Consider the following 144,179-nt stretch of genomic DNA (forward strand, 5'->3'; position numbering starts at 1 on the left):
CTCATTTATTACTCGATATTTTGCCGACGTATTATTGGTGCACTTACTGTGTAAATATTAGAAGAAAATTTCTGCCATTCCCACTTCACAAATACTGCATTGCAAATAGAGTAGACTACTCATTTCACATATTTCTTTAGAAGTTTCAAATTTATTCTGTTAATTAACCATATACTGTATGTGTGCAGCCTAAAATATACAGATATTAAATTTTTAGAAAAAACACTGTTTGTGCGGCTATGGCCTATAACGATCGTTAATTGGCGGTCTCCTCGGAGTCGATATAACCGGTTTCAGCTGTATATGTATATTTGATTAATTATTCTTTCTTTCTTATTTCTTTCCTTCCTTCTTTATTTCTTTTTTCTTTCTTAATCCATTTATCCACCACGGTTGGTTTTACCCTCGGGGGATGGGAAGATTGGAAGGGAGAGACAAGGAAGAGGAAAGCAAGCTGCCTTGGCCTTAAGTTAACCATACCGGCATTTGCCTGGTGGAGAAGCAGGAAACCACGGGAACTACTTCGAGAATGGCAGAGGTGGGAATGGAACTCCCCTCCTTCTCCCAAGGCTGAGTCAACCCCGTTCCAGCCCTCGTATCTCTTTTCGAATTTTGTGGTAGTTCCGGGAATCGAGCCCAGGCCTCTGGGGGTTGTAGGTGGGCTAACCACTACACCACGGAGGCGTACTGATTAATTATTTTAAAAAAATCTAAGCAAAGCCAATTCATATCCGTACAGACTATGAAGATCCTTTGTCGTGTACCGACCTCCCAGGGGCTCAAACCGGCGGACTGCCAGGGGGAAGGCAGCCGGGTTCACAGCCGAGTCTCGAGCTCAAGGTGTCAGAGGAGATTAATTAGTGTTAGAATGATGATCAATGACAGGAGACACCTTGTAGTATTAAGGTAATTGAATAATAATTATAGTCAGATTTAGTTACTGTAAGAAAAGGGAAATATTTCAAAAAGTTACATGTAGTGGAGAGAGCTTGCAAAGTGCGCTTACAAAAGTTGTTGACCAAGAGCGAAGACTTGTTGATCACAACAGGATATTTACTATGTATCAACAAACAAAGTTAGTATGCGGGCCAGGCGGCCCGCCTGGTGCCTGACAAAGGAACAAAGCAGAGTACAAGGCCAGTCAGGGCCAGTACAGATGCACTTTAGGAAAACAAGGAAAGATGAGGACAAAGTAAGACAGAAGACAGTAGTGCCTAGGTGGCAGCACTTACTGTGACAACTATTGAGAATAGTTACTTGAGGGCGCCACGAACTGGATGAACAGTTTGGTAATGCCCGTAAGACCCAACCACTTGGTAGTGGGTGGGGAGCGAACTTCGAGTTTAGGAGAGGAGATATAACCCCTGGCCAAGATGGCGCGGCGCCTTCTCCCAAGCAGTAGTTCGTACTTGTCAGAACGAGATTCTTTTCGAGCATAGCCCAAGTACCGCAGGGCAAGATTCAGAGATACGCGTAGTAGAAAAGTAGGCGCGTGGAACAAGCTCGCTCTCTCTATAGATCATCACATTCAGACTTGTAAATATAGTGTACATGGTAGTTTTAGTTGTCCTCAGTAATAAAGGACAGGGAAATAACATCATCTTTTATTTCGGGAGTTGCGGGACGAGTCATACCTACAAATTACCTCCCTACATTCCGCTCGGCAGGACAGGTGATACTTCAACATCCAACGGCCTGGTGACCAACCTACGAGATCGTCTCACTGGACAGGTAGGTCACGACACCTTCAAGGGGTGGAATGTAAAGGCTAACACAATCCGCAACCTCAGCATTTGATAGGGTAGAGGCGTTTGCTCTACGCCCGGCCGCCTTTGCCCCAAGGAATGAACCTGATAGTCATATTCGGTGTAGGCTGAGTGAACCTCAGGGCCAAGTACGCCTCCGGAAGGGGAAACCTCGATTCATAAAATTTTCGACTTCCTGGCGGGAATCGAACCCACGTTCTTCCGGGTGAACCACTCCGGCCAGGCAGACCCTGGACCGATTAATTATTAATTATTAGAACATACAAATCCTCTCCCTGCTAATAAGTGCACATCTTTCGTAAAATAACTCTTGCTATTTATGTTTTACTGGGGCACTTCAAGCAAATGCTGTTCCATAAACAGAGGCTGTATCAATTGATATTTAAATAATTTACAGACCACGCTATTAGTTCTTTGTGGAACTGAAAGGACACTGCTGGAATTTAGTAACATTATACAGGCTCAGGCGGCAGCCCGTCGGCCTCTCACCGCTGGGTTCCGTAGTTCAAATCCATGCGAGATTTGTGCTGGAAAAAGCGGAGGCGGGGCAGATTTTTCTCCGGGTACTGCGGTTTTCCCTGTCACCTTTAATTCCAGCAACACTCTCCACTACAATTTCATTGCCTCTGTCAGTCATTAATCATTGCCCCAGAGGAGTGCGACCGGCTTCGACAGTCGGAACAGTTCCTATCCTCGCCATTCCATGCCTCACCCGGTCACTGACTGGAAAACAGGTTGTAGGTTTTCTTTCTATACACATTATGACAGTAGGAGAGAAACGCTCCCTAACAGAGAAGTGAGGGGAATCGTGCGGTGCCTAATGAGAATTTATAAAAATAAGGGTTAGAGAGAGAAATAAGGAAACTCAGTGTCTACTCTGTGAAGAAGAAATGGAAGAGCACTGAGAGTAGAATATCTGGGAAGTGAACAACCGAAATGAGAGAGAATTCTATACAATTGCTGAACTATTAAATAAAGAGTCGTCTACACCGAAATGATAGCAAACAATTATTCGGTTTTAAAAATTATGTGGATAAAGGATATGTAAAGAACTCAGAACAAATACAAATGCAAATGAGAATTATGACCAATAAAGATAATATGGATAACAGGTCTGTGTGTCCTAGAATAATGAATATAATTACTAGTAAGTTAAACATAATAACAAGTATAGTAATATATAAATTGTTTTATTGTCGTGCCATTATCTTTACTCATAATTCATCCGTTAAGTAAGGCATCTTCTGTGGAGTAGTGGTTAGTGTGATTAGCACCACTTCCGGAGGCCCGGGTTCGATTCCCGGCTCTGCAACGAAATTTGAAAAGTGGTTCGAGGGCTGGAACCGGTTCCACTTAGCCTCGAGAGGTCAACTGGGTATAGGGGGGTTCAGTTCCCTCCTCAGCCATCCTCGAAGTGGTTTTCCGTGATTTTCCACTTCTCCTCCAGGAAAATGCTGGAATGGTACCTAACTGAAGGCCACGGCCGCTTCCTTCCCTCTTCCTTGTCTATCCCTTCCCATCTTCTCATCCCCGACAAGGCTCCTGTTCAGCATAGCAGGTGAGGCCGCCTGGGCGAGGTACCGGTCATTCTCCGGAGTAGTATCCCCGACCCAAGGTCTCACGCTCCAGGATATTGCCCTTTAGGCGGTAGATGTGGGATCCCTCGCTGAGTCAGAGGGAAAAACCAACCCTGGACTGTAAACACATTAAGAAGGAGAAGAAGTAAGGCATTCACCAAAATACAGAAGTAAGCATTCAATAAGCTAACGAAAGGGAAGGTATACGTTGTCCTAGACAGTATAGCATTGTTAATATCTAGGACAAAATACATTGTATTTATTGTAGTAATAGTTAAATCATTATAAGAGGAGAACATAATGCATGCATCAAACTTTAATGAAATGCAATAAAAGTGATCTCTCTCTCTCTCTCTCTCTCTCTCTCTCTCTCTAGTTTCAGGCGATCCGGAATTAGGGGATGGGAGCAATGAGTTCTATTAGTCTTTTGTCTGCACTAAAAAAAATGTGCTGTATTAAGAAAAGTTTAAATGTGAAGAGTTTATGAGTAGGCCTAGTATAATGTCTAAAGAGAGTAGACTGCTGCCAAAATGTCGTCTTCGGAGTGCAGATCTTAGCAGAGGGAGGTAATGACATGGTATCATCTCTCCACCTCTTCAGAACACTCTCGTATTTGTTGAACAAGAGGAAGTGGCAAGTCTCCCGTGTTTTAAAAACTTATTTTCTCTTCAAGGCAAAGAGGGGAGTTGATAGCAGCAGAGCCTGGAGGGCATGCAGTCTTGTACTGCCTCATCGGCGTGAATGTAACCTAATTACCCGGCGAACAGATTCACAATTAGTGACGTCATCACGCCGAGAGGACATAATAAGGCCTCGCGACTTGCAAGTTCCCGCTGCCTGGCTTTCACCTCCATTCAGAGACAAGTTATACGGCTCCTAATTCACTTGTTGGGGAAAAAAAGCTCTGTCTTCAGAAGAAGTCGTTTGTAGAAAACACAAATCTTAATTTAAATAAGGATTTCTTGCTTTTATGCTTTGATGCTGACTATATAAAAATACTTTATAAACACGCATTATTTATATTACTTGACAATTGCGCCTTAAAACACCTTTAACTGCTAGAACGGAATATAAGCTTAGTATTACTGTATTATCTGATAATAGTTTAAATATACATAGTAGTAGTAGTAGACACAATAAATTTAATTATACCGGGCGAGTTGGCCGTGCGCGTAGAGGCGCGCGGCTGTGAGCTTGCATCCGGGAGATAGTACGTTCGAATCCCACTGTCGGCAGCCCTGAAAATGGTTTCCCGTGCTTTCCCGTTTTCACACCAGGCAAATGCTGGGGCTGTACCTTAATTAAGGCCACGGCCGCTTCCTTCCAACTCCTAGGCCATTCCTATCCCATCGTCGCCATAACACCTATCTGTATCGGTGCGACGTAAAGTCCCTAGCAAAAAAAAAAAAAAAATTATAATTTAATGTAATTTTTCTTTGTGCTCCACTAACTACTTTTACGGATTTTGGGGACGTTGATGTGTCGGAAATTTGTTCCGCAGGAGTTCTTTTACGTGCCAGTAAATCTACAGACACGTGGATGAGGTATTTGAGCACCTTCAAATACCATCGGACTGAGCCAGCATAGTATAAATTTCAACTCTAAGATAAATCTCCTTCTTTTTCTTCTTGTACCGCTTTTACCACATCGGTTGGATCGCAGATGCGTACTGTGTAGCGCATGTGGATTTGGCCGTGATTTGCCGCCGGATGCCCTTTCTGACAAAACCTTATATGGATGGATGTAATCATATTGCGCGTTTCTGTGATGGTTGATGATGTAGTGCGTTGTCTGAATATGAAGAAGGAAGTGTTGGGACAAACACAGAAACCCAGTGCTCGAACGATAAGAATTAATCAGACACCATTAAAATCCCCAACCCAGCTGGAATCGTTCCTGGAACCCTCTGAACAGAAGGCCTCAGCGCTGACTATTCAGCCACGGAGTCGGTCAACCCTAAGATAAATATAGTAAATTAACTGTTCCGCAGTAAAATGTTACCTTTCATGGTGGATAATTTCTTAAAATGATCTGAACGCCAGAGGTAATCTATCGCAAAAGTACCGACGATTTTGAGATTTTTAATATATGTGACTTGTATTTGTCGTGTTTTGTTGAATCAATCAATCAATCAATCAATCAATCAATCAATCAATCAATCAATCAATCAATCAATCAATCAATCAATCAATCAATCAATCAATCAATCAATCAATCAATCAATCAATCAATCAATCAATCAATCAATCAATCAATCAATCAATCAATCAATCAATCAATCAATCAATAATGATCTGAATTTAGGGCTGTCACCAAGATGGCAGATTTTCTTAAACTGACCTCGATAGCTGCAGTCGCTTAAGTGCGGCCAGTATCCAGTATTCGGGAGATAGTGGGTTCGAGCCCCACTGTCGACAGCCCTGAAGATGAGTTTCCGTGGTTTCCCATTTTCACATCAGGCAACTGCTGGGGCTGTACCTTAATCAAGGCCACGGCCGCTTCCTTCCCAATCCTAGGCCCTTCCTCTCCCATCGTCGCCATAAGACCTATCTGTTTCGAAGCGACGTGAAGCAAGAAAAAAGAAGAAAGATATTTAAACATTTTCAATAGATGTGGAAATGTATCGAACATTTTCTTTGATAATATTCCAATCCTTCACTCTTCTTCATATAAATGAATTTTTCCCCAATTTGTGTTCTTGAATTCCAACTTTATCTTCATATTATTATCTTACCTACTTTTAAAAGCTCCATTCAAGGTTGTCCTTTTACTTATGTCATTCCACGCCAACTCTCCTCTGACAGCTCGAAACATACCTCATAGTCAAGCATCTCTTTTCCTTCTCCAGCTCAACGTTTGCAACTTTTTTTGTTGGACTACTCCTTTGTTGGATATCACGCAGAACAAATCGCAGTGCTTCCCTTTGAATCCTTTCCAGCTCTCCTATCAAGTAGTCCTGGTGAGTGTCCCATAGTATAACTCTTACCACAGACTTATATGCCGTCTCCTTTACATCAATACTACAGATACTCTCATAACCATGTGAAGAGATCTGTAACGTTTCTTAACAACACCACTATGGGCACACCATTTTTTATTTGGCAGGTTTGAAAATAAGCTGTATGATACTAACGTATGTACAAGGGAAACTAGCGATAAACTATGGAAAGTAATGATACAATAGTTCAGCCATGAGGAATGTTCAATCTTCAGCCTTATGCCATCTACAGCACTATTTATCGCACTGGCTCTTACAATAGTTTACCATAGTGAGAATTGTGAATTCGACCTGCGTTAAGATGAGTGGGAAAGCGTTTAACAAAAAAGTTATCCCAATATCGCAGGAACTCTTAAGGATAATGTTTTAAAATATTTACCACTGATGATTCCAACCTTCCCCTAGGTACTGAACTAGAATGAACTGAGTGGATTGAGTGAATAACTGTCCATTTATTAATTTTTATATGTTCCGAATTTTAACAATAAAATATAATTAAAAATGCTCTAAATTAGAAACCAATCAAAAGAAATATATTTTTCGTAGCTCATTAGCTGCAGCATTAAATAACTATGTAAAAACGATCTCCTTAGCTTCATGAGATAATGGGTCAGACGTGTGAAAGAAGTGAAATTTCAGAAACTAAGTTCAGAATAAGACACCATGTTCACTCACACAATTACAGCCTGGTCCATAGTCAGCATTGTGTGAGTGTTTGTTATGAGTGACAGTGCCGGCAACTACTCACACATAATCCTGAAACATATTAGTGGAAACCACAGCGATCCAGATCAAAAGCTTACCGAAATAGGTAACTTCAAAGGGAAGCATGCCCCAAGTTGTAACATTTCTCACTTGTGCATTTCTTTCCTTCCTAATCCGTTTACCATCTACCGTAGTTTTCTCGCGGACTCACCTCTACCGCCTAGAGGGCAGTGTCATGGAGCGTGATACTTTGGGTTGTGGAGATATACCGGATACAACTGGGTAGCAGGACCAATTACCTCGCCTAGGTGGCCTCACCTGCTATGCTGCACAGGGACCTTGCAGGGAATGGGAAGATTGAAAGGGATAGATAAGGAAGAGGGTAGGAAGCGGCCGTAGACTTAAGTTATTAGGTACCAGCCCAGCATTTGCTAGGAGGAGAAGTGGGAAACCACGGAAAACCATTCAGAAGATGGCTGAAGAGGGAACCGAATCCCTAGTACTCAGTTGACATTCCGAGGCAGAGTGGACCCAGTCCCAGACCACGTACCACTTTTCATATTTCGTGACAGAGCCGGGGATCGAACCCGGGCTTCCGGGGGTGGCAGCTAATCACACTAACCATACACCACAGAGGCGGACCACTTGTGCATTAATGTTCTAAAACATGTTTTAAAATGTTTACGGTTAACGTATCACAATGAATTATACACCATTTCATTCAGCAGAGGCTAAACATTTTTATGAGACAACATTTGGAGACTGTTATTTAAAAGAATTGTTTTCCCACTCCCCTCAAATGTAATAAAATATGACCCTTAGTAGTTTCTCTCTGCTCTCCTGTAAAGGTAGAGACGTCCAGGTATTTCCCTATATTTTCTAGAACAATTAAATCATAGATATAGTGACTTCAATACAGTTTGCCTACTGTTTCAAACGCCATATAATTATTTGTTTTGCATCACCCAAGCACTCATGAGTGGGACAAACCCCCTTTCATTACAAGTGTTGGTAGTTTGTGATCCCAACATAATTAACCCAAACAATACTTTGTAAATACATCGTATTCTACGTCTAAATTAGGTTTTCTTGTTCAAACAAATGGTGCCATATTTAGGCAGAGGTTGTAATGGGCTCAGCTACAGGATTTCCACCCAAGCAGTCGAAGTTTGAATCCTGGCGTATTCTGGAATGCCTTTTCTCCTGCGGCAGGAAGGTTGTTTGGTTGAAAACCAAAATGGGCTCTTTCACGTATTCCGTTTCATTTGACAGGAATATAGATATCCATAACGATAATGAAAAATTTAATAAAACCATGGGTACTATCAATTCAAGGGGCTACCTGGCCGTGGCGATAAAAGGCATGCTCAGTTCCTTTCAGCATACTTGGCTGAGTGGCTCAGACGGTTGAGGCCCTGGCCTTCTGACCACAACTAGGCAGGTTTGATCCTGGCTCAATCCGGCGGTATTTGAAGGTGCTCAGATACTCCCGTCTCGTACCGGTGTATTTACTGGCACGTAAAAGAAGTCCTGCTGGACAAAAGTCTGGCCCCTCAGCGTCTACGAAAATCGTCAAAATTAGTTAGTACGACGTAAAATCAATATCGTTATTATTATTACCCTCTCCGGCATCTTTTCTAGTCAACAACACTTGAGTCAGCCATCTGAATATCAATCAATCAATCAATCAATCAATCAATCAATCAATCAATCAATCAATCAATCAATCAATCAATCAATCAATCAATCAATCAATCAATCAATCAATCAATCAATCAATCAATCAATCAATCGTCATAATCAGAATTTAGGACTGTCACCCAGGTGGCAGATTCTCTATCAGATGTATACCTAGCCATTTCTTAAATGTATTCCTAGAACTTGCAAATTTATCGAACATTTCCATTGATAAATTATTCCAATCTCTAACCCCTCTTACTGTCTGCCCCAGATAATGAGTCAAAATTATACTGGTGAGAATTTTTAACACAATAGGGGGAATGTATATGATAAAGATTCAGTCAGATGTGTAACTTACAACTGAAGAGCACCACGCAGGAAACAGACTTTCGGAGCAGACTTCGGGTTGTTGTAGAGTACCCTTAAGGTGATATTGTATTAAAATATTACAACTCTAAGAACTAACTTTAGATATTTAAAAAATCGTTTAATTTTCTGAAAAGTTTTTGGATGTTCAGAAGAGCATGTTTAACAATGTTTAACAAAATGAGATGCTGAATAAAACTCATGAAACAATTATTCAGAAAAAGAAAAAGAATGCAAGGATAGAGAATCGAACCCCACATGTAATGCTTGTCAAAGCCGAATGCTACCACCCTGCCATCCGACAAGTTGTGCGTAGTAAGCACTTTTTAATACTCTATGTAAATAGCTGTGAATACATTGAAGTGTTTTATTTCGAGACTGACTGGCCAGAGAGCGCTCGTATGCTCCCAGTGTCAGGTTGTGGCTTCTAGTTTTTAATCTGTTTATAACTAGTGTTATTTTTCAGCATTACACACGTGTATGAAAAAATGTAAACAGTTGTTATCCTTCAATAGTCACTGGTAGACATAACATTTTACACAGAGACTTTTCCTGTACTTATGCATCGACAAGGTCTAGGTTTGGCACCTGCCGGCCAAGTAAAACAACAGAAACGCGATTTGTGCGACCCCCACTATCATTGCAGTTACGATTGCCGAATTAACGGTGAGTCGTTAACATAACAATTTTTATAAAATTAGCCCATAGAATGGTGGGAAAGCGCTATGCTGGCTTGACAGAGGGCATTGTGGAAGGGCGTCGGTAATTGGTATAATAAAGAAAGTCAAATGAATCCGAATAGTTTATTTATTAATAACGGTACTTCATTTTGAGTTAATTTAAAATGTGAAAGTCCGCCTGTGTGGTGTAGTGGTTAGTGTGATTAACTGTCTCCGCCAAAGGTCCGGGTTCGATTTCCGGCTCTGTCAAAATTTGAGAAGTAGCACGAGGACTGGAACAGGGTCCACTCAGGCTCAGGAGGTCAAGTAACTAGAGGGGGGTTAGATTCCCACGTCAGCCATCCTAGAAATGATTTTCCGTGGTTTCCCACTTCTTCCCCAGGCATATGCCGGGATGATGCCTTAATTAAGGAACGGCTACTTACTTTCCTATCCCTTCCAATCTTCACATCCCCCACAAGGCTCCTTGTTCAGCATATCAGGTGATGCCGTCTGAGCGAGGAAGTGGTCCTCCTCCTATGTTGTATCCCATTGACCCGAAGTTTCACGCTCCGGGACACTGCCCTTGAGGCAGTATAGGTGGGATCCCTCGCTGAGTCCGAGGGAAAAACCAAGCCTGGAGGGTAAACTGATTAAATAATAATAGCCTATAATGTGAAAGTTTAGTGTTCCTCATTGTTTCCACTAAAATCCACTTGTTGCCTAGATGTTCAATTGTACATTATGATAGTGATGTATCCTGTAACAGGAGTATGTTGAACTAAATGAGCTACAGCTTCGCTGTATTCGATTCTAATTTAGCAAACAATGTATCATGCGTTTGCTGTTTGTGAAGGCCTGATACGGTTATTATTGATATGAGGACATAAGCAGATATTTGTATAACATGTTTGGTGGACGATAGCTGGTCGTTGTGTGCACATGTTACTGTCAAATGAATCTTAACAGTAGTTGCCATCAGTAGCCTGCCTGTATGAGGTCTATTTACATGATTTTTGTGTGTGAAATTATTTATTTTTTGTCTATCTATCTCTATATATTTATCGCCATGTATTTCTATCTACGTTGCATGGCTAAATGGTTAGCTAGCTGGCCTTTGGTCACAGGGACCCCGGATTCGAATCCCGGCAGGGTCAGGAATTTTAACTATCATTTGTTAAATCCGCTGGCACGGGGGCTGGGTGCATGTGTCGCCTTCATCATCATTTCTTCCTCATCACGACGTGCAGGTCGCCTACGGAAGTCAAATCAAAAGACCTGCACTTGGAGAGCCGATGATATCCTCGGACAATCCCGGTACTAAAATCCATACGCCATTTCATTTCATTTCCATCTATGTTGTATGTAAGTACAATATGCAAATTTAATATTTAATTTTAAAACTTGCCACTGGGACAAAGTTTTCCAGTATACCAGGTGACTCGTCAGCGCTGTGCTGTATACTTGTAAGTGTCCCGCATGCACTAGTGATAGATGGGATGTCTAATAACTGATTTTCACAGGGGTATTACTGCCTGCAGGTAGGTTACGTTAGAATACGAAGAGATAACAACCGGACGGCAGCACACTGCATGTTGCTTAGAGCTAACCGTCTAATGCGTCCTCGTGCGTTAGTAAGCCTCGTATTCGAACGCACAGTAGTAGGCTGATATTCGGTACAGTAGAACTACAGTTGCTGTTGAAATATCGTTAATGGCTGGTTGTTCAGAAACACGGACATATAATTTTAATCTATCGTATAGGGAATCTTTCGGAATGCAGCTTAAGCTCACAGACGGTATGCCTAGGAGTGTATAAATGGTCGCCTGACTTCTATACACGTATTTCGCCCAAGAGAGTTGCAATTAAGAGCAGTATAAAAGGAGCTACTGTTAAAAATTATCCTTTTTGGTTTTAAAAGAAAATAATGTATTATTTGGATTTTCTTCTTATATTTGATGTATGTTTCAATGATTTCAGATGTTTGCAAGTATTTATAATTTAGGGTAGGTACTACAAAACTTTTGTCCAGATTTCATGAGCACTTGTTCAGTTAAGACAAGATATCCCGGGAACTGTTTACTCTAGAAAGCGGTAATTTATGTTGATTTATGGTAAACATTCTACGGCATGAACTGGATACATTGGTTGCTATAATAATACATCATATCTGGTGTTTATGTGGTAAGAAACATGGTACAATTCACGACGTGTAAGTGGCAATGCAATTTGAAGTGTAATTTCTGAGAAACTAAGATGTATTTGCCGGCCCCGTGGTCTAGGGGTAGCGTGCCTGCCTCTTACCCGGAGGCCCCGGGTTCGATTCCCGGCCAGGTCAGGGATTTTTACTTGAACCTGAGGGCTGGTTCGAGGTCCACTCAGCCTTCGTGATTAGAATTGAGGAGCTATCTGACGGTGAGATAGCGGCCCCGGTCTCGAAAGCCAAAAATAACGACCGAGAGGATTCGTCGTGCTGACCACACGACACCTCGTAATCTGCAGGCCTTCGGGCTGAACAGCGGTCGCTTGGCAGGCCAAGGCCCTTCAAGGGATGTAGTGCCATGGGGTTGGGGGGGGGGTAAGATGTATTTGCGAATGTTTTCCATTTTCTCAGAAACTACTTAAGGTAGAGCTCCGAAATCTTTGCCTCCCAAAACAGCATTGTTTCTTTTATGCGGATCTACAATGGTAGAGATACCATACACTGTTCGATCGTAAGTATTGTTTACACATAAATACATTTTAAAATGTAAGAAATTTATTTAAAATTCCGTATCTTGATTTATAATGAAGTTAGAACCAAGAAAGTAGATTAGTAAATGCATTATATATGATTCTATATCATATCATCATTTCGTTTTAAGACGTTGGAGAGTTCTAAATAGACCGGGATGTAGTATGATAAATTTAACATTATCAATGTAATGTAGAACTTTGATAATCCCCATAAGAGGTAATGGTTCGTTTCAAGGTACATACCATACAAAATCAATATTTTCGCAGAGTGGATTGTCTGTACATGTAGAAATTAATCGATTATTAAACTTTATATCCTGCATCTTTGTCGTGTTTACAAATTCACTCTGGCAGTGATTAGGCATCCCATTCGTCACTAGTGTAAGCGGGCCACTTGCATGTAGAAAGTACGGGGCTGGACGCTCACCAGGTATATCTAATAAATCATAATGGTATGGAATATGAAAGAATCTTTCAATAAAATAGCAAGAAAAGGAACTAAGATGCAAGTTAATAATGCGAACGCAACACATGATACTATTGACTGCATAAATAGTTTCTCAAAATTAATTTGAACCGTGGATAGCAGCTACCACTATATTTGTCAACAGATGGTTTTCTGTGCCCCCCCCCCCCCTCTCTCTCTTATCGTTCCAACAATTCTGAGGATCATGATCTTCGAGGATGCTATTGGTCAGTTGTGATCCTCACCAGACGTATTGCACCAAATATGTTCAGCCCAGTTATACACTTGATAATGTTCGGCCATCGAGGGGAAACTCGTGCACGATCTGTAAAATTGTAAAACTCTTTGTTAACAAATTGATGATCATATGATTCTGGGGTTGAGCTGGTTTATAATGGAGCCATTGGTGTGAAATGCTGTCCACGGTTTGTGTAACATTCTTCGCCAGCACCACATTTCAAACAATGGATTTTCTTCAGGTCTGTAGCACGAAGAGGCCACATCTCGGCTCCACATGGAAAAACAGAAATTACCAGACTGGACACTACTCTCATACTTAATGAAATTCAAAACTGGGATAACATTTTAAAAATTCTTTCTTGGGCTCCGACCATTAACCCTGTGACTGACATATTTCGAAACCATATTTTTATTTATAATATTTGACTGTGGGTTCATAAATGCTCTTCATATCTAAGTACACTCCTTTCGGTTGACCACAATGGGGTTTAAATCACTCTGTTGGATCCATGATCATTACGTTCTTCCTTAGCGTTTTAAAGGCAATGATATCTATTCGTCCGGTGCTTCCATTTGCCGCCAATTCAGACACTTCAACGTAGACCAATTAGCCTCGTATTTTTAAGGCACCGGCCATCGTATGTGGACTACTTACTAATAGTTAACATTGTTACATGAAAAGTCTGTATTGGTAAACCACAGTTATTTTGTTTTGGATCATTATACTTTGTATTATTTTGAAGAACTGGCTGTCACCTTTCACCATTTTCTTTAGTTTTGTAATAATTGCCTTCCTAGCTAAGACGTCAAATGTTTTGGTATAGTCAAAGAACACTACATGGTATTTCCCCTGTTTCCATTTTAGTGCCCCTTCCATGTCTTCTTGTAGCGCAGTGATGGCTTGGACGGTGGAACGGTTTGCTCGGAACCCAAATTATTTGTCTGGGATTTGTAAGTCTACTTTAGGTGTGATTCTTTCTGTTCTTATTTTAGTTGGAAACTTGAATACGGTATTTTCTACTGCCACTCCTCTATATTATTTCGGGTCTGATGGATCTTCATCCCCTTTGTATAGCAAAGTTAAATAGGATTTCGTCCATAGTTATGGGATTTTCGTTTACATGATTATATTTTACAGATTTGCCAGTATTTCTATTATACTTGCATTTTCTCTCTTCAAGTGTTCATTGTATATTCCGTCTCGTCTACTTCGGATTATGTTGCATGCGGACGTTCTGCTGTGTCTGCCTGTTCTTCCATTTGTGTGATTTTCTTGAAATATTGCTACTAGATTTTCATATAGAGTGTCAGGATATTCTGCAGTGATATAGTGGTGGTAATTGGCCTGCCATGAAATCCATGTGCACTGATAAATGGTTTTACAGCGGTAGAAACCTGTTTTCATAGGTTGGCCCGATTTTTCAGAGTTTCTTTCTCTCCTCTATCAAATTAAATTATTATTATTATTATTATTATTATTATTATTATTATTATTATTATTATTATTATTATTATTATTATTATTATATATTGCGAATGAGCCCATTAGGACTACGCAAAGTACTTAGAGAGAGGCATTTGCCTTTCTTTGTGCCCACACTTCTTCATTCGTTTGCTGTGTGCTTCTTTTCTCTCTTGAGACCATGTTGTTCCGGTCTTCTTCCTTGGTTCCTCCTCTTGGTCAGCTTGCCACTTATGAAATTTGGCTCTGAAGATAACCCGGCTTTGGATGTCTTCAGGTGTAATTCCTGCCAGTTTGAGATCTGTTTTAATTTCGCCAATCCATTTTATTGTGTCCGTTTTGGCTTTACTTCGGTTTTCATAAAATTCAACTATTTGCTTGGTAAATCTATCTGGGTTCATCCTTTTTATATGTCCAAAGAATCTTAATCTGCGTTTTCTGATGTCGCTGTGAATGTTAGAAAATTGTTTGATTTCCCATTTCCCTCTAAGGCGGTACTGTTCATCTACGAGTTTTGGGCCTAACATTTTTCTAATGATCTTGCATTCCTTTTTCTGAATATTTTCTAGATCAGTTTTCCTGTTCAAAATTAATGTCTCTGATCCATAGAGGCATTCTGGTTTTATAACTGTATTATAGTGTCTTAGTTTTGCATGCTTGGAGAGACACTTTTTGTTATAGTTATTTTTGGTGAGTCTATACGCAGTTTCCATTTTTTGGCATCTAACTTCATTGGCTTTTGTTTCCATTCCATTCTCCTGAATTATTTAACCGAGATATTTGAATTGCTGGACCCGTTTTATTTTGCCATATTTTGTCTCCATGAATTTAGGGGCTTCTTTGCTGCAGGTCATGTATACAGTTTTTCAAACGATATTTGGAGGCCGACATTTTCCGCTGTTTCTTTCAGGAGTTCCATCTGGTTTATGGCTGTTGAAACGTCACGAGTTAAGATTGCCAGATAGTCCGCAAATGCCAGGCAGTCTACCGCTAATTTGCCCCTACCAAGAGTGATTGGTTGGTCAATCTTTAAGACAGACTTCTGTTTGCGCCATTCCTGTATTACCTTTTCAAGGACGCAGTTGAAGAGTAGTGGAGAGAGCCCATCTCCCTGTCTTACTATTATTATTATTATTATTATTATGATTATTATTATTATTATTATTATTATTATTATTATTATTATTATTATTATTATTATTATTATTATCCCACCTGGTGACCATGACCGTTAAGGTGTCAGTTCTAAATTGTCTGCCACTGTGGTTAGCAGCTTCGAGTACTTTTAGTCGAAAAAGGAGCCTTTCACCTTCTTATGTTGGCCGGCAGGGGATGAGAGGTGACGGTGTGCACTATCTAATCACTACATTTCGTGACAGAAGCCCGGTTTCAGTTCCAAACCACTACACAGTATTCATATGGCATGAGGGTATATGCCGCTGTTGATGGTAATTCGACCGTCGGATGGGGGTGTTAAGCCTTGAGCAGACACCTTGGTGCTATTCGACAGGAGTGGGCTATGTGCCGGAACTGGGTTCCAACCTCTCTCTTCCTACTATCATATATCACGTAATCCATTTTATCTCATTAATTCCTCTGACGAGATTGGCGTCTGGAAGGGCATCCGGTCGTAAAAACTCCCTACGAGGATTAATCTCGCTTCATTCTGGACGTCGTGGAGAAACAGGATAACTGCTCGGCATTCATTATTATTATTATTGTTATTATTATTATTATTATTATTATTATTATTATTATTATTATTATTATTATTATTATTATTATTATTATTATTATTATTATTATTATTATTATTTCTTAATCTGCTTACCCTCCAGGTTTCGTTTCTCCTTCGGTCTCAGCGAGGGTTCCCACCTCTACCGTCTCAAGGGCAGTGTCCTGGGGCGTGAAACATTGGGTCGGGGACACAACTGGGGAGAATGACCAGTAACTCGCCCAGGCTGCCTCACCTGCTATGCTGAACAGGGGCTTTGAGGGGGGATGGAAAGATTGAAAGATATAGACAAGGAAGAGGGAAGGAAGAGGCCGTGGCCTTAAGTTAGGTACCATCCAGGCATTTGCCTGGAGGAGAAGTGGGAAACCACGGAAAACCACTTCCAGGATGGCTGAGGTGGGAATCGAACCAATCTCTACTCAGTTGACCTCCCGAGGCTGAGTGGACCCCGTTCCAGCCCTCGTACCACTTTTCAAATTTCGTGGCAGAGCCGGGAATCGAACCCGGGCCTCCGGGGGCGGCAGCTAACCACACTAACCGCTGCATTATTATTATTATTATTATTATTATTATTATTATTATTATTATTATTATTATTATTATTATTATTATTATTATTACTGTTATTATTATCGCATTGTGACAAAACCTGCCTGCGTTGTGGAGCTGCCTAAGATTTACTCAACCATACCCCAATATCTTTGCGTATTTGCTGTGTAAACATGTGTTTCATTTTCCTCTTACAAACTCATCACTTTCCGAGTTTAAAAGTGAGGCAGTGGGCTTCTCCCCCGCCTGCCCTCTCTCTCTCTCTCTCTCTCTCTACTTTACCCTTTCCCAGGACTTGCCTCACCACTTGGCTAAGAACTTAGATCTCCCATCTTTATGTCTTGCCAAAACTTTTACCCTCTTCTGCAATCAAATTTAAGTTTGGTTGTTGAGGATTCAAAGTATTGAGTAAGTTTCGAGTTTAGACAGCAAATTACGTAGCATCGAGGGGCGAGTATCTCTAAGAGTGTCATATATCACCAGGACGGACGACGGAACTGACAAAGCAATAAGAAAACCCAAGCATCATGTTGCCAGACGGAAAATTATGTTTGAAATTGAATCTTCCCCAATTAAATAAAACAACTTATTCCTGTCCTCAAATTAAAATTAAACCACTGTTTTCAGAGAAACTGTTTGGAGAATTTATTGTTCGGATATTTGAAGTTTGAATCCTAGTATTGACAAGAGCTCTTCTAATTAGGAATTGTTGATCACCTTATTTTAGCCCCAGGCACTCTTAACTTGGTTACATGGGCTGGCGACCACGGTACCCTTAGCTGTGTCCCGCCATTAGGTCACTTACTTGTGCCAGGCTCCTCACTTTCATCTAGCCTATATGACCACCCTTGGCCAACTCTTGTTTCTTTCCGACCACGATGCTATTATAGCATTCGAGGCCCTTGCCTTTCTTTGACCGATGCCTTCATGTTTTGAAGCATCGGATCTGTTCCATTTTCTCTCCCTGGTTCGTGTTAATAGTGGATGGTTTCCTTGTTGTACTGCCTATTAAAACAATAATCTTCACCACCATCACCCCCTTGGGGGTGGGGGCGGTAGAATAACACCCACGATATCCCCTGCCTTTCGTAAGAGGCGACTAAAAGGGGCCCCAGGGGCTCTGAACTTTGGAGCGTGGGTTGCGACCACGAGGCCCTTTGCTGAGTCCTGGCATTGCTTCCACTTACTTGTGCCAGACTCCTCAATTTCATCCATCCCATCCGACCTCTCTTGGTCAACTCTTGTTCCTTTCCGACCCCGACGCTATTAGGTTTGCGAGGGCTAGGGAGTCTTTCATTTTCACGCCCTTCGTGGCCCTTGCCTTCCTTTGGCCGATATCTTCATTTTGCGAAGTGTCGGACCCCTTTCTTTGACCGATGCCTTCATGTTTTGAAGCATCGGATCTGTTCCATTTTCTCTCCCTGGTTCGTGTTAATAGTGGATGGTTTCCTTGTTGTACTGCCTATTAAAACAATAATCTTCACCACCATCACCCCCTTGGGGTTGGGGGCGGTAGAATAACACCCACGATATCCCCTGCCTTTCGTAAGAGGCGACTAAAAGGGGCCCCAGGCGCTCTGAACTTTGGAGCGTGGGTTGCGACCACGAGGCCCCTTGCTGAGTCCTGGCATTGCTTCCACTTACTTGTGCCAGACTCCTCAATTTCATCCATCCCATCCGACCTCTCTTGGTCAACTCTTGTTCCTTTCCGACCCCGACGCTATTAGGTTTGCGAGGGCTAGGGAGTCTTTCATTTTCACGCCCTTCGTGGCCCTTGCCTTCCTTTGGCCGATATCTTCATTTTGCGAAGTGTCGGACCCCTTCCATATTTTCTCTCTGATTAGTGTTATATAGAGGATCCTCTTAAAACAATAATCACCACCACCACCACTCACCACCATCACTTTATTTTAGCGGTTAATTCAACAACAATCACCACAGCCATGGATCTCTTCATTGTTGACTTAATATAGTATTAAAACACGTGTTCCAAATAATGGAGCTATTTTTAAACAAAACATCTAGTGAGTAAATTCCTTGGAAACATACTTGTCTAACTTGCCTTGGTCAGAGGGACCTGATTGCGAGCTTCGGGTTGCGTTACCAGCAATATCTCTTTCATAATGACGGAATTTTCGCCTTATATTAATAAAATATGTTGTGCTTTTATTTAATGATTGGTTTTACGCCGTACCGACAGAGATAAATCTTATGGTGGCGATGGGAAGGGAAAGGGCTAGGAGCGGCAAGGAAGAGGCCGTGGCGTTAAATAACGTACAGCCCCAGCATTTGCCCGGTTTGAAAGTTGGAAACTACGAAAAACCATCTTCAGGACTTTCGAGAGTGGGGTTCTCCGGAATGCAAGCTGCGCTTTCCTAACCGCACGGCCAACCAGCTCACTATGTTATGTTATGTTATGTTATGTTATGTTATGTTATGTTATGTTATGTTATGTTATGTTATGTTATGTTATGTTATGTTATGTTATGTTATGTTATGTTATGTTATGTTATGTTATGTTATGTTATGTTATGTTATGTTATGTTATGTTATGTTATGTTATGTTATGTTATGTTATGTTATGTTATGTTATGTTATGTTATGTTATGTTATGTTATGTTATGTTATGTTATGTTATGTTATGTTATGTTATGTTATGTTATGTTATGTTATGTTATGTTATGTTATGTTATGTTATGTTATGTTATGTTATGTTATGTTATGTTATGTTATGTTATGTTATGTTATGTTATGTTATGTTATGTTATGATGGAATGTGTTCTCCGGAGAAGTCTGGTGCAGGTCTCTCTATTTGACATCCATGGATGACCTGCGCATGAAAGCCTCCGATGATGATGATCATGATGATGGTGATGACTAGAGCCCGGAAGTTATGCAACATGCCTTGTTTCCTTCTGGATGGATCTATCGAAGTGTCAAATGCTTCTGTACATTTCAGAATGGTACGACCAGTTATCATCTTGCCTTTTTAGCCTGTTTTACCTTCCGTAGAATATTTGATATTTTAATGTTTTTTTAAGATTGTTGCGAATATTTCCCGCTGTTATTTCTTCTTCTTCTTAATCTGTTTATCCTCCACGGTCGGTTTTTCCCTCGGTCTCAGCGAGGGATCCCACCTCTACCGCCTCAAGGGCAGTGTCCTGGAGCTTCAGACTCTGGGTCGGGGATACAACTGGGAGGATTACCAGTACCTCGCCCAGGTGGCCTCACCTGCTATGCTGAATAGGACCTTGCGGGGGCAGGGGAAGATTGGAAGGGATAGACAAGGAAGAGGGAAGGAAGAGGCCGTGGCCTTAAGTTAGGTACCATCCCGGCATTTGCTTGGAGGAGAAGTAGGAAACCACGGAAAACCACTTCCAGGATGGATGAGGTGGGAATCGAACCCACCTCTACTCAGTTGACCTCCCGAGGCTGAGTGGACCCCGATCCATCCCTCGTACCAAGTTTTGAAATTTCGTGGCAGAGCCGGGAATCGAACCAGAGCCTCCGGAGGTGGCAGCTAATCACACTAACCACTACACCACAGAGAAGGAGTCCGCTGTTATTTACGTATTGAAATTAATTATTGGAAATAAATAAATATATAATTCCAGACTGATTTTTCACCACGAATTCTGAAGGTTCAGGTTCGTTGTTTGTTTACGATGTATCCAAAGTATTGACGACTGGTGAATACGATTTCTAAGACTGATTACTAGATGGAAAGTAATGATGAAACTGTTTCAGAGCATCAGGAAGCGGCTGATAATGATTTTCGATTAAATTAAAATCATTTTTAAAAATGATTAGTACAGTGCTTTAAATTATGTAACAACATTTACACAAACGATATTTTGATATCACACAAATCTATACCAAAAACTCCACAAGCCAAATGGTAGAGGGGGTTACCAGATCCCGTCCTTTGCTACATAAAATGAAGTACTGGTGGTGATTATTGTATTGAGAGGGTGTGCAAATGGGTAACCACCCTCTACTAACACTAATCAGAAGGAGAATGGATGAGGTCCGATACTTCGAAAAGTGATGACTTCGGCAAAAGAAAAGTAAGGACCACGAAGAAAGTGACCATTAAAGACTCCCTAGGCCTCGAAAATCTAATAACGTCGAGGACGGAAAAGAACAAGAGTTGACCAAGGTAGGTCAGACAAAGCGAGGAACCTGACACAAGTAAGTAGAAGCAACGCCAGACGCAGCTGAGGGAACCGTGCTCGCCTGGTCCCCCTTTAAGTCGCTTCCTCTTACGACAGGAAGGGGATACCGTTGACGTTATTCTATCATCCACACCCACAGAGGGATTCAAGATTAAGAATTAAAATGTCATGTAGACGTGAGTTACGTAGCTTACTTTAAAACATCTTTTCTTTTTTTCATTACGAATGTCAATTTTCATTATATTACTGCCTGTTTCCTAAATGTTAAGTGCTTATTTGCCCCCTCTATTTTAGCAACAATACATGCCTGAACTCCCAGGTTCTAGTGATGACGAAGGTGGAATCCAGTGTCGGCATCTAGCCTACTCCCGTCCCACATAACCAAGCGGTGTGATCAATGCTTCACTTCGCCATTCGACGGACGAATCACCGTCTATAGCGTCATATCTTCTCACTCCTTACGAACACTGATGAGAGATTTGGAATCGAACCTGTTCTTTTGCTACTCAATCCGTTGATTAGAAATTGAATACCACTAGTATTTATGGTTTCAATTATATCTGTTCTACTCAATTCACGATGTTTTGTTAAGTTCTCGTCTATAAGGTAAATCCGATACAGATGTCACATACACTGTAGGCAGAGGTTCCCATCATTAGGGCACTGTGTATGGTTTTTCAGTTTGTAAGGAAGAACTACTGTCTGCGGGTGTGATGAAAGTTGCTAGTATATTAACGCCAATTATGGCCAATATCTTCCTCACAAAGTTTTTCCTTGTGCTCATTAATTGAATATTAAATTGATTTAAAATGCTTAAATTAGCCGTTTCTAGTACAGCAGAAATCAGGATCATAACTCTAATTGATAATAAGCTTATTTTAGGCCATGTTGGCCTTGAGGTACGACAACAGGAGGGTGCGGCGTTTCTACCTGATAGTTGGAAGAGTTGCCGCACAGCAATTCGGTAAAGATGCCTCATTGCTATCAGATTCTAAACGTGATCTGGAAACATTCAATACCATTCAGAGGGAGTTGGTACTTTATTCAAATATTTTATTTCCTCGCGATTCTTAAAATATATAATTTATTTTTATTACTTTCATTGTTAACACTGTTGTTATTTATACAATTACATATTTTCAGAAATAAAAATGTATTTGATAGAACAGAGGGTGTTTATAACATGTACAAGTTTGGAATGCAGGCTAACAGTCAACCTGGTTCTGTGATAACGACAAAATGTAATAGGAGTTGAATCATGGCTGAGAAATGATATCATGGATGCAGAAATTTTCTCACGGCACTGGAGTGTGTATCGTAGAGATAGGATAGGAAGGGTTGGAGGGGGAGTGTTCATTCTGGTGAAAGAAGAATTTGTAATCTACGAAAAAGTTAAAGATGAGACACATGAAATTCTAAGTGTAACGCTCATTTCTAAAGATACTAGGCAACTTGATATATTTGGAGTGTACAGATCGGGAAAAGGTAGCACTGACGCGGATTCGGAATTATTTGATAGGATAGTCAGCTATGTGGGAAACGACATAGAAAGAAATGTGATTGTAGCGGGAGATCTGAATTTGCCAGATGTCAATTGGGAAGGAAATGCGAACGACAGGAAGCATGACCAACAAATGGCAAATAAGTTAATATGGGAAGGACAGCTGATTCAGAAAGTGATGGAACCAACCAGAGGGATACATATCCTGGATGTCGTGCTGATAAAACCAGATGAGCTCTATAGGGAAACTGAATAGATGGTATTAGTGATCATGAGGCTGTTTTTTGTGGTAGTTAAAAATAAATGTGATAGAAAGGAAGGTCTCAAACGTAAGACTGTTAGGCAGTACCATATGGCTGATAAAGCAGTCATGAGGCAGTTTCTAAAAAGTAACTATGATCGGTGGAAAACGGTAAATAAAAATGTAAATAGACTCTGGGATGGGTTTAAAGAAACTGTTGAGGAATGCGAAAACAGGTTTGTACCATTAAGGGTGGTAAGGAATGGTAAAGACCCACCTTATTATAATAGAGAAGTAAAGAGACTAAGAAGGAGGTGCAGACTGGAAGGAAATAGTGTTAGAAATGGCTGTGGAAGTAAGGTGAAATTGAAGGAACTTACTAGAAAATGGAATCTAGCAAAGAAGGCAGCTAAGGATAACATGACGGCAAGCATAATTGGCAGTCATACGAATTTTAGTGAAAAATGGAAGGGTATGCATAGGTATTTTAAGGCAGAAACAGGTTCCAAGAAGGACATTCCAGGAATAATTAATGAACAAGGGGAGTGTGTATGTGAGGATATTCAAAAGGCAGAAGTATTCAGTCAGCAGTATGTAAAGATTGTTGGTTACAAGGATAATGTCGAGATAGAGGAGGAGACTAAGGCCAAAGAAGTAATAAAATTTACATATGATAACAATGACATTTACAATAAGATACAAAAGTTGAAAACTAGAAAAGCGGCTGGAATTGATCAGATTTCTGACGATATACTAAAGACAATGGGTTGGGATATAGTACCATATCTGAAATACTTATTTGATTATTGTTTGATCGGAGGAGCTATACCAGATGAATGGAGAGTTGCTAGTAGCCCCTGTGTATAAACGAAAGGGTGATAGACATAAAGCTGAAAACTACAGGCCAGTAAGTTTGACATGCATTGTATGTAAGCTTTGGGAAGGCATTCTTTCTGATTATATTAGACATGTTTGTGAAATTAATAACTGGTTCGATAGAAGGCAAATCGGTTTCAGGAAGGGTTATTCCACTGAAGCTCAACTTGTAGGATTCCAGCAAGATATAGCAGATATCTTGGATTCTGGAGGTCAAATGGACTGTATCGCGATTGACCTGTCTAAAGCATTTGATAGGGTGGATCATGGGAGACTACTGGCAAAAATGAGTGGAATTGTACTAGACTAAAGAGTGACTGAATGGGTTGCTATATTTCTAGAAAATAGATCTCAGAGAATTAGATTAGGTGAAGCTTTATCTGACCCTGTAATAATTAAGAGGGGAATTCCTCAAGGCAGTATTATCGGACCTTTATGTTTTCTTATATATATATATATATAAATGATATGAGTAAAGGAGTGGAATCGGAGGTAAGGCTTTTTTCGGATGATGTTATTCTCTGTAGAGTGATAAATAAGTTACAAGATTGTGAACAACTGCAACGTAACCTCGAAAATGTTGTGAGATGGACAGCAGGCAATGGTACGTTGATAAACGGGGTTAAAAGTCAGGATGTGAGTTTCACCAATAGGAAAAGTCCTCTCAGTTTTAATTACTGCGTTGATGGGGTGAAAGTTCCTTTTGGGGATCATTGTAAGTATCTAGGTGTTAATATGAGGAAAGATCTTTATTGGGGCAATCACATAAATGGGATTGTAAATAAAGGGTACAGATCTCTGCACATGGTTATGAGGGTGATTAGGGTTTGTAGTAAGGATGTAAAGGAGAATGCATATAAGTCTCTGGTAAGATCCCAACTAGAGTATGGTTCCAGTGTATGGGACCCTCACCAGGATTACCTGATTCAAGAACTTGAAAAAATCCAAAGAAAAGCAGCTCGATTTGTTCTGGGTGATTTCCGACAAAAGAGTAGCGTTACAAAAATGTTGCAATGTTTGGGTTGGGAAGCATTGAGAGAAAGAAGAAGAGCTGCTCGACTAAGTGGTATGTTCCGAGCTGTCAGCGGAGAGATGGCGTGGAATGACATTAGTAGACGAATAAGTTTGAATGACGTTTATAAAAGTAGGAAAGATCACAATATGAAGATAAAGTTGGAATTCAAGAGGACAAACTGGGGCAAATATTCATTTATAGAAAGAGGAGTTAGGGATTGGAATAACTTGCCAAGGGAGATGTTCAATAAATTTCCAATTTCTTTGAAATCATTTACGAAAAGGCTAGGAAAGCAACGGATAGGGAATCTGCCACCTGGGCGTCTGCCCTAAATGCATATCAGTATTGATTGATTGATTGAACCTCTTCATGAATTACAGTCAGGAGAGGAAGGCAAAAATGTAACTGTTCTATTTTGTTGTAATGCTTCAGGCCAATTTATGCTTCGTGTTCTGATATGTAAGGGTGTTATAATGTTCTGTTATATTCAAGTTCAAGAAATTAAATTTGATTTTGCTCTTGATTATTTTACTTGCGAAATCTCTCTCAAGCATGCTTCTTTCACGGGAATTTTGTACATGTATTTACAGTACAAAACACCATTATCCTGTTATTGTTAACCGTTGTCGACTGTATCTTATCGATAGCTTCAAACGAGTTTTATAATGATTTGTTATTTTACATTTTAGTGTGATTATATAAAAAAATAAGTAAATATTTAGAAAGTTGAAATGTAGGGCTATTTGTACAGTTTACAATTGGTCTGATGAGGTTCTCTTCTTTGTGAATCTTTAAGTACGTTACATTCTGTTCATCAGCACTGTTTTCATGTTGCTCTTGTTCATTCTTTATGAATTGTACCTTCTTAAGACAGTTTTAAGTTCTCATTTGTAAATTATTGGTTGGGTCCATTGTTCTCTATTTTATCTTATTTGTTCGTATAAAATCAATTGTTTTAGAAATGGCGAGGATTGGATTTTAGTGTAATCGTTATTTGTTTTAGCTACATTTAAATTATTACACAATATTTTATGTTTTAGTTTAACTAATGATATTAACCGCACTTTACATTCTAAATTTTCTTTAAGCCTCAGCTGGTACCATATATATATATATATATATATATATACACTTGCAAGATGCTTTACGTCGCACCGATACAGATAGGTTTTATGGAGACGATGGGACAAGAGAGGGCTAGAAGTGGGGAGGAAGCGGACATGGCCTTATTTAAGGTACAGCCCCAGCATTTGCTTGGTATGAAAATGGGAAACCACGGAAAACCATCTTCAGGGCTGCTGACATTGGGGCTCGAATCCACTATCTTCCGAAGACTGGATACTGGCCGCACTTAAGCGACAGCAGCTATCGAACTCGGTCACATATATATTTGTAACATAATTATTGGTACCATGGTATCTGTAAATTTCCATATATTTACTATTAAATTATAAAATGATTTCTTTATTTGTTGTCGTTTATTGGACGTAATTATTTAAAACATACGTTTTCAAACATGTCACAAGAAAACTAAGAAAATAACACAAAAAAATCCAAAAGAAAATAACAAATCACTAAAATGAAGTTCCGAAAATGTACACCTTAATATTTTTTTCCGAAACCTAGAAACGAAACTTCCAATGAGTAATTCTCTGGTATTTCAGTCGTTTATAAAAACGCACATTTGGTAAAAGAAACAATTTACTGGAAAAGCTGAAAACATAAATTCACATTTCGATGTTCAAAATTCATGCTTGGTAGATCGTCTTCAGCTGTTTCTATGTCCTCCCCTCCATCACTATCAACCGCTTGCTGATATTCTGAATCCGTTCCATCATTACTTTCTATCTAGTAATGCGAATCATTAGCACTGTCGTCTAACATAGTAATCATTTTTTCTATACCCGTTTCGAGGTTCGGTTAATTTGGTCTCAGCACTCGTTCTGAATTATCACCTTGCATTTCCACATTATCAGTCTGTTCTGATTGTTGAGATGGACCTAGTCTTGGCACCATATTGTAAAAATGAATTGCATTGCACTTTCCCTAATAATAATATTTTACTAAACAAACCATAATAAGCACATAATATGAATGGATGAAAACCATAACGGTATAAGTGACATTTCTAAAAAATGAGTTAAGTGCAGGATGTAACTCAGGGGGCATGTATCCTTTCACCAAAAAAGGGATGCAAGTGATAGTGGTAATATTCTGTTCTCTAGTGATGGATGGCATAACTACAAATAGCATGCTTCATACGAGTGTTGAAGATGTTTAAATGCATTTTTCTCTGAATGACCAAAATGTTACTTATACCGTTATGGTTTTCATCCATTCATATTGACTAACACGAACACGAACAATAGTCACGGAACTGGCATCATACGTCTGCCAGACGGCGCAGCGACCTTGCCGCTCTTTTTCTGAAGGTCAAACAGAGTAAACGGCACGCCACCTTGACTGCATGGAGCCAAAACTCCAACTAAAAGGTACCCAAAGGGAGAAAGAAGTACGACCCTGCAAGGAGAGCGAATAGCCACCAAAATATTAGGCAGCCATCTCACAACCGCATGATGCCAGTTGAGCGTTAAACCGTTTATTTTAATTGTTTTTATTACATTTGTTCTTAAGTGTCGTGGCGGCTCCAGCAGCATACAATAACTATATAAAAATAAGATTACGAATGTTAACAATTCCTATGATCAAAGAAAAGATAATAAATAATTCAAAATATATGAACAAATCGAAAAGCGAACGCATGCCTTTCAGACATGGTAAATAGAATAATATAATGAAAAAGAGAATAATATGAAAAGTAAAATAAATAAAAAGGAATTGAAGAAAACAAAAAACTCAAGCACAAATCATACATGTTGGAAAGTTAATTTTTAAATTTGAGAACATTTTTAAGAAATCTGAATGAAAAATAGCTTCAGAAGTAGTCACAAAAATATTCAATTCTAATAGTGTTAGCAATAAAAATCGATATACTTATTTAGCAATTTTTAAGAGTGACTTCAATCAATCAATCAATCAATCAATCAATCAATCAATCAATCAATCAATCAATCAATCAATCAATCAATCAATCAATCAATCAATCAATCAATCAATCAATCAATCAATCGCCACTGATGTACATTCAGCGCTGTCGCCCACGAGGCATATACAAGGAGTTGGAAATGTATCAAACGTATCACTTGGTAAATTATTCCCATCCCTAATTCGTCTTATTATAAAAGAATATCTGCCCCAATGTTTCCTGTTGAATACCAGCTTCTTATTATGATCCCTCCTATATTTCACAACTCCACTCAAGCTTATACGTCCAATAATGTCACTTCAAGCTATCTCTCCCCTGATAGCTCGAAATATTATCCTGTTGTATTGCTTAAACCCACCCCTTTTTCAGTACTGCATACTCTGCTGTAGGCATACTGTCGTTGGGTACATACAACATAAAAGACATTCTGGTATATAATTTATAAAACCTCTTACAAAGACAAAGGCGTTTCTATGAAGATACACTTTCCACAATTTATGATATTTAAATAAATATTTCTAAAATGTAAAATAACTGTATACGTGTTATTCATTTATATTTATTGTTGTATTGTTTAAAACATACCATAAATCAATTTTAAATCAGGAAGAATTAATTGTCACCCAAATAGTTAGTGAACATCCGACAAATTTCTAAACTTTGATGCGTGAAGAAAAGCGTGATGAAAATCGCAGAAAAATGAGACGTTCAGTAGGAACGCAACGTGTGCGCAGTCTACGTTGATTATCAAGAAGATCCCAGTGAACACAGCTATTAAAAACCGCGCTTTGCTTGGTTCATTCGTTCAGAAGTTGTATCAAGGAACTTGAGCCAACAGGCGACTTTTTAAAATTTTCTGTGAAGGGACCAAATCGTAGTTAGCAGGTTTGAAACTCCCAGTAACCTCAAAGGATTTAGATGATGCTAGATTTTAAATTTTAGATTCAATTATGGTTTCCAACACTTCTCCGTCAAGGTTCTACGTTTCGAACTTACTCTGACTTTCACAAAGTAAATTCATAGCAGAGAGACCATCGTTCCTACTTTATTGTATTTTCTGAACAATCCCGCAATAAATAAATAAAAAGCAGTTGGAATTTAGTTATACAGTTATTCCACATTCCGTACCTGGAAATGTTTTATCATTATTAAGCATATTTAAAATTCCACAATGATTACCCATCATCTTAGAAACATACGAAACATACGAATAGAGTACTTTTTCAATGTTAATAAATAATAGCAAAATATTTTGGTTCATAATTTATGAGCAGGTTCCATATTACTGAAATCATACCGTATCCATGAAATTCCTGGCAGCACTGTATACAGGAAATATTCACGGCAATAAAACAATCGCGAATAGGAGCGCATGTAGTTTTGTTGAGTGACGTACCTGACGACAATCAATCTAGACGCTGACGTTAATGTAGTAAAAGGAGTTGTAACGACTAATTATTGAGGTAATTTGCCCATTTATTAATTCTCGGAAAGTTTCAAATGGATGTAATATAATTAATTTGTGGAGACTCCTCGGTGATAGGAAGTGTTTCCTTAACAGTCCGTGCAGACACTGAACATGACTTACTCTGTAATATTCTTGGGCTAGTGAATGTTACATCTAAATAAATAATGTTGTACTCTTTTTACACAGCATTAAACATACTGACATCATGGTGACAATGGTACAGGACTGGGAAGTAAGCGACCGTATTCTTAGTTAATCCCCAGCTCTGAAAAACTTCCGTCCCTTTTTAATTCTTGGCATTCCGGAGAATTTGATAGACTTTCATAACGGATACCATTTGCACCTTAATAGGCCTATTTCCTTCAGACCTTGCTATTCTGTACACGTCATCCGTATCGGATTCCATGCAATTTATTTTTAATCCTTCTCTAAACACTTCTAACACAGAAGTTAATAATGCGGATTTTTTCTCGACCCTATGCTCTTTAATTCCATGTATGATCCGGCATCTGTTACTTTGGACCTGGATTTCCAACTCTCGTGTGTGCTGCTCCGTTGCAATTTACACTTCTTCCTGATATTTGTCCAGGCATTCTCTTACACCTGCCATGTCACCTATCAGGCTATCTTTCAGTTTCTGAATGTCCTTATTCTGTTCCATGATCATCTCCCTCGTCGTGTCTGTTTGTCCGTTCCCCTTTACCACCTCCTTAATTCTTTCAATATTCTCCCAACACAATGACCAGGGATTGCTCTCCACTTCTCCAGTCACCGAAAGCAACGCGGTCACTATCGCTGCCAACACCATTTCAAATTAGTACTTATACCTGGTACGTTACGCGGTTATTCCATCGGCCGACGACCGCTCGGTGGAGTTTTATGCCTGTCCCCATTTCGCTTGCACAACTTAGCACTCAGCACCCCCGCACACACGTCTGCTTCTCTTGCAGGCTTTAGTCGACCGTGAAATGTGTAATTTCAAGTATTGTATTGTCCACAAAATTCATAGCATGAAACTAGAAAGTTTCAATAATATGCACTGGATGGAGGACGACAGTATGATGGTAAAGGGACTAAGTGGTATGTTCCAAGCTGTCAGTGGAGAGATGGCGTGAGAGGACATCAGTAGACGAGTAAGTCTCAGTGGTGTCTTTCAAAGTAGGAAAGATCACGATATGAAGATAAAGTTGCAATTCAAGAAGACAAATTGGGGCAAATATTCGTTTATAGGAAGGGGAATCGGGGATTGGAATAACTTACCAAGGGAGATGTTCAATAAATTTCCAATTTCTTTGCAATCATTTAAGAAAAGGCTAGGAAAACAACAGATAGAATCTGCCACCTGGGCGACTGCCCTAAATGCAAATCAGTATTGATTGATTGATTGATTGATTGATTGGTTGGTTGATTGATTGATTGATTGATTGATTGATTGATTGATTGATTGATTGATTGATTGATTGATTGATTGATTGATTGATTGATTGATTGATTGATTGATTGATTGATTGATTGATTGATTGATTGATTGATTGATTGATTGATTGATTGATTGATTGATTGATTGATTGATTGATTGATTGATTGATTGATTGATTGAAAAGTCAGACTGGGAGTTTCACCAAGCTCAGTCCACTTTGTTTAAATTATTTTGTTGAAGGAGTGAAAGTCTTTCACGGGGGTCACTGCAATTACCGAGGTGTAAATATAAGGAAGGACCTTTCTTGGATTATCACATTTCCGAGGTTTTAACTAAAGTTTGCAGAGAGTTATAAGTGTAATAAAAACTTCCAGCCTATCAGACACACTGCACCCTTCTACGTCGGCGGCACGAGCACTCTACGCTCAGGGTCTTTGATAGGTTCTTCTTACTACAAGATAGCGTTGGGTAAATTGAACGCCTGAGCTAGCTAGGGTGCCCAATGGTGATTAAACATGTCTATTTACACTCCCAAAGTGATTGACGACGAAATTTGGCGATAATAACAGATTACGTTGGGAATCCTATTGGGCGATCAAACTGACAAATTGAAAACATGGTGCATCGGACCAGTTACATTGATTCTATACTTATCCGATTTAGAATTCATCGATGGACCAGTAATATCCCACATAATCGCAGACAATCTAGTATTTGTTTTAAGATTGTTCATATTAATAATGTTGGCATTGTCTTATAAATAATAGTGAACGAAATGTCAAAATGGATTATCAGAGATGGTTGATAATATCTATGTTACATTAATAAGGACTGAGGTATTTTGGATAGGAATAAATTTATTCAAAGAAATATTCCTAAGTAAGTCAAGACGAAACCAAGGATCGACGTGAAATCCAAATATGATAATGAAAACGTTGTAATTGCAATCAGTTGTCAATTTAAACCTATCTCAATGTAATGCAATGATAACGTTACATATAATCCATCGAATTACAATTATTCTGGCCATTTATACGAAAACTAGTTCACAATACTCATTAATATTATTTTTTTCAATTGTCATGGAAATGATGTATAATTTCGCCAGATGTAAATGGACCTAAATATGATAACCTGTTTCGTAATGATCATTACTCACCTTCAATATCATTCCGTTTCATACATTAAAATTATCAACTTATATGTGATAAACTTCTGGCGGTTGACATTTGCTTTCTGTGCCTGGTCCTACCAGTAATTCTCTTTCCCGATTAAAATTCAAAGTGAAATAAAATATGAATTAATCTCTCCTAAAATAAACTGTCCTGAAGATGCTCGCACTGACATAAGACTACACACATAATAACCTCCACACGTACCTCCAATGATCTACCAAACCAGTAAAATAATGTATGGCATGAAGGATAGGATGGCATGAGAAAATAAGAACATAACAAAATCTTATTTTGATAAAACCAATAGATCACATGATACCAAACCTACAAATTAAATTATTACTCAGTCCACTACTACTAACTTATATATCCTCGTAGTAGGGGCTGCCTGGCCAAGGCGGTAAAGGCGTGCTCGGTTCGCCTGGAAGGACGTGGGTTTGAATCCCCGTCAGGAAGTCGTAAAATTTAAGAAATGAGATTTCCACTTCCGGAGCTGCATATGGCCCTGAGGTTCACTCAGCCTACATCAAAAATGAGTACCAGGTTAATTCCTGGGGGCAAAGGCGGCCGGGCATAGAGCTAATCACTCTACCCCATCACGTGTCGAGGTTAACAATGGTGGAAGCCTGTACGTTCCACTCCACGAGGGGCCTTCATGGCGTGTATGGAGGTGACTTTGCTTTGCTTTACTTTACTTTGCTATCCTCGTATTATTGTGTGTAGTAATTAATAACGACATCGCACGTATCCCGTCATAAAATGAGTCATCATATTTAAAATTAAGTAAGAAGGATCATTAATACGAAAATCGTAACCTTGCTACCATAGTTATATTGATGTTATTATCATTTTTTAGAGCAGTGTATACATTATATTTATATGCTTATAGTCAACACGGTTTATATTCCGGAATTTATTCAAGTTCTAGAGCAGGGGTTTCCAATATGTAGGCCTAATGGTTCGAGGGCCATTTTGGAAACCTTAGTCATGTTCGCGGGCCGCACTTGACTAGGCGAATTTTCGTAAAATTCTGCAAATAGTACAAAAGCACCATTATGAAATAATATGCGTAGTTCAATTGAAAGGAGGGTTTGATAATTTTAATTGCTTAAAATATTATTTTAAAATTGCATAAAAGAGTGAAATTTGGAGCCGGGTTGAGTGGCTCAGACGGTTGAGGCGCTGACCTTCTGGTCCCAGCTTGGCAGGTTCGATTCTGGCTCAGTCCGGTGGTATTTGGAGGTGCTCAAATACGTCAGTCTCGTGTCGGTAGATTTACTGGCACGTATAAGAACTCCTGTGGGACAAAATTTTGACACCTCAGCGTCTCCCAAAACCATCAAAAATAGTCAGTGTGACGCTAAAATAATAACATTATTACTTGAAAATTGGATTTTAAATGTTTTGAAATCAAAAATAATATTTTGAGAAGAAGTGAATACTTAAAAAGAGGAACTAGTATTAAAGAATAATTAGTTCTGATTTTTGGTCTATAAGGTGTATTAAAATTAATACCTTGCTGAAGGAGCTAATATTTATTTTTGTGACTTTCCTTCACATTATTTCTTACAGTGCTCTCGTGGGCCGCAAAAATGGCTTCGCGGGCCACATGCGGCCTGCGGGCCACCATTTGGAAACCCCTGTTCTAGAGGGCACAGCCGTGAATTTATCCTGTTATTGCTTCATTGATTACCATTAAATATTTTGGTATTAAAGGAAGATTTATGTATATTGTGATTATGTTTAAATAGTTTAATAAAACTGTTGGTTTGTGATTCCAATGATGTAGGTAACTACTTTAAACCATTTTATGATCATTGTCTATTTGTTTTTTGAGTTTGGTTTACAATATAACGAGTGGTCACGACCATTAAAGTCAATGTTCTCATATACGCGCATAAAATATATAGTGAACACACTTGTCGCCCCAGATACGCATAATGTGAACGAAGAGTATGCGTTTCATGACGTCTACACCGTTAAATCTCATCAAATCTAATACGAGTTCGAATGACTTCACAAATACCGCACATCTCATAATTAATGTGTATTAGATGCATTTAAACACACCACACGCCTTTAATGCATATCATAAAATAATATATATTTTTTTGCTAGTGGCTTTACGTCGCACCGACACAGTTAGGTCTTATCACGACGATGGGATAGGAAAGGCCTAGGAGTTGGAAGGAAGCGGCCGTGGCCTTAATTAAGGTACAGCCCCAGCATTTGCCTGGTGTGAAAATGGGAAACCTCGGAAAACCATCTTCAGGGCTGCCGACAGTTGGATTCGAACCCACTATCCCCCCGGATGCAAGCTCACAGCCGCGCCTGTAACCGCACGGCCAACTCTCCCAGTATAAAATAATTCAATATCGACCTAACACTCACTATCACCTGTACTAATATCACCGTCGATTAACACTCAATTATCACTTACATGCCCGGCTCCATGGCTAAATGGTTCGCGTGCTGGCCTTTGGTCTCAATGGTTTGCGGACAGTCGGACGCACCTTTACGATCGTTACTGACGTTGAAGTAGACCAATGTACGACTACGGTGCATATCGTTATCAATCGATGGTATTCCCCCTAAGGCAGGGAAATCACTCTAATATTTGAGAATGTTCCATAGCCTGCTCCCCAAAAGCCGTCTTCAGCTTTTCATTAAATCCTGGGCAGAACTTGATGCAAGGATGCTGTTTACGTACCAGGTGTATTCATAAGTTTTTGCCGGTTTTCTGGTAAAGAAAACACGCAATTTCCAAGAGAAATTCATGTTTTTATTCAAAATATTGGCCATCGGCTTCTACACACTTCGACCATCTTTCACGTAAGTTATGGATACCATGCCAAAGAAACTCGTTGTCTTATGCGGCAAACCATTCGTCGAGCCATTTTCCAAGTTTCTCGAAATTGCTGAAGTGCTGCTCTACGAGCGCGTGTCCCATTAATGCGAAGAAGTGATAGATGGCGCCAGGTCGGAGTAATACGGCGGGTGTGCAAGGATGTCCCATCCAAGCGATTTCAAGGTATCTTTCACTGGGTTTTGCTGTGTGAGACGGCGCATTGTTGTGTAACAAAATCACTTTGTCATGTCTTCTGGCCTCTTCCGGTCGTCTTTCGATCAATTCTTGATTTAAATTGATCATGTATTGACGATAGGGTTGTGCATTAACGGTCGCGCCGGGCTTCCAGAGTTCATAATACTTTTGTGGTCTACCAGAGCGTGCACTGCCTTTCACCACGTTTAAATTGTCAAAACCATGTCTCACGCGTTCTAATGGATGCAGCGTGTTCACCATATGTTTCTGCCAGCAAACGATGACTTTCCACAGCCTTCTGTCTTCTGATTAAATAAGAAGAGCAATGCATTGGCGCCCGCAGGATCTTTTCCAGAGCAGGGAAACAATTTTCTTGAATATAAAAACCAATATAACATCAGCAACATTAAATTGTTTACAGATTTTTCCGGTTATAACAGATGCTAGATGACTGTTAGTAAGTTCAGTTTGTGAAATAAGCTGGTATGATATTAAACAATTGAACATCAACCTTTTTAGAATTCCAGACGAACAAACTGACGTATGTGTCAAATTCGCACGCTACGTACTGTTCGCTGGTGCCATCTCTTAGTGAAAAGACTTATGCATACACCTGGTACATCCTCTATTTAACTATTCGCAGGAGCGCGTAGCACGTAGTTAGAAACATAAGTGTAATGTCACTCGAGATGCACAGAGCAGCTAAGGTTCAGCGCACTGAATCATCACAGCTCGGTGATTCTCTTTTGGCGACTAACAATAAAGAGTAAAGCTAGGGAATAGAATTATGTACAATTGAAGAAGTGTTTTTGGGGAGCAAGCCATGGGACGTTCCCAAATATTTGTGTAGTTTTCCTGCCAAAAGGGGGCAATTGATAATGATGTTTACCCTAGTCACAGATTGTCCACTTGAACGCATTCAAGAAGTGACGTAACCTTGCGAGAAAATGAGTAAGTTACAAAAGTTGTTGAAAGTGGCCTCCCCTGTGCGATTCACATAATTCAATACGACGTTCGATGAGCTTAAACGCATGTTCTAACGCTTGTTGAGGAATTGCAACAACACATCGTCCAACTTCTCTCTGATATTCGGGAATAATATGAGGATAAGTTTTGTGAGCGGCATCCCTAATTTATCCCCACAAGAAAAAGTCAGTAGGAATAAATCAGGAAGTCGAGGGGCCACAATCCGCTGGAAATCACTTGTCCATCAAAACACTGATCCAGGAAGGTCATGGGGGTGTTGGTTATATGAGCCGTACCATTATCCTGCTCTGCAGTTGGTCTTCAGGTATAGTTGCACTATGTGTATGTAATGCTCACTGTTCACTGTGCTATGAAAGAATGTGATGAAGACTCGCCCACGTGATATGTACATCAGAAATGTGTGTGTGTGTGTGTGTGTGTGTGTGTGTGTGTGTGTAGTCGACTTGTGCAACGGACGCTCATTCTCGCAGCCCAAAGGCATTAATTCCGTGCATTCATTCATCCATCAAGGTAGAACCATCCCTTCATTATCATCCTCATTTCCCTTTATCGAGCTGTAGCCGGGTAGGGGCAAATATGGTTCCCCTCCACTTTCTTCGGTCTTCCCACCACTCCTCCTCCAATACAGTGTCCCAGTCCATATTTCTTTCTATAATACTGCATTGGATTGTGTCCTTCCATCTCCATCGTGGTCCTCCAGGGTCTCTTCTTCCTTGCATTTGCATTCCCATCACCTCTTTTGTCATTCTTTCATCACTCATTCGCTTTATGTGCCCAAACAATCCTAGTCAGCTCTTCTCTATTCTATAATTCATTTTTTTCACTCCAATTTCTTCCCGGATTTTCTTATTCCTTATTTTGTCTCTTCTACTCTTCTGTATCATACTCCTCAAGAACTTCATTTCAGCGGCCTGTATTGGACTCTCATCCTTCTTTGTCATTGTCCAAGTTTCTGCTCCGTAAGTTGTTATGAATACGTAATACATCTTGTACATAGTTTCCTTTGCTTATATTGGCACATCCTTGTCCCATAACATGTTCCTTACACTATGATAGAAGAAGCTTCCAGCTTCAATCCTCTACTAATCTCAGCATCCAGTCGAGCATTCTCCATTAATTACTCCCCAGGTATTTGAATTTCTCCTCTACTTTTCAGACTAAAATCAATAATTGATTTCTTCCGAATTTGCCGTGTAAGATGACATGGACCACTGGCAGAAAGCTACACAATGTGTTTAGGTAACAACTCGTAAATGGCACGAATTTTGTACGGATGCACCTTTAAACACTTTCGCAATGACGTGTGAGCACTGGCTAGATATTCTTCGCACAGACTTCGTGAGTATGCAGCTTGCACGGATAACAACTTTTATGGTGTTAGCACTTTCAGTCGACCACCTTTGCCTGCATCTGCCACACTTTCTGTCTCTCTGCACTTGCGACATAACTTGTTAGCTTCCGGTGACGGCGATTTTCATTTCTAAATATGAATTGATTTCCTCTGAATTAATGAGAGTAATAAGAAAAGGCACCAACAACTAACTAACAACAACAACAACAATATTGTGCGTCCGGCTCCATGGCTAAATGGTTGGTGTGCTGGCCATTGGTCACAGGGGTCCCGGTTTCGATTCCCGGCAAGGTCGGGAATTTTAATCATCATTGGTTAATTTCGCTGGTACGGGGGCTGGGTGTAAATGACGTCTTCATCATCATTTCATCCTCATCACGACGCGCAGGTCGCCTACGGGAGTCAAATCAAAAGACCTGCATCTGGCGAGCCGAACTTGTCGTCGGACACTCCCGGCACTAAAAGCCATACGCTATTTCATTTCATTTCACAAGATTGTGTAAACAAGTTCTGACAAAAACACTTCTCATCACCACGAGTCAAACCAGACGAGTGAAATCCGTTAGATAATCAATAATGTGGATGTCACAACGAACAACAAAAGGTTAACAGGAAATGAAATATAGAGTATTTTACCATCAGTAAATGTCTTTCTTCAAACTTTGCAAGAAAATGGAAATTAACAGTAATAAAGCGGCAGAAATTACGTTGGTTGGTGTGAACATACCGACAGTTAAAATTCTAGCAATGTGTTTTCCTTGTAAATGCACTAAATATTGTGAATATGTAGTTTAAACAATTTGATGGGGTAGACAGAACGATCTGAATTCCAATAAGTATGTTCATGACACAGCTTTTCTCTCCATAGTAAGGGACTGGTCGTAGTTTAATACAAGGACAATGAAATGAAGATTGCCGCTGGGAAACAGAAGTAATGGCCGTAGGATAAGGGACATCTGTTATACGGGAGACAACGCCTTTCAACAGGTGGCTTTGTACGCATAGGTCTCCAGAGATGAATGGAGCCAGCGTTATAATTCAGATTCATACAATTACAAACATGGACAAGCTCTTTTCATGAAGCCACTGGACTAAATACATGGGAAGAAATATCAATTAAAACAAGGTGAATGGTCCCAAGAACGCGGCTAGTTATTTTCGTTGTAGGACAATTTATTTCTTTAATTATTACCTTTCAAAGACATCTCTAACCGAATGAAATTAATCTTGTACTAGTTATACAACTTATATTCAGCTCTCATAAAATATTAAAGGAAGCAACCAAAGGAGACACATTAAAATACGATAAAAAGTAAGAAGAGAAAATTTTTCGATGAAATTGTGTTAAAAGGATGCAGATGGATGTGAACCGAGGCCATTTGGATGTCACCTGAATAATAAAAGCCAAGATGACTTAATGAATTTGATGATTCAATATACGCAAATTGTGATTTTTTCTAAGTATAGCCATTGACATGATGCAAACGATCAAGATATTTAAGAATTTTGCAAATAGAAGTATGCTAAACGAAAACATAAGCCTGTGTGTTCCGACATGTCACGTCATGGAAAGAAAAAAGAGTTACAGAGTAGCTTGGAAATAGTCCAATACACAGTTCACGTAAAGTTCTTCTTACTGTTGGTTGCACAGGATCTGAATGATAGTGAACGCTAGGAAATTAGGTTCCTCACTTGAAGAACAATGCCTGTGTGTTTTTTAATGCAAAACAGTATGTGGTTTCTTTGACGTGTTTCATTGTACTTTGAAAATTGTCCAGAATTTTATTTTAGATCATTTTTAAGAAGTCTTCCCTTACATTTCCAAATATGTATGTGCATATGAAAAACTTCAACAGCCAATTCTGTATGCCTTTAGACGTTGAAAACACTTGTGATGATAGCTTAAGTAGAAGCACCTTTGATCTGAAATATCGTCCCAGATCAGCTTTTCACAGCAGTTAGCACAGGAGATAAATGCTACAAGCAGTCAGACCTGTTTCCCTTGTGTGCTTGACGCTTTTCAACTACAACCACTTCAGAAAGTAAAGTACCTCTCATGGAGAAACTTTTCTTTACAGGCAGATATAAGGTACAAAGTAGTAGGGCACTGCTACGCGTTATTATTCAGCACAGTCACCATCCTTGTACAAGCACTCCTTCCAACGGTACGACAACGCATCGATGCCAGAATGGAAGATATCTGCGTCCGTTTCTTGAAGACACGTATCAAGGCATGCTAGAAGGGAGTGTCGTCCTTGAATCGCTTACCATGTAGGTGCTTCTTCAACAGTTCGAATAGATATAAATTAATTATTGCCAGATCGGAACTTAAGTTCCTCCCACTGGAAGGGTCCTGACAGTTCCCGCGTGTTGTCGGCTGCGTGTGGCCTGGAGTTGTCGTGCAGAAACACGCCGTCTGTTGAAAGTAGTTCAGATAGTTTTCTGCGAACTGCTACCGATGAAAATTCCAGTGTGTCACAGTAACTGACAGCATTCACTGTCAATCCCCCTTGCGAAGAAAACAACTATTTGAGTTATCCTCTCTACAGTCCAGACTTCGCATCCATTTATTTCATTTCCTTCAGATCATTGAAGAAGTACCTGGGTGGTGATTCTAGGACGATACTGCCAATTTTGTGAGCGATTATAACGTGCCTTCAAGAACTGGACACAGATTTCTTCCATGCCTTGATTTAGCGTTAGAATCAGTGCTTGGAAAAGAATTGTGATTATGTTGGATAGTAATGCGTATCAGTGCACTGCTACTGTGTGTCATTTTATCTACCTATAAAATGGAGCAACTTGGCCATACGGTTAGGTTTGCTGAACTGTGAGCTTGCATTCGGGAGGTAGTGGGTTCGAACCCCAATATCGACAGCCCTCAAGATGGTTTTCCGTGGTTTCCCATCTTCACGCCTGGCAAATGTTTGCACTATACCTTAATCAAGGCCGTTACGGGGTTACCCGTGGAATGCAGAGGTGAAAGAAGGTGCGGGCTGGAATGGGTCTAACTACAATGCTGAGAAATGAATCAAAATTTCATTAAAGGTTATATTTTCAGAAAACTTTAACAAATAACAAGTCAACAACAAGCCAATAATCAGGTACAAGGTATAATTTTACCAACGAAACACAAGTTTCGGGGTCTTTACAAGGTCTGGGCTTCGAGCCCCAATTTTACAATCCTTGAGCTACTAGCCCACCTTTACCAAGGCACACATTTGATCAAAGGGCAGAAAACCCCTTCATTCAAGGAGCATTAGCTCCAACAACCATATCGAGCATCCTAGAGGCACTTTTAACACATCAGAAAGAGCTGATCCTGTTTCAATTTTCTGAGCCTATCAAAGGCCACAACAAACTTTACTATCAACTGCCCTCAAAGCACACTTACAAAGAAACAGGGGTATCTTGTACCCAACCTACTGGGCCTTCGTTGAAAAAGAATAGGTTAAGAAAATGCCCCGAAATGCAAAGCAGAATGGAGGCGTGAATTTGCACTCCTACATGAAACTTCTTAAAACCTAAGAGGCACTAGGCCGATGAAACAGGGGCTATTCTCAAACTATGGAGGTGACTCGTATACAGAATAAATTTAACACATTAAGGAAGAGTAGAAAAACAGTTACGAAAACGTAGTCACCTCAAATCAAACGGAAGGGGAGCTAGAGAGGGTAAAGCACTCTCTATCCCCGATTTACAGTTAAAGATATGTGAAGTTTTACAAAATTTTACATGTTTAAGATATAGGTTACATAACAAAAAGGTTTCGGGCCTTCCCCGAGGGTTAAACTGCTGAGCTAGCAAGAAATAAAAATGTTAAACGGCTATTACCTTGTTGAAGAGCTGCTGCCCGAAGGAAGAGGCGCTACCCGCCCCCTGCTACACGTCCATACACTAAGCTAAATGTTGATGATGTGGCCGAGAGACAAGAAAATCAGCAGTTTTTATACCCTCGTGGAAGATTCGAGACCTTTCATTAATAATCAAGCCACACCCTCTTTGTTTATTGGTACGTCTTGAAAATACACTCAAAGTCGAAGAAGAAATACATGATTGGTCAAAAATTAATTACAGAAATTCTGGATTGGCTCAATTCAAAACAGGCGGAAAGAAAAGATTATTATTGCCAACCCACACATGAAATAACGGAATTTAGTATAAACAAAAACTTATGAATACAAAATTTATTCAGGAAAATTCCTTCACTTCGCACCAGGGTACATGATCATAGTTTTTAGGCGGTGACATCTATGAGAGACTGTCCACACTTCTTGATTAATGGAAAACAAAACAAGTTGAAATCCACACAGTATTGACAACTTTGTAATCACAAAATTTATGGTAGTGACATCTTCTGAGAAACTAATGAGTTGATCCAGTTTTTAAAGTTCAGAGTTTCTCCTGTAGAGGAGTACTTATTGGCGGAAGATTTAAAATTGTGGCGTAAAGGTGTACCTCCCAGTACAAAGGCCTGGCTCAATTCCTTCCCAGTTTGCTGTCCCGTCGTCGCCATGCTCAGCCTATAGTATTGTAAGCCGTAGTATTATCCACTGTAAATACGTAAGTTGTGTGTGAATTTGTGTGATGATGCTGTATTTAGAATGTTAAACTAGTAGTGCATCTATATCTATATATATATACTAGCAAGATACCCGTGCTTCGCTACGGTATTATACTGAAATTTATAATTGAATGTTTATTGTTTTAGATATATAATCCGCCGAAATTCGCGGTCTGACTCGTTTTCTGCGAGAACTCACCAAAATTCCCGATCTGACTCGTTTTCTATTAGATTACGACATGTTTCCTCCCATTTTCCAATCTTCTTTTCCAGCAATCGATTTCGTACTTCCCGGGCTAGGCTCAGGTATTCCTCCCGGTCAGTTGGGTCCGTAAATCTTTGCCATCTTTTCCTATAATCATTTTTAATATGGATAAAATCCTTCAGGAGATCCGGCGTGGTGTCATATTGGGTGCCTAGAAGGCACTGAACGCGCGGCCGGACTGCATTCTTAGTCATTACCCGTCCAGGAGCCGTTTCCAGCGCGGTCCGCACATTTGACGACGGTCCGGAACATTATTATTATTATTATTATTATTATTATTATTATTATTATTATTACTATTATTATTATTATTATGTGTTGCTGGAATGGATGATGACAGGAAAACCGGAGTATCCGGAGAAAAACATGTCCCATCTCCGTTTTGTCCAGCACGAATGCCACATGGAGTGAACGGGATTTGAACTACGGAACCCAGCTGTGAGAGGCCGGCGCGCTGCCGAGGATCCTTATAAGTACATTAAGAACAGTAAAATCTATTGGTCTCACCTCCTTCTACACCCCACCGCCGTTAAGTTTATTTACCGGCACCCCCCCCCCCCAAAAAAAAAAATTAAAAGAAGGCTTGTTTCTTATGTTTAAAGAAGATTTCAAACACCAATGTTCACGTCTATTACCTTCAGTTTTGAGATATAAGCATCCCGATAAAAATAATTTACTTTTTTCACTTCATTTCACACTACTCCCCCCCCCCCCCCAAGTGAATTTTCCCGCAAAAAATTCTTGTTTCTTTAATAGTAAAAGATCTTCTAAATACCAATTATCACGACTCTAACTTCTTCAGTTTTTGATTTATGTGTCCTCATGAAAGGAATTCAACTCCTTTACACTCCCGCCCTCCAAGATGGTTTCCCCCAAAACGCGTTTTTCTTTGTTTTTAAAGGAGATCCAAATACGAATTTTCACGTCTGTAACAACTTTAGTTTTTATTAGATGTATATATTCTCATTCAATTAATTCAATTAATTTATCTTTCACCCCCCCCCTTTCATTGGATTTTCCGAGAATACGTGTTTCTTTATTTTTAAAGCAGATTGCAAATATCAAATTTCACGTCTGTAACATCTTCAGTTTTTGAGATATCAGTAGCCTAATTAAAATAATTCAACACCATTTTCAGTCACTATTACCCCCCCCCCTCCACCCAAGTGGTATTTCCGAAAGCTAAAAATACACGTTTCTTTATGTTTAATAGAGATAAAAATACCATTTTTCACTTCTGTAACATGTTAAGTTTTTTGAGATAAACTGTAAAAATTCTCATTTTAAAATTTCACCCCTTTTGAGTTCCCCTTAAGTGGAGTTTCCAAACACAAATCACCTATGTTTCTTTAGATTTACAGAAGATTACAAACACCCACTTTTTACGTCTGTAACATTTTACGTTTCCAAGATATTCTGTAGATATAGTCTTTCAAAAATTCACCCAATTTGTCACTCCTGTTTAACCGCCATTAATTGGATTTTCCAAAACTAAAAAAATGCGTGTTTCTTTATTTTTAAAGGAGATCCCATATACAAATTTTCAGTTCTGTAATATCTTTCGTTTCTGAGATATATGTATCCTCATTAAAGGCGTTCAACCCATTTTTCACCCGTTACACCCCTCCTATTGGGATTTACAGGAAACAAAAAATACGTTTTCCTTTATTTTTAGAGGAGATTCTAACTACCAATTTTTACATCTGTAAATTTTAAAGTTTTAAGATGTATACACACTCATTTTAAAAAATTTACCCTCCCCCCTTTTTACCCCCCAATTGGATTTTCCAAAAACGAAAAAATACGTGGGTTTATTTATTTTTAAAGGAGATTCTAAATACCAATTTTCACATCTATAACCTTTAAAAATTTTGAGATAGATACACTCATTTTAAAATATTACTCCCTTTTCACCCCCCCCCCCTAAATTGGATTTTCCAGAAACAAAAAAATACGTGTTTCTTTATTTTGAACGGAGATCCCAAACACCAATTTTCAGGTCTGTAATATCTTCAGTTTCTGATATATATATAAGTAGCCTTATTAAAGGCATTGAACCACTTTTCACTCCTCCTATTGCGATTTTCCGAAAACAAAAAAATACGTGTTCCTTTATTTTTAATGAAGGTTCTAAATACCAATTTTTACATCTGCAAACTTTAAAAGTTTGGAGATATAGATTCACTCATTTTAAAAATTCACCCCCTTTTCACCCTCCCATTAATTGGATTTTCCAAAAACAAAAAAATACGTGAAAATTGGTATTTGGAATCTCCTTTAAAAATAAAGAAACACGTTAGAGCGGGTGGGGGTGGGGAAAGGACAGATCAAGGGGTTGAATTCTTTTTATGGGGATACTTATATCTCAAAAACTGAAGATGTTAGAGGCATGAACATTTGTATTTGGAATCTACTTTCAATGTAAAGAAACACGTGTTCTTTTACCTTCGGAAAATACACTTAAGGGGGGTGAATGAATTGAAAAATTAGTTGAATTTTTTATGAGGATACTTATATTTCAAAAGCTAAAGATGTTAAAGACTTGAAAATTTGTGTTTGGAATTTCCTTTAAAAATAGATAAACACGCACATTTGGGGAGGGGAAATCAACTTAACGGGTAGGAAAGGGGTGGGGGTGATAAAGGAGTTGAATTACTTTCATGAGGATACTTATAACTCCATAACTGAAGATGCTACAGACGTGAAAATTAGTATTTGGAATCTCCTTTAAAAATAAAGACACATGCATTGGTTTTTCGGAAAATCGACGTAAGGGGTGTAGGGTTGAAAATAAGTAATTAAGGAATTGAAATATGTTTATGAGGATACTTTATCTTAAAAACTGAAGCTCTTTCAGACGTGAAAGTTGGTATTTTGAATTTCCTTTCAAAATAAAGGAACACGTATTGTTTTGTTTTCGGAAAGTCCATTTCAGGCGGGAGAGGGCTGGAAACAAGTCAAGAAGAAGAAGTTGAAATATTCTTATGAGTATACATTTATCTCAAAAAATGAAGGTGTTACAGACGTGCAGACAAGATAACTGGTATTTGGAATCCCTTTAAAAATAATGAAACATGTATTTTTTGTTTTGGAAAAATCCAGTTAAGGGCTAAAAAGAATTGGAAAAGCGGGTGAATTTTTAAAATCAGTACCGTTATATCTACATTGTATGTCAAAAACTTAACATGTGAGAGACAAGAAACTTGGTGTTTGGAATGTCCTTTAAATATACATGAACATGTACCTTTTTGTTTTCGGAGAAGGCACTTAACGGGGGGTTAAAAGGAGTGAAAAAATTTGAATTATAGTATTTTATGGGGATACTTATATCTTAAAAACAGACGATGTTACTGACGTGAAATTTGGTGTTTGGAATCTCCTTTAAAGGAACATGTATTTCTGTTTTCGGAAAATACACTTAGATGGGGTGGGGGTGGGTGAAGGACTGATCAAGGGGTTGAATTCTATTTATGGGGATATGTATATATATAAAGAACTGAAGATGTTGTAGATGTAGGAATAGGTATTTGGAATCTCCCTTAAAATAAAGAAACATGTATTTATTTCTTCGACTTGAGAGAAGTCTGTTTCTCACATGTATAGATCCATGTCGCATGGTCGTCTTAGCTCCAAAGGGTAATAACACAGATATGGTTTAAAAGAATTCCTGGGGTAATTGAAACTCAATTTTTGGGTGAGTTTTTATACTTTAGTATTTTTCAGATAATGTTTTAATACAATGTAGAGGAACGTACACTTTGATCAAATTACGAAATTCACGCGAGCGGAGCCGCGGGTAATTGTTAGTCTTGTAATATTTTATTTCCATAGAAATGCTTGTTGTAGTCTTATTGTAGTAGTTGTTCCTGTTGGATAATTATGTTTTAACTTTATTTTATTATCATAATACTCGAAGTGCCGGTCTAGAAAGCCAAGAATAACGGTCAAGAGGATTCGTCGTGCTGACCACACGACACCTCGTAATCAGAAGGTTTTCGGGCTGAGTAGCGGTCGCTTGGTAGGCCAAGGCTCTTCAGGGCTGTTGTATTTGCCATTAATAATAATAATAATAATAATAATAATAATAATAATAATAATAATAATAATAATAATAATAATAATAATAATAATAAGGCCTGTCTGTGTCAGTGAAAAGCAACGCAAATTAAAAAAAATATTTCTGGCTCTGCACTAAGGTTACGATGTGTTAAAACTCAGCTTTAGGTCACCCAATAGAGCTCAGGTTTTTCTGTAATTCGGTAAAGTAAAACAGAGTGTCAGAATTGACACCCTAAAGAGCGTTAAATCCAAATACTTCCACATGACAGCTGAGGCTATTCGATTATCCTTATTTTAAGTACACAAGACCCTCGTTTATCCGTCCCTCATTAATCCGGATTTCCGGATTTATCCGGATCGAAAATTATAAAAAATTGTTTTTACATGTACAGTATATAATTTCCGGGGCCGACTCTTCTTGAATGTCTTTCCCACCAAGGATAGTTAAGGACATAATGTAACAGCTCTGTTTCAACGAGTGGACCAGGGTGTATTGGAAAACATCAAACCGTTATTCAGGAGGCAGCTGCTCAGCAAGCCGCTTGACGACGAGGGGGAATATGGAATAATTTCGGAATTTAAATAAAAATATATGAAAGACTTTATTTATATGATCGCATCTGTATGAGATCAAATTAGTGAAATGACAATTAAAAACTCTTGGAAACATCAATGGTCTGTGCATCTACCACCGAAGTCTGTAAAGTTGTGGGCTCTTCTGGGTTCCTTGACACATTTGTACGCATTTCCGGATGCTCGGAAGTGGATGAGAACGGCGTAAATGACTGGTTTAAAAATTACTGTCATTCAGGCTGCGGCATAATGACAGATGAAGAAACTTTTGCCTCTTGTTCTCCGGCAGATAATGACGAGAAAAATGGTGAATTCGAAAATGAAACCGGCTCTCCATCAAAAGAAGCAATGACTCATGGAGAGGCAAGAATGCAGCTGGACAAACTGATGGCCTATTTAGAATCCCAGACTGAAACCACACTGGCAGAACTGATGTTAGTAAAACGTCTTCATGATCGTGCTGGGCGCAAATGTTATACAATTGTAAAATAGAAAAAACTCACACATTATTTTAGTGCATAAAAGAGTCGTAAATGTAAGAAAAGAGTTCTTATATTTTTTGTACAATTGAAAAAAGGTATTACTGTACAACTTATGTTAATATATGATATAACATGTGCTGTATTTATTTTTGTTTTTCCGGATTATCCGGATTTTCGATTATCCGGATCAGTTCCCGTCCCACCTAATCCGGATAAACGAGGTTCTTTCAAATTAGGTGTTTCCCAATAGCTGGCTGTGACCCAGTTTATTTGATATTAAACAACTCGGAATACATTTCAGGAGGAGTAACTGCGTGTTACTGACTTTAAATTCAGTTACCGTCAACATGCACAGCAGGCTGCCTTCGAATCTTTCTCTTAGGGCACCTTCTTCAAAATATTGGTTAAATTTCTTTGAAGGCAGGCAGGAGGGAAGAATTTAGTCATTGTGTCCTTGTTCCACAAGAACAGGAGCTAGCGTCCAGTCTGGAAACACAATTACCTCGCGCAGGGCAGCTTACTTGCAGCGCACCGGGTCCGTCGTTAACGTAACACAATCACGGCACTGGGCGTCTCCCTCCAAAGACACGCCGGGATCGAATTATTACGCTGTACTCTACTCAGCGTCCTTCCGGTTAGGGCACGTCACCTGCTTTACACAGCCTGTTAGTGCTATTGTCTGAGACATAGACACAACTCAAACTGAATTACTGCTCAGCAACGTACAAAATATTGAGTGAGCAGATATTCCACTGTAAATAAACCTGTCACTGGGAGAAATCTGCCTGACGACAGCCAATATGCTACACGGCTAATTTATCTTATCATGCTTCGATCTTACGACTACCATATTCAGCAAAAGTAAAATATGTTAGCTAGTTTAATCAGCGCTGGAATTCAGATGCGGGGGAATTTCCCGGGTATCAGGAGCACAAGGATCTCAAAATTATAGCCCGCCTGTTATCCATGATCGTTAAGTTGCTTAGTCTCTATGGTCTCTAACCTTGGGTAGCCGGTTCGAGTCCCACTGGTGGAAAAAATCGGCGGAGGCAGTGGCGTTTCATTTAAAGGCGTGAAAACGCCTGAAATTTAAAAAAAATCACAACTTGCACTGGATCACATGGAGATCACTGAACTGGTTAAGAGTAGGTGTTGCAAAGTCTAAGGACAACTTAGTGAATGGGGATATTTGGATCTGTCACCACTATGTGAATGGGGAGAGGTGCAGACTACCAAGCCTCTGTGTCAGTGCTCGTGTTGCCCTCATTCTTGCAGTGACGAGGATTTGCTCAAGTCACAAGGAAATGCAGTCGCAGTTGCTCACTTCTGGGAAAAAAACTGTTTAATACCATTTTGGCATATATGTGTTAAAATTCCTTCTGGTTTATTGTTACTAAATTTTGATGTAAAAATCAAAACAATAAAAGTTCTATTATATGCTTCTGACTCGAGTAAATAAATTAATTCATTTTGTTATTTATTGCATGATAAATTTATATTATTTACTGTTATTTATTATTGTCTGCCTCTGTGATGAATTGGTTGGTGTGATTAGCTGCCACCCTCAGATGCCCGGGTTCGATTCGGGACTCTGCTACGAAATTTGGAAAGTGGTACGGGGACTGGAATAGCGTCCATTCAACCTCTAGAGGTCAGCGGAGTAGAGGGGTTTTGATTTCTGCCTCAGCCATCCAAGAAGTGGTATTCCGTGGATTCCCCACTTCTCCTCCAGGCAAATGCCGAGATGGTACATAACATAATGCCACGGCCACTTCCTCCTCTCTTCCTTCCTTAGCCTTTCCATGCTTCCCATCCGTCACAAGGTTCCTGTTCAGCATAGCAGGTGTGGCCACCTGGGCGAGATACTGATCCTCTTTCCCAGTTGTATCCCCAAAACAAAATTTCAAGCTCCATGTCACCGCCTTTGAGAAATTCGTTAGGAATGCCATGAATCTTACCATTCTTTGTCATTAGACTGAAGATGACTCTGAAATACAGAAAATGCCCCTTTCCTAGGAAAAAAGGAGTAAAGAATTTGTTTAGTATTTTAAAGTTGCAATTTACTCAAACACGCTTAAATCTTGATTTCTTGTGTAACGACCAGATCAGATTGCCCCAATTCCACATTACTTCTTCAGCTGAGTGCTAGAATTTTTTTTTTTTTTTTGCTAGGGGCTTTACGTCGCATCGACACAGATAGGTCTTATGGCGACGATGGGATAGGAAAGGCCTAGGAGTTGGAAGGAAGCGGCCGTGGCCTTAATTAAGGTACAGTCCCAGCATTTGCCTGGTGTGAAAATGGGAAACCACGGAAAACCATCTTCAGAGTGCTAGAATGCGAGAGGAAGCTAACTAACTCTGACATGCAACTGAGATATTTTGAGTTTTCTGCTTGTCTTTATTGCTTGAAAGTGAGTGCATTAACAGTCAAATTTTTGGTTCATAAAAAATTATATCTAGTCCAAAATGGGTCGGAAAATTAAAATCGTCTTCTAATATCCATTATTTGTCGGACAAATGTCGGCTTCAAATCGCCAAATCTGAGAAGTGAAATTTAAAAACTGGTTTACTTTTACAACAGTTCAGTTTTTATCAATTACTTGTTATAAAATGCAGTTAGCTTCATATTTACTTCAACGTGAATTTCTAGTTACATTTAAGATTACCGGGCGAGTTGGCTGTGCGGTTAGGAGCGCGCAGGTGTGGGCTTGCATCCGGGAGATAGTAGGTTCGAATCCCACTTTCCGTGGTTTCCCATTTTCACACTAGCAAATGCTAGGGCTGTTCCTTAATTAAGGCCACGGCCACTTCCTTCCCATTCCTAGGTCTTTCCTATCCCATCGCCGCCATAAGTCCTATCTGTGTCGGGGCGATGTAAAGCAAATAGCAAAACAAAGAAAAAATTACCAATAGTGTCCTGGGTTCGAGTCACACCGTCTCTATCGAAACCTAAACCTACTTTCAGCCGTCTGGATTTTCCTCTCCTCGATGATTGCATCTTGAGTGACTCGTTGAAAAGCACGGTACACCGCATCATTGTTTTCAGGGATATCAGGGAGCAGGAACATCAAGTCTTTGTATTCTGAAACACCAACCTTTCTGCCAACAGGATGCAAGCACTCCGCGTTCTGTAAGCGTGAATAACCTGTGATAGGGTTAAAATCGGTTCAATTCTGTGTCAAGTATTTTTATTCTAAACCTCAACTTCCTCACAAACAGCTAATAGAGAGTAGTTTTATTTATTCATTTCTTGCACGGTTTCTAGATTTCTCACAACTGCTAGGCATAGAATCATCTTCACCGTCATCCATGATGCCAACACCAAAAGATGTCATTGCAAGCACGTGTGCTATTTGCTACCACTGGTTGACATAATGTTACCGCCTGGCTTAGCTCCCTTTCGCACTGTAAGTTCTCGATTCAGAGATATTCCGAAACCTCTCCTTTGTACCGCGGGGGACAAAAAGTGGATGCTAATTATTCATATAATGTGGGATAATAAATATACGTAGGTCGAGTCGTAAGTCATGACAACAATTTTTTTCTCGCAAACAGGAGACAACACGGAAAATCTAATATATGCCTTTGGAAACGTACGGTATTTACTTGCGTATGATGCCACTAGATGGTGTATGTAAACAATAGTGTGGGTCTAAGTATATCCTCGAGTTCAGTGTGCGTGTGAGAGCGTCCAAAATGGAAGCCAACAAGCAGGAGCAACGATCGTATATTAAAATAATAGTTTTCCGCGGCAGAAATGCACGCCAATGCCATGCAGAGCTGCGGGAAGCGTTAGGTGTGCATGCCATGCTCTATAGAACAGTGGCGAGGTGGGTGGATACGTTCAAACGGGGTAGAATATCAACTTCCGATTTGCCTCGCCCAGGCCGTCCAGTGTCCATGGACAAAGATGTACGGATAATGGTGATCGATCAGTGTTTACATGAGGACAGGTGCTGGACTCTAGCGGAATTGCAAGAACATACAGCAATACCAGCAGCAACAATACGGCGCATTTTACACAAGGACCTACAGATGCGTAAACTTTGTGCAAAGTGGGTGCCAGGTCACTTAACTGAGGTACAGAAGTGAACTCGTTACGAAACATGTCGCATCAATCTGAAGAGGTTTCAGCAAGAACGACGAGCCATGTTGAATTGCATTATTGCAGTCGATGAGACATGGACATGTGGTTATGAACCTGAACTGAAGATACAGTCAAGTGAATTGTGTCATCAGGGGTCACCACGGAGACACAAGGTTCGACAAAATCAGTCGCCCAAAAAGGTTATGGTAATCCTGGTATACGATGTTCAAGGTGTTCTCGTGTGTCATCCAGTGCGTAACGGGGCACATTGTTAATGCATTTTATTACAATTCCTTTTTGTTGTACCAATTGCAGTGCAAACCAAACGTCCAGGTCTTTTGTACAACACCATAATCGCACACGATAACACTACAGCTCACACAACAGCCATTGTTCAGCGTCGCTTACAACGGTGGGGATTGGAGGTTCTTCCACACCCGCCTTATTCGCCTGATCTGAGCCCATGTGAGTCTGATCTGATCCCCAAAGTCAAGAAGCCATTACGTGGACAACGGTTTGCTAACAAAGAGGACATCGTAACAGCATTTCGGAGAGAGGTGTCACACGTTAGCGATACACATGCAGCGAATGATATTCAGCGCCTGCCCCACCGCTGGCAACGCACAGTGGAAACCTTGGGTAATTATTTCGAAGGTCTGTAACGAGTGAAGACCTGTCTTTTGTACGTAGCCTTGTGTATTTGCTGTCTATACCATAATAAAGCAATGTTTACCAATGGCCTGTGTTCTGTCACTTTCCTACGAGAATCTCTTGAAGTCAGAATTTGTCCTCATACACTATGCATCAGTACATGCCTTATACTTCAAAATGCTTATCATAGATTTTACGTGTTGTGTCCTGTTCGCGAGAAAAAAGTAGTTGTCACGACTTATAAGTGCCAACGGCCGTAGCCGTGTTGAAACACCGGATCCCGTGAGATCTCCAAAGTTAAGCAACATTGGGCGTGGTCAGGAGCTGGATGGGTTTCCACGCGCTGTTGGTGGGGGTAAGGGAATGGAGGAGCGGAAAGGAACTGGCCACCCTACCGCACGTAAACTCCGGCTCAGGAACACCTCTGCTGAGGTTCGGACTTGCCTTCGGGCAGAATAACCCTTACCTACTTATGACTCGACCCTCGTACAATAGCACTGTCCAAAAATGGCAATAACTCATTTTTTAATAATATGTGAGCTAGCTCCCTCTCACATTCTAGCACACAATTACGACGTATTTAGTTATAACCAGTGTTTTAGTCATGAAAGTACGTCATGAAAACTGCAGGACAGGTGAACATCAAAGCTTTCTCCTAACTAGTCATGAAGGCTCCACTACCCATCAATATGGCACAAGAGATTGAGCCATATACTACCTTAGAAGTGCAAAGCTGATTCATAACCTGAGAGCAAATATAACCCACGTTCACCTTCCAGGTAAAACAATCACTGTTTGGCCACTTCGATAATGAAGCCAGCTGTGTAGCAGAATCATTTGCAAAAGCCTTGATGGGGTTTATCGATACTACAGCGTTTAAAAGGCGTGATTTTTCAGAATAAGGCACTTCGTAACTTTATACGTATCTGTCACCATAATCATCGGTCTTCCCAACATTCTAATTAAAACCAACTTGCAAGGATTATGAGAGTGAGAAGGACTGGTAGAGAGATTCATTGCTTCTCGGAAAGACAAGAAATCCACAAGCTTCATCTACTATGCCAGACAGGACACGAGAGAGATGGGGAAATAATCCGGCTCGGGATTTTGATTACTTTAACTTCATGGTTGGAGAAAGACAATTTTCAGCATTGTAATGAAGCAAATCATCGGCTTGTAGGAGCTCGCTGTAACAGAGAGCTTATCTGTAGGCGCTGTCGCCGGTAATATTACTCACATAGACCAGCGTATCCCATGGCCTCACGCTTTCGCTCTCAAGTACCAACCTCTATTTCTTGTTCGTATATTACTGCATGCCTATGGTTGATGTTGCTTGCTAGAAACTGAGTTCAGAGCTTCTCAACGACCGATTTCAATAGAGAGAGGTTTATTAAAGGAATAAATCATCTGTTCTCCAAAGAGGGTGACTATTCATATCTGCAATACAGTTACAATTTCAATGGAGTTTAAAGACATAAAAAAGTGGAAATTTAATTCTTAATGCTGTTATTTCTTTTTTTACAGGTTTAGTGGGGGAGGAATGTCAATCACGTTCTCAGGTACAGATGGAAATGAATTATTTGTAAAGAGTCCCTCAGTATCTGTATTACTATTTCTTCTATTTCCTAGAATGGAACTTTCAAATTTTGTAGTAATGCCGGTGTCTGCCTAGCAGAACACTGACAATCCACCGATCTATAGGTATACTTTGTTGACAGGTAAGGCAAGCACGGAACATAAATAGCTGGCTTTTCTAGGTCCACATCCCGAACCTGATATAAGTCTCTTTCTAAGCGAATATAGAAGGGTCACTTTTTAAAGATATTTTTATCCCTAGAACCCAAACTCTGTAAATCATCATTGTATAAAGGAGTTAGGAGTAAAAGGATCATATAAAGACTTATGGGAAGATAACGTGTGGATAAGCTGGTAAACTGAAGACTCAGTTCTAATGGAACAGTGATACAACGCAGTTAATTAAGTAAATACAGAGACAATTGCTACATGTATGTTTTCAAGACTTGCTGAAACCATTCTATTAGACAATATACTTTTACAATTATTAAAATTAAATACAGACTGTATCATCAAAAATTAAATATTTTAATTCAAAACTGGTTTTCGGAAGTTTCATCATCAGTGAATAATCAAAATTTAAATATAAAAATACCAATAATTGTGTCATATTCATTTTAAAATGTAGACTATGTAAGAAATGAAAGTGTCAAAGAAAACAAAAAGGATGTAACTAGTAAGAAGTATGTCACTTTCTCATATTTTTGGAAATAAATTTATAAAATTGAGAATATGTTTAAGAAATTTCATCTAAAAATAGCTTATAGAACTCAGAACAAAATTTCACACACAAAACAAATTACGACTCCAGTACTGTTAATGAAAATGTTGTTCGACTCGTTGGCTGAACGGTCAACGTACTGGCCTTCGGTTCAGAGGGTCCCGGGTTCGATTCCCGGCCGGTTCGGGGATTTTAACCTTAATTGGTTAATTCGTACGGCACGGGGGCTGGGTGTATGTGTTGCCTTCATCATCATTTCATCCTCATCACGGTGCTCAGGTCGTCTACGGGAGTCAAATAGAAAGACCTGCACCTGGTGAGCCGGACCCGTCCTGGGATATTTCGGCACTATAAAGCCATGCGACACTTCAATGAAAATGTCCCCCTTCAACAACTAGGGAGTACACAGGTAAAATTGCAAAAATTATAAAATAGTTTATATATGATGGACTGGTAGGACAATCACTCTGCGTTACCGAGAACATTGTAATATAAAAATATATGTTTTTGCGTAATCTGTTCACGTCAACAATCACAACATTCATGGCATGAAATGAATTTACAAATGCAATTATGGTCCAGAAATGAAATGGCGTATGGCTTTTAGTGCCGGTAGTGTCCGAGGACAGGTTCAGCTCGCCAGGTGCAGGTCTTTTGATTTGACGACCGTAGGTGACCTGCGGTTCCTGATGAGGATGCAATGATAATGAAGATGACACATACACCCAGCTCCCGTGCCAGCGAAATCAACCAATTATGGTTAAAATTCCCGACCCTGCCGGTAATCGAACGCGGGACCCCTGTGACCAAAGGCCAGTACGTTAAACATTTGTCCATGGAGCTGGTCCAGAATTAAACATTCACGAGAAAAAGGATGCGAATAAAATTTCAAATCAAACCTCCGTGGAGATGACGCAATGTGACGTGCTACTCACTCGCTAGTGGTCCTTCAGGCTTCCTGTAACAGCTGAGTCGGCATGCTTTCACTCCTGTCGTTATAAGGTTTTTAGGCATATTCATTAGGTTTGAAAGTTCTACTGTGTTAGCTTTCTTATTCGATGTTCTATTTTCATTACAGCACGACTGTCCTCTACATTTTAAAATCAAGACACAATTATGTGGATTTTAGTATTTTAATCTTTAATATTCACTGATGATGGAACTAAGCTCCTGAAAACCAGTTTCGAATTAACCGTGCTGATATAGACTGTCTTTCAATTTAAGAGGAGTATCAAGCCATCAGAACTGTTTACAATGGCTTTTACTTTTTATAACAATATACGAGGCAGGTCAATATGTATCTGCAATTTTGCTCTAATTGTCCTTAGGTTTGCTCTATGGTGTTGTGTGCTCACCAGCCGCTAGATGGCACCGTTGTCTACGCCTGTGGTAGCTTTCACTGGTATCAGATCAGTACAGAACGCGCTGTTGCGACGTAAAGATGGCCGCGTCACTCTCTGTTTGCACCAAGGAAGAACAACGTGTCGTAATCCGTTCTTTGTGGTCTGAGGGTGTATCAGGAGCGGAAATTCATAGACCAGTCACTCGTCTGTTATTCAGGATCACCCACGTGTTCAATAATGGCATCAGTTACAGGTGCAAATGGACGCCCGGATCTTTCCTCATCCGTCAGGTTTTTGAATTGTATTAATACACTGGTAAACACTTAGCTGTGGCAAAATATTGTCCCCCTATTGTGCGGAAAGTCTTCTATGAATTTCCGCTCCGGATATACCCTCAGACCACAAAAAAAAAGGATTACGGAACTCTGTTCTTCCTTGCTGCAAACAGAGAGTGATGCGGCCATCTTTACGTCGCAACAGCGCAAGCTGTACTGACCTGATAACGCTGAAACCTACCATAGACGTTGACAACGGTGCCATCTAGTGGCTGGTGAGCACACAATGCCATAAAGCCAACTTAAAGACAATTACAGCAAAATTGAAGGTACTTATTGACTTGCCTACGTACTTGTCTCAGTTGTAGTACTATTGAACTGAATTCCCGATCCTTGCGTGAATAAAATGTCTCATCATCAGTGTTGTTAACTTACTTTCACCTGCTTTCATAGCCTAAGTGAGTAGCTATTCAGTTCCCTTGCAACAGTGATACAACGCAGTTAATAATTGTGTACAGGAAAAATTGTTACCTGTATATATTTATACGTTGAATAAACGTGGTAAAATATTTGTAGTACTATTGAACCGAACCCTCGATCTCTGTAAGAGTAAAATCAGTCTCTTCATAAGTGTTATTTACTTACCTTGACCTGCTTAGTAAGCGGCTAAGCCCGTTTTATGTTAAGTCTGAGAAGTCACAGAGACTACTTATCCGAGACTCGATTAACATTGCAGACAATGCTTACCTGACTGTATGTTTTTCAGTATTCTACATAATTTTCCCAGATTATGCCAAATTTACCACTACTACTAATAATTAGAAGAGAAGAAGAAAATAAGAATAAGAACAAAAATAAATCAATAATAAATTAAATGACTTTCAGCTTATTATGGAGTGTTGAGAATATACAATACATGCCGTAGGAACAAAGTTGGGCAACCGGACAACGATGGAAAACAAACCCACCATCCAGGGACTTCGCATCAGACGTTCTACCTTTGAGCTACGGCAGCTTAGTTCTAATCTGTTGGCGGGGATTTGAGCTACGGTTATGGCAGTGTTACCAGCACAACGGAATAAAGAATGATCGAGTGTTTGCCACCTCGGCTAGGTGAAACCATTCTGTTGGACAGTCTACTTTTCTGGGTTTTAGTACTGTTGAACTGAATCCTGGATCTGTGTAGGAGTAACATCAGTCTCTTCAGCAGTGTTATTTACTTACCTTCACTTGCCTTCATAATCTACGTAAACATCTAAGTTACACGATATCTCAGAAGTACCAACATTCTTAGCAGGCAAAATTCCAATCATATGTCTTACACGAGTGCATTTTACAAAACTGCTTTTATAATATAAACAGACAAAAAATATCAAATATTTTGTTCTTGATGTCAGGTAATAAGAATGGCCATTCAAAAAGTGTTTCGAAGTGTCCCAAGAATGTACTTCATGTTCTGTCAAAAAAAAATAATTTAGTTTATCTAGTAGATGATTATTATTATTTTCCGTTGGGGTCTTCTAGAGACCACGAGACATTTTCAATGCTTCATCCTTTGTTGTTCCTTCTTCCTCCTCCAACACTCCTTCATCTATTCACTATGCTTCTTTTTCCTCCCCAGATACCATTTTGAGCCTGGTTCTTTCCCTCGCGACCTTAGAATCCTTCCATTTTAACAGTTTCTTTCTAAAAATCTCTCCCTCTCCCTGTTGCTTCTTCTTCCCTTATGTTGTTTCTTTCCAACTCTTTCTCGACATTATGACTTCTTGTTTCTAAGATGTTTATAAGATCTGCTTGGTTAACCTCTTGTCATCCATTCTGTATAAAAATCCAAAAATATCAATTGGCTCTTGGGTGTTGTAACTGTTATCTTTTCTATGTTCCGGTACATTTCATAATTACTTCTTGATTTCCAGAGTTCTGTAGTTGTTAGCGGGCCGAGTACTTTTCGTATAATGTTTCTTTTTAGTACTTCTAATTTATTCAGGTTGTAATTTAGTACTAGAAATTCACTCGCGTAGAGGGATTCCGTTTTGACTACTGTGTTGTAGTGTTGTATTTTGAGGTTATTATTATTAGACTATTATTATTATTATTATTATTATTATTATTATTATTATTATTATTATTATTATTATTATTATTATTATTATTATTATTATAGATGCCAAAAAAACCAAACCCCACGGTTCAAAACCTGTAACGGCCTTGGCCTACCAAGCGACCGCTGCTCAGGCCGAAGGACTGCAGTTTATGAGGCGTCGTGTGGTCAACACGACGAATCCTCTCGAACGTTATTCTTGGGTTTCTAGACCGGATAGAATGATAACATTAGGATTAATAATAGAAGAGACTACACCATTGTCATCCATCTGGAAAAACGCACTGCTTTAGGGTCAGACCCAACTACACGATTAGAAAGAGACATTGAGCAGGCTATTGTGGCTGGCACAGAGAAGAGAAATATTAATGAACAGTGCCTCCCATATTCAAGGGATCATTACAACTTTCGACTGAAAAATTGGTCATTTAAAGGATTTTTCGGGGTAGTAGAAGTGGTATTAGAAAATAAGCCTGGAATATTTTGAATGTTTTAAGTATGCCCAGAAATACGCTCAGCAATTTCATAATAGGCATTATCAAAGAATCGTTAAGCATTTTTCAGCACCAAATTTATGTCATTATTGTCAATCTAGTGCATATTGTATGATAATCAACCTAAAAGGTGTTGCATTTTCCTTCCACGAAGGATGAGTCCAAGGAGTTCCTTGCTTGTTCATACGAATTATTTATTTTTCCAAATTTTGCATTACGTCTACTAGCATTTTTGTAAACTTCAGTATCTCTGTGGTCACGCACAGTATGTGTGGTGCTGTTCTTAGGAATAAATTTATTATTATTATTATTATTATTATTATTATTATTATTATTATTATTATTATTACAATTATTATTATCATCATCATTATCATTATTTTATACTCAAATAAAACACTTCGGAAAATATAAACCAACCCAACGGAATCATACGCTTAAGTGGGGACTGAAAATTTTATTTTGAAAACTGTACTTTATTAATGTGTTGCCCACCAGAACACAAAACAGGTCCCCAAAGAGGAAAATAGTGGAAATCGCGTAGTCCTTTGAGCCTCCTCATGTGATCATAATGATGATAAGAATAATTATTGCAATTCTGGTGAACTCATAGTAGATCCCAGGAAAATACTGGATAGATGAAAGAAATAATTTGAAAATATTCTAACCATAAAAGGAAATCTTTGGGTTGAAGTCCCGAACAACCAACTTCATGGTGAGAAGAACAATAATCACAGTGCAAGATTGTTAAAAAATGCAACGTTTTCATAAGAATACATGAAATAGCACCTAAAATTTTGAAATAGATTGGGCAGGGAGGGATTAAATGACTTTATAGAGTAATAAGATCAGCATTAATTATTAGTTAGTAAGGTATCTTCTGATTGGATGAAATGATTAATTTCTCCTGTCTATGTGCGAGAGAACGGGAATGATTGCAACAACTATCGGACAAGGTGTTCACTGAGGGGTTGGAGGAACCCGCTTTCAGTATGCGCGCAATAACTGAAAAATGTTACGAAACGAATAGACATTTACGTTCATCTTCCGTAAAACTAGAGAAGGCGTATGACAAGAGTACGGAGAGAAAATTTGTTAGCCGTACTCAGGGAGTGTGGTATTTAACGGCAGATTATTATAATTGACCAGATACATTTATGTTCACAATTGGGCAGCAGTGAGAATTGGTGGTAGTATGTGTTCTTGGTTCGAGGTATATTCACCTTTGTTCTTCATATTTTCCATTAATCATTCACTGAAATGTATAAAGTTTCAGCGAATGTTTTGCTAGTTGCTTTTCGTCGCACCGACACAGATAGGTCTTATGGTGTCGATGGGATAGGAAAGGGCTATGAGTTGGAAGGAAGCGGCCGTGGCCTTAATTAAGGTACAGTCCCAGCATTTGTCTGGTGTGAAAATGGGGAACCACTGAAAACGATCTTCAGGGCTGCCGACAGCGGGATTCGAACCCACTATCTTCCGGATGCAAGCACACAGCCGCGCGCCCCTAACCGCACGGCCAACTCACCCGGTAGTGAGGTATTTAGTTACGTGGAAAGAGAGCCAGCAGTTTAGTGTGTGCCGATGTATTGGTTTTAATGGCAGACTGCGCTGAAAGCCAGCAATCTAATATGCTGGAATTTGAAATTTCCAAAACTGAGGTGGTCTCAGTAGGGAGGAATACTAAGGAATTGAATGTCAGGTTGGGAATACAAAACTGGAACTGTTAGATCATTGCCAGTATTTAGGATGTGTATTCTCCTAAGAATGCAGGATAGTAAGTGAAATTGAATCAAGGTACAGAAAAACTTATGCAATGAGCTCGATTTTGACTGTATTCTGAAGGAATTCATCTCCAATGTTTTTACCTATCTATTTTCAGACCAATTTTGCTGTACGGAAGTGGATTCATGATATCTTGTTCATAAGCTGAAAGTAATAGACATGAAAATAGCGAGAATGATTGGTGGTACAATGAGGTGGGAACAATGGCAGGGGCTACTCGTAATGAAAAGATATAGACATCGGTGGTGAAGTTATGCGGCGAGTGGAGGAGGATTGGTTGCCTAGGAGAATAGTGAACTTTGTCATGGAGGGTAAGAGAAGTAGCGGGAGACCAAGGCAACGACGCTTAAAGGGTAATGGAATTAGGCGAGGCCATACAGCTTGTTACCAATAGAGAGTGGAGGAGGCATCCAGTTAATTCACAGACAATTGCAGACTGAATGCTGAAAGGCACAATAGTCTATAAGGAAAGAATACGCCTGAAGATATAATTCTTATATTACAGCCTGAGAATTGATATTTCTCATACCGAGCAAGGTAAGGGTTATTCTGCCCGAAGGCAGGTCCGAACCTCCGCAGAGGTGTTCCTGAGCCGGAGTTTACGTGCGGTAGGGTGGCCAGTTCCTTTCCGCCCCTCCATTCCCTTACCCCCCCCCCTACAACAGCGCGTGGCAACCCATCCAACTCCTGACCACAACTTCGGAGATCTCACGGGATCCGTCATACCGAGTAAGTGACTGCATTGTTGGGTCACGTACCTGTCAGCTTGCATTCGGGAGATAGTGGGTTCGAAACCCCACTGTCGGCAGTTCTGAAGATGATTTTCAGTGGTTCCCCATTTTCACATCACGCAAATACCGGGGCTATGCCTTCGTTAAGGCCACGGCCGTTTCCTTTCCTCTCCTAGTTCTTTTTCCACCTCATCGCCGCCATAAAACCTATCTGTGTAGATGCGATGTAAAGCAAATTGATGGAGAACCTGTATCATAATGAAAATCTGAACTCTGATTGATGGAGAACCTGTATCATAATGAAAATTTTAACACTGATTGGTGGAGAACCTGTATCATAATGAAAATCTGAACTCTGATTGATGTAGAACCTGTATTATAATGAAAATCTGAACTCTGATTGGTGGAGAACCTGTATCATAATGAAAATCTGAACTCTGATTGATGGAGAACCTGTATCATAATGAAAATCTGAACTCTGATTGATGGAGAACCTGTATCATAATGAAAATCTGAACTCTGATTGATGTAGAACCTGTATAATAATGAAAATCTGAACTCTGATTGGTGGAGAACCTGTATCATAATGAAAATCTGAACTCTGATTGATGGAGAACCTGTATCATAATGAAAATCTGAACTCTGATTGATGGAGAACCTGTATCATAATGAAAATCTGAACTCTGATTGGTGGGGAACCTGTATCATAATGAAAATCTGAACTCTGATTGGTGGAGAACCTGTATCATAATGAAAATCTGAACTCTGATTGATGTAGAACCTGTATTATAATGAAAATCTGAACTCTGATTGGTGGAGAACCTCTATCATAATGAAAATCTGAACTCTGATTGATGTAGAACCTGCATTATAATGAAAATCTGAACTCTGTTTGATGTAGAACCTGTATTATAATGAAAATCTGAACTCTGATTGGTGGGGAACCTGTATCATAATGAAAATCTGAACTCTGATTGGTGGAGAACCTGTATCATAATGAAACTTGAACTATAATAAGCCTCATTAAGATTCAGTTTTCTAGCATATAATATTTATATTTCAGCATCGTCGAGCATAAATAAACTTATTTGCATAAGCGCCCCAATACTTACAAATACTATGGGAATTTTATGATTGAAGTGCTTTTATAGCATGGTAAAAACGATAATAACAAGAATGGGATCTAACCATCAATTTTCGTTCAGTTTCAAATGCTCATTTTTAAATTTTGATTGAACGTTCTAATTAGGAGGGCTGACCCTCCCTGTCTGTTCACACCCTGATGAATCCTGGCACATCCTCTAGCTCGAAGCTGAAAACACGTTGATTGCGTGATAAATGTATTCATAGAGGACTGATATTAGAGAAATTTGTGGTTATGTCATTCGAAACGACGTGTGCGAGAGGGGATGGGATACTGTGACGTCACATCTTTCCCAGAACATAAATTTTCCGGTGACAAACTGAGGTTGCGGGGAGAAGGGGGTGGAGGGCAATTTATCGCGCAGCTCAGCACACTAATTATGAAACACGGCTCTGAGGGTAACCCGCCCTCTCTCTGCCCTCACAAGGCAACATATACTTCCGTGGAAGCAAGCTGCCATCCGAATCCCTTCAGTACCTTACAAGATTTCCTTACCTCTCACTTTCTCTGCGTGTCTACATTGTATTATATTGACTCAATTATTCCGCTTTCACTATTTCGAGTCCGCAGTCCGAATTGTTTACTAGTTATGTCACAAACTGTGTAGTGAAGAACACTTGATGTGCCCCTTTTAACCGTGGAGCAGTACTAGATGTGTCCGACACATTTACTATAACATTCATCAAATATGGAATTCACGAAGAATAAAAATGATCCTGTACAAGTCATATTTCATTCCCATACTTATATATACTCTGGAAACTTGCACACTTACATCAAAGGATTGTAGTAGGATTCAAGACTGTGAAATAACATCTTAGAACTGCCCTCCAAAACACATGATTTGATCATGTGAAAAATGATGAGATCCGTTCTGACCTAGGTCTAAATATAACGATGGAGGAAAGCCTTAGGTCATCTAGACTTAAGTGGTTTGAGCACGTTAAACGAATGAATAGCACAAGGTTACAATGTGTTTATTTGGAAAAGAGAATAACATGTAGAAGACCAAGAAGAAGATGGATGAACCAACAGAGGGAAGACGTGGAGAGAAGAGGATGGAATTGGGAATCTGTCATGGATAATCAAATCTTTTTGAATAGGCAGCTTTGGAAGAAGATCGTTGTCAAACATCTTACCCGGCTCGCTGGAAGAGTGAACCGATCAAATCACTTGAGAATTACGAGACCAACGCACTATATTAACAATTTATACATTAGCCTGTGACCACTTATTGCACAAAATGTTACTCCATTGTAAATATCCTTAGTATTAGTTAAGAAACTGCTTTTTGTTTCCCATTTATTTAATATTGCATTTTTCCAGTTTAATTGTTGTGAAGTGACAAGAGTCGTACGGTGTATAAATAAATAAATAAATAAATAAATAAATAAATAAATAAATAAATAAATAAATAAATCAGCAAACAACTAAGCAGGCTTAGAACTCGCGTCTACTACATCGCTATTATAAACAAACGTATAATCAAATGATCTGTCCATGCTTATGTCTAAAACCTCCACTGACAGTGTGAGTTATCGGATTCATGTGGAGTAGAACCACCTGAACAGATGTCCTATGTTCGAACCTGTCTGCGTGCAGCTGCTGTTGAATGCACTGTGCATGCGGAATCAAGCGAAAGCAAGGCGAGCTCTTAACCAAGATTTACGGAAAGTCACACTTACAGGTAAAATCTGCCAAGCTAGAGACGCGCAGAGAAGACAAAAGAAAATCAGCCGAATGTAGTTATTCATGGTCGGCTATAAGAGATCTTTTATTGCTTTACGTCACACTGACACGGATAGGTTTTATGGTGACGATAGGATAGATAAAAGACCAAGGAATTGGATGAAAGTGACCGCGGACTTAATTAAGGGAAATTTGCCTGGTGTGAAAATGGGAAACCGCGGAAAACAACCCTCAGGGCTGCCGACAGTCGCGACTATAATAATGTGTATGTGTACTAATGAGGTCGACCAGAATTAATTAGCTCGATAAAACAGTGTTTCATTCGTAACGCCGAGCTCGATAGCTGCAGTCGCTTAAGTGCGGCCAGTAATCAGTTATGGGAGATAGTGGGTTCGAACCCCACTGTCGGCAGTCCTAAATAGGGTTTTTCATGGTTACCCATTTTCACACCAGGCAAATTCTGGGGTTGTACCTTAATTAAGGCCACGGCTACTTCCTTTCCATTCCTAGGCCTTTCCTATCCCATCGTCGCCATAAGACATATCTGTGTCGGTGCGACTTAAAGGAAATAGCAAAAAAAATCATTCGTAATATTATTATTGTCATACATATATTAAACGAGTTTACTAAACACAGCTTTGGCAAATCCGTCCGTCCGTTCTACTGGACCAATTTGCTTCAATTTTGTTTTATTCTCTCTGGAATTACCTACCGGTGAATTATAAGACATTGATAGGTCTCCAAGTTCAGCAAACTTTGAGTAATTCAAAAATTAAAATCATTAAATTATCACTCCACTAATTGGAGATGAATGCTTATCCTACCCGCAATACATCCTGTACTTAGCAGGTTGCTAAGCGACTAATACTTTCATTAATATTCTCTCTCTCTCTTTCTTAGCATTAATCCCGACTTGCAGGGTCTGCTGCTTTGCTACATCTCCTCCATTTCTGTCTGTCGTTGACATCTTCTGGTGTTAAGCCAACACTGTGCATGTCTGCCCTGATGTTGTCAGTCCATCTCTTTGCCGGTCTTCCTCGTGGTCTTGTTCCCTCTGGGTTGATGTGGAGCGCTGTTTTGGCAACTGAGTCGTCCTGTTTTCTCATGACGTGGCCGTACCAGCGGAGACGGGCTTCCCTCACTTTGTCTATGATGGGCGCGACACCAAACCTTTGCCGGACGTCCGTGTTCCTTATGTGGTCACATCGGGTCAGCCCCATGGACCATTATCATCCTTAGTAGTGTCATTGCATGCAGCCATGCTTGATTACTACCTGTCAAGCCAGAGGGTATACACTTCCTCTGATCTCGGATGAATACTATTTTCTGCTAAATACTCTTTGATTTTCTAACCTTTCCTAGCTTTCAAATATATTCACAGATGGCTGAGCGTTCCCAATAACTTACATGCATCTGAGATGGTGGTGGTGATGGTGATTAATGGTTTTAAGAGAAAGTACAACTAGGCAACAATCCTCCAAGCTGTTAAGAAAAAAGTCTACGTACAAAGAGACCCCATCATGGCATACGCCTTAGACAGTATCTGGGAACACCTATGGAAGGATAACATGGCTACATTGGAAAGAGCAAAGTTCTTTGCCTGGAAAAACACGCTCCTTCGAGATTAACCTATGAACTCAAAAGACAACCGTTCTGTATAGAATAACTGAGATTAAAAGTACCATTGCCTTCTACGACACAATAAGAAGCTTTACATCAAGAACCGCAGGATGAAAAGTGAATATACGGATATATCAAAAAGACGGCATGATGACGTCAGAATGGATGAATTCTGACTACCAATTGCTGCATACCATAACGCGGTTCTTATTAAATGTTCATAAAACCTTTGAGTACGACAGACATATCAAGACAAGTTATCTGACCTATTTATAAGGAACCCTGTGAAGCAGCTCGGGTCCTCCCTAGATGTTATTAAAATAACTTTAGTCAGCTTGTTTCTGTTATTTCTGGGATCGCTGGAACCACCCAGTCTGGATTTGGTTTTGCCGGGGATTTAAAGCCATATGCTCTTCCTGACACCACGTGATTTCTGAGATGAAAATTTCAACCCGGGATTGACCGGGACTCGAACTTCTGCCTACGGGGTTGAAAGCCGGCAGCTAAACTATTGAGCTAATCACGCCCCCGTATTTTTTTTCTATTTGGGTTTACGTCGCACCGGCACAGATAGGTCTTATTGCGACGATGGGACAGGAGAGGCCTATGATGGGAAGGAAGCGGCCGTGGCCTTAATTGAGGTACAGCCCCAGCATTTGCCTGGTGTGAAAATGGGTAACCACTTAAAACCATCTTTAGGACTGCCGACAGTGGGGTTCGAACCCACGATCTCCCGATTACTCGATACCGGCCGCACTTAAGCGACTGCAGCTATCGAGCTCGGTGTTACGGATGAAATACTGTTTTATCGAGCTAATTTAATTTGACTGGTGCGAAAATGGGAAACCGCAGAAAACCATATTCAGGGCCGCCGAGAGTGGGGTTCGAACCCAATATCTCCCGGATACGAGCTCACAGCTGCACGCTCCTAACAGCACGGACAACTCGCCCGGTCGTAAAATTATTATTATTATTAACGTGCCAGCGTAGCTAGCCTTCCGTTTGGAGGCCCACGGTTCGATTTCTGGCCAGGTTAAATATTTCCACTGCTTATGGATACTTTCTCCAGTTCAGTGGTTACGTGTTTATGCTCGTCTTAATACGCTTCTCACTATCTGCGTACAACACAGAAACACGCGATAACGGATATATACCTCCATAGTGGGTTGGTGTCAGAAAGAGCATTCAGTCGTAAAACTTATAATAAAAAGAAGTAGAATAAGAAAAATAATAATATGAAGAAGATTAGTCTAAAATCCGCTTAATCTTTGTCTTAAATGCTGTGGTGGTGAAATGTCCTCAATAATGTTTCTTTAAGTTCGCCAGCTAACGACAAAGTGCAGTCACGGTTAAACACCTCCAACACCAACGGCCGCAGAGAGAATCAAACTGACAATCTTGAGAACAGGAGGCTAGTTATTGAATGCGAACGAGTGTGGATTTACAAATCCGATAGCATATCACTAGAAATGATCTCTGTGCTGTTATATTCCATCAGCGGCTGCGCGCCTGCACAAGTACATCTTGGGCTTTATGGTTATCTTCCGTTTCCATACAGCTAATGCTTCTCATTTTCTTATCGCTCCCTCTGTATCACCTCATTCACATTTCGCCATTCGCATGCAGACTGCGCGCATAGGCATTACTTTCTTTTACATGTCAAGCGACCGAGGTCGGATCTGACACGGAGAAAGATATCAGAGAAGTTCAAAGCCAAGATGCATTAGGGAGGTTCTTACTTCCAGAGCTCTCTGCTGGTGTGAGTAGCAAAGTCGTAGCAGCTGTTTTCGTTGCTACTAAATTTTCTAACATAGCTCAAAACACATTCCTGATCAGGACAACAGATCTTTTCAAAACGCTGGCTAACATGAAGTGTGCCGGGCTGAGTGGCTCAGACGGTTAAGGCGCTGGCCTTCTGACCCCAACTTGGCAGGTTCGATCCTGGCTCAGTGCGGTGGTATTTGAAGGTGCTCAAATACGTCAGCCTCGTGTCGTAGATTTCCTGGCACGTAAAAGAACTCCTGCGGGACTGAATTCCGGCACCTCGGCGTCTCCGAAAGCCGTAAAAGAGTAGTTAGTGGGACGTAAAACAAATAACATTATTTATTATTAACATGAAGTGTATTCATAGATCTGGAATAGTTGGGGTGAGTTACGTCAAACTTGTCCAGTAGGTAGTGTAAGTTATGTGTCATAGACTATATGCACTTCCCGCTTCTTGAATACTCTTTATGTGGTATGTTCAAGAATTTGAGGATTTCAAACGAAAACGTTTATACTTCTTCCTTTCTTAGTCCGTTTCCAGTTCAGGGTTACCTTTTTTTCTCGGACTCAGTGAGGGTTCCTACCTCTACCGCCTCAAGGGCAGTATGAAACTGGGGAAAGGACCAGTACCTCGCCCAGGCGGCATCACGTGCTATGCCGAATAGGGGCCTTGGGAAGGAGGGATGGGAAGATTGTAGAGGATAGGCAAGAAAGCGTGAAAGCGGCCGTGTTCGGTACTAAAGGCTGATGACCTAAGATATTAGGCTTCTTTAACCCTAGAGTACTAACATTATTCGGTATTTGGCCAATACTAACATACGTAAAATTTACGTGCATGTCCATATAGCGGTAAAACAATAAGCAAACTCCACATTGTTGCCTAAAGTAATATATGCCTATTATTTAAGAACTACGAAGTACACTTTGCATTATGTTGTTAATGAAGAATTATTCAAAACACATAAGTGGATCAGCTTCTACGTTCAATGTAGGTTCTGGTCGGACATGAACTACGAGGGGCGTTCTATATTGTTTTACACTTCATTGTTCACATTTCACTTTTGAAGGTGGTGACGTGTAACTACAGTAGTGTCTTGTTCCACCGTCTGGTTGCAGCACACGCACATGGGCCAACGAATGCACTCGTCATAGCCATTTCATAACAACACTGTCAGTGTAGAAGCAGACAACATGGAAAGCAACCGTCAGGGACAGCGATATACGACTTGGTTCCTATAGAAAGAAGGCGTGACCACTGAAGAAGTACATCGGCTCTTGGTGGCAGTCTGTGGAGAACATGTGTCGTCACAGAAAACAGTTCACAACCGGGTGGAAGGTTGGAAAACAGGGCGCACATCCGCGGACAAGGGAACCAGTTCTGGAAGGTATGTGACAGTGTCAACACCAGCCAGCGTTCTCCGGGTCGAACAGACCATCCGAGGAAACAAATGCATCACATTTACGTAAATGGAAGCAGCCACGGGAATTAGCCGAAACACCCTGCAGCGGACCGTGCACGGCCACTTACAGTTGGGGAAGGTTGCATCCACGTGGGTGCCTAGACACTTGTCTGCAGACGAAAAGCAGAGGTGTGAGGATGTGTGAAGAGAACTTTTGCAATGCCATGATGAAGACCCAGCCGACTTCATGGCTAGGCCTGTGACTGATGATGAGACATGGTTCCATTACCATGAGCCACAAACGAAATAACAATCGATGCAACGGTGCTCCCACAGCCACCACACTCTCCCGACTTGGCACGAAGTGATTATCACCTGTTCGGGAACATGAAGAAACCTCTGCGTGGTCGCCATTTTGCAGATTTTGTAGAACTGGACACAGCTGTCAAGGCATGGGTACGCATCACTCCGAAAGAAAGGTTTCAGGAAGGTTTGGAGAGACTGACACATCGATGGTAAAAGTGCGTACAGTTACTAGGAGATAATGTTAAGAAGGTGGACGTAACAACAGATGTGTAATGTACTTCATTTGGGTATGAAAAGAAAGTGTAAAACAATGAAAATGAAATGGCATATGGCTTTTCTTGCTAGGGGCTTTACGTCGCACCGTCACAGATAGGTCTTATGGCGACGATGGGATAGTAAAGGCCTAGGAGTTGGAAGGAAGCGGCCGTGGCCTTAATTAAGGTACAGCCCCAGCATTTTCCTGGTGTGAAAATGGGAAACCACGGAAAACCATTTTCAGGGCTGCCGATAGTGGGATTCGAACCTACTATCTCCCGGATGCAAGCTCACAGCCGCGCGCCTCTACACGCATGGCCAACTCGCCCGGTCGTATGGCTTTTAGTGCCGGGAGTGTCAGAGGACAAGTTCGGTTCGCCAGATGCAGGTCTTAGGATTTGACGCCCGTAGGGGACCTGCGCGTCGTGATGAGGATGAAATGATGATGAAGACGAAACATACACCCATCCCCCCGTGCCAGGGGAATTAAACAATCATGGTTAAAATTCCCAGCCCTGCCTGGAATCGAACCCGGGCCCCTGTGGCCAAAGGCCAGCATGCTAACCATTTAGCCATGGAGCCGGACTGTAAGACAATATAGTTCGCCCTTCGTATGTTCTTTCTTGGGTATTTTCCTGTGTTTGAATCAGTCGTTTTCCATACATGCCCATCCTTACATAGGAGTTTATCCACTTCACAGACAACAAAAAGCTGTTCTAGTGGCTGAGAGGCTGAAGATGAGCTGTTTGAAGTAGTCGCGTCTGTTATTCTTTTCCTTCTTCCTATTTGCTACTTCCCTTTCAATTGCCGCTCAATTTACTGAATTTCAACAGAAGCTTGTAAATCTGAATCGCAGTCGAGATTATCTTCGAAACTATCGTCGCTGGGTGAATAGTTTGGATCGTCATCGGAGAGTATTCGTGCACAGATTCGCTTTCTAAACGGTTGTCTTCCCCACTCTCATCTTCATCCAGCTCGTCAAGAATACGGCAAATACACTCCTCCTGTTTCACTCTTCGTTTCTCCGTTCTGTCCTGGAAAGCCGCATGAAGCAACCATCCAGAATGAGCAACCTACCCGCATACGACAACATCCAAGTACTTGTTACATACTAATAGTATGTACCAACGATAATGCATCAGTACTAACAATACGTAACAAAAGCGTAGTGACTTAACGAAAATGAACTCTCCCGGCATTCGCTCCTCACTCACGCATCTAAATGCTATGGTGTCATCATCCACATTGATCAGTGAAAGCACTGCATGGGGGTGGTCTGTTGGGAGTAACGCGAGAAAGAGCAGTGAGCACTTATATGACGCATACACGTTAATGTTACGTATTGTAGTATTCTAGGGTTAAACAACAAGCAACATCCATCAGTTAGGTACTATCCCGACATTTGCCTGGAAGAGATGTGGGAAACCAGTTCCAGGATGGCTGTGGTGGGAATCGAACCTCGTCTACTCAGTTGACCTCGTATGGCTGAATGGAACCTGTTCCAGTCCTGGTAACACTTTTAAAATTTCGTGGAAGAACCGAAAATCGAATTAGGGCCTCCGTGGGTGGCAGCTAATCACACTGACCACTACACCACAGAGGCGGAACGTTTATATTTATTCATAGAAATTGAAGTTGTCTTATTCTATGGATGCTGTCAATGAGAAGAGGGATAAGTTAATTAAGTGCGAAGATAATCCCTGAATTGAAAGCAGAACCAAAGAAAATATGCAACACTCGATAGCATTTGTTGTACAAAATGTACCAACCCTCTTTTGGTGATGTTGTTTAACACAGAATTCTGTAAGCTCAAATTTGCTCTCGAAAAATATGTCCCATTTATATTATTTTTGATTAGAACCGTAAGTGAAGCAAATCCCTCCGGATAGTGATAACTTCTATCTTCTTAGTTTGAACACCAATTAGCCTAATTAAATAATATCACACCAGAGCATAAATAACCGGAACCCAATTCATTAGAAAGGATGTATACACGCTATGATTTACTTAACCTTGATAAGTTACCCAATTTTCCGCGAATTTCAACCAAAACAATAGTCTGATTATGAAGGACCTCAATCTTAGACTCGGGAACAGTGTGGCCAGAAAAACTTCGTTACCCAGCCAACAGAAAGCATAATAACATTAATAATAGTAATTTGGTGTGACCTTTGCTAACCCTGTGTAGCCCTTGTATGTAGAACCTCCGATGAGAGTGGGCAGAATATGCTGTGCATGGGAAACTGCGTGGTATTATGGTGGACGATAGTGTTGTGTGTGGTGAATGAGTTTCAGGGATAATGGGAATAGCAGAAATACTTAGCTCCCGAACCAAAGGAATAATTTAAGATTAAATTTCTCGAACCTGTCGGGAATCGAACTCACGGTCCTCTCATCCGCAGGCCACTATGTAGACCGTTCAGTCAAGGAGCCGAACAATAATAATAATAATAATAATAATAATAATAATAATAATAATAATAATAATAATAATAATAATAATAACAATAATAATAATAATTGGCACTTTCCTGTATTGAGTCAGCAATTAAAGCATATTTGATCCACTTTTACGGTCGGATACCCTTCCTGAACTTATGTGGAGGGAATTATTAACCATGATGTGTTTCTATGGTAGAGATTAGCGTAGTGTGTGCAGATGAAGAGAAGTATTACAACGAGCATAAGGGTCCAGTTCTCGAGTTAAAAGAATAGCCATACGCCTTTGAAATCCTCATCCCAATCAGGAATTGAATGCTGGGTCCCCTTAACCAAAGTCTGCTTCGTTCACAATTCAGCGAAGGAACTGGAAAAGCAAGTAGCACAAAATGTTACAAACTTGGCCTGTGAAGACTGGAAAGTAAGGATACCAGCTGCTTGATTAAGCGGTATGTTCCATGCTGTCACTGTAGAATGGCGTTGAATCACATTAGTACACGAATAAGCCTGAGTCGAACTCTTAAAGGTAGGAAAGGCGATAATATGAAAGTAAAGTTGGAATTCAGGAGGACAAATAACGGCAAATATTTGTTTATAGAAAAAGGAGTTAGGCATTGGTATAATTTATCAAGAGCGGGGCTGAGTGGCTCAGACGGTTGAGGCCCTGGCCTTCTGACCCGAACATGGCAGGTTCGATCCTGGCTTAGTCCGGTGGTACTTGAAGGCGCTCAAATACGCAAGCCTCGTGACGGTGGAATTACTGGCACGTAAAATATATCCTGCTGGACTAAATTACGGCACCTCGTCGTCTCCAAAAACCGTAAAAGTAGTTAGTGGGACGTGAAGCCAATAACATTATAATCATATTTTAACAAGAGAAATGTTCGATTAATGTTCAAATTCTTTGAAATCAATTAATAAATATCGGTGGGAAATTTTCCGCCTGGGGAACAGATGATTAGATTCATTAAAAATAAATCCCGTGATTATATTCACGCAAATGTTTTCGTACAGCTAAATTCCAGACTAAACCAGAGGGTCAATGTCATCTCGTTGTAAAATAACAGAATGCCATTAATTGGCCGGAATCATGTAACTTACTATGCCAACAGAACCTATTCCCTTAGTACTACCCACACAACTTCTATAACATAAAAGACAGCTGTTTAGTCCTCGAGTAATATTTATTACTTACTGAAAGAGTGTAATAAATTAGTCTTGATATAGTGTTTATACAAAACAAGAAGCAGAGAATATAAAGGATAAGTTTAGAAAGAGGAAGAAGGTCACTCGAGAGGAGGAAATCAAAACACTGAAGATTTGCCAATAATTTTACTTTGTCTGAGTTTTCCAAAGATCTTCAAAAACTACTGAATTGTATGAATGCAGTCTTGGAAACAGAAGTACAGAACGAAAAGAGATGTCTGAAAGAAAATAATGGAACGACACTGAGCAAAGTACGATGATACAGGAGTTATCAGATAAGGAAATAAAGTCTTGGGGAAATATTTTTATTTGGGATGTGGAACAACGAATCATGACAAAGGTAAGAAGGGCATAAACTGTGGAATATGCCAAGCAGGAATAGTTTCCTTTAAAAGAAAAAAAATGCAGATCTGAACGATAAAATGTGCATTTTAGAAATGCAGTTTTAAAGAATTGGTTGTTGAGCGTGGCATTGTGTGGGGATAAAACTAGGATAGTAACCAGTCGAGAAATAAAGAAAAATGCGATGTTATGGAATGTTGAAGACAGAATGGGAAGATAGGATCATGAATGAAGAGATACTGGTAAAAACCGAATGACGAGTCTGACCCGTAGAGGCAATAAATCTATAGGTCATACTTTGAGGCAACCGAAGCTTATTATGTTTGTCTTCGAGGGAAATGTAAGGGTAAGAACGTTTAGTGGAGGCCAGGATATTATTTCACACAAGATATAGAGTTCGATATTTGCATACGGATGAAGAGATTGCACAGGACAGGGTATGATAACATGGAATCCTGCATCAAAATAATCTAGGAACTGATGAACCAAACAATATTAACTCCCTTGAACTAGTTCTACCGTATTTTGTTTTCTATTACTAACAGGAAGCCGAGCTGATAAGCTCAAACAGTAGACCGTTGGCCTTGTGTGCTAAAGCGGGTGAGTTCGTGAGTGGCACAGTCTAGTAGGATTATAAGTGCACAAATACACCAACACTGCATATGTATATTTACTGGCAGGTATACGAACTCATGGGGTGACAACATGTCAGCTCCTAGGGGCCTCACAAAGCCGTAGTAGTTGCCTGTGGGACGTAAAGCGTAAAATATTATTATTATTATTATTATTATTATTATTATTATTATTATTATTATTATTATTATTATTATTATTATTATTATTGTACCGGGAGGTACACCTCTATGCCGCACATTTAAATCTCGCGCCTAAAAGAACTCCTCTCCAGGAGAAACACAGAACTTGAAACTAGATCTATTTAAACCTTTACTCAGAAGATGTCACTACCGTAATTTTGTTATTGTGAAGTTTCCAGTACTGTGTGAATTTCAACTTGTTTTTGTTATCCGTTCATCAAGAAGTTTCGACACTCTCTGATAGATGTCACGGCTAGAAAACAATAATCATGCACCCTGATGTGAAGTGAAAGAACTTTTTTGAAGAAGTTTTGTATTCATAAGTTATTTTGTTACTAAATTATGTTCGTTCAATTTTGGGATGGCAATATTGATCTTTCTTTCCGCCAGTTTTAAATTTAGCCAATCACGAATTTATGTAATTAATTTTCAGCCTATTACGGGCTTTTTCTTCGATTTTGTGTGTAACTTTTATATCCACCAATAAAACCCAGTGGGTGTGTCTTGATTATTCAAGAAAGGTCTCGAACTTTCCCAGAGGGTTTATAAACTGCGGATTTAGACGCCTCTTGGCCTTTTGATCAACATATAACTAAGTGTGTGTGTGTGTGTTTGTGTGTGTGTGTGTTGAGCAGGAGGAGAGGGCACCTCTTTCAACAGGTAGCAGTTCTTCAGCAAGGTAATGGCCAGTTAACATCTTTCTTTCTTTCTTGCTAGCTCCGCAGTTTAACCTGAGGGAAAGGTACGAAACTTTAACCATGTAACCTACTTTTCTACAAATGTAATTTTCTGCTGGCTTGTGTAAAAACTTCATAAAATCTTTAACTGCTAATCGGGGATAGAGAGTGATGCACCCTCTCGAGCTCCCCTTCATTTTGGTTTGAGGTGACTACATTTTGTAACTGGTTTTCTTCCTTTCCGTAATGTCTTAAATTCCTTTCTTATATGAGTCACCTCCATAGTTTGGGAATAGCCCCTGTTTCATCGGCCTAGTGCCTTTCAGGTTTTCAGAATGCATATTCAGAAGTGCAAGTCCACGCCTCCGTTCAATTTGTGTTTTGGGCCATTTAGCCTGTTCTTTTCCGCTACGGCCCAATAGGTTGGGTACTAGACACCCCTGTTTCAATTTGGAAGTTGTGCCTTGATGGCAAATGATTGTAATTATCTGATATCGCCTTGAATAGGCTGGGAAATCGGAGAGCACGTTAGCTCTTTTTTTCTAAGTACTGCAAAAGTGCCTCTAGAAGGCTTTAAATTGTAAATTACGGAGCAAGTGCTCCAGGTAGTAGGGGATTTCTGTCCTTTTGTACATTTATGCTCTTTGGTAAAGTTGGAGTTGGAAGCTCAGAAATTGTAAAACTAGGGGCTTATAGCCCAAGTGTGTTAAAGTGTTGAAATCTTGAATTTTTATAAGTCTTGTTTCTAAATCGCTGTCATCGTTATCTCACTAAGTGAAAAGTTGTTAAAGTTTTGTTGTTGATTGTTGAAGTTTTAAATTAACTTTGATTTTGTAGTTAGACCTATTCACCCCGGCACCTTCTTTCACCTCTGCTGGTCCACGGGTAACCCCGTAACAATTATTATTATCGTTCGGATCCATGGCTAAATTGTTAGTGTGATGGCCTTTGTTCCGAGGTGTGCCAAGTTCGATTCCCTGCCGGATTGGGGATTTGTACCTTCGTTGGTAAGTGTGCCGCCTTCAGCACTGGGATCCATCAGTGGTGCGTCCCCATTCTCATATATACGCAAGTCGCCACCCTTTCACACCAGCACCCTCTTACTCTTCTCTGGTCCACTAAATCGCCGGAATATAATTGTACCGGGCGGTAAACCCTTATGCCGCAATTTTAAAACTTGCGCCAATAAAACCTCTACAGGAGAAACCCCGAACTTTAAAAACTGGATCCATTCATTAGTTTTCTCAGAAGATGTCACTACCGTGAATTTTGTGATCACAAAATTGTCAGTACTGTGTGAATTTCAACTTGTTTTGTTTCCCATTGATCAAGAAGTGTGGACATTCTCTTATAGATGTATCTACTAAAAAACTATAACTATGCACCCTGGTGCGAAGTGGAAGAACTTTTCTTGAAGATATTTTGTACTCGTAAGTTTTCCTATAACTAAATTTCGTTCTTTCATTTGTGGGTGGGCAATATGAATATTTTCTTTCCGCCAGCTTAGAAGTTAGCCAATCAATTATTTCTGTAATTAATTTTTGACCAATCGTGTCTTTCTTCTTCAATTTTGATGTGTAACTTTTAGCCAGCCAATAAAAGCCTCTGGGTGTGGCTATTTTATTCACGAAAGGTCTCGAATTTTCCTCTAGGGTATAAAAACTGCTGATTTTTCTTGTCTCTCGGCCACATCATCAACATCTAACTTAGTGTATGGACGTATAGCGGGAGGCGGGAAGCGCCACTTTCTCCAGGCAGCAGTTCTTCAGTAAGGTAATGGCCGCCTAATATCTTTATTTCTTGCCAGCTCAGCAGTTTAACCCGCGGTGAAGGTCCGAAGCCTTTACTATGTAACCTATCTTCGACCATGTAATTTGCCGTCGCTTTTGTAAAACTTCATATATCTTTAACTGTAAATCGGGGATATAGAGTGTTTTACCCTCTCGAGCTCCCCTCCATTTTGGATTTAAGGTGACTACGTTTTCGTAACCGTTTTTCTACTCTTCCTTAATGTGTTAAATTTATTCTGTATACGAGTCACCTCCATAGCTTGGGAATAGCCCATTTTTCATCGGCCTAGTGCCTTTTAGGTTTTAAAATGTGTATTTAGGAGTGCAAGCACTCGCCTCCATTCATTTCGTATTTTGGGCCATTAACTTAACCTATTATTTTTCTACTTAGGCCCAGTAGGTTGGGTACAAGATACCCCTGTTTCTTTGTAAGTGTGCCTTGAGGGCAGTTAATGGTAAAGTCTGTTGTGGCCTTTGATAGGCTCAGAAAATTGAGAGAGGGTCAGCTCTTTTATATGTGGCTAAAGTGCCTCTAGGAGGCCTGATACAGTTTTTGGAGCAAAGGCTCCTTGAATTAGGGGATTTCTGCCCTTTGGTAATAGGTGTTTGTGAGCTGAGAGCTCAGAAATTGTAAAAATTAGGGCTTGTGGCCCAGATTGTTAAATTGTCTCTAAATCTTGGCTTTCCTGGTCTTGTACCTGATTTGACTTGTTTTTATTTGTTAAAGTCTGAAGTTTTATGTGAAAATTGTTAAGTTTTGCTATTTTCAAAAATATAACCTTTAATGGAATTTTAATCAATATCTCAGCTTTGTAGTTAGACCCATTCCAGCCCGCACCTTCTTTCCCCTCTGCATTCCACGGGTACCCCCGTAACAATAATAATAATAATAATAATAATAATAATAATAATAATAATAATAATAATACATTATAGGTTGTGCCAAAGAAACTTCCAGCAGGCTTCTTCTTCTTTTCCTAAAATTTACAAGTTTACATGGGTGGAGAGTAGACATCCAATCCTAACTTACTACCTGTTCAACTACTGTAGTTAAGGGCCGGGGTACTCTAGCTGTGAGCCGAGTAGCTTTATTATACTTCTCGTAATTTTTTGGAAACAACGTCTACTCATTCACTGAAGAACGTTATTCATTCTGAACTCTTCACTTCATCAAATTGCGGCTTCAAGAGAATAGTGAAGAATTCATTAACACACTTTTCAAGCACTTATATGTTTTTATTCCTGATACCCGACTCTCATCGTCACTGACTGCTGTTCGTATCCCACCAACGATTGCGGGATTATTGAAATTAAAATCTCCGTCCACTTCTTTGCAATTCCACGTAAAGTTAGAGGTCCCATAGCCTTGAGCACAATGCATACAATCACGTTAAACTGTTGTTTGCATAACTTTTCCTAGAAGTTGTCTGTAGGAATTGCATTTTTCTCTGCTACGATGAAACGATGATCTCTTTATATTTGCTTTCATTATTTTATGAATAACACTTTCATTTCATGACTGAGCAACCTGCCCTGCTTTATGGACGTGAGGTTCGAACCCGGTACCTCACGGATGCAAGCTCACAGCTGCGTGCCCCTAACCGCATGGCCAACTCTCCAGGTAAAGTTAAGAGTTATGGAACTAAACGATGACACAGAGCTAGTTAAAAACAGAGTACTTTGAAGGCGTTTAATAAATACACAGAGGCTTGCAGACCGAATACTAATCGACCTAATAGCCTATGATGAAGATGAATTTATGTATAAGATCGTATTTGTAATGACTTATACTTTAAAAGGATCATCATATATTTATTGGTGTACCTTAAAGACATAGGCTATACTTAGCATGTACTTTTATTTGATCCAAGTATATTGTAAAAGGACTAATATATTTTCATTGATTAATACAACTATTTATATTCTCTGAGACAAATGTTTTTGACCATGACCGGATAACCGCTCTACCTGGAATGTCTCGGGCAGACGGGCCGGCGCCGGTGCCAAGGGATCTCCCGTAGCAGCGCCCATAAAACAGAGTTGGGACGGCAAGGGACGCCGAGAGAGAGAGAGAGAGAGAGAAGGGAGAGGGGGCAGCCGGTGAATAATTTACCCCGCTCCTGCCGTTTCTTCCCCTTGCTGCTGTATAGAAGTAATATCAGGAGAAGCTCGAGCCCAAGTTAAGGTATACGAGGAAACACGCCCGTTTTATTACCGGTGTTGCAAGTTGCAGCAGCGGCAGGAGCTACCTGCCCTGCTTTATGGACGTGTGCAGGCCGGCAGATCCTCCATTTCCGAGGGGAAACACGCTCGGTTGCCTCCACCTTCTCCTTCACTTCTGCTTCATGGAGAAAAATCTTGCATTATTCCTTACACTATATACGCAATTCTAATGATACACGCTACACAATCATTTATCTTGGAGGTACTTCTAATTGAAACGAATTATAAATAGCAGTTAAGTAAATAAAGAGTAAAAAAGTTATCCAATTAATTAAAGATTCGCTTGAGAATATAAACGGAAGTGGGTTCAAGCATGGTAATGTAATAAACGAATGCATATCACAATGATTAGTTTTAACACATGGTCCTTTAGTTTTCTCATTAATAAATTGTACTGTACTTAATAATCGGGTATTTTATCAGTACTACCGAGCTCGATAACTGCAGTTAAGTGCGGCCAGTATCCAGTAATCGGGAGATAGTGGGTTCGAGCCCCACTGTCAGCGCCCTGAAGATGGTTTTCCATGGTTTCCTATTTTCACACCAGGCAAATCCCGGGATTGTACCTTAATTAAGGCCACGGCCGCTTCCTTCCACTTCCTAGACCTTTCCTATCCCTTCTTCGCCATAAGACATATCTGTGTCGGTGCGACGTAAAGCAAAATGCGAATTTTTTTTTCAGTATTACAATCTTCAGTACATCGAAGTTTCTCAGTAGGTAAGGGTTATACTGCCCGAAGGAAGGTCCGAACCTCCGCAGAGGTGTTCCTGAGCCGGAGTTTACGTGCGGTAGGGTGGCCAGTTCCTTTCCGCTCCTCCATTCCCTTACCCCTCACCAACAGCGCGTGGCAACCCATCGAACTTCTGACCACGCCCAATGTTGCTTAACTTCGGAGATCTCACGGGATCCGGTGTTTCAACACGGCTACGGCCGTTGGCAAGGTTCTCACTCATCGATATTTATTCATTTCATTTGCTTAGCGCATGGCTTTTAGTGAGAGGAGTGTTCGAGACATGTTCGGCTCACCAGGTGTGTGAAGTCATGTGAAGTGATGATGGAAATGAGGCAAGGAGAGGGTTACCAAGGGGGCTGCTCAAGGCTTCAAGTTCCCATCTGAAGGATGAATCGCCATCAACAGCGCCAAATGCTCTCATCCCATATGAATACTGCAGAAAGTTTCGGAAGTGACTCCGCGCATTTGGCAAGCAATGCAGTGATTATAAATTTTATACCTCCACCTCTCCTACCAAGCAGGCTAACATTTTAGTGGTGAAAAGTTGTTCATCATAGGGACTCGAACCGGATAACCACGGTGTCAGAGACTTCACGCATTAACCTTCATTGCCACCAAGCAGGCTTGCTGTCACAATAAAGACAGTATTAAGAGGATGAGGTAGAAGGAGGAAAATATTTATAACAATAGTGCTGGCTTTACGTTCCGATATCTACATTTTAAGGTTTCTGAAAACGCTGGGATATTGAAATTTCGTTCCACAGGAGATTTTTATGTGCCAGTAAATCCAAATTTACGAGGCTGTTGTAGCCTATTTGAGTACTGAAAATTACCATCGAATTAAACTGGGAATCGAATCCACCAGCTTTGGCTCAGAACACTAGTATTGTAAAATCTGACCCAGTATGTCAGGCTATAATAAAAATAATAATATACCTGAGGTACATCTTCTCCGTCCGGTTGAACTGTACGCCTTCTAGAAGGCCATCTGTGCTGCGAAATCTGAACCATGTGTCTGAAGATATTTGAACCTTCAGTCTTTAGATGTCTCTACTATCGGGTTATGTACCCCTCCGGCGGGAGGATGGACAATTAACTTTTATTGAATTTTGAAATTACTATGGTGGTAAACCTTAAGTGTTTGTGGACTGTTCTTTTATGTGCTGAGGTTGTCAGCACTACTACGGCTTTCTTTTTCCTTAAGTTATGAACCAATCAGAAATTTTTGTATATATTTTTCTAAACAATTAAAATTGGGGGCGTGTACAGGCATTCTGCCTAGTTCAAGAGAGTTCTGGAACGATCTCCTCTGACTTGCTATAAATGCTGGGTGCTTTAGGGCCGTATTGTCGCCTTCATCGCTCAGGTCTAAGTGTGTGTGTACAGGGGCAGCCTTGCCGTCGTCGGAAGGCCCAGCAACTCAAGGTAATGGCAGACATCTTACGTATTCAGACAGTTAACTCGAGGGGAAGGTTTCAAACTTCTTTCTTAATGTAACACTCTAAAATTTATTATCACCTTTTAAATGTAAATTTTCAAGCAAATCTGATCACTTTGTTCGAGTCCCTGCTGGGAAATATGTAACTTAGGGAATAAAGAGTGTTCACCCTCTATTAATGTCCGACTCGTTGACTGAACGGTCAGCGTACTGGCCTTCGGTTCAGAGGGCCCCGGGTTCGATTCCCGGCCGGGTCGGAGATTTTAAGCTTCATTGGTTAATTCCAGTGGCCCGGGGGCTGGGTGTTTGCGCTGTCCCCCAACATCCCTACAACTCACATACCACACATAACACTATCCTCCACCACAATAACACGCAGTTACCTACACATGGCAGATACCGCCCACCCTCATCGGAGGGTCTGCCTTAAAAGGGCTGCACTCGGCTAGAAATAGCCACACGAAAGTAAATTAAACCCTCTATTAATTCCCATTCAACTTGGTATGGTGGTGACTATGCTTTTGTAACACTGTAAATCCTTCAAACTATTTTGCAACTTAAGATTTCGCATCTAGTCACCCCTCAGTAATATAGGCTTTGCCTCTGCATCTTCGGGCCACAAGCCCGTGTAGGATTGTACGCAGATTTACTTCCTCTTAATTTTTCTCTCCCTTTCGTAGATTGTTTCCTTGCTCTTTTTTAAATTTTACTCCTTTTGACTCTATACGCCGAGCTTCATTCCAGAAGTTACCAAATCCACTGTGGTAAGGTGGCTTCAAGAAATATGTCCCGGGCGTGTTCCTTCAAGTTCAAAAACAGGTCGAAGACACAAGGACACATGTCTGGTAAGTACGACGGGTGTTTCAAGGCCTCATTCCGACGCGCACGAAACGCCTTGACTCATCGTGCAACCGTCCTATAAGGTAATGCACTCTAGCCACACGCTTTACGTACTCTTCGATAATATTCTGATGCATTTTTGTAACGGGCAATCTTGATTTTAATACACGAACGCTGATCATCCTTTGAAAATATACTTTAGTGCGTCTGAACTTCCTTTTTCGATGACTGGGCATAACCTGTAATTTTTTAGACCAGTGAAAGATCCGTCTTGACAGATGGAGGAGCTCTCTGCCCACAGACATGTCACAAGAAGAAGAACTAGCTCCTGCTTCCGACCTACCTTATCCTGTATGGAGGTCCCTCAACCACTTAAGAGTGGGCGTCCTTCGACGCAAGGCCAACCTGAAGAAATGTGGGATCCTTCCAGCAAATGCAGACACCTCGTGTGAATGTGGTGCTGAACAAGACCCAAGCAACCTAGTTATCTGTCCCCTCCTGGAAAACCCATGCACATTACAATATGATGTTAGAGAAAACAATAAAGCCATCGCAGCAGCGTTTTATTTTTGGAAATGCTCACCTGACACGGAAATGAATGAAGTGAGAGAAAATAACACCTAGTTTAGAATGGTCAAGTTGAACATATTTTGGGAGCTACTACTACTCATTTTACGTGGAACTGATACAGACAGGTCCTACAGTGACGATGAAATATGAAAGGGTTAGGGCTAGCAAGAGAAATGCCGCAGCCTTGATTAAAGTACAGCACCAGCAAGTTCCTGGTGTGAAAATGCGAAATCCACGAGAAACCTTGTACAGTGCTACAGAGAGCAGTGTTCGAACCCCACTATCTGACGACTACGTGACGCAATCCGCTTAGCCATTCCCTGCAGCAGGTGTCTCTGAGAGTTGCGTAAACACGGATGCTAGATACTAAGGTGAAGACATACTTACAATGTTGTGTAGAATATTCTCATTTGCAGGTTTGGCTGAGAGAGATGTGTTGACGCAGTTTCAGACTTAAAATATAATTAATGCTAGAATTATGAGCATTCTGTAGCCTACTGGCTTTCGTTTTAAACAACATGAAGTAGCAAATGGGGGATTATTAGAGTGCTGCCTTACCTTTGACTGTTAGTGGGAGGAATATTTTGGTTTCTTGCACAATTTTCTTTACGTCACACCGACCTTTAGATCGTATGGCGACGAGGGGACAGTAAAGGGATAAGAGTGATAAGATGCAGCCATGGCGTTAATTAAGGTACAGCCCTAGCATTTTCCTGATGTGAAAATAGGAAACCACAGTCACTCTGCCCAAAGCCTTATGTCCTCTCAGGGTGTCAGGTTATTTTCTGTGAGTCTGTGAAATCTGTTCATTTTATGTTTTCCACACCCTCAACTTTATTTTTCTTATGTCGAAATTACGCTCTCCGTCCCTCTCTCTTTTCACCTTTTCAGTCGAGTTCGGTTCTCATTCGTGATTGGGATAAATTCAGCTTTACTCCAGGCAGTTTCTTTCAGTTTGGCGATCTTCATGTAAAGAATGTTGGTTGCAAGGATCATGTCCAGATACAGAAGGTGGCTAATATTAAAGAATTATTAATATTTACATATGATAACAATAACATTCACAATACGATACAAAAGTTGCAAACTAGGAAATCGGCTGGAATTGATAAGATTTCTGGGGATATACTAAAGACAATGGGTTGGGATATAGTAGCATATCTGAAGTACTTCTTTGCTTACTGTTTGCATTAAAGAGCTATACCAAATGAATGGAGAGTTGCTATAGTAGCCCCTGTGTATAAAAAAGAGGGTGATAGACATAAAGCCGACAATTACAGGCCAGTAAAATTGACATGCTTTGCATGCAAGCTTTGGGAAGGCATTCTTCCTGATTCTATTAGACATGTTTGGGAAATTAGTAACTGGTTCGATAGAAGGCAGTTCGGTTTTAGGAAAGGCTATCCCACTGAAGCTCAACTTGTAGGATTCCAGCAAGATATAGCAGATATCTTGGATTCAGGAGGTCAAATGGGCTGTATCGCGATTGACCTGTCTAAAGCAGTTGATAGGGTGGATCATAGGAGACTACTGGCAAAATGAGTCCAATTGGACTAGACAAAGGAGTGACTGAATGTGTTGCTATATTTCTAGAAAATTTATCTCAGAGAATTAGAGTAGGCGACGCTTTATCTGACCCTGTACATTAATTAAGAGGGGAAATCCTCAAGGCAGTATTATTGGACAGTTATGTTTTCTTATATACATAAATGATATGAATGAAGAAGTGGACTCAGAGATAAGGCTTTTTGCGGATGATGTTATTGTGTGTAGAATAATACATTAGTTACAAGATTGTGAGCAACTTCAAAATGACCACGATAACGTGAGATGGACATCAGGCAGTGGTACGATGATAAACGGGGTTAAAAGTCAGGTTGTGAGTTTCACAAATAGGAAAAGTCCTCTCAGTTTTAATTACTGTGTTGATGGGGTAAAAGTTCGTTTTTGGGATCATTGTAAGTATCTAGGTGTTAATATAAGGAAAGATCTTCATTGGGGTAATCACATAAATGGGATTGTAAAAAGAAGGGTACAGATCTTTGCACATGGTTATGAGGGTATTTAGGGGTTGTAGTAAGGATGTAAAGGAGAGGGCATATAAGTCTCTGGTAAGACCTCAACTAGAGTATGGTTCCAGTGTATGGGGCCCTCATCAGGATTACTTGATTCATGAACTGGAAAAAATTCAGAGAAAAGCAGCTCGATTTGTTCTGAGTGATTTCCGACAAAAGAGTTGGGTTGGGAAGATTTGGGAGAAAGGAGACGAGCTGCTCGACTAAGTGTTATATTTGGAGCTGTCAGCGGAGATATGGCGTGGAATGACATCAGTAGACGAATAAGTTTGATTGGTGTCTTTTAAAGTAGGAAAGATCACAATATGACGATAAAGTTGGAATTTAAGAGGACATATTGGTAAAAATATTCGTTTATAGGATTTGGAGTCAGGAATTGGAATAACTTACCAAGGGATATGTTCAATGAATTTCCATTTTCGTTGAAATCATTTAAGAAAAAGCTTGGAAACAGGAAATAGGGAATCTGCCACCTGGGCGACTGCGCTAAATGCAGATCAGTATTGATTGATTGATTGATTGATTGATTGATTGATTGATTGATTGATTGATTGATTGATTGATTGATTGATTGATTGATTGATTGATTGATTGATTGATTGATTGATTGATTGATTGATTGATTGATTGATTGATTGATTGATTGATTGATTGATTGATTGATTCCTACCGGTATCGCATACGTCTTCTAACCAACAAGCGCTTGGCCTTCTAGTTGCTGTTTTGTCACCCACTGCTCCAAGGATTACATCCTTCCTCCAGGGAAGTACTTGTCATTTTATGGTCTAAGTATGAAAGATTCTGTCTCACTTTACTCCGCTCAAAGGAGATTATTAGTAAGGCACGCTGAATGCAATTTGGATTGAAATGGTCCAAGATTATTGTGTTATTAACCCTGGCTGTACATTTCGTTCTCATCAGACGTTGCCAACACCAAAGATCAAATGTGAGCTTTTTTCAGGGTCCATGCCTACTTTATTTCCCCTTAATACACCTCGACTACCTTCTTAACTTTCATTCTATGAAGAGCCAGAATTAATCCTTTTCCTTCTATGATTAATGTTAGGAGATATTGATAATTCCGTACTATTTACCGTTAAAACAAGATCCCCACATGTCTCAGGCAGCACCATCCTGCTCCTGGGCTAAATTATTGGTGTGATGGCCTTGAGTCAAAGGGGTCCGTGGTCGATTCCCGCCCGGGTGGGAAATTTTAACCATAAATGGTTAAGTCCGCTGACACGGGGGCTGGATGTATGTGTTGTCTGCATCATAATTTAATCCTCATTACGCCTACGGGTGTCAAATCTAATGACCTGCATCTGGCGATTCCAACTTGTCCTCAGACACTCTCGACACTAAAAACCGTACGACATTTAATTTTTTCATGCAGAAGATTCGTCGAGAAAATCGGGTAAAATATTCGCTCTTGCTCATCTTACAAGTGGATTTCCGCATTTGCCAATTTATCCCCCATTGTATACTCTTATGATAACTAATGCCTAGACCATAGTCATTTAGTAAATTAACTAACAAGGAAGACGGTATTAAAATACTGCAGTGGGATGCACTCAACCTCAGAGAACACTGTAATTTTAGGGTAGAAAATGGTCTCAATTTAGGCAACAAAATAATAGAATTAATTTTCCGCACAAAATATTCCATACTCGACTTACACAGCAATGGTAAACTTAACATATAAGAATAATTACATACAGCACAAATAAGAACAGCCATCATCATCGTCACTATTTAGCAAAGTACTTAACTGACAGAGAAATGCCTGCCAGCAGCCATTCCATTCTGACCCCGATGATAACCTGTTTGCGAGTCCTGTCTTAGCATCACTTAAGTGAAGATTATGTACCGGGCCAGTAGTATGTTCCGAGCTGTCAGTGGAGAGAACGCGTGGTCCAGTGTTGTTCATTCTGTTTGTTAATGATATTGGTTCTGTATTGAATAATTCTAAATTTCTGTTATATATCGATGACATGACAATTTACAGGCAGATTTCTTCAAACCAGCATAACGAAAAACTACAAGACCTCACAGCACTGGTTGAATGGGGAAAACACAAATCCTTTCAATTCAATGCTAAGAAAATTAAATCAATTATCTTTACTCGAAGAAGACAAACAAAAATCCATTCTTATGAAATAAACAGCATCAGCCTAAAATGAGTCGAAAAAAGAATGATTTAGGAATAATAATTTATAGTAAACATTAGTTCAATATACACATAAATAACGCCGTAAATAAGGCCTATAGGAAAGTAGGATTTCTAATGAGAAGTACAAACAAATTCAAAAATATCAAAGCTATTTTACAGGTATATATTTCACTAGTTAGAAGAGTAATGGAATATGCATACATAGTCCGGAATTCATCATGTAATAAACGTATAAACGATATAGAAATTGTTCAAACTAAATTTCTAAGATATCTGTATTTTTGTATATCTAAAACTAGTGCATACCGAGCTCGATAGCTGCAGTCGCTTAAGTGCGGCCGGTATCCAGTATTCGGGAGATAGTAGGTTCGAACCCCACTGTCGGCAGCCCTGAAAATGGTTTTCCGTGGTTTCCCATTTTCACACCAGGCAAATGCTGGGGCTGTGCCTTAATTAAGTCCACGGCCGCTTCCTTCCCACTCCTAGCCCTTTCCTGCCCCATCGTCGCCGTAAGACCTATCTGTGTCGGTGCGACGTAAAACAACTAGCAAGAAAAAAACTAGTGCGAAATATGTGGCATATAGTTACTTAATAACAAATTTAGTGATAGATAATTTGAATACTAGCAGAACATTAAGGAGCGTAAAACACTTGCATAGAATTCTCAAATGTAAAGCAGATAACCGAGAGTTACTCCACCAAATAAACCTGTATGCACCGTTAGGATGTAATATAAATAATTTAACTTTCTTTATTAAAAGGCCAAACACAAATCAGCATTTGAATTCACCATTAAACAGAATATGTCAATCAATTAATGGACATATTTCACAAGGAAAGCGTCTTCTTAAGATCAGTCAGAGGTGCAATCACACAGACAGAAGTCATAAATTAAGTAGAGTTCCATACTTGTGTACCATGAATAGTTTAGTCCTTAGATTAATTTAGATTAACAATGAATATTTTAGGTAAGGTAAGGGTTATTCTGCCCGAAGGATGTCCGAACCTCCGCAGAGGTGTTCCTGAGCCGGAGTTTACGTGCGGTAGGGTGGCCATTCCTTTCCGCTCCTCCATTCCCTTAACCCCCACCAACAGCGCGTGACAACCCATCCAACTCCTGACCACGCCCAATGTTGCTTAACTTCGGAGATCTCACGGGATCCGGTGTTTGAACACGGATACGGCCGTTGTCAATATTTTAGGAGAAATTAAAATTTCCATAAGTATACTATTAAGATTCATATTTTATTTTTTGTTGTATATTATCTATAACATTAGAAATAAGGTATGAAAATGTTCTGTAAGTGGGCAGAAATGCCTGTTGAATAATAAATCAAATAAATAAATAAATAAATAAAAATAAATTAGTAGACCAATAAGTTTGAGTGGTGTCTTTAATAGCATGAAGGACCAATATATGAAGATAGAGTTAGAATTAAAAGGGACAAATATTCATTTATAGGAAGGGAAGTTGGGAAATGGAGTAACCAAGGAAGATGTTCAATACATTTCCAGTTTCTTTGCAATCACTTAAGAAAAGGCTAGGAAAACAACAGATATGGAATCTTCCACCTGGGCGAATGCACTAAATGCAGATCAGCAGTGATTGATGATTGAATAATTTGTGATTGATGATTGACTGATCAGTGTCAATATACTTCGTACGTAGTTTGCCTTCATCTGGCTTCGCCTGACTTTAATTCTGTGCTACTAGTCATAATATATCATAAGCTTAACTGTACTACTCCCAATTATTGTAAACAATATAAATCTCAAGTTTAATAACATATTATGATTAACTGGGTGGATTAAAGTATTTAGTTCCCTCTAATACACTATTCAGTTCTACGAGCACTAAATTAAACTATAATATTAGAGCAGAGTCAGGTTACCACAACAATTCTCTTCGTCTGAAAATAGCTTTCCCTCGCCGAAGGGAAGTACGCACATAAACGTCGCGTCGCGCGGGCTAAATGTTGATCTCATCATGACAGGCAAATACCGGCTGGATTTTGCATCTCAGAAAGTGTGTGTGTGTTGTCTAGTGTGTAAGGGGTAGAGAAACCTCATCAGGGATGGGGAGTAAGCAACATTATCAATTCATGTGGTCGCACCGACGACATGTCTGAGGCGTGATAACTTAGTCCAAGTAAGAGGATTAAGTACTGTGCCAGTGAAGACACTCAGTTGAACTTTGATGTGAGAAGATTTCATTGCCTTAATTGTTACATAGGAGACAAATCCTGTTTGGATGATTAAAATCATCAGCGACTTCTCTCCATACGGTTCGAACTCCACCCATTGAACGTAGAGTTCCTGAAATTATACACATCGCTGTGTTCAGGATTAATTCTAAAATCGAGACGTTAAAGTATATCTGCAATACATTTTTCACAGTTAATGTTACTGTGCAACATTCGTACGGAGACGGAGCATTGGCTGAACGTTATAAGCCAAGCTGATTGTTCAGATGATAGAACAGACAAGTACTAAGTTCAAGGCCGCGGGATCAGTTCTGTCTGTAAGTCCAGTGGTATCATCAGATGCTTAACCTTCAGAGAGCTATTGGCGAAACGATTCTTCAAGATTGCTACTACGCTGTAATAATAGTGGTGTGCACCACATTCCACCTGTTTTAGGTGCTGTCATTTGAAAACAGACTTACCTGCTGTGTTCTTATGGGTTATAGTATATTTTATTTTATATTTACAGTCTCTACAGCAAGCGTACATGTGTACGCATATAAAATGTAACCCAATGTACTATATGGGACCAATAGAAGGAGAGAGAATGTGTTAAAATAACTCATGGACTAGTTATGTGAAAATAACTCAGCACAGGGGCCTTTATGCATCCGGATATGCGTAGCACTTGAAGGGTTAAAAACAGCTCAGGTGCCTAGGCGTCTACAAAAGCGGTAAAAATGAGGAACATGAAACCAACGAATTTCTCATTTATTATTGATTTACTAACAGCCTTGTCAGTCAATATATATCCAATATGGATATACTTCAACTACACTTATTCTTGGTTTTCCGGCTTCAAAAATAAAGGAAGAAAACGCCATTGCATTTCAATGATCAAAAGTTGAGGGAAGGAGTTTACCTATAGAGAAGGAACTACCCTTGGCTTTCTGAATCTCCTATAAATAACAAAATGTCATTAACAGTATGGTTATTTCAAAGTTGTCACAGATTAATAGGTAAATTCCACATTTAATCTGTTGTAGCGACAGTCCTGTATTTGCTTGATGTAACTTTTATTTTTTACTTAAGTGAACTAAGTGAGGCCACAACACTAGTAGCAATTCGAGGATTGTGACGACGTTTAGTAAATTCACAGAGGCTTGCAGACTGAACGCTGAAAGGCATAGCAGTCTATAATGATAATGTATGTATGTATGTATGTATGTATGTATGTATGTATGTATGTATGTATGTATGTATGTATGTATGTATGTATGTATGTATGTATGTATGTATGTATGTATGTATGTATGTATGTATGTATGTATTTCACATGAAACAATAAGTGCAGACGTCTAGGCACTGTAAGAAAAAAATAAATTACCTACCATTTTAACCATAAGAATGTATGATTGCTTAAACCTTGATTTTATCAATCAAGATAATTCAGTAGAGATTTGTAAATTTGGTTGCCAAACACGCAACAACTATACATATACAATAAAATGAACTGTAAATTCTTAATCAAGGTTTTATGGTTCATATTCCATTTCGGTTTCCAGTATTATTTGTACAAATACAAATGTTTTCCCATGGTTCACTTTTAAAACACAGTAGGAGTTTGTATTACAGTATTACTGCACCTTAATTAACTTACATGTCCTAGAAGTATTTTAAGATATACTTTCAAGTCAATCATTGTTGTCTGATGTTTCATAAAATCAATGAAATGAAAACATTTTAAGCCACAGTTCTTTTTTAAATTTCTTGTACTGTAATGAACCGCAAATACATGCAAAATATATTCCTTCATGTTTCAGACGCTCTAATCATCGAATGATAAATGGTTTTCGAAAAAAAATGTCCACGAAGATGGATAGTAGCTTTAAGAGGGAGAGAATGTGTTAGGGAACTTCTAAAATCCTCACGTCGGATGCGTTTTAATGATCAAATAAATTAGATTTGATGAGACTGGAATCTCGAAAAAGAAAACCTCAGACATGTTGAACGTTTTTGACGAAGTTGAATTCCTTAAGGAACTCCTTCCATGAAAATGTATCGAAAATTAATTCATTCTTTACACGGTTTCACTCAAAACTTCCACTTCCAAAATGGACTGATACAGTCGGATTTGGTTTCAGTGTATACGTTGGTAGTAATGATTTGTGGCTACTTAGAGTACAATACTTGCTAAGAAATTAATGTACTTCTTTGTGCGAGTGTTCGTACCGAATTGCTTTGATGGTGGATTCTGCCATTTCATGTGGTCAATAAAGTATATACCTCTATCTGAAAAACTACTGTGCGCATAATATTAAAACTGTAATCAGTTTGTTTAAGGAATAAGGAAAAGTCCTTGGAAAGGAAAGTTTTATCATTGTCTGTTAAAAAAACTAATATAAAACTGGTTCCTTTAAAAACAGGCTTTAAATAATGGGAAATTATAAATTACATTCAAACAATTGGATTCATTCAATTATTGCACAATTAACTTACAAGAGAGGTTAACAACAGCTCTACAAACCTCTTCACAGAGACGTTTAAGAGATATAGACACAAAAGCATGTACTGTACCAGGCGCCGTATGAATGGAATGTCTGCCAACTGATTTTCACAGGGGAAGTACTGCCAGAAGGCAGGTTTCATCAGAATATGAAGAGATAACAACCAGACGATCGCTCGGAGCATGTTCCTCAGCGCTACCCGTCTAATGCAGACCCTTGGATTAGTAAAGCTCGTTTACGACCTCCTACTACTAGACTGGTGTATGTACTAGTGTACAGCAGCACTACATTTGCTGTCTGCATATCGACAATGGCTAGTGTGTTTATCAATGACGAACACACATACATCATTTTAATCTGTGGTGAATATGATGAGAATGCAGCCAAAGCTCCAAATGGACGTCTGCCTTGCACACACGTATTTCACCGAACACTACTAGTCTTTGTTTCATACAAGCAACTCTTTTATAAAGTGGAATGTCTACAAGTGTATAAATTAATAAGTTATTAAAAGTTATTTTCTGCACCTTTGGCATATTTACAAATGCACCCTTTTATGGAATGTGTGCAGTAAAATGATTATTTGTTTCACAGCATCCACAATACAGCACGTTGTACTACTCCTTCGATTAGGCAACCCATGCATCACTAATGCATGCGGGACATTTGTAAGTAGCAAGTACGGTACTCGCGAGCCCCCTGGTATTTAAGTTTCTCCGCTACTGGAAAATCATAGACTTATGGATATGCTTTTGGGCTTGGAAGACGAGAGAGTGAGTACAGATTCTTTTATTGTTCCCCTCTTAGTAGCCTCTTACGATATGCAGAGGGTGCAGATAATGAATCTTTTCACTTCATCCACAGGGAGGAAAAAAGTTCCGATAAATGGAAAAAAATATGTAGCATTATTACTATATCTAGCTCACATGGTAGAACTCCGGCTTTCTGAGCCAGGCTTGGCAGGTTCGATCCTGGCTCAGTCCGGTGATAATCGAAGGTGCTCAAATACGTCAGCCTCATGTCGGTAGACTTAGTGGCACGTTGAAGAACTCGTGCAGGATAAAATTCCAACACCTTAACGTCTTCGAAAACCGTTAAAATTAGTTATTGGGACGTAAACATAATGTTGTTGTTTGAGTCAACAGTCCATATACTGGTTTGATGCAGCCTCCCATGCCACCCTATCCTGTGCTAACCTTTTCACTTCTACATAACTACTGCATCCTACATCTGCTCTAATCTGCTTGTCATATTCATGCGTTGGTCTACTCCTACCTTTCTTATCCCCTACACTTCCCTCAAAAACCAACTGCAAAAGTCCTGGGTGACTTAAGATGTATCTACTGTATTATTCTATCTCTTCTTCTCGTCAAATTTAGCCACATCGATCTCCTCTCACCAACTCGATTCAGTATCACTTCATTTGTTATTCTATCTGTCCATCTCACCTTCAACATTCTTCTGTAACACCACATTTCAAAAGATTATATTCTCTTTCTTTCGTCCATGTTTCACATCCTTACAACGCCACACTTCAAGCGAAAGTCTTCAAAAACATTTTTATAATTCCTATGTCAATATTCGAAATGAGCAAATTTATTTTCTTAAGAATGGCCTTCCCTGCTTGTGTTAGTCTGCATTTTATGTCCTCCTTACTTCTGCCATCGTTAGTTATTTTACTAACCAAGTAAGAATATTCATCTACTTTCTCTAAGACTTTATTTCCTAATCTAATATTTCCTGCATCACGTGACTTTGTTCGATTGCACTCTATTACTTTTGTTTTGGACTTATTTATTTTCATCTTGTACTCCTCACCCAAGACTCCGTCCATACCATTCAACTACTTGTCCAGATCTTCTGCAGTCAGAGATAAAATAACAATATCATCGGCAAATCTTAGGGTTCTGATTTCCTCTCCTTGGATTGTGATTCCCTTTCCAAATTCTTCTTTGATTTCCTTTACTGCCTGTTCTATATAAGCATTGAACATAGTAACATTACTATTATTGTATTCCGCGCACCTCAACATTGGTGCCACGTATCACCTATTGCATCGCAAACATCTACGAGCGGAATGACTGTAGTTTGTTACTTTCTCGTGGCATTTTCGCGGGCGAAGTGATCGAGTGGTGCACAAGGCTACCAAGCTACCAACCTGTCTACTTAGGAACTCAGATAGACACTAAATGACGTTTTCCCTTGCTGGAGAATGTTGTGTGCTGCTCTTTATTTGGTTATAAATTAAATGCACTTCTGGGGTTGGGATGGTGGGTGTCTGGACATCGCCATAGGGACAAATCTCTCCTCTGGAAGGAATTCCGCGTAACATTTGCATAATTTCTGCTTTCCCCTAAATCCAGTTATATTAATAGTAACAGAGAAGGCAAATGTCGCATTGATTAGAGAGAATCACTCTGTGATATGGAGAGGTCCGCTCGGTGTTCGTAAAGAATTCTATTATAGACTATGGTGGTAGCGTTCGCAAATATTATCACAGACTTCACACTCGCACTTGTCTCATGGATCGTGCAAGCCCTGTGGTGGTGCCCGTTACTGCAATTCAGGTCACGAAGGGTCGCAGCTCCTGATTTATGTGCTCCCATGATTTTCCACCATGGCCTCTGTCCATATCTCGGTTTTCTTCCCTTCGCTTTCCTACAGTAGCTTCTTCTAACTATCCGTAGAGGGTAAATGTAGCTTAAATCTCAGCGTTTCAATTAGGAAGGTTTCTCCGGCGATTTTGTGTACTAATCTTGACCTTGTATGTCCTGGAGCGCCAATGGTTGTCTTTAGGAAGCGTGGCTTAACCTTTACTATCATCCTAAGATCGTTTATTGTTAGCTTATCCCAAATGATCTCCATTCTGGTTTTTTTTTGCTAGTTGCTTTACGTCGCACTGACACAGATAGGTCTTATGGCGACGATGGGACAGGAAAGGCCTAGGAGTTGGAAGGAAGCGGTTATGGCTTTATTTAAGGTACAGCCCCAGCATTTGCCTGGTGTGAAAGTGGGAAACCACGGAAAACCATTTTCAGGGCTGCCGACAGTGGGGTTCGAACCCACTATCTCCCGGATGCGAGCTCACAACTGCGCGCTCCTAACCGTACGGCCAACTTGCCCGGTATCTATTCTTTAAGTCAAGACAGGAATTATTTTGGCGTCAAATAGAGCCATAGCAGTCTTCAGAGATAATATATTGAGAAGTCTGATGCAGTATATCGTTTTTTTTTCTCTTCATGGTATGTGTAATTTGTATAAACGTGCAGTCGTCTGTTGGGTTAATCCATGGTATTTGAAGTTGTTTACGATTCGTAGTGAGTTTTGCTTGTAACTCAATAAGTCCCGTAGGGAAGCCCGCCCTGCTTTTCTGAAGATCATATATTCAGTCATATTTATATATATATTTTTTTTTTGCATTGACCTCTAGTTGGTTAGTTTCCGTCCAGACCTCTAGAGCGTTTAACGCTTTCTGTACTTCTGCGATGTCTTCTGATCCTATAACCATATCATCAGCATATATATGTGTGTGTGTTTAGTTTCTCTGCCTCTTCTCTTATTACTTTACGACCTCATATGTGGCGACATTTAATAATAAAGGGCTCAGAGTACCCCCCTGCAACACTCCATTAGTCTGAGTAATCGCTTTAGATGTTGCTGCGTTTTCTCAGATTATGACTGTGTTGCTCTTCAACGTGTTATGAACCAGATTAGAGAGAACCTTCTCCTCGACTAAAGTATGGAGATGACGTTCCTCATCAATATGTGTCAAATTCCTTTGTAAAGTCGATGAACGCAGCAGGGAACTTCCCATTTGACAGTCTGAGAGATATGTCTATGTCGTCTATTAGATTACTTATTTCCTGTGACGTGCTTCTAACTCTTCTGAAGCCAAACTGCTCTTCCTGGATTTGTGTGTCTATTTCTGTGAATCTATCCGTTAGCAACTTTAATAGGTTGTTCTCCAATACCTATAGGTGTTGGAATCCTGTGGGTCTCCTTTCCCTCAATATAGCATCTTTACTAATGATCAGTCCAGCTAAATGGTCGCTGATTTAACACACAATTTTATGGTCATAATTATTCGCATCCAAGTATTATGAGAAAAGGTATTTTGGTTTGGTGATTTTACCGCGTGTAAGGTGCTTTGCTGACACCTGTACGTAACTCCAGTCAAAGGCAATGAAAAATCCCTTAAAACACGGTGCAATTTGTACTTATGTATATAAAAGGCAGAGTTATGGCTCACAGTAATAACGTGAGAAAAAAGATGACGAATACTTAGTATAGACAGATGACGAACACTGGTTGGCTGGCCACTGCGGGGTCAGATTTCTGTCTACATTAAATTGATGACACTAATTCCAGACAGACCACAGCCAAAACATATCCATGTTAATTCGACAATATGATTTACCTTTAAGAGAAAATTGTTAACTCACGAAATATACTGCACCGGGTGAGGTGGCCGTGCTGTTAGGAGCGCGCAGCTGTGAACTCGCATCCGGGAGATAGTGGATTCGAGCCTCACTGTCGGCAGCCCTGAAGATGGTTTTCCGTGATTTCCCATTTTCACACCAGGCAAATACTGGAGCTGTGCCTAAATTAAGGCCACGGCCGCTTCCTTCCCATTCCTAGGCCTTTCCTCTGCTATCGTCGCCGTAAGACCTATCTGTGTCGGTGCGACGTAAAGCAACTAGCATGAAAAGTACACTGCCTGCCAAAAAGAAGTTAAGTACCAAGTAGGAGAGGTTGGAAGTGAATGAAATTACATATGCTGAAAGACCACGTGCCTTTAGCGAACTGATTATAATATGGGAAGAAAGAGACAAGGCCGTTGGCAGTTACAGGTGGAATGTTGGCGCCAGGTCAGTAGGGTGTTGCACCCCCATACCCCGGCCGCAATGCATGCCCTTGTGCCGTTCGGAAGGGTGTCAAAGAGCCTTTGGATCCTCTGCTAAGCAAGTTTGTTCACAGTTGTTGCAGCTGTCCCTCCAGATCCCGCAGGTCCGTACTTGGACGGAGTGCCCTGACATGTCATCGCACACCTGTTCAATGATGGAGAGAGGTCTAGGGATCTTGTTGGCCAAGGGAGGACCTCAACATGCTCTAGGCTGTCCATAGACACACGTGCTGTGTGTAGACGTGCATTATCTTGTAGGAACACTGTCCCCGGGGTGCTGTGCCATAAGGGGTAGGAAGTGCGGACGCAGAATGTCTGTGGCGTATCGCTGTGCCGTCAAAGTCTGCCGAAGCACTATTAGACGTGACCTGAACGCATATCCTATGGCTCCCTACACCATGATGTCAGGGATTACGCATGTATGTCTTCCACAAATATGGGCACACGATGTTCATCGTAGGTAATTGAAAAGCAGGACCCATCACAGAACATAATGCGACGCTAGTCGTCCTCTGTCCATGCCTTCCGGGCAAGGCACGACTTAAAACGCAGGCGTTACTGTTCTGGCATTAATGGCAACCAGCGCATGGGGAGGTAGGACACCAATCCGGCGGATGCGAGTCGTCGAGACACTCACAGGATGTTGTAGAGTCTCCAGTACCTGCTTGCGGATGGCGGGTGCCGAAGTTGTGTAATCTTTGGCTCACTATTCGACAGTTCTCCCTCGAGGTGGTGTTTCTTGGTCGACCGGAACCAGCACGACGTGACTGGGTGCCTTCATCTACCCATTGAGTCCAACATCGGGCTACTGTGACATCTGAATTACGCACATGCTTGGAAATTACACCATACGACCATCCAGCCTCATGCAATCCCACAATACGGCCTCTGTCAAACGCTGTTAATAGGTGGATAGGATTTCTAACGCATCTGTGAGGCACGGCGGGTGCTTCGTACTGTACGCAGTCCTATCTGCACGTCTTACTTCACTGTCAGACTCATAGTAGCTGACTGGTAACAACGTATCAACAACAGGATGGTGCCATCACGAATGCACTCTGTTGGGCGTCCTGTACGTTACATATCCTTGTAAATCTAATGATTTACTCATCGATCAATGGTATACTTGAGTTCTGAAATTGGATAACATTGGACCACTCCTTCTGGGTGATTTACTCTTTTGGCCAGGCAGTGTAGGTTACACTTCAGTTGCTTCAGTTGAAATTATTTCTTTGAAAAATAGGTCCATTCTGACATTCTTGGAGTTTAGAAATCACTGAGTATTTCAGTAAAGATACTGGTGAATGAAAGCGATTATAGACACTGATATGGGTATCTGCTCTCTACCCTCGATGAGTCTATGGGTATGATGACGAGACAACCGCTAATAACAAGTAACGAGCCCAACTTTTCTAAGTGAGCTTAAATTATCGCCCTCAGCGGTTTGCAAAATAGCGAAACAACAGATAAACCTGAGAACATTCCCTCGCATATCTCTATCAGCGAACGTAAAGAGTAACAAATTATGGTTCTTAAAAGAATTGAACAAGTTAGAGAAAGTTTTGAAGAAACAGCTTCGTAGTTAAATTTATTTGCTCCACTTCTCCTTCCTTTTCTTCTGCTGGAAGTATGCGTTACCCATATCCGAGGAGAGTGAAAGTTGTGCAACTCAGCAAGCAGTAAAACAATCTCCTTGTTATTGGTGCGTAATCTTTATGAAATTACAGCAGGCCACGTGCCTGTAATTGTTTAAACTTCCCCCTAAAGATCTTAAAAAAAGAAACTCATCTCCAACAAAACTTGATAGGGGAGAAGACAGTAATAGAAATCCAATTTAAAAGGGATTTCTGATGATATACAGCATTCTTCAGAGGTCAGGAAGTACAGTATAATCATTTATGTAACAGGAGCTTCACTCGCTGATATAATAGTTGAAGACCTCCCAGAATTAAGGATGGAAATCTTTGAAGCAAATTATGTGTATTTGTTTTGAATATGTCCAGGGCGTGTTTATTTCTTCTAAATGCACTTATCAGAATATAATAACAATGATTTTGAATTTTAGTGTTTCGGTTTGGGTGGTAAATGAAATGGCGTATGGCTTTTAGTGCCGGGAGTGTCCGAGGACATGTGCTGGCATTTTGATCTGACGCCTGTAGGCGACCTTCGCGTCGTGATGAGGATGAAATGTTGATGAAGACAACACACACACCCAGTCCCTGCGTGAGCGAAATTAACCAATAATGGTTAAAATTCCCTACTCTGTCGGGAATCGAACCCGGGACCCCTGTGACCAAAGTCCAGCACGCTAACCATTTAGCCATGGAGCCGTACAGGTGTGGGTGGTATAAGGTGGTTATAACATACCACCGTGCCAATTGGTCTGTGTCATTTTCAACCAATATTTGGTAAAGATTAGAAATATGTCTATGTCTATGCGTATGACTTTCTATACTCCCTGTTCTAAACCTTGGTGAACATTCATGGAATAATGAACTTGACTGAATTGTGTTCTTTTACGTCAAAAAGGATGACAGCATAAAAAAGACATAAGTAAAATAAGTCAAACAAGAAAAGTATTATTAATAAAAATATTGCAATGCTTTTCTAATTACGAGCAACACTATCCTAACATTTTAGAGCCTACGTGGCTCAGGTGGCAGCTCACCGGCCACTCACAGCTGGGTTCCGTGGTTCAAATCCCGGTCACTCCATTTGAGATTTGTGCTGGACAAAGCGGAGGCGAGACAGGTTTTTCTCCGGATACTCCGGTTTTTCATGTCATATTTCACTCCAGCAACAATCTCCAATATAATTTCATTTCATCTGTCAGTCATTAATCATTGCCCCAGAGGAGTGTGATAGGTTCCGGCAGCCGGCACAATTCCTATCCTCGCCGCTAGATGGGGGCTTCATTCATTCCATTACTGATCCGGTCGAATGACTGGAAACAGGCTGTGGATTTTCAGTTTAATTTATTCACTATCCCAACATCTTTCGAAAATCTTTGACACATGGTTTTTTATATTTTCTTTGCTATTTGTTTTACGTCGCACCGACACGGATAGGTCTTACGGCGACGATGGGACAGGAAAGGGCTAGGAGTGGGAAGGAAGCGGCCGTGGCCTTAATTAAGGTACAGCCCCAGCATTTGCCTGGTGTGAAAATGGGAAACCACAGAAAACCATTCTCAGGGCTGCCGACAGTGGGGTTCGAACCTACTATCTCCCAAATACTGGGTTTGTTTTTTACTTATGTTTTACAACAGAATATAAAATTTGGAGCACATCCACATGGTGCTGGATGAAACATCCCGCACACTTTCCCTTAGCGAGATACATAAACAACCTAAACAAAAACAAAAATGAATATCACTTACGTTAGCTCTGATATCTAGTGAACTATTGAGTATAAATAAACAGCAAGAGGTAAATTTCTAAAGCCAAAATTCGATAAATAACAACAGAGGGCGCCCCGAAGTTCACTTCCCAGAAATAAGAACACTCTTAGGCAACCGATAAGAAGACAGGTGCATAGCGTGTGCTCTACACACAACATTGAGAACTATCAAAAAAGCGCACATGGTGGGTGTAGAAATTTATCATGCAGTATCCAGCATTAAAAATGTGGTATATATTTCCTACCACATTGCTTCAAAGAGCCAATAAAACCGTAAACTTTTAGGAGAGAGGAGAATTCTTTTTGGGGTTTATTTTATGGTATACACTGCTTGAAACAATTTTATATGCAAAGTGTACACATGAGTTGATCCATTAAAAACAATATTTTATTGTTATAACTTAATATATAAAGAAATAATGTATTAATAGAAATGGATGCAATTGAAAATAATCTGAAATGATTTCTGACATTTGTATATAAGAGAAGAGAAATCCTGTACATGCACTTGGAACACAAATGTTAGGAAATAATATTAGTGTCATAACAGAAGTAACAAAATAACAATCGGAATGTCAAGAAAATATTTCAAAATATAGCTGTGACTTCGTCTATGGCCGTTATTGAAATGGTCTATTTACCTGGAGATGAACTAACACAAGCACTGTACACCGTCTTACACGGAGAACAAAATTCTGCTGGCTATAAACCGGCTATTTCCACTAAAAACTCACTTTTCAAAAATTTGTTGGTTACATCCTTATTCCGGGGAGGTCTTCAGTTTTATAAATATTTGATTCGACAAGTACGGGGAAGAACAAATATCTACAATCTTTAAACGTATCAAACTCTAATGAAAATAATCGAACGATATGAAAGTAATGTGTGTGATACGGTTAATTTGTTTCTTTCTTTATTTAACAGATTACTTAACTAATTTTACACACGCTCACATTGTGAACGGCAGTGAGATATTGGGATCTTCTACGTATGTTGAGTAGTTAACCCAAAAGCTGATTGGATCTTCAAGGGTTGCATTAATCAGACGGCCTTAGCGTCACTGAAATTGAGGAGTGGAGTAGTTTGCCGTTGCTTTCGTTAATTGCCTTAATTTTTTATTTTACTGCAGGCATTGTCCTGAAGAACTGATCAGTTATTTATAAAAGGGAAAGTATTGAATATCGTTTACATTTTGACAGAGTAATAGTTGTATTTTTTCTTGGATAAGGAGTTGAATGGATTTAAAAGGGATCTATGTCACTAAAATTACCATTTTGATTAAGTGTGTTTTCTTCGTCTTTGAGAGTCGATAGAAATATTGGTGTAAAAAGGAATCTACTGCAAGCAAGTGTTATGGCGGCCTTGTTCTTAAATGTTGAGAACATTTCTTATCAGACAGAGTAGGGGGCCCCATAGTACGAGAATTAGGCAATTTCCTCAATTTTGAGGAAAGTTGAAGGGCTAAAGGGCCCGGAAGGGTTTCAAATTGTGAGTCATGGATATCTATATCAAGCTAAAAAATGTTCGAAAATCACTTCCTGCCTAAATGCAGTTCCGGAGAAACAGCTTAAGAAAGATTGTTTCTTTACTCGTTTTCTTTGTTATTCAAATCCTAGCCAAATTGACTTATCTGCATATTTACTTCTGTAATGTATTCTTTGGTTTAGTAGCCTCAGACCACTTTTGAGTTTTTGAAAAATATCCACACGGAATGTAGTTATAAGGGCTTAAGTGAACCAGTGCTTGACTCATTTTAGCTCTTATAGTGGTGCTTAAGTGAAACAACGTATTGACTCATTTTATCGCTTGTAGTGGTGCTTAAGTGAAACAATGTATTGACTCATTTTATCGCTTGTAGTGGTGCTTAAGTGAAACAATGTATTGACTCACATTAGCACTTGTAGTGGTGCTTAAGTGAAACAATGTATTGACTCATTTTATCGCTTGTAGTGGTGCTTAAGTGAAACAATGTATTGACTCATTTTAGCGCTTGTAGTGGTGCTTAAGTGAAACAATGTATTGACTCATTTTATCGCTTGTAGTGGTGCTTAAGTGAAACAACGTATTGACTCATTTTATCGCTTGTAGTGGTGCTTAAGTGAAACAATGTATTGACTCATTTTATCGCTTGTAGTGGTGCTTAAGTGAAACAATGTATTGACTCACATTAGCACTTGTAGTGGTGCTTAAGTGAAACAATGTATTGACTCATTTTAGCGCTTGTAGTGGTGCTTAAGTGAAACAATGTATTGACTCATTTTATCGCTTGTAGTGGTGCTTAAGTGAAACAATGTATTGACTCACATTAGCACTTGTAGTGGTGCTTAAGTGAAACAATGTATTGACTCATTTTAGCTCTTGTAGTGGTGCTTAAGTGAACCAATGTATTGACTCATTTTATCGCTTGTAGTGGTGCTTAAGTGAACCAATGTATTGACTCATTTTAGCGCTTGTAGTGGTGCTTAAGTAAAACAATGTATTGACTCACATTAGCGCTTGTAGTGGTGCTTAAGTAAAACAATGTATTGACTCATTTTATCGCTTGTAGTGGTGCTTAAGTGAAACAATGTATTGACTCATTTTATCGCTTGTAGTGGTGCTTAAGTGAAACAATGTATTGACTCATTTTATCGCTTGTAGTGGTGCTTAAGTGAAACAATGTATTGACTCATTTTATCGCTTGTAGTGGTGCTTAAGTGAACCAATGTATTGACTCATTTTAGTGCTTGTAGTGGTGCTTAAGTGAAACAATGTATTGACTCATTTTATCGCTTGTAGTGGTGCTTAAGTGAAACAATCTATTGACTCACATTAGCGCTTGTAGTGGTGCTTAAGTGAAACAATGTATTGACTCATTTTATCGCTTGTAGTGGTGCTTAAGTGAACCAATGTATTGACTCATTTTAGTGCTTGTAGTGGTGCTTAAGTGAAACAATGTATTGACTCATTTTAGCGCTTGTAGTGGTGCTTAAGTGAAACAATGTATTGACTCATTTTATCGCTTGTAGTGGTGCTTAAGTGAAACAATGTATTGACTCACATTAGCACTTGTAGTGGTGCTTAAGTGAACCAATGTATTGACTCATTTTAGCTCTTGTAGTGGTGCTTAAGTGAACCAATGTATTGACTCATTTTATCGCTTGTAGTGGTGCTTAAGTGAAACAATGTATTGACTCATTTTAGCGCTTGTAGTGGTGCTTAAGTGAAACAATGTATTGACTCATTTTAGCTCTTGTAGTGGTGCTTAAGTGAACCAATGTATTGACTCATTTTATCGCTTGTAGTGGTGCTTAAGTGAACCAATGTATTGACTCATTTTAGCGCTTGTAGTGGTGCTTAAGTGAAACAATGTATTGACTCACATTAGCGCTTGTAGTGGTGCTTAAGTGAAACAATGTATTGACTCACATTAGCACTTGTAGTGGTGCTTAAGTAAAACAATGTATTGACTCACATTAGCGCTTGTAGTGGTGCTTAAGTAAAACAATGTATTGACTCATTTTATCGCTTATAGTGGTGCTTAAGTAAAACAATGTATTGACTCACATTAGCGCTTGTAGTGGTGCTTAAGTAAAACAATGTATTGACTCACATTAGCACTTGTAGTGGTGCTTAAGTGAAACAATGTATTGACTCATTTTAGTGCTTGTAGTGGTGCTTAAGTGAAACAATGTATTGACTCATTTTAGCTCTTGTAGTGGTGCTTAAGTAAAACAATGTATTGACTCACATTAGCGCTTGTAGTGGTGCTTAAGTAAAACAATGTATTGACTCATTTTAGCTCTTGTAGTGGTGCTTAAGTGAAACAATGTATTGATTCACATTAGCGCTTGTAGTGGTGCTTAAGTGAAACAATGTATTGACTCACATTAGCGCTTGTAGTGGTGCTTAAGTGAAACAATGTATTGACTCACATTAGCGCTTGTAGTGGTGCTTAAGTGAAACAATGTATTGACTCATTTTAGCTCTTGTAGTGGTGCTCATTGAAACAATGTATTGACTCACATTAGCGCTTGTAGTGGTGCTTAAGTGAAACAATGTATTGACTCATTTTAGTGCTTGTAGTGGTGCTTAAGTGAAACAATGTATTGACTCATTTTAGTGCTTGTAGTGGTGCTTAAGTGAAACAATGTATTGACTCACATTAGCACTTGTAGTGGTGCTTAAGTGAAACAATGTATTGACTCATTTTAGCTCTTGTAGTGGTGCTTAAGTGAACCAATGTATTGACTCATTTTATCGCTTGTAGTGGTGCTTAAGTGAACCAATGTATTGACTCATTTTAGCGCTTGTAGTGGTGCTTAAGTAAAACAATGTATTGACTCACATTAGCGCTTGTAGTGGTGCTTAAGTAAAACAATGTATTGACTCATTTTATCGCTTGTAGTGGTGCTTAAGTGAAACAATGTATTGACTCATTTTATCGCTTGTAGTGGTGCTTAAGTGAAACAATGTATTGACTCATTTTATCGCTTGTAGTGGTGCTTAAGTGAAACAATGTATTGACTCATTTTATCGCTTGTAGTGGTGCTTAAGTGAACCAATGTATTGACTCATTTTAGTGCTTGTAGTGGTGCTTAAGTGAAACAATGTATTGACTCATTTTATCGCTTGTAGTGGTGCTTAAGTGAAACAATCTATTGACTCACATTAGCGCTTGTAGTGGTGCTTAAGTGAAACAATGTATTGACTCATTTTATCGCTTGTAGTGGTGCTTAAGTGAACCAATGTATTGACTCATTTTAGTGCTTGTAGTGGTGCTTAAGTGAAACAATGTATTGACTCATTTTAGCGCTTGTAGTGGTGCTTAAGTGAAACAATGTATTGACTCATTTTATCGCTTGTAGTGGTGCTTAAGTGAAACAATGTATTGACTCACATTAGCACTTGTAGTGGTGCTTAAGTGAACCAATGTATTGACTCATTTTAGCTCTTGTAGTGGTGCTTAAGTGAACCAATGTATTGACTCATTTTATCGCTTGTAGTGGTGCTTAAGTGAAACAATGTATTGACTCATTTTAGCGCTTGTAGTGGTGCTTAAGTGAAACAATGTATTGACTCATTTTAGCTCTTGTAGTGGTGCTTAAGTGAACCAATGTATTGACTCATTTTATCGCTTGTAGTGGTGCTTAAGTGAACCAATGTATTGACTCATTTTAGCGCTTGTAGTGGTGCTTAAGTGAAACAATGTATTGACTCACATTAGCGCTTGTAGTGGTGCTTAAGTGAAACAATGTATTGACTCACATTAGCACTTGTAGTGGTGCTTAAGTAAAACAATGTATTGACTCACATTAGCGCTTGTAGTGGTGCTTAAGTAAAACAATGTATTGACTCATTTTATCGCTTATAGTGGTGCTTAAGTAAAACAATGTATTGACTCACATTAGCGCTTGTAGTGGTGCTTAAGTAAAACAATGTATTGACTCACATTAGCACTTGTAGTGGTGCTTAAGTGAAACAATGTATTGACTCATTTTAGCTCTTGTAGTGGTGCTTAAGTAAAACAATGTATTGACTCACATTAGCGCTTGTAGTGGTGCTTAAGTAAAACAATGTATTGACTCATTTTAGCTCTTGTAGTGGTGCTTAAGTGAAACAATGTATTGATTCACATTAGCGCTTGTAGTGGTGCTTAAGTGAAACAATGTATTGACTCACATTAGCGCTTGTAGTGGTGCTTAAGTGAAACAATGTATTGACTCACATTAGCGCTTGTAGTGGTGCTTAAGTGAAACAATGTATTGACTCATTTTAGCTCTTGTAGTGGTGCTCATTGAAACAATGTATTGACTCACATTAGCGCTTGTAGTGGTGCTTAAGTGAAACAATATATTGACTCACATTAGCGCTTGTAGTGGTGCTTAAGTGAAACAATGTAATGACTCACATTAGCGCTTATAGTGGTGCTTAAGTGAAACAATGTATTGACTCACATTAGCGCTTTTAGTGGTGCTTATGTGAAGAATGTATTGACTCACATTAGCGCTTGTAGTGGTGCTTAAGTGAAACAATGTATTGACTCACATTAGCGCTTGTAGTGGTGCTTAAGTGAACCAATGTATTGACTCATTTTAGCGCTTGTAGTGGTGCTTAAGTGAAACAATGTATTGACTCACATTAGCGCTTGTAGTGGTGCTTAAGTGAACCAATGTATTGACTCATTTTAGTGCTTGTAGTGGTGCTTAAGTGAAACAATGTATTGACTCATTTTAGCGCTTGTAGTGGTGCTTAAGTGAACCAATGTATTGACTCATTTTAGTGCTTGTAGTGGTGCTTAAGTGAAACAATGCATTGACTCATTTTAGCTCTTGTAGTGGTGCTTAAGTGAAACAATGTATTGACTCACATTAGCGCTTGTAGTGGTGCTTAAGTGAAACAATGTATTGACTCACATTAGCACTTGTAGTGGTGCTTAAGTGAACCAATGTATTGACTCATTTTAGTGCTTGTAGTGGTGCTTAAGTGAAACAATGTATTGACTCATTTTAGCGCTTGTAGTGGTGCTTAAGTGAACCAATGTATTGACTCATTTTATCGCTTGTAGTGGTGCTTAAGTGAAACAATGTATTGACTCACATTAGCGCTTGTAGTGGTGCTTAAGTGAACCAATGTATTGACTCATTTTAGCGCTTGTAGTGGTGCTTAAGTGAAACAATGTATTGACTCACATTAGCGCTTGTAGTGGTGCTTAAGTGAACCAATGTATTGACTCATTTTAGCGCTTGTAGTGGTGCTTAAGTGAAACAATGTATTGACTTACATTAGCTCTCGTAGTGGTAAAAGAAAGGCAAACTGCTAATCTAATCGACCGGATATGGCATCATTTCGGTACATCGTAAGAAACATTCAGCACACATAGGATCATTCTTCTTTCTCTTCTAAAATGTAAGTTGGAATCACATGAACGGAAGAAGAAACGCAAGACGCTTTTATTAGATAGTGTAGTACCATCGAATATAGAAGATGCTAGGTAGAATTGGTCAACACTTAAACATTATTCACTTTTCTGCCGCTGTTCGAGGTGGAACGTTCTTCTAAAATGAAGTGGTGTTTTATCAACGTGAAGATCGTGCGTGCACATACTGCATACATTGCATTCGATGATTAAGGATAGGATTGTAATTTTTAGGAATAAATAAAGTATATATTTTCATACTTTATTATATTTTACTAGTATTTACCTGAAATTCGTAGCTCATATCCCTAGGATGCTTTCAACATTGAGTTGCTTACCTGAAGGTGGATTTTTCCATTGAGTGTCAAAAAGAACCTTAGTCAGCGACTTGGATGCTTTTAAACATTCAGTAGCGAAATACGCATGCATGTTGGAAAGTTTCTGACTTTTACTCCTGTGAGTAAAGATATTATTGTTGATTACTATAGTTAGTGATCCAAGGTCTAGGAAAGGGTATCAGTTTCCGTGCACATACTGAAAGGGAACGGTTCACTATTGCCAAATACCATAATTTCGAGTACACTCATTTTAGGAAGGAAACTGTCAGATTGAGTAAGTTTATAAGAGCAGCAGTGATTCAAATCTTGCAAACATTTATCCTCAAGGAAATCAACAACGTTGTGTTGCCTACTGTCAAGGCAAATCCTCAAGGGAAAGTACCCTAAAGGCCAGTAAGATTGAAGAAGGTTTTCACTCATATTTTGGATCAGCATCAAGAATTTTGGAACGCACTCTTCCAGTGGCTACCACTTAAGATGCTACTCCAGATGACGAATGAACAAGTGATGGCTTAATTTCAATTTTTTTTAAATTTTTGTAAGTTCATTTGAACGCAAGGTAATATCATAATTATTATAAAGTGTATTATTTGAACAACCTTTGTAATATTTTTAACAAAATATTTTTTTTGCAATTGGCTTTATGCCGCACCGACGCAGATAGATATTATGGCGACAATTTTAAACATGGATTAAGTAGTTGATTGTTAAAAGGGAACCAAGCCAGGAATATTCAGTTTTACTTTCTGGTAACAGGATATTTATTTATTTATTTATTTATTTATTTATTTATTTATTTATTTATTTCTTTATTTATTTATTTATTTATTTATTCACGAAGCACAAGATACAGCTACACTGAGCAAATTTCACTTGCACTGTCAACAGACTATTTAAGAAACATAAACTTTCATAATAAAATATAACAAACATAACAAAATGTAACAAGATCAGGTACACATTCTACTAATAACTGTCCAAATCGAAAACCATGAGAATGTCCATGTTCATAGCCAAGTCGTCGTGGGTCAAGATGGCGATATAATCCCTTCACATCAACTTATCTTTAAGATACTATTCACACACCTCTCGAATACACTTTTATTTGATGCTGTATCAAGCTCTTGTCTCCTATTAATATTGTTAAAGAGTGTTGGGAGGCGGATTAAGAATGATCGCTGAAGTATTGAGTGCTGAGTGTGGGGAATGTGGAGAAGGTCTTTGGTTCTGGTGGAGCGGGAAGGAACGCGGAGAGAGAAGAGAGAAACAAGATGTTCCGAGCGGTAATGTCCATTTAAGATCTCGTGGAGGAAACTCAGGTCAGCTACCTGTCGCCTGATGTGCAGCGGTGATACATTAATTGCCATTAATACCTGTTGCGTAGACAGATTTCTGAGCTCGGGGTTTCTGTTCCTTACAATTGCAGCAAATAAGGACACTGCTCTGTCTAACTGCTTAGTATTGGAGGGGGCGGCTGTTGTCCAAATCGGAGATCAGTAGTTTAAGAGAGGTTGAACGATCGTGAGGAAGAAGTGACGAAGAGCAATGGGGTCAGAAATTTCTGTGAAGCGATAGAGAATGCCTAGTAATTTCATAGCCTTGGTTGTATATGTTTCTATATGGGTCTTAAATTGTAATTTTGTATCGAATATTACACCTAGGTCACGCTGTTGTGTAACCACGGTGATGGGCTTGTCGAGTAGGTAATATGATGTCGGTAGAGGAGATTTACGCAGTGTTATGGTCATGTGGCTGCATTTTTGTGGATTGGGAATAAGTTTCCAAGTACGACACCAGTTCGAGAGGGCATTAAGCGAGGACTGTAGCAGAGCTGCATCTGCTGGATTCCTGATCTCCCTAAATATCTTGCAGTCGTCAGCAAAGAGTAGGGTATTCGCTGTTTCGTTGAGTTCGGACGGCAGATCGTCCATAAACAAAGAAAACAGCAAGAGGCCAAGAGTACTGCCTTGTGGGACACCGGAGGTGACTGGTAACCATGAGGATGAAGTGCCTGATATTGCCACTCTCTGCCAACGGTTATGTAGGAAGCCAGCAAGAAGGGTCAGAAGACTGCCATGTATATTAAATCGTTCGGAGAGTTTATGGAGCAACAGAGTATGGTCTACAGAATCGAAAGCTTTCGAAATGTCTACGTAGCAGATATCCAGCTGTGATTTAGCTGCAATAGCGTGTGATGCAAAGCTATGCAGAGTGGCCAGGTTTGTTACACAAGAGCCACCTGGTAGAAAACCATGTTGCTTGGTTGAGATATACGGCAAAGTGAATGCGAGGAGACGCTGGTGTATAATTTTTTCAAAGGTAAAGGATAGTGTGGGGAGAATAGAGATTGGTCGGTAAGATGAAACATTAAATTTGTTGCCTGATTTGAGAAGTGGAACAATATTTGCCTGTTTCCAGGTAATAGGAACATAGCCCGCGGCAAAACATCCGTTAAATAATTTAGAGAGAGGGACGCAAAGAGTGCTGGCAGTATTTTTTAGGAAAAGAGGACCTATAGTATTTTAAAGTCCATAGAAAGATGTCTAAATGTTCACTTTCACCATGGTGAATTTACCATAATTTATTTGTTGTTGAATTATAACATTTGAAGATGTAAGTTGTAAGTTTTCTCGAAACAACCGAACCGAACCATGCTATTTCTATTCCTGCCGTACCAGTTTGGCCGTCAGCCAAGCCAGTGGCTCTTGGTCAATTGCAAAGTGAGTGTTGTTGGCTTGTTAATTTTGAATTTTGTGTTGTATGTTTGTACATACGTAGCGACTTCTTAATCATTTTTATCCTCTGGCGAAGAAATCACCATCACCAACGGAGGGGCATCTCGAGGTAAAATCGCATAACACCCCACTCTCCACAGTGGACCCCCGCTAGACCCCGTATATTGAGCAAAAATTTTACATTATATTCATATTTACAGGTAAGTACAAATTTGTATTTGTTACTTTGTTTTATCTTTCTGAGAATGTCTTTTGCCGCTTCTTCGGCTATTTCATATTGATACATATTTACATATAAGTGCACTTGTTAATGAACACTTGTTATAAATTATATATATTGTAATATTTGAATAGATACGCTGAGTATAAAATTCTAGTACCTCTCCTTCGGCATTTTTATTTGTAAAACACGCGAATAGGCAAACATTTGATTTTTATTACAATTATGTACGTTTTTGTAAATCTTATTGAAACTGATGGAATTTAAAATCGAAGGATTGAAGAAGTACAACGAGGCTAAGGAACGGGAAGAAAGAAAGGAAGATATTTCAGCCTCAGTAAAAAAGGGAGTTTGTCAATTAATTTCTTCACATGCGTTTGCCTGAAGGGAATTTGAGATTTCAAAATTGCTATATATTTAACGAATTATTTTTCATTAATCGTTTACAAAACATTAGCTATTGCCACTGTTATGTAGAATTCTTTTACTTAAATCCCTATTAACAATCACCCACTCAACTGTAAAACAAGAATGAATAAGGAGATGTTCTAACTGGGAGGTAGAGCAAGGAGCATATTGGGCAAGGCCTGGTCTGATAGCTACCTGCCGAGTGAGCGATCCCTTGTCTGATAATTGTAATCAGCTTATTGCTTGTTTGCATCTCAAGACAGCAGCGATGCAGAAGGCAAACAGAGCCGTCACATAGCTTGGCTGATTGTTATGTAATGCTGCTATCTACGGCGGGGAGCAGGTTTACTCTGGCCTCCCCTACCCCGCCAGGCAGGAAATGAACATTATGAACATATTGACTTAAGTTATTATATCACGCAATGCTAAAGAAAATGATTTACTAGTAACGAACTCAGTAAAAAAAACACCACCTGAAGACCTACTAACAGTTGCAACTCCATCATTTCATGGCTTAAATGCTTTGTTTCGAAGCGATAGAAAGCTAGATTTATGTTATATCCCAGTAAGTCTGGGAATCGATGGTTGAGTAGAATATTAGTCTCTGGATCATTCAAGATCCCAGGGTCAAGAGCGATAGAAGTGAATGGTGCAGACTGGCGGTATTTGAAAGGTATCTGGTGAAACGTTTGGTGTACATCGTGAAAAATTACGAAAATCTTAGCCAAGACAGTTCCACTTCCTCTGCTTTCTCGTCGAGTAAAACGAAACGTCGAAATTGACACGCAAGCAGCTTAAATGGCATCAATAAGATCAATATCAATACGACTTTTATTCCTCTTTCTTCGTTATGCCCAATTAAAGATCGCATTTGAACTTGTTAGCCTGGTCTAACAGCTTCTTCTTCTCCACCCAAATCTCTTCACGAATTCGCTGTGGTGATTTTTTCCGTTCTTCTGAAGTTTGCCTTTGATGTACTGGGACATATATAGATCAGACACGGCCGCTACATCCTCCACTGGTCTCTGGGATGTTATGAGATAGGTTGGGTTTCCTTTGCCGTCATCTCATGCAAGCCTTCTCCGGACATCGGGCCATGGTCTTCTTAGCCCATCTTAACAGCCATTTCTTACGCAAATGCAACAAAAACAAACACATATTACATTTTTCAACGAATGTGTGACTTGTATCCTGAACTCCAAAGACTTTCAGATTTTTTATGGTATCGTCCACAATGTTTTATTTTTGTAAATCCTGTTTAACTCCTTCCAGGCAGTTGACCTTGACCTTCTTTGAACTGCATAATATTTGACCAAAGAATTTCTAGTGTCTCCTCCTACGTACGGCATCTAAAAATGTAACTGTTGCGATTATTATTATTATTATTATTATTATTATTATTATTATTATTATTATTATTATTATTATTATTATTATTATTATTATTATTATTATTATTATTATTATTATTATTATTATTATTATTATTATTATTATTATTATTATTATTATTATTCCGTAATACCTATGAGATTTAAGTAACATGCAAAGTTCAAAACTAATGATACCCAACTTCGAAGAAATTTTGAGTGACTAATTTAAGAGGAATTATTTTCCGTACGTTTACTTCAAATATTTGGATGTTTACATTTTGAATGGATCCTTTCTTTTATCTGATACATAGAAAACTAAAATGCTTTCCTACATAGTCGATAATTTCATTGTAGTGAAAACCATGGTTTTATCAGTTTATTGTCACGCCATAGCCATCTAGACTATACAGTTAAAATTACTCAGTAACATTACACACATTTCGACCAAAACTGTGCTACATCAAGTACATTTTGTGTGCCTTGAGGGTACATGTTCTGTACGGACATTGAAGGATGTGCTTTAGAGTATGGTCTTCTCCTCTTCCACACCTGATCGTGTTAGCATCGATGTAACCCCATCCCGCTAGGGTAAATTTGGATCTGGATTCTACCAGAGTTATGTTTTGTATAAAATGATGTGAAACTGATCTATGTAGATTCATGTCAGCGTGTCAGAAATATTTTATGCTTGCACTGGGAACATGCCTTCTTATTGCACAACATCTACCGGATGGTGTCAAACATCATGACTAGAGATCAAAATAAAATAAAATAAAATAAAATTCATTTTATTTGCAAATGAGGTGTCTACCCCGGTGGCAAACGGTACACTAAAATACATTATTATCAAGCACTAGTCCGGCTCCATGGCTAAGTGGTTAGCATGCTGGCCTTTGTTCACAGGGGACCCGGGTTCGATTCCCGGCAGGGTTTGGAATTTTAACCATAATTGGTTAATACCCCAGGCAGGGAACGGGGTTATGTGCCGTCTTCATCCTCATCACGACGCGCAGGTCGCCTACGGGAGTCAAATCCAAAGACTTGCACCAGGCCTCTGCGGAGGCCACACGGAATTTCATTTCATTTCATCAAGCACTAAATTTTAAATTATAAAGAGAAGAGATTTTCCTCAAATACAGTATTATACAATTTACACTAGCAATTTTTCTATTAATCACACACAGCTCATCCTTTATAAACACATAATATTTACAGAATTCTACTCATAATATCTTCTGTACTTACAAATATAATCAACTCAAATACAGTATGTGGGATTACTTCAAATGATACTATACAACTGCTACATACGTACATACATTATCTTTATAGACTGTTATGCCTTTCAGCGTTCAGTCTGCAAGCCTCTGAGAATTTACTAAACGTCGCCACAATCCTCGATTTGCAACTAGTGTTGTGGCCTCATTTAGTTATATACCTCTTATCTTTAAATCGTTAGAAACCGAGTCTAACCATCGTCGTCTTGGTCTCCCTCTACTTCTCTTACCCTCCATAACAGAGTCCATTATTCTCCTAGGTAACCTATCCTCCTCCATTCGCCTCACATGACCCCACCACCGAAGCCGGTTTATGCGTACAGCTTCATCCATCGAGTTCATTCCTAAATTAGCCTTTATCTCCTCATTCCGAGTACCATCCTGCCATTGTTCCCACCCGTTTGTACCAGCAAACATTCTTGCTACTTTCATGTCTGTTACATCTAACTTATGAATAAGATATCCTGAGTCCACCCAGCTTTCGCTCCCGTAAAGCAAAGTTGGTCTGAAAACAGACCGATGTAACGATAGTTTCGTCTGGGAGCTGACTTCCTTCTTACAGAATACTGCTGATCGCAACTGCGAGCTCACTGCATTAGCTTTACTACACCTTGATTCAATCTCACTTACCATATTACCACCCTGGGAGAACACACAACCTAAATACTTGAAATTATCGACCTGTTCTAGCTTTGTATCACCAATCTGACATTCAATTCTGTAGAATTTCTTACCTACTGACATCAATTTAGTCTTCGAGAGGCTAATTTTCATACCATACTCATCGCACCTATTTTCAAGTTCCAAGATATTAGACTGCAGGCTTTCGGCACAGTCTGCCATTAAGACCAAGTCGTAAGCATAGACCAAACTGCTTACTACATTTCCACCTATCTGAATCCCTCCCTGCCATTTTATACCTTTCAGCAGATGATCCATGTAAACTACGAACAGCAAAGGTGAAAGAATGCAGCCTTGTCTAACCCCTGTAGGTACCCTGAACCAAGAACTCATTCTACCATCAATTCTCACTGAAGCCCAATTGTCAACATAAATGCCTTTGATTGATTTTAATAATCTACCTTTAATTCCATAGTCCCCCAGTATTGCGAACATCTTTTCCCTCGGTACCCTGTCATATGCTTTCTCTAGATCTACGAAACATAAACACAACTGCCTATTCCTCTCGTAGCATTTTTCAATAACCTGGCGCATACAGAAAATCTGATCCTAACAGCCTCTCTGTGGTCTGAAACCACACTGGTTTTCATCCAACTTCCTCTCAACGAGTGATCGCACCCGCCCTTTTAAGATGCCAGTGAATACTTTGCCTGGTATACTAATCAATGAGATACCTCGATAGTTGTTGCAATCCTTCCTGTTCTCTTGCTTATAGATAGGTGCAATTACTGCTTTTGTCCAATCTGAAGGTACCTTACCAAAACTCCACGCTAATTTTACTACTCTATGAAGCCATTTCATCCCTGCCTTCCCACTATATTTCACCATTTCAGGTCTAATTTCATCTATTCCTGCTGCCTTATGACAATGGAGTTTATTTACTATCCTTTCCACTTCCTCAAGCATAATTTCACCAACATCACTTTCCTCCTCCCCATGAGCTTGGCTGTTTGCAACACCACCATGATGATTTCCTTTTACATTGAGAAGATGTTCAAAATATTCCCTCCACCTCTCCAGTGATTCCCTGGGATCTATTATGAGTTCACCTGAATGACTCAAAACACTGTTCATTTCCATTTTCCCTCCCTTCCTAAGATTCTTTATTACTGTCCAGAAAGGTTTTCCTGCTGCTTGACCTAGCCTTTCCAGGTTATTACCAAAATCTTCCCATGACTTCTTTTTGGATACAACTGCTATAAGATTAAAATTTATTTATTTATTTATTTATTTATTTATTTATTTATTTATTTATTTATTTATTTATTTTTATTTATTTATTTATGTATTTATTTATTTTTGAACCTAACAAGCATAACGACCTGCTGCGTCTTAACCAGAGCACCTTTCGCCACCACTTTTCAGAGTTCCTGAAGGGCCTTCACAGCTCCCGTAGCGGTCCCTGGGCCATCGAAGTCCCCACTGTACTTCACCCGTACAGACAGTCTCCTACTTCGGCTGTTTATGCAAACTTACTGAAAGGAGTAACAAGTACAAAGGGCTCAACCCGATCAACAGTTCTACTATGAGATTTGCGTAAATATTTGGGGCCCGGCACCTAGAACCCCTGGTAGTTATGTTATTCTCGTTACATTACAGAAGAGCGGAATGAACGACAGACCCTAGCATTAGTTTGCATTCTGACCTAGCACTGACTAAACTTCCAGTCACTAACCATTGCAATATGATTTATGTTTACTTGTGCTTGTACGAGCTTGATTGATGGGGATTAAGGATTGCATTTTGGATTCTTCCTCAAATCGATCTTTCGTCCGTTCTCGGTAAATTTTCGCATAAGGTTTAATAACAAAACAATAAGAATAATTACTTATAAATGCAGCATCTCATCATAGACCTAGACATTAAGGATTTCTTCTCTTCGCGTTCAACAAAAGTTATACTCTTTTGATCTTATTAAAACATCGTTCTTACTCACGAATCCCGGGTTACGCATGGAAGCTATTAAAACGGTCGTGAGTTCAGATTGGGAGAGCGAAGGACAACCTAAAGAAATGGGGTTTCCTACGGGAAGGACTCACGTTGTGGGACTTCTGTGAATAAGAGATGACATGGCACCTAATTAGCTGCCCTTTGAACGCTTATCAGACCTTATCACTCAATCAGCTACTAGACAGCACCAATGCTACAGTCACCGAATTTCGGATAGATGTACAGACTATTTAATCTGTCCAATTTGGGTTTTGTTTAGCTAATTTTTATGGATTATGCCAGTGACAAGAAGAAAGAAAGAAAGAAAGAAATAGAACTGATTCCTATAACAACTGGTGGTACACCAACATCCTGATACAAGGACCATGTCTCCATCCCATACAAAAACACATAATTACAACGGAGAATTTTAATTCTGGTTTGCAGAAAGAGATTACCGTTCGTTTTTGTTTAGTTACAAGAGCACACATGTGATTTTACCAGGAGTTGAACTTCGCTGCTGTACTTCAAATGGTCTCTGATCCGGCACTTGGCTGACTGGTTTACATGCTGGCCTTGGTCCCCAGGGTTTCTGAGTTGTATTCCTGAGCAAGCCGGCGAATTTAACCTTCATTGGTTGTATCTCCTAGCTCGCTGATTTGGTTTCTGCGCCACCCTCAACATCGGATTCCATCCTAGGTAGAACTCCAACCACAAAGACGCGCACGTCACCCGTGTTTGTGAGATCGAAAGACCTGAATGAGGCCTCTCCGCTGGCCACATGCCAAATAACTACTGTTTCCGCCATTTTATTGTCAGGCATTAGGAGGAGCGACTTAGCCTGTCCCTGATCGTGAGTGACGTCACCGAGTTAGGGCCCCACCGCTCACCACTCGGCAATCGATCAGAAACGAGCAAGGCGCGCAAGGCCAGCTCCCTTTGCCATAACTCCGTAATTTCCCTAGTGGAGAAAGACCTGGAAAGTGAACCCAGAGCATTTGGAATCGAGAGGACTCTGGAAAACATACACTTTCGTGATGTACCTGGAAGGTTCGGCCTCCTTATTTAAGACAGGCTGGACGATCTCCAGCTGTGGAGTCTCTCGTGTCCAACTGCTGTGAGTGAACGTGTGTGTTTCTGGTAGAGCATAAGAGAAGATGGCAAGGGACAGTGAACGAAGACTGTCGTCAGTGTACGGATATTGCACGACGTACAGGATTATGAGACTCTGTTGTGGCTGTGATAGCGTACAGCGAGAATAAGTAACGAAGTTACTTAGACTATAAGCGACGGTGTGAACAACTAGGGTTACTGAGTAATGAGAGCACAGAGAACGTAAACGGGTGTAATTGTGTGTACTGTGTAGTGTAAGATGTGGTCCTGATATTTCTGTGTAGCGTGCAATCAATCAGTAGTTAGTTTATAAATCTTAGAATTTAACTCTACCAGCGTTGCGTGTTTATTTTCACACCCGACTTCACGTTACATTATTATTAAAACAAGTTTTTCATTTTCTTTTCCTTTTTCCGGAGCCAGGGAATAATCTTTGCGATAACAACTGCTGCTTTTTTCACCCAATGAAACTATCGTAGTTGTTGTATGTTCGATTATTCCAATTTTATGTTTGCAACTTCAGACCAGCTAGTCCAAATCGGTTTAGGATGTGACTGTACAGTGGGAATATACATTCCCATTTCTAAAACAACAGGTCTACGTCAAATAAGTACAAAATAATTAAGCATTTTCCGGCAAATTTGTGAATGGGAATTCTGAAGCACAGGCACTAAACAGCACGAATGCGTGTTCCAAGCAGAGTGAAAAGTTACTGGGAATTAGGCATCATAGTCTAATCACATGTTGTCGGTTTCCATCCAGTCCTAGAGTGGTTCGTCACTCTAATATTTGTTTATTTACCCCAAGGATTATCGTTGCTTATGAATACCCTGTCTAATGATCTTGGTTATTGCTGTCGTATTAATTCTGCCATTCGATACATGGAGTCTTATATAAGTAGACAGTTTACAATTTCTTCGATTGAAATAATGGTTTAGTCTCAACTCATAATTTTAATAAATGAATCTCTTTCTAATTTCGTTAGAGTTTTACCTCCTAAATTCTGTAAGCACAATGTCCGGTCCTCTCCAGTATCAGATCTTCACTTGTGAAGCCTGGGTTATTGAATAGCATATAATTAGTTTATAAGAAGGGGAGGTAGGGATTGGAATAACTTACCAAAGGAGATGTTCAATAAATTTAAAATTTATTTGTAATTATTTAAGAAAAGGCTAGGAAAAACAACAGATAGGCAGTATTGATTGATAGAGTAAGCCTTCGAGCAATTTATGTGGCGTTCATTATTTTTACCTCATGCTCCGTGGCTGAATGGTCATTTTTTGCCTTGGGACCTTTTCTCCAGTGTTGATTTCCAAGCTGGGTAGTGAGATTTTAACCATATAATAGTTAATTTTTAGCTCGGGGATTAATTGTTAGTCCCGTTCCTAAAACTTTCTGCAGTTCGCACACCACACGTCGCACTATCCACTACCAGAGTAACTCGCAGTTTCTCATGCAGAGCAGACGCCACCCACACGAAACGGAACGTCTCTATTAAAAATGCTGCATTCTGGTACAGCAGTCACATGAAGTTATCATTGTTTACAGAAATATATTGCAAATATATTACCATATCCTTCTAGCTCTCCATCAAGAGCACTCCGTTATCGGCGTATCTGAAGCAATTCGTTATCTAGTTATTTACAGCGACCTTGCTGCTTGCTACGATAGCAAAGCAACTTGATTTGTTCCGAATGATTTCCGACGAAAGAGTAGTGCTACGAATATGTTGCAAACATTGTGTTGGGAAGAATTGGGAGTAAGGAGGCGAGCTGTTCCAATAAGCGGTATGTTCCGAGCTTTCATTGGAGAGATGGAGTGGAATAGCATTTATAGACGAATTAGCTTGAATTGAGTTTTAGATTAGGAGAGATCATAATCATTTATAAAAATGAAGCTGGAATTCAAGAGAACAAATTGGTGCAAATACTCGTTTACAGCAAAATGAATTAGGGATTGCAATAATTTTACCGAGAGAGATTTGCGATAAATATCCAACTTCAATGAAATTAACAAAGAAAAGACTACCAAGTCTGATAGGAAATCAGCTTCCTGGATGACAGCACTAAATTCAGTTTGGTGGTGATTGATTGATTGATTGATTGATTGATTGATTGATTGATTGATTGATTGATTTGCTACTTTACGTACTGAGACATGTTCACTACGTTACAGTGGAGATTGTTGTAAAGCTGTTTTCATCCATTGGTAATTCTTGCCAACGCTATACACATACAATAGAACTGAGGTACACATCCTTAACATTATTTGTATGCTCAGAAAACGCTTAGTGTTTTCAATATAAAGTATCTACTGTGACCGTGAGGCCACAGCTGACTAGACAGGTGTTGGTGTGGCTTGTGTTCGCATGTCGGCGAGATGGGGTGCGCGCGACCTTGGGCGAGGACGAGAACAAGTTTTTTTACGTGAAGAGGGCGGCCGGTCGGCTAACAGAATAAAAATTTTAAAAAATGAAGGTTGGCGAGAGAAAGAAAGATGCGAGCGCGTGTCACTTGTCATTGCGAGGAACGGGTCAAGGATTAAATTAAAATAAACTGGATAAATAATAACACATTGAGAGGATATAAATTAAAAACTAAAATTTTTGAAATAATTTACACGACCTTTTGGCCAAAATGGTGATAAAGTTGTATATTAATACGGTAGAAGAATTTAGTATCTAAATTGACTTTACTTCCGTGCATGTGCACCAGACACGATATTTAAGTCATGTGATAAGAGTGCTCACTCTCACACATACGGACGTGTTCCTGGACTATCACCTTCAGTCGCTCAGAGCCCTTGACAGCAAGATTTTCAACGTGGAACTTCGTGGCTTCACTCCTGTGCTCTACACTTATGATAATTGTATACAACTTAGAACAGTGCTGTGATCAGACGTCGAACGTGCAGATATTAATCCCTTAAGTACGTGTCATTTCCGAAATACAGTTACGTGTGTGTTTGGAGTTTATTCTAAAGCACTTTGTGTAAGTTTCAGCTTTCTCACGAGTGGACGCGGAAGACTTGGACGTGATCATTTCCAGAAGAGGACGGAACTTCGCATTATGGATTACCAGTGCTTCACCATGAAGTTCTAAACCTTCGACCACCGTCGGTGGCGTCGGGATGCAGATTCTTTCGTCCTAGCATGGCTGATTGAGAATCCAGACTTCCAGACGTGAAGATTTCTCCTTAAGTTAAGTCGATTACGTCTCATTTATATCTGTTCTATGTAGTTTTGTTCTATTCTTTCTTTCTTCTTGGTAAGCTATTTTGACACATTTTATGGTTGTCTATTTGCTCGAATATGTCGTAAAACTGACACATGCGATTGCTTAATGACCATGTGGCCATGAATTTGACAGTGAGGATTCTGATAGAGTTATCCATGTGTTATCGACACCATCTTTGCTTATTGAGTGAATTTCGTCACGAATATGAGTTAATTTATGTCCGATGGATTTAATGATAGGATATTTCGTCAATATTTTCAATATTTTCCTTGTAATAGAACTTCTACTTGTACCTCGTGTGTGAGATAACGTGTCATCGGGATATTGAGTCCGAATTCTATGTACGAATTCAATGAGAATATGTGCATTGGCCATGTGATAATTAGTTGGAGTAATTAATCATCAAGACACATTTAAGTGGATATTATTTATTTGTAGGACGATGATAGGTCCTGATATTTCGTGGCTACACATATTTGAGATTAGGATGCGACATGTTAGAGTCGTCATTGTGGTACACTGTACGTGTAGAGTATATGGAATAATTGCGCATGATATGAATCTTCGTGAAACTGAGCTTTTCACATGTTAATGATTATTCGAGATGAATGCAGTGTAGTCTAATATTAGTGTCTTCAGATGAAAGAAAATGAAAGTCCATGTTAATCGATGTACTTCTTAATTCGTGGGAATATCCCAACTTTTCTCAAGTAATTCAATAATTCCAAGTTGAAGGTGCAGGTGAATGTTCGTGAAGGCCTTAGGTCTGAAGAACAGGTCTTCGATGAAATATCTAAATAATATTTGATTCGTGACTATGCAAGTTCATTCGTTGATGCAATTTTTCGCTCTCATGAGGTAACTCAATCTTACCGGAACGTAATAAATCTGTTAACAGGAGAGTAATATGGTTGATCGACACTCGTCGACATGTAAATAGTGTAGATATTTTCTTCTTGGTAATCACAGTCTTCTTGATAATTTCCGTAGTTAGCTGTAGATGTAGTAATTTGCTAGTAGTTAGAGAATTATTTTCTATGTGTTCTGTTCTGAAAATGTGTGACACTTTGATATTATCGATGGATAGTGGACGGGATTTCCACATGGATGATAATCTCCCCATTTACTTATGTTCGTAAGCTCAGAAGGCGTTTTATTTTGTTTAATTATTGATCAGATGCTTAAAGTTCAGTATTAATTCTCACGAAAAGAGATGTGAGACGACGTGAACAGGTATATCCGACGTCTCGGATTAACTTAGAGAAAACCAAGGCAAATTCAACTTTTCATTGTTACAACTACAAAATTGTTAAGATAACGAATGTAAATTTTATTTTTGCTATAATTATTAACTTATTGAATCTTGGATATTTCTTTATTATACTCGTTCTTACAATTACTACATTTTTTCCAGATTGTCGATGAAGGCTTGGCCCAGACCTCATTTTTCTGAATGACAATTTTTGATCCAACTTTAAATAAATAAGTTAATGACTTTAACGACGATAAAAAAATTTAACCATGTAAAATACTCTGTTAGAATATTAGGGAAACAATTGCCGTGTACCATCCCATTTGTTTGTACTTAGGTTTGTTACATCAAGAGCCATATTAAATTCCATAACGTAGTGATCATAGTCATAATCACAGACTTCAGGATGGCTAATATTTCATTTATTTTAAATAAAAGTGTAATATTTGTTCTATACCTGGAACGTGCTTATTCGATGAACCCTATGATAATCCTGCCACATTCATTTATTTTATAAGCCTACAGCCATCGAACTGATCACCCCTGGGGTGTCTCGTGTTCGCAGACTGACTACGTCGGGTACACCACAACTATGTTTTCACGAGTTTATATGTGTAGGAATAAAGTTTTAAAAATCAATATTTTGCAGCACCACGCGAGGCTTATGAAGAACTCATGGTATTTACACATAAACCTACGTATGAACGAACATGTTTTCAAAAGCCTACGTAAGCTAACAACTACTGTCAAATTTTAACGAAACGTTGCATCTGTTAAGCACGTAAATCGGCGAATGGTATAGGCCTAGGTAGAATTAGCAGCTGAAGGAATCAGGGCGATAATTGCAACCGTCTATTTACCATTTTGGGTGCAGATGAGGATGAAGTTGACAAGTTTTATGCATCATTGACTGAGACCTTAATCAGGTTCAACAGCAAAGCTAGCACGGTCCTAACGGGAGATTTCAATTTGAGAGTTGCAAATGGAAGTGAAGGACATGACCTGGTGATGGGTAAATGTGGGGAAGATATGAAAGGTAACAGGAACGGGAAGCGTTTACAATACATCTGTGCCAGTATGGGATTAGCAGTTACGAATACATACTTCAAGCATACGCTGTGAGGGTAGAGACATGAGAGCCATAATAGAATATATTAAATCCGACCTTTAAATTCACAAAATCTGTTAGTAATGGACTGATATTCTGGGAGTATTCGATGAACGAGGCAACCACCTGATCTATCGTGAACTATCTCTATGCCTAGAAGAGAGGAAGCAAAATCTGTCTGCGGACGAATAAGTGTAGAGAATATCAAGGACGAGGAAATTAGACAGAAGGACAGGGATAGGTTCCACAGAATTGACAGGTTTGTAAACGTAAAAACAATAGCGTATAAGAAAAGGCTCTAGTCAAGGACTGATGCGGACGGGAAATTGCACGTAAATGCAAGAAACAGAGCGAAATTGTTGAATTCAACAAGAAATCACAGAAAGAAGTCGGTAATAACCTGGAAAGGCTTGGTCAAGACGCAGGGAAAGCTTTGGGAATTAATAGTGTCTTAGAAAGGAAGAGAAAGAGGAAATTGGGGTGAATCATGTGAATTCATAATACAGTAGATCCCATGCAATCACAGGACAGGTGGAAGGAATATTTTGAAAATCGTCTGAAAGTAAAAGAAAATCTTTCTTTTGACGTCGTAAACAGGTAGTCTGATGGGGAGGAGGACAATGATGTTAATGAAATTACGCTTGAGGAAGTAGAAGGTATGATAAAACAAACTTCATTGTCATGAAGCAAGGGAAATATATTATATTAGACCTGAAATGGTGAAATACAATGGGAAGGCGCGAACGAAATGGTTTCACAAAGTAATAGTATTTCGATTGAATAATACCGGTAGTAAGTTACGCCTACACTCTGATTTAACGAAAGCGGTAATTGAAACTATCTATGAGCAGGGGAATCGGAAAGATTGCAACACCCATCGAGGTATGCCACTGATCAGTGTAAGAAGCAACGTGTTAACTGCCATCTTGGTAGGGAGGGGACGATAGATGTTTGACAGAAGATTGGATGAAATAAATAGGAGATGTCAGGATAAGTTTTTCCATACCTGCCAGATAACTGAAAAATGGTACTTGAGAAATTGGCAGTTATGTTTCTTAGATCCAAGGAAGGATTTTGACAGAGTAGAGAGGGAAAATACGTTATCCGTACTGAGAGATTATGGGATTAGATGTAGACTATAAAGTGCAATGAAAGGTATATATGTTTAATATCGGGGTACAGTGAAAAATGATGGCAAAATACGTTCTTGCTTCAAAGTACTTAGATGAGTAAGTCTTTCAACTTTGTTGTTCATAGATTTCATAGATCATCTGCTGAAGTATAAAACTCAGGGATGTATTCCGTTACATGAAAACTTTGTAAGCAGTGAATAAGTTATGAAGATCCAATATTCAAATGACATCACTTAGGAAATAACCTAATTTAATTAGGTGTCGGACTGGCATTACAAAACTGAAACACGTAGATCATTTCAAGTATTTAGTATTTTATTGCGCCAGGATGGTAGTATAGTATGTGAAACTGAATCAAGGCGCAGCAAAGCTGTGTGTGTGTCCTTCCCACCCTTGTCCCGTTTCTTTAATGGGTCAGGTATGAAGTAAGTTTATACTTCTTAGCCAGTGTTTATAACCGGGTGCCCTTTCCTAAAATCAGAGGAATTAATTAGACGCAGTGAACGACGTGATATTAATAGGGGAAAGGAAACGGATGAAACCCAGTTCTGGCACAGAACCTTATCCTGTCGAATACTACCAAGGGTTCTTCTGAAGGGTTAACGTGGCCAGCCGACGGAAGAATGACCAATAAGAGTGTCATATGCGCTCACTCCGTATGAACACAGCGGAGAGATTTGAAATTCGGTTTAGGATCTTAGTACGCAGTATTGTGATTCGAATAACTGCATAACACCACTTCTCCTGCCTTGCCGGCCAGCATTGCGATGGGGAACATTTTTTCAACCAACGAGTCACGAACCGTCTAAGCACGGTGTCAGACCACATATAGTTGGCGCCTTAATCATTATGGCCACCAGGCTGGCTATGAAGTCACTGTCAACAATATTCGGTAAGAAGGGTGTCATCTCCCGGACTAAGCCATCTTTACACCGGTATGTTTCCAGACCAACTTTGCTGTGCTTGAAAGAAAAGTGAGTAAGGTAGAGATATTAGACACGAAAGTAGCAGGAATGATCGCCTGTAAAAAGCTATGGGAACATTGGCAGTAGGGGACTCTAAATGAGGAGAAAAATGGTATGTTGGGAATTACCTCTGTGGGTGCAGTAGTATCCATAAACCGGCTTCGGTGTTGGGGCCATATGAGACGAATGGAGGAGAGTTTATTACCTAAAAGGATAATGAACTCGGTCATGGAGGTAGAAGTAGAAGGAGACCAAGTTGACAATGGTCAGACCCAGTTTTTAATGATATGAAAGTAAGAGTTGTGGAACTTAACAACTCCACAGAGCTAGTTACAAATTCAGGATTATGGTGGAATTTGCTATTGCACCCGACTGTCGGGCAGTCAGTACAATGTTCTCCCGGTAACTCGGTTTCTTCTCAGGGTATTCTATCTATCGCTCATAAAATCTGAGATTTTATGTGTTTGTTTTTAACGTGGTTTCGGAAGAGACTCGGTCTGCTGAGACACGCATCATGGGGGAACCTATTCACTCAAGTAAGGACCTGCGGCCGAAAACCTCAAAAAGAATCTATCTCTTTTGTCAAATTCATCAGTTACTTATATCTACTAAACTTATTAGCTAACTCACAAACTAGCTGTTACCCAAAAGGAATTCATAACACAGACACTTTCTAAAAGAATAGTATAAGAAAATTTATTGGAATAAATCATGTTCAATGTAAAGTTAATGTGAATTCTGGGTAGTATTATCATAATAACATGTATGTATAAAGGATTAGAGTCAGCGCTGGCTCAAATAAAAGTAAAATAATTAAGATTTTAAATTATTTACACTCATTCTCATTCAATGTTCAAGTTCATATTGGTTATTTACTTCTATATTCGTAGCCATGTTCCGAAGTGTATTTGATTTACTCTAATTATATTTAAGAGATCACTGAGCAATCACGGTCTCCATATAAATACTCGATGTGAATACTGTCACGATAATTATATTAATTATTCTCACCACATTTAAGTCAATTCACTGTGATAAAAATGGATGGTTTGCTAAATTGAAATGTAATAAAAATTAAATGGGATAAAGTCAGATTGCGAATGTAAATCTGATCATATCTTTGCGTATGTATCTCCTAAACAAACTCTTGCGTGAGTATGAAATCGTAAAACTGCTCCCCAAATTTTCCATTCATAAATCGGAACTCTGATTATTTGGTACTTCATCTTGAATACGCATCAATAACAACTCACGGGCTAAGACAATACCTCCCTAGAGCCTACGACATATGGCTCCTAACAAACCATTTTCCTATTCTTTATATTTTAAACACTTCAACTCAAATCATATCTGCGTGAAAAGAATTGAACATCTATCTAACTGTTTAGGTAGTTTCCGATCCACACACTCCTCCACCAACGGCTCAATGTGCTTTAGCTATCTCCTATTACTCAATATCTCTTATGTGTACAAGCTACTCAACTCGTATGGTCAGTACAGAATGAAATTAATACGTATTATATTGAAATGTCACCGCACCAAAGAATATCACATGTGTACTTAGACATGAGCCTAGTTAAGCCGTAATTTAAAGAACTCTCTTGTATTCGCTACATATCATTTACCAATGTCAGATAAAAACTGTCACGATTCACAATTCTACCATAATACATGTCAATCTTACCTTAAAATGGGTCATCTGCGCGACGTTCACTCTTTTGATATACTCTTTCCATATGACACAGAAACTCACCTCATGTTAATCTAACGCAACGTTTCCTCGGCGAATAGCAAGTCTTTCTCATACCGCAGAACATAAACAAACATCTTCATTTCAAATATTCCTTAATATACTCCGAGAAATAACCATATTTTAACACCATTCCAATATACATTATCATTCCACTGGCATACTTATTGCCGTACGCATATCGCCGATTACTCTTAAAGCTATATGCCAAACATTTTAGAATTGCCTTATTATAAACGCATTTTAATAACCTCTTATCTTTTAACAGCAGTTGGAGTTCAATGCCCTCTTTCTATAAAGAAAGGAATACGTAACTTAACTATATTCATCTGTGTCGCGCAGATAAATTCGTGACGTAATCACTGTACAAGTAATACGGGATTAATCGAAGTTTCACTAGTTGTATAGACTTATTGCTATTAGATCTTCACAAGCAACACTTCTTTCATTTACTCATGCTAGTTTCTACTGTATGTATGCAAGTGCGGTAGCATGTATATGATATAATAGAATTCTAATTCTACACTGCCATCATATCTTATAGCCTTAAATATCTCACACTTCACTTTATGATTCACACACGTTCTTAATTAATTCATAAATATCACCAATTAATCAGCACATGCCGAAGTTAGAGTGAGGGTGTTGATTGCAAGAAACTACTCTACTAAAAAATGTAAAGACTTAGCTCGTCAGATGCTATGTTTGGTCTGGTTGTCGCTCCATTCCTTGGTTGTGGTTTGACCCTCTGTTAGGATCTGGATCTCCGGTTGGACAACGTCTTCCCGGTCATTGGCTGGTCATCTGGCTGGCTGGTCCATTCCTCATCGGCTGGTCATCTGGCTGGCCGGTCCATTCCTCATCGGCTGGTCATCTGGCTGGCCGGTCCATTCCTCATCGGCTGGTCATCTGGCTGGCCGGTGCCTATCCCCAGTTCAGTCCATCATGTAGATTTAGCAAGCAGTCATCATTCCAAATCTGCAGACAGCGTAGAAAATTCCTTTTGCGGAGCAATCAGTCATGATATATTCCATTGTTCTACTGCTTATTCTTAATGACGAAATTTTCTTCAGTTGGGATAAGTTCTCCGTATATATATATTAATTTTTTTAACAACAGGGGTAACTTTCTTCCCGTACGAAATTATCGGTCCTCCGATATAGTGTGTCCTTCTTCGTCAATCGCAGAGTGGTTGCTCACCGGATCCAAGTCAGATGTATCTCACCGTGATTTACTTATTTTTATAAGATCTCGTCTCTTTTATCATGTACGCCGGTGAATAATTTTGTCAGATTTGATCGTCGATCGTAAAATAGTCAATATCTTCTTCAGAAGTTTAGGATAATCTTCAGATGTAAAGCTTAGCTTGTACTTGCGTCTTTCTTCTGCCGTTGAAATTTTTAGAGTATATTTTTTTAACAATTAGTCCGCTGCTATATTTTTTTATAAAACAATCCAACTGAGCCTCTACTGTCCTGCAGTGTCTTCCAAAACAGTCCGTTCCGCGACATGCATGGTCTCCTATATACCGTATTAATGAGAAGTTCATTGCCTTAATAGATCGCATGGGCCATACCTTCCTACGCCGCCATTTTGTAAATGGTCTACGAGATGCGAACGGGCTCATTTAATCCCCCGTCACGAAAAAAATATATTGGTCACGATATATTTTTTCATTTATAACTTGAATCTCAAATGTGACTTTGCATCTCGTATATATTCTTTGCCATTCCGATACTGGCTATTCGATTATCGAATATCCGCAGACTGATATCGATTCTGTCTTTGTTGTACTAGTTTGTTTACTTCACCCATGACCGTGTACACAACAGCTGATTTTCTTCATTCCTTCCAGTCCTAATAAAGATATTTAATCATTCCTCCTGGCGCATTTTATAATGGTACGTCGTTTATTATTTCTGCGCTTTGTTGTTTCTTAAGTTCTGATTTCATAGGCTCATTTTCTTGAAAGTAAAGCTTGATGTTGCATGCAGTGTGTATGTTACGGTATTTGCCATTTAAACTTGCTATTTCATAAGCATCATTTCCAAGCACGCGCTCGATTCTGTAGGGACCATTGTATAGCGGCAGAAATTTAGCACATATTATTGCTGGTGCATTTGATATTGGAGCAGTTTTGACTAGAACTAGATCTCCTTGCTTGAAAGGTGCATGGAACTTCTTATTCCGTACTATTCTTAATCGTTTTTGGGATTGATCCTTGAGCCTCTGTTGGATCTTTAGAGTTATTTCTTGGGGATCTGGCATCTTCTCTAGCTGCATAGTAAAAATGGTGTCCCAAGTTCTCTGAGGGTGAACATTTTTATGGGCTACGCTAGGAATCTGGGCAATTGACTGGTTAACGGTATTGTTCAAACTTTCTGCTATGATGTCGAGCATATCTATCCATTTCCAGTGTTGTTGACTGCAATATATTCTCCCAAATTTAGCATTCTCCTTCATATACCTCTCTACGTGATTCGCTGCTGGATGACGAACTGAGCATAACGTATGCTTGATGCCCTCATTTCTCATTCGTTCACGGAACATAGTTGAGGTAAATTGTGTTCCCCTATCAGTGAGGATCCTCTCAGGTTTTCCCATCTCAGGAAATGTCTTATTAACGAGGCCGTGTATAACTTGTTTGGTATTGGCTCTCTGGATGGCTTGCAATGAAATATATTTAGTGAATATGTCGATAACCACTAGTATATATTTCTTTCCCTTCCTAGGAGTGGGCAACTTTCCAAAGATATCTATTGCATAAATTTCCTGAGCCCTAGATGGTATAATTGGGATCGGTTTAATTTCTTTTCTTTTTGCTAGGGGCTTTACGTCGCACCGACACAGATAGGTCTTACGGCGACGGGATCGTTTTATGACCGCATACGTAATTGTTATGCTTTACTCTCTGACACACATCGCACGTTTTTGCTATGTTTCTGACTGATCTTCGCAATCCTTCCCACGTGAATTTCTCCATTATCGTTCCAATGACCTTGTCTATGCCAGCATGTCCGGTCTTCTTGTGGGTATGCCAGATTAATTCTCTCTGTAGCTCTTCTGGTATTACAATTCTTTTACTGTGGTTGATCTTGTCCACTACTTTCAGTAGTAACCAATCTACGATTTCGTAGTTCCTTGTGAATTCTGGTGATGATTCCCTGTTCGCCAAGTTATCGATGATGACCTTCAATTTCTCGTCGGATTCCTGGAATTCTCTCAGATTTTCTAACTTTCTTAGCAGTTGTTCGTCTCGAGTATCCAACTCTATTGCTAGAACGTCTTCACTTTCTTGCGGGTTTCTGCTTAACGCATCAGCTATGATGTTTTGCTTTCCACTACAATGTTCGATCTTTAGGTCAAACTGTTGCGTGAATAACATCCATCGCGTTATCCTTTCGCTGATCATAACGGCTTTCAACCCGAAGGTCAACGCCTTGTGGTCTGTCCTTATCGTTACTGGGTACCCATACATTATACGTCTCCATTGTTGTAATGCGTGCACTATCGCTAGAAGTTCGAGCTCAGTAGTGGTATAGTGTTGCTCGTATTTTCTGAGTTTCCTAGTGGTAAACGCCAGATAAGTTCGTTTTTGGATCTCGTTATCTTCTTGATATAAGCAGGCTCCTATACCAACGTGCGATGCATCAGCTTGAATTATGAATCTCTGTTGATAATCAAAATATCCCAGTTTGATACTCTTCTTCATCAGCTCTTTCATGTTGATGAAAGCTTGTTCGGCTTCATCATTACACTTCCACTTGTTGTTGACCTTTAGTAGGTTCTGTAATGGTGCACCCGTCTCTGTGTAACTTTCGCAATGGTCTGAAAAGAATCCAGTCATCCCAAGGAATTGCCTTATATGCTTTACCTTTGTCGGCCTCGGGAAGTCGCATATAGCCTTTATTTTTACGGGATTTGGTCTTATCCCTTCTCCGTTGATCACGTGGCCTACAAAAAGCACCTGGCTTTGGCAAAATTTGGATTTTGACAGATTTATTTTGAAGCCAGTTTTCTGTAAGTTACTTAATAGCTTTTCCAGCTTGACACAGTGTTCTTCGAAGGTAGAACTCGCAAGGACCAGATCATCGACATAGCAATTTACGAACTCCTTTACTTCACTCGTTAGGCTCCTCTCTAGTGCCCTTATCAATACTGCCGAGCTGACTTTCAACCCAAAGGGTAGGCGACAATAGGCATATGTTTGGTTATTAAACATGAAACCTGTTAACAACCGCGACTTCTCTTCAAGGACGATATGGTGAAATGAGGCCGTGCAGTCCATACTCGTGAAGTATTTCTGACCTCGAAATCTCTTCACAATGTCCTTAATCTTGGGGGCCTGACTATACTCTGGAATTAGTCTGTCATTGAGCCTACGACATCAAGGCACAGCCTGAGTTTTCCGTTGTTTTTCCTTACAATAACTATGGGATTTAAGAATGGAGTGTTGGTGTTCACGATCAATACATCAACTAACATTTCTTCGATGATCTGCTTAACTTCAGTGAAATATTTCTCTGGCACATCATATATTTTCCCCTTATACGGCGTCCAGTCAGTAACCATCAATTTGTACTTGTAGTTAGGGATTTGCCCAGGTTTATCGCTAAATACTTAAATATATTTACTTATGATGTTGTACAGTGTTCGTTTTTCTTCTGCTAAGACCGCAGCTTGAGCAATAGCCTCCCAAATCTCAGGTTTTTCGCAGCTTTCCTCTTCAATTGCAATGATTTCCTCAATTCTCATGATCAATTCCGGCTTTATTTCTGTGCTAAGATCCTTTTCTTCTAGTCCTTGGCTCTCTCCGTCCAATAGATCCACTTCCTTTCCCTCGATCTTCAACCACTCGTTCTCTTCAAGTGTGTCATTAAGTTGGATCCTTTCTACGGTTCTATTTCCATCATTTTCTACTACCGGGAATCGAACTTCACATTTTTCCATGCCAATTGTCATCCTAGAACTTATCATGAAGTCTATCCCAAATATGACGTTGTATTTTATTTTTTTCATAACCATGAACGGGTGCTCGAATTCGTATTTTCCGATCTTTATACTTAAGTAAGCTTGTATCTTGCACTCTACTGACTTGTCTGGAATGATACCTCAGATTTTTACGCCAGATACAGGTATGGTCGGTATCTCTATTTTCTGGCTTAGCTCTTGGAATAAGGTATGTGACATTACACTTATGCTGGCTCCAGAGTCCACTAAACAGTACAGCCTGATGTCGAACACTCTCACGACTATTACTGGTAACTTGAATTTAGGTTGGGTTTCGTGACAGGTATCCTCTCTAATTAAGTCCTCGGGCTGGATGTCCCAGTGATCTATCTGAGCTACTACCCAACTGCGAATTTTGACAATATTTTCCAACGGTTCATTATTTACAGTTTCTTGATTTGTTAATTCGCCATCGGCGTTTTTTTCGCTCAGATGGCTGGGAGTTGTCTGTGTTCCCTTGGCTCTCATGCTTTTTCCAGCCTTCTTCTTGTCTCCTTCGTTTATAATTTTGGAGCTCGAGACTTTCTGCGTCTTCGAGGTCGCCGTTTATATCCTTGTTTTTGATGGCTTCCTCCCATCGGCTCCTGTTTTGTCTCTGCTCCCTGAGCTCTTGGACATATCGTTTATTCTCTTCGTTCTGATTATTTTGGGCTGGTCCTCTCCTCTCATTGTATCGCCTCCTGTTCCTGTGATATGGTCGACTTCTATTGTTCCCATATCGAGTATTATTCCTGTACTGAAAACTATTTCTATTTCCTATTTGCCCACATCCTCCATGCTGCTCTCCACTGTACTGGCAATAACATCTCCTCGATTCCTTATCTTGGGCTCTGATGCAATTTTCCGCCCTAATCTCATCAGCCTTATCTACTCTGCGGTTGGTGATTTCGGGACTAGTTGTATTAATTGCCTCTATTTGTCTAAGATTTCTGGGGTTCCACTCTATTAAACACGTTGACGTTAGATCAATCTGTCTCAATCGTCTCTCCATGTCAATGGCAGTTTGTATGTCAGAGGCCGCTAGTAATCTCTATACTTCAAGTGGCAATTGCCTCTGAATGGTTTTGATCGCCTCCAGTTCGCTAGGCGGAGAATCCAAGTCTTGAAATCGATGGAACTGGAACGAAAAGAAATCGCTGTAGCGAGTTTGGCCAGCAGTTGAGAACTTCCTCGAATACAGTTCTAATCTTAGCTGTTGCTGGATCTCAGGATCCCAGAACTTTCTCAGGAAGGCTACCTTAAACTCATCATAGTTGTGGAAGGTATACTTGAAAGCCTGGAACCAAATATTTGGGTTCCCGTCCAGATGTTTTTCAATAATGCGCAATTTCTTTTCTTCTTGAATCTTTCCTTCTTTAAAATATTCCTCAATGTCCCTAAGGAATTGCTTCGGCGAGGTCTTAGCCGAGCCGTCGAAATGTTTCGGGCTGTCATCGTAGTTTTTAATGATATTAATTATTGTGCTTCCCTCACTCCGGTTACTTCCGTTTAACATTTCGATATCTCTCCTAGTTGGGTCGCTTATCCCTGAAGGTGCGTTCTCTCTCTCACTAATTTGTGCTTCAATTGCTCTTTGCCTATCGCTAGAGCTTGAAGCCATAGATTTCGCCGTGTGCATTTCCACCTTTATCTCCTGTATTTCCCTTCTAATCTGTTTCATCTCTTCTTCTGTCCTCTCGATTTTCCGTTCCGATTCAACCTTGTTGTCTTCTATCTTCTATTTCAATTCGTCTATTTTCTGAGCTACTTTGCTTGCAGCTTGGTCATATTTCTCATCTAAGTCTTGTTGCCTTAGATTTAATCCTTGCATGCCAGTTGTTATATCATTTATCTTCTCTTCTTCCAATTTTCTGATGATTTCATGGCTCTCTGTTACCTTTTCATTTATCTTATTTATTTCCTCGTGCATCTCTCTATTTCTAGTTTCCACTGTTTCGGTCAACCTAGTCTGCATATTTTGACTTCGTTCCTAACTTCATAAATTTCCGACCGTGTTTTCGCGGTTTCTTCAGTCGCTTCTTCTTGTTTCTTGCTTAACTCATCGATCATCCCTTTGTGTTCATCTTCTATTTTCCTAACGAATTCTTCTAAAGATATCTTCTGTTTCAGCTGATCCTCTCTTCTTTACCCTCTCATCTCAACGATACATCTCTGGAATCTTGATTCCCGTTCCTGTTCTTTCTCTTCTTGCTTCTGTTGCCATTCTTCTTGTTTCTTATGCAACTCTTGCATCAATTCCTAATGTTCTTTCCTTCTTTCTTCGCGTTGTTCTTGTTGCCATTCTTCTTGTTTCTTTTCTGGTTCCTTTTGAAATTCCCAAAACCATTCTTGTTGTTTTCGTTCCTTTTCTGTCCATCTTCTTTCCTTCTCTTCTTTCTCCTTCTGTCTTTCTTCTTCCAGCTTCCTCTCTTTCTCTTCACGTTCCTGTTTCTCCTTCTGTCTTTCTTCTTCCAACTTTCTCTCTTTCTCTTTACGTTCCTGTTCCTCTTTCTGTCTTTCTTCTTCCTGTCTTTTCAAATATTATTGGAACCATAATGGAGCTCCATCCTGTTTTTCTTGTGCTCATCTCATTTCCTCTTCCTGTTCTCTTCTCGTCTGTACTCTTCCTTATGTTGCCATCTTTTGTCGAGTTAAATATATTCGGTACGATCTCTCTAAATTTCTAATAAGTTCTCTATTTTGCTAAAAATTCCTCTAATTTGCCTAACAGTTCTCTAAGTTCATAGAATATCACATATAATATCTCACAAACAACAATTTCTTAGTCTACTAAATTCAAAACAGTTCAAAGTTTGCACCTTATGCACTATTTCAAAGTTTTTCTTATGCACTGAATGATAACATAAATGGACCTTACTGGAGATCGGCACCATCTCACCAGATAGACCATCGACAACCGGCCACGAGTTCAGATTTATGATTTTGATCTCATTTCGGAACATGATACGAGAGAAAGAAATTAAAATTCCACTATGCGGCATCCAATATTTACATGTATGGCCATCAGCCTTTACCATAGTTAAAGTCAACTAAGTGTCAATTCATATATACTTAAAATCACCCTAACCTTCATTATTGTCGTTAAAAGAAAGCAATCATCTAATAAATAACAGTAATCCCTTATCATTATCTATTCCTACTGATAGACTTGCATCTACATCTACCTTCCATCTTCTTTTCCTAGTATCGTTCCTATCATGTATCCATTAACTGCTACATTCCTGGGAATTCTTCTTGTTATGTCATTTTTTCATTATAACATCTCATGATCGGATAAGTTTCGCCTTAAACAACAATATCAACTGCTCATAATACACAGTTCGCTTCTGTATAACTTTCCCACGGTGTCTTTCCCTTCAACAGGTCCTACGATGTGGCAGCAATTAAATAAATAAATCAATACATTGGTGACTAGTTTTCTTTGCCCGATACCTACATTTCGAGCTTCACACTGGACTGCCAATTAAGTAGTGTGGGTTATCGGACCATTTCTTACTCTCCCGCGGTGTCTTTCTCTTCGTCGAGCTTGACATTGTGGTGACAATTAATATTGCCTTAGGCGGTCCTTTACTTGACATTCCTGCGGTGTCTTTCTCTTATTGCTTCACGTTGGAGCGCCAATTAACTTGCACCCGACTGTCGGGCAGTCAGTACAATGTTCTCCGGGTAACTCGGTTTCTTCTCAGGGTATTCTATCTATCGCTCATAAAATCTGAGATTTTATATGTGCTTGTTTATAACGTGGTTTCGGAAGAGACTCGGTCTGCTGAGACACGCATCATGGGGGAACCTATTCACTCAAGTAAGGACCTGCGGCCGAAAACCTCAAAAAGAATCTCTCTCTTTTGTCAAATTCGTCAGTTACTTATATCTACTAAACTTATTAGCTAACTCACAAACTAGATGTTACCCAAAAGGAATTCATAACACAGACACTTTCTAAAAGAATAGTATAAGAAAATTTATTGGAATAAATCATGTTCAATGTAAAGTTAATGTGAATTCTGGGTAGTATTATCTTAATAACATTTATGTATAAAGGATTAGAGTCAGCGCTGGCTCAAATAAAAGTAAAATAATTAAGATTTTAAATTATTTACACTCATTCTCATTCAATGTTCAAGTTCATATTGGTTATTTACTTCTATATTCGTAGCCATGTTCCGAAGTGTATTTGATTTACTCTAATTATATTTAAGAGATCACTGAGCAATCACGGTCTCCATATAAATACTCGATGTGAATACTGTCACGATAATTATATTAATTATTCTCACCACATTTAAGTCAATTCACTGTGATAAAAATGGATGGTTTGCTAAATTGAAATGTAATAAAAATTAAATGGGATAAAGTCAGATTGCGAATGTAAATCTGATCATATCTTTGCGTATATATCTCCTAAACAAACTCTTGCGTGAGTATGAAATCGTAAAACTGCTCTCCAAATTTTCCGTTCATAAATCTGAACTCTGATTATTTGGTCCTTCATCTTGAATACGCATCAATAACAACTCACGGGCTAAGACAATACCTCCCTAGAGCCTACGACATATGGCTCCTAACAAACCATTTTCCTATTCTTTATATTTTAAACACTTCAACTCAAATCATATCTGCGTGAAAAGAATTGTACATCTACATCTACATCTATCTAACTGTTTAGGTAGTTTCCGATCCACACACTCCTCCACCAACGGCTCAATGTGCTTCAGCTATCTCCTATTACTCAATATCTCTCATGTGTATGAGCTACTCAACTCGTATGGTCAGTACACAATGAAATTAATACGTATTATATTGAAATGTCACCGCACCAAAGAATATCACATGTGTACTTAGACATGAGCCTAGTTAAACCGTATGTTAAAGAACTCTCTTGTATTCGCTACATATCATTTACCAATGTCAGATAAAAACTGTCACGATTCACAATTCTACCATAATACATGTCAATCTTACCTTAAAATGGGTCATCTGCGCGATGTTCACTCTTTTGATATACTCTTTCCATATGACACAGAAACTCACCTCATGTTAATCTAACGCAACGTTTCCTCGGCGAATAGCAATTCTTTCTCGTACCGCAGAACATAAACAAACATCTTCATTTCAAATATTCCTTAATATACTCCGAGAAATAACCATATTTTAACACCATTCCAATATACATTATCATTCCACTGGCATACTTATTGCCGTACGCATATCGCCGATTACTCTTAAAGCTATATACCAAACATTTTAGAATTGCCTGATTATAAACGCATTTTAATAACCTCTTATCTTTTAACAGCAGTTGGAATTCAATGCCCTCTTTCTATAAAGAAAGGAATACGTAACTTAACTATATTCATCTGTGTCGCGCAGGTAAATTCGTGACGTAATCATTGTACAAGTAATACGGGATTAATCGAAGTTTCACTAGTTGTATAGACTCATTGCTATTAGATCTTCACAAGCAACACTTCTTTCATTTACTCATGCTAGTTTCTACTGTATGTATGCAAGTGCGGTAGCATGTATATGATATAATAGAATTCTAATTCTACACTGCCATCTTATCTTATAGCCTTAAATATCTCACACTTCACTTTATGATTCACACACGTTCTTAATTCATAAATATCACCAATTAATCAGCACATGCCGAAGTTAGAGTGAGGGTGTTGATTGCAAGAAACTACTCTACTAAAAAATGTAAAGACTTAGCTCGTCAGATGCTATGTTTGGTCTGGTTGTCGCTCCATTCCTTGGTTGTGGTTTGACCCTCTGTTAGGATCTGGATCTCCGGTTGGACAACGTCTTCCCGGTCATGGGCTGGTCATCTGGCTGGCTGGTCCATTCCTCATCGGCTGGTCATCTGGCTGGCCGGTCCATTCCTCATCAGCTGGTCATCTGGCTGGCCGGTCCATTCCTCATCGGCTGGTCATCTGGCTGGCCGGTGCCTATCCCCAGTTCAGTCCATCATGTAGATTTAGCAAGCAGTCATCATTCCAAATCTGCAGACAGCGTAGGAAATTCCTCTTGCGGAGCAATCAGTCATGATATATTCCATTGTTCTACTGCTTATTCTTAATGACGAATTTTTCTTCAGTTGGGATAAGTTCTCCGTATATATATATATATATATATATATATTAATTTTATAACAACAGGGGTAACTTTCTTCCCGTACGAAATTATCGGTCCTCCGATATAGTGTGTTCTTCTTCGCCAATCCCAGAGTGGTTGCTCACCGGATCCAAGTCAGATGTATCTCACCGTGATTTACTAATTTTTATAATATCTCGTCTCTTTTATAACGTACGCTGGTGAATAATTTTGTCAGATTTGATCGTCGATCTTAAAATAGTCAATATCTTCTTCAGAAGTTTAGGATAATCTTCAGATGTAAAGCTTAGCTTGTACTTGCGTCTTTCTTCTGCCGTTGAAATTTTTAGAGTATATTTTTTTAACAATTAGTCCGCTGCTATATTTTTTTATGAAACAATCCAACTGTGCCTCTACTGTCCTGCAGTGTCTTCCAAAACAGTCCGTTCCGTGACGTGCTTGGTCTCCTATATACCGTATTAATGAGAAGTTCATTGCCTTAATAGATTGCATGGGCCATACCTTCCTACGCCGCCATTTTGTAAATGGTCTACGAGATGCGAACGGGCACACTATATTTACAGAGGCTTGAAGACTGAACCCTGAAAGGCATAAGAGTCTATCAGGAAGATGTGCCTGTACGTAGTATATAGGTACATAAACTAATACCCTCTGGGTGTACGGTGTATTTATCGATTATAACACCTATTGTCATAGCATCGTAGACATGAATTTGGTAATTGCAATCTATAAATGCTGATCACGGGGTGCTTGATGGCGCTATAGTCAAATGGGGCTCAAAAGGGCTACATTCTGAACGCCGAACCCAGTATGTCAACTACCTACTTGAATACGGTTGTCTAATATACACGGAGTAAATATCATACCACCTTTGGCAAACTAAAGGAAGTGGAACTTGTTAATAGCTGAAGAATTGGTGGTTTCTCACGTAAATACTATTTTTATGGTTGGTTTTAAATGATGGCTCAACAGAACGAGTTGAAGTTGTGAGAATTTGTTGAAAGCTATATCTTATACAAATATCAAAAACCTAGTAAAACTTCAGAACTGAAGATTTGCTACAATATTTGTCCGAAAAAATGTAAGACCTTTGTTGTTGTTTGTAGTGGTTTGGAATATGTAAACACCCAGGAAATGAAGAGTGAGGTTTGGATGGGAGATCTGCCTAAAGATTTTGGCGGCTTGCCCACCGTGCTGATTCCAAGATGGGGGAAGCAAGCTAGTCTATCCCTGGCCACGAGCAACGTCACCGAGTTATGGGCCCCTCCCGTCTGCCTGTGGAGGCAACCAGTCATGAACGGATCAGGGGCGCAAGAAAAATGTTGAGACTTCTTCTTTCGGGAAGTATCTCGAGGAGCTGGACTCCCTATTTAAGGCTGGCCAGACGAGCTCAAGCGTGCCAGTTGAGTGCGAGGGTCAGTGAAGCAGTGCAGTGCAGTCATTGCCATGAAGAATGTCTGTCTTCGAGGAGCTGAGTTCTCTTGTCCAGCTGCTACGAAGTGAACGTTGAGTCTCTGCTGCAGCGTGGGAGGGCTCGACGAAGGATTGACATAGAACAGTAAACGAATACTGTTGTGAGTGTACGACCAATGGACGAGTGCTAGTGACGGACAATGTACCACGTATAGAATTGTGTAGTGCGCAAGCTGTGAAATGTGGCTGCGATAGTGTACAGCGTGTATTATTGTGAAACTGTATATTAGAGTTAAAGTGTCAATAGTGGTGCAGTGTGTGCAATGTGTAGCTACTGTGATTGTGTTTGTTTATAAGTGATATAGTGAACAACCTGTGTGACTGACTTTGAGCTGCAGGACTGTAATATTGTAATATTGTGAGTTGGACAGCAGGCAATGATACGCATGTGAAAGGGATGAAAAGCCAAGCTCCAAGTTTCGCCAAGAGGAATCGTCCTCTCAGTTTTAATTATTGCGTTGGTGGGGTAATAGTACATCATGGGTAATAGTGTAAGTACCTATGTGTTAATATAAGGAATGGCCTTCACTGGGGAATTCATACTAAAAATGTTGTTGAGAAAGGGTACGGATCTCTTCAGAAGGTTATTTGGGGATTGCATTGAGGATGCAAAGGAGAGGGCGCATACGTCTCTGGTAAGACCGCAGTTAGAGTTTGGCTCCTCTGTATGGGACTCTCACCAGGACGATTTGGTACAGGAACTGGAAACAGTCTAACGAAAGCTGCACGGTTTGTTCTGGGTGATTTCCGATAAAGGAGTTGTGTTACGAATATATTGCAAATTTTGGGCTTGTGTAATGTGTTTTGAGCTGTCAGTGAAGAGTTTGGGTGGTTCTGTTTGGACGCTTTGGTATTATCGTCGCCATAGTTCACCATCGGACTCGCACTATGTAGCATGTCCGCTGCAACAACGCCCTCAAACGAAAACGTTTTGATCACGTCTTATATATTTATATTGTGTACGTAGATTTAGGATTCGAATTTAATGAGTTTGTGATTCCTACTTCATTTTGTATCCTTAACCGCTTTAATGCTTGCTCATAAATCCATATGAATAACACGCATTTTAGATATTATTTCATGAAATGAAGACGGCTGAGAGGGCAGCTTATTAGAACCCAATTACCGAACAGCAGAGGCGTGCAAGTCCCCATATCACATTGTTCCTATTATAGTTAGCTCATTACACTAACGAGGTTGGCATAGATTCTCGCTGTTTCTACGCATTGGATGTTCTCTAAGAAGCGAAAAGTACCAGCATGACCTTAAAGTAAGCACCAATATTGGGTGGGCACATTTGATTAGCCATTTTAATGTTTGTCCTTTCCAACACCTCAAATTCGGATTCAGTGTCATGACGATATATTATACTGTATAGAGTAGTAAGTGAGTTGTAGAATTGTGAGTGACTGCAGGGCAACTTAAACTCTGAAAAGTGGTGGCAAAAGGGGCTCTGGTTAAGACGCAGCAGGTCGTTATGTTACTTAGTTCCAAAATGGGTAAAAAATAAATAAGTAAATAAATGCAATGTAAATTTAAATCTTATACCAGTTGCATAGTATTATTTGAAGTAATTCCACATACTATATATGAGTTGACTATGTTTGTAAGTACAGGAGATATTATAAGTAGAATTTTGTAAACAATATAAATTTATTAAGGATGAGCTGTGTGCTTAATACAAAAAATTGTTAGCGTAAATTGTATAATATTGTATTCTAAGAAAATTTTCTTCTATTGTTAATTTAAAATTTAATGCTTGACAATAATGTACTTTAGTGTACAATTTACCACCGAGGTAGACACCTCATTTGCAAATAAAGAGATTTGATTTGATTTTCTTAATGTTGTGAGATGGACAGCAGGCGATGTTATGAGTGTAAATGGGATTAAAAGTCAAGCTGTTCTTTTCACCAAGAGTAAGAGTCCTCTCAGATTAAATTATTGTGTTGATGGGTTGATAGCACATCATGGGGAACACAGTAAGAACCTACGCGTAAATTGATAAAGAAAAAGTTGTAGATGGTTATGAGTATATTTGGAGGTTTTAGTAATGATGTAAAGGAGAGGGCGTATAAGTCTCTGGTAAGACCCCAGCTAGAGTACGGTTCCAGTGTTTGGGACACTCACCAGGATTACTTCATTCAGGAACTTGAAAAATTGAAAAGTAAGCAGCGTGATTTGTTCTGGGTGATTTCTGACAAATGAGTAGTGTTACGAAAATGTTACAAACTTTAGACTGGGAAGACTTGGGAGTAAGGAGAAGAGTTGCTCGACTAAGTGGTATGGTTCGAGCTGTCAGTTGGGAGGTGGCTTGGAATGACATTAGTATACAAACAAGCTTGTGTGGAGCTTTAAAGGTAGGAAATATCATAATATGAAGATAAAGTTGGAATTCAAGAGGACAGATTGGGGCAAATATTAATTTATAGGAAGAGGAGTAAGGGACTGGAATAAATTATCAGGGGAAATGTCCGATAAATTTCCAAGCTCTTTGAAAATATTTAAGGGAAAGCTACATGAACAGCTGATAGAGAACCTGCCACTGGGCGACAGGTCAAAATGCAGATAATTGACTGATCTGTAAGCAAAGCAAAGCACAGCTTTCGAAACACCTCCGTACAGGCCATGAAGGCCACCTTTGCCTCCAGGAATTAACCTGGTACTCATTTTTGGTGTAGGCTGTGTGAACCTCATGGCCATATGCACCTCCGGAAGTGAAAATCTCGTTTCTTAAATTTTACGACTTCCTGATGGGGATTCGAAACCTCGTCCTTCCGGGGGAACCGAGCACGTCTTTACCGCCTCGGCCAGGCAGCCCCTAATTGATTGATCTCTATACGAAGAAACCCCGATGTGCATATCACCTTTAAAATTCTATCATTAATGTCTTCTACGCCCAATAAAAGAACGTGCATACTAGGATAGTTTCCAACTTGTAACATTCCTCCATGGCTAAAATAACAAAATACTACTTGATTGCTTTTCAAAGGTCTAGCGGTACGACAAGTTTTATTTAAAAAGGAAGGTGACAGATTTGTAGGTTTATTCGTCCGTGAGAGAACATTGTCCGTTACAGAAAACAGAGATTCGTGTTACATTTTCATAATTCTAAAATTTAAGATTGATACTTTTTACTGTTAGAAAACTTTCGCTCTAAGAGATACTAACTTACATTCTTTAAGTTTATGTTTGATGCAAGTGCTTACACCAGTCCCTATGTAATGAGAATAAACGAGTATAAAGCAATCGTTCTTGAAATAACTGGAGAAAAAGATGTGAGGAAGGAATATTCCACGAATTACAAGTCTAGAATATTGCTACTAATTTAACGGGGAAAACATCTCACAATTACATTGTACATCCGTACCACTTAAAATACAGCTGGAAGAGCGTAAGAAGATAATTACGTTAATGGGAAGATGTTAAAAGAACTGTTCTTTTCGTTGTTCTGTTCTCTTTCTAATTTAAAAAATGGAAAAGAAATGTTTACCTCACTCAACATTAAAGCCCACCAAGTGCTCACGTAATACATTCACTTGCGCCTCTTAGCAGCCAGAGTGGAAGTGCGGAAAACTTCAAAAACCTCGAGTCCATTGTTAACATCAATATTAATATTGATGGTATGCGTATCAAATTGTAGGGATATGTAAAACAGTAGGTACTAGAAATGAAAATATTCATGAATTAATGAAAGATTTCCATGCATACTACTAGAACCTGATGTCATGGAGGTATGTATAAAAATATCCCAACTAACGCAAACATTCCGGAGGGAGCCAACCTGGGAAATTAGTAATTGGGTTTCAGAAACAAAACAGCATTAGTAAGGAAGCGTCAGGTGTTGTTCACTTGTTAGTAAATTAATTTTCCCAAGCAATGGTGTCTAATTTTTAGTCCATAAGTCTCTCGAAAGTCGATTTTTTTTTTTGGATATTAAGTAGTCGTAAGGGAACGCCCCATTCAGCTAGTTTAATATATAGACATCGAATTTTAGACAAAAACCTTATGTTGTTCTTTAAATGAAGTTGTATTTACACGTTTAATGTATTTATAAGGTTAAAAAAGGTGGTTCTCTAGTGCCTAAAAACTTCTAAATTGACTTTCAAACCTACAGTACTGTATAATAGCCAACATTCTTGTCATTTTTAGTTTTTATCCCTAACTCGATTACAAAGCAAAGCAAAGCAAAGTCACCTCCATAAAGGCCATGAAGGCCCTAGGAGGAATGGAAGGTAAAGGCTTCTACCATTGTTAACCTCGGCACGTGATGGGTAGAGTAGTTGGCTCTACGCCCGGCCGCCTTTGCCCCCAGGAATTAACCTGGTACTAATGTTTGGTGTAGGCTGAGTGAACCTCAGGGCCATATGCACCTCCGGAAGTGGAAATCTCGTTTCTTAAATTTTACGACTTCCTGACGGGGATTCGAACGCACGTCCTTCCGGGCCAACCGAGCACGCCTTTACCGCCTCGATCAGGCAGGCCCCAAACTCGATTACAATGCTTTTAATTTAAACGGGTGAACTGACAAAATTGGCGGTACGTTGTCACTATTGCAACGGGCGAGTGTTTTGTAGACCTACTTACTAAACTGTTTTCGCTGTTCCCTATCCTACTAGTTGCTTTACGTCGCACCGAAACAGATAGGTCTTATGGCGACGATGGGACAGGAAAGGGCTAGGAGTGGGAAGGAAGCGGCCGTGACCTTAATTAAGGTACAGCTCCAGCATTTGCCTGGTGTGAAAATGGGAAACCACGGAAAACCATCTTCAGAGCTGCCGACAGTGGGGTTCGAACCTGGTATCTCACGAATACTGGATACTGGCCGCACTTAAGCGACTGCGACTATCAAGCTCGGTTTTCGCTGTTTCAGCTAACCTCCAACTGAGCGCGTGAGTCAACACAGCGCCATTTTATAACAGAGTATTCTTGTGACGTCACAAATTTAGCACAATTTTGCCTTAATTTGAAGCCTTATTTCACGAAAACTACGTTTCGGATTTGCAATTTACTATTATTTGTCAATTGAGACATTGAACATGATCATAAGTTAAATAATGTCGGTGATATACGCGTTCAACCCAAACACTAAAACAGACCTAATATTTTCTTTCCATGTACCCGTTGTCGAGGAATGTACGTCTACATTTATGTGTGCCGACTCGTTTTCATTACCTTCAGCAGTATATTGCTGAAATACTTTTGAAAAATCTAAAATCGGGGAGATGTATACCACACTCCCCAGAGTCCTTAAGAACCCTCCGCGGTGAACACCCCCATCGTATGTGTCACGAATGTCCATTGGCCTGCTGTGTCAGCTTCCAAGTCGTGTTTAACTGAAAGTTAGAGGAGTCTTCCAACTTCTCATTACATGGTAAAGTCATATTCTCAGATGTTTGTAACAAAGAGGTGAGTAAAATTAGTTTTATTTCCTCCACTAAATAGCTATAACCTATCTAGCAAAATATAAATGGTCAACAGAAAAGTGCAAATCCAACTACAAGCTTTAAATGGCAATATTAAGAAACATGCTATGCAAATCAGTGTGAAGAAGAGCAAAACATAGGTGATGACCAGAGAAGAAAGAAAAAAAAAAGAAAAGGAATCGTTAATATCAACAGACAAAACCTTCAGGTTGTTGAATAATTAAAATATTTGTGGAGTGAAATAATGCAAGATGCAAGGTTTGATAAGTTTTTTTTTTTTTTTTTTTTTTTTTTTGCTATTTGCTTTA

This window comes from Anabrus simplex, chromosome 7 (genome assembly GCF_040414725.1).
Source record: "Anabrus simplex isolate iqAnaSimp1 chromosome 7, ASM4041472v1, whole genome shotgun sequence".
Taxonomy (NCBI): domain Eukaryota; kingdom Metazoa; phylum Arthropoda; class Insecta; order Orthoptera; family Tettigoniidae; genus Anabrus; species Anabrus simplex.